The 128,627-nt window shown below is 40.2% G+C and overlaps 2 protein-coding genes across 2 annotated transcripts; one reads left to right on the top strand and one right to left on the bottom strand.

Annotated features, from left to right (window-relative positions):
• The first annotated feature begins 11,516 nt into the window (after positions 1–11,516).
• Positions 11,517–73,563, top strand: dync2h1 (dynein cytoplasmic 2 heavy chain 1). The gene is given in 97 exon segments (XM_049725615.2): positions 11,517–13,620; positions 13,622–13,630; positions 13,829–14,014; positions 15,062–15,377; positions 15,483–15,601; positions 15,825–15,969; positions 16,128–16,273; positions 16,390–16,476; positions 16,715–16,849; positions 16,935–17,048; positions 17,122–17,233; positions 17,360–17,484; positions 18,020–18,195; positions 19,153–19,348; positions 19,447–19,542; positions 19,848–20,009; positions 20,084–20,182; positions 20,279–20,418; positions 20,501–20,729; positions 20,845–20,972; positions 21,513–21,628; positions 21,787–21,914; positions 23,031–23,180; positions 23,356–23,561; positions 23,649–23,804; positions 23,895–24,009; positions 24,120–24,290; positions 25,094–25,252; positions 26,879–26,947; positions 27,060–27,214; positions 27,620–27,752; positions 27,835–27,952; positions 28,055–28,167; positions 28,282–28,395; positions 28,516–28,666; positions 29,529–29,734; positions 30,934–31,116; positions 31,371–31,553; positions 31,777–32,000; positions 32,148–32,263; positions 33,238–33,437; positions 33,550–33,681; positions 33,797–33,929; positions 34,008–34,215; positions 34,298–34,427; positions 35,206–35,361; positions 35,548–35,807; positions 35,905–36,151; positions 36,598–36,749; positions 36,885–37,029; positions 37,624–37,726; positions 37,863–38,027; positions 38,254–38,378; positions 38,654–38,902; positions 39,006–39,114; positions 39,188–39,301; positions 39,754–39,896; positions 40,020–40,092; positions 40,634–40,794; positions 40,930–41,067; positions 41,781–41,894; positions 41,983–42,143; positions 45,701–45,824; positions 45,910–46,031; positions 46,466–46,552; positions 47,458–47,584; positions 48,229–48,370; positions 48,900–49,009; positions 49,286–49,306; positions 49,613–49,711; positions 50,078–50,201; positions 50,513–50,676; positions 50,771–50,890; positions 51,399–51,533; positions 52,379–52,522; positions 52,945–53,034; positions 53,894–53,959; positions 54,091–54,141; positions 54,236–54,289; positions 54,529–54,660; positions 54,869–54,941; positions 57,627–57,787; positions 58,180–58,305; positions 61,561–61,671; positions 62,612–62,681; positions 62,790–62,875; positions 63,651–63,726; positions 63,878–64,098; positions 66,808–66,912; positions 68,558–68,674; positions 69,591–69,698; positions 69,802–69,903; positions 70,613–70,702; positions 71,380–71,489; positions 71,554–71,635; positions 72,754–72,870; positions 73,313–73,563. Coding segments are annotated over 97 exon segments (13,011 nt in total). The 5' UTR covers positions 11,517–13,542; the 3' UTR covers positions 73,475–73,563.
• Positions 73,564–85,422: 11,859 nt separating this feature from the next.
• On the bottom strand, positions 85,423–114,057 carry pdgfd (platelet derived growth factor d). Its single transcript, XM_049725901.2, has 7 exons — positions 113,507–114,057; positions 97,815–98,004; positions 96,935–97,112; positions 93,948–94,001; positions 92,806–93,016; positions 90,395–90,612; positions 85,423–87,620 (listed from the first exon to the last, which is right to left on the bottom strand). Exons 1-7 carry the CDS (start codon positions 113,625–113,627, stop codon positions 87,486–87,488), a joined length of 1,107 nt encoding a protein of 368 aa, XP_049581858.1. The 5' UTR covers positions 113,628–114,057; the 3' UTR covers positions 85,423–87,485.
• Positions 114,058–128,627: the final 14,570 nt, after the last annotated feature.

The following is a 128,627-nucleotide window of genomic DNA, read 5'->3' as shown; positions in this document are numbered from 1 at the left end:
GGACATAACATGTTTTGTGTCAACAGGGAAACACGTTTTTACTGGGCTTGGTCCTTAATACATACAGTAGTTTCTTTGTTGGGTGATATATTTGTCCGAAACACGGGGGCGTGACCAAACTTTTTTATGGGGTGGCCAAGGTGACTCCACTGCATAAAAAGAATCAAGCACAGTGTTCATTGCAAACTGTATGTGTGCTAGCAGTACTGATACAAGGTCATGTACAGGGTCCGGCAAAATGATCATTTGTAGGTTTAATAAAATGCAAATAAATTAAAGAATTTTAGAACAGTACATATTATGCCATTTTGTTTTGTTTTGTTTCGTTTCGTTTCGTTTCGTTTCGTTTGCTTGATTAATCAATTTATGCTCTCTGTTAATGACGTTTACGGTAAATATCACTTATCTAACAATCTGACTACTGGAACTCTGACTGAAAAAAACAACAACAACAACAACAACAACAACAACAACATATCACAACATGTAAAGTCAGCAGCTGTAATTCAAGAGTTCTAATGACGCTTGAAAAGTTGGCAATATTTGAGCTTGTTGCCAAGGGAGACAAGTGACTTCAATAGCATGTTAGGTTGCACATGCAATCAATGAGGCTTGGTTACTGTTGGTGCTGTAGATGTTATCACTGAAGAGTGAGGGCTGGGCTGCACTTTGGTGTGTATCAGTTTGGCTGCAGTGTGGTTTAAGGGGTTCTACATTTTGGTATAAGTAGGGGCTCCTTGCTGGGGGTTGACTGGAGACATTCTAAACCTTAGTTCCTCTCTTTCTTTAGGCCTGCTCAGGTTTCCCAAATGCTGCCAGCTACAAAGCGATATCCAGCCAAAAAAGTGATGGGAGCACAAGTACAAGGGTGGGGGTGGGTGTTTAGTGAGGTGGGAGGCTGGGGGAGATGTGAAAAAAAGGGAGTCCAGGGGGAGAGCATGGGGTGAAGGAAAATAAAGGTATCGAGTATAAGAAAAGGGTGATTAATTTATATATAGAAGATAGAAGAGAAAATATGAAATGCAGAAGTAAATAGGTGTAAATAAAATATAGCGAAGGGTATTGCAGGTTTGAGACTAGGAAAAGAAGTATAATAATAAATTGGGCAAATTTTAAAAAGAGGCGTAGCCCGAAAGTCAAAGTACCCCCCGTCTTTCTGCCTCTTTCACTCTTTCTTTCAGTGGGAGCCGTCAAAATAATGGATTGTCACGCTAAACGGCCGGATACAAGAGGGCAAAGAAGTTGCCCGGGCAGGGGAGTCGGGAAAGGAGGGGGTAATTGTAGGAGGCCGGGGGGGAGGCCACTTTGGACAGACGGGGGTGAACACACTAAGGGGTCTGCTATGCTTCCAAGGCAATTTATTCCCTATTACCCAATGGCGACCAAACATTGTGAAAGACCAATTGTTATTCCAATGCTTAGATCACACTATTAACTATTTTTGCATTTTAACTTTATTTCCCCCAGAGATATAAACATAGTTATTTGTAACTAAAACTGTCCTAGACTTGGAAGGGTCTGCACTGTATTCAGAGACACTATAATTTGGACATTTATTCACCACCCGGGTAAAACAGCCACTTACGACATCTAATGAAATCAAATCCAAGAGCTGCATAAACATTTTCTTTAAAAGATAACATTGATTGATTGATGCTGTCAGTGGTTTTAAATTTAAAACTGTTTTTTTTTTTTTTTTTTTTTTGTCTGTGTAATTGGTGGTATACAACACTTGTCTTCTTTTTTCTTTAGAGCTCAAGTAGAAATGGCAAGATCTTGTAGAAATACAAAACTTAGCTCACTGGATACAGAAACAGCCTAAAGTTGAAGACATTGCTGAGACATCGGAGTTATGAAAGCCACCCAGTCCAGAAAAATTAGGAGAAAATACCACATTCCGGACTCCAAGAAATGGAAAAAGGAACAGTGGAAGACTCATTGGAGCGACTACTTGGATCATTTGAACAAGTACTGGAAAAAAGGAGCCAGGCTAGACGATGATAGCTGAGGAAGGCTAATGTCCAACTATGTACATAAAGAGGTGTTCCTAATTTTGAGCTAAACGAGGTGATCAAAACAGTAGAAAAGGGTTCAACATGTTCGGCGCAATTCTGCACTGCCGTAGAGTCAAGAGGCGGTCTGTCTCGCAAAAGGAACAAACGAAGGAAGGTTTGGGTTTCTTGCAGAATTTTGCTTAGCCACTTTAGCCTTATGAATATTCTTTGGCAACCCTTGTAATATCTTTGAACAAGTTACAATATATCTTGGCTCGCTGACTATTTTGAGCAGCTTTTTCCTGGCCCACTTGTGAGCTGGTCATTTGTGGCTTTGCAATGCTTCTGGCTGCTTGGAGTGTGAAGTTCACTTGAGCCACACAACTCATCATTGCTCATCAGGAGGAAATGAAAATCTGTGGCTAAATATGTCTTTTGTGGTTCAACTCTGATGTGTTTTTAAGAATCATTGTGTGGTAGTCAAATTGGTCCAGATTGTAACTAATGTGTGATGCTTCTCCACTGCAACAACATTTCCTTAGAATATCGGTTCATTGATCTTTGAATGGAGTTTCAATGCAGTAAAATATGAGCCACAGCTGCTTTCCTAGAGGCTGTTTCTTGGTCTTTATTCACAGAAGGATTGCCTGTTTCCCCCTCTTTTGCCCCTCCTCCCCAGCCAGTCTTGGTACTAGTGTGTTTGATGTATATTTGATGGATTCCAACAGCCCTGTATCTTTGTCTATTTGCTGACAACAGAGGATCAATATTTTGTGTGTGTGTGTGTGTGTGTGTGTGTGTGTGTGTGTGTGTGTGTGTGTGTGTGTGTGTGTGTGTGTGTGTGTGTGTGTGTGTGTGTGTGTGTGTGTGTGTTTGCGTGCATCTGTGCGTGTGTGCGTGTGTGTGTATTTCAGAGAAGAACAAAGATGAGATACTAGTAGCTGGAAGCGTTGTGTAATGAGCATATGTCATAGTCTTCACTTTCTTGCCATTAATAACAGTCATGCTGAAAGACAGAGAAGATGCCCCATATGAGACCGTCCAATCCTATGGAGAGTTGAGACTCATAATCTTGCAACATTCGATTTAGTGGAAAGGTATGTGGATCATATTTTAATTTCCCCAGCCATACTTCAACCATGAAAAGAATGAAAACAAAGGAAAACATTTGGGAATGGGGTAACGGGAATCTGATCGATGGAAGTGAAGACAAAAATAACATAAATATAGGAAGTGTCTGTGACTATAGACAAAGGAGAAATAGTCAAGAAGTCCGGAAATGACAGATGTTCTGCTGATTTGCAGACCTTAAATGGACAAAAGCTTATTGTGAAGTAAAGCATTTTTGGGGCGATCCATTCCTTATATCCTCCTCAAGGCTTGTGAGTCCCCTTGGATAGTTTGCTCGCAAGATGATTTTGATCTATACCCAGTCTCTAGAATAAACATGCATGAATGCTTATTTCCAGCCTGCACACTTTAAGGCGTCTTTCTGCACTATTTTGTCTAATACTTCAACAATGTTTCTTCTGCTTCCAGTAAAACCTCTGGGACATCCAAGCAAGCATGCGTTGCATCCTTCCCCCACTGGCCAATGCTCCTCTCTGAGAAAGGCGGGATGCTGCAATACCTTCATAATGAAGTGATGGTGCCTTTGGACCTCCAAGCCATTTGAAAAGCAACCAAACAAGGTCTCTGAGGCAAGCTTTGAAACAAAAGCGCTCCTTTTTTCCAGGCATTAATTCAAGTAAGCATCTTTTTTTTTCCATGTGAAATCGCTCCAGCAGGACCCATCAAATAAAGTTTAAAACAGACAAAGAGTATGTTCAGTTCAAACCCCTGAGCGAGATAACTCACGGTGTACATGTACTTATCGTATAAAACAGTGTGTTACATGTATAGCAGCAGCTGCAAACTCATAACAATCTTTATTTCTAATTCACAGGGTTTTTTGCTGGATTATTTACAGAAATCCATTAAGAAAAATCTTGCATGTACGGCTGCAAACACATGGTTGTTCACTACAAACAAGTGTGGATTCCCTGTCAGCTTGATGGGACCCCCCCCCCCCCCACACACACACACACACGCACGCACACGCCTTAGACAACGGGGGAGAGTGCCAGTGCTGTTCCCCAGATCTATTTTCGAGGTGACGGGAAAATGATCAAAGCTTTGTGAGCTGTCTACTGGAATGACCATTTTAACCATCTCTAAGGTGTCTCAGCAACCACTCACATATAGAGTACATATTTACACTTCATCGATATTTACAAACTTGGATAGCAGTTTTGATAACTAAATGTGGAAAAACATGCACAGACTATCAGCTGCAAGGAAATAAGCGGTCTAGTAGCGTGGAGTATCCCCAGCTTGTCAAGCATGTCAGCCATTCTTCCTGACTTCGTTTCTCAGTTTCAGTAGCTAATTGCGTCCCCTTAGAGCTTGTGGGTGCAGGCGCAGATGGAATCGGACGTACTGTACAATTGCTTCTCTCCCTCCCAAATCTGTCTTTATGGAACAATGGAAATTTCCGGTACATAGTGAAACAGACATGATCATTGCTTGAGATGAGAAATTAGCTGCAATGTGCTGTTAGCACTATTTAAAGGTTTTCTAATTTTCTCCCTGCACCATAACGGATATGAGCTGTAATTTTGATTATTTAAAATTAAAAACTACTCCCCCACTTTCATCTCTCCCTAGAGGGTAAAAAACAATGTGACTGACCAAAGATAAAAAGCATCCCAATCAACATCACAAGTTTAAAAAATATTCATTATCAGTTAATACAAAACTCTGGAGGACAGGCAATTAGTGTGTATCTTCAAAGTCACATGGGCAACTTTCAGCCTGGCAAGAACAATAAAATACAGCATTTTAGGTCGATTCTTTAGGTCCATGTGAACAGGGTTTGCTTGACAATATTTTTATCTTGCTTACATGAACCTTTTTTCCCAACTAGGTCATTGTTCAAACATAGATAAGGCCACTGCACAGGGGAACAGTATTGTAGAGCTAACACAGGCTACAGTCATTTGCTCCCACGACATACATTTCAAATTGAGATGGCCTTTGATGTCGATCCTCTGCAGAAACACGAAGCTGCCAACAAACTGCAGCCAAGTGGACTTCTCGTTGCACCTTCCCCTCTTAGTGTTTCCTCCCATGGGCTTCCCTCACACAGTCCTCGCAAAAAACAATCTGTTTCTGTCTCATCACATGCTTTAATGTTACTGGTGATGACCCGATGAACGGATGAATGGATCCATGCATGTACAAATGTGAGAGTTTTTTTGGTTTGTGGGGAAGTAAAGGTCACATCTTCAGCAGTTCTATATATATTGGCAAGGTCTGCTCAAATTTCGCTCACTCATACACTTAAGAGACTGGGTCCCAGCCTAGTTAAAAATGCCTTAGCCAAAAACTCATTTGGTGTATCACCATTACATTATGGTGTGAATAACTCCACTGGGCATCATGCCAAAATACTTGTCTGTGCCTCTCTATTCATTTAAAATGTTGCTGATGACATTGTGCTACCATACACGAGCAATTCTTAGAAAAATATTTCAGGCAATTATCTGTACTGCTTGTCCCCACGGGGGTGCTGGAGCCTATCCCAGCAGTCATCGGACAGTAGGCGGGGGACACCCTGAACTGGTTGCCATCCAATCGCAGGGCATACAGAGACAGACAACCAATCGCACTTGCAATTAGGGGCAATTTGGAGTGCTCAATCGGCCTACCAAGCATGCTTTTGGGATGTGGGAGGAAACCGGAGTGCCCGAAGAAAATCCACGCGGGCCCGGGTAGAACATGCAAACTCCACACAGGGAGGGCCGGAGGTGGAATCGAACTTGCACCCTCCTAACTGTGAGACGGTCATGCTAACCAGTGCACCACCTAGCCGCCCTTATACAGTCTAAAGTACTGATGTTTTATGTATATATATATATATATATATATATATATATAAACTACTCCTCAACCCCCGTGGGTGGTCTCTTTTTCCCTTCAAGCTCGGGTCCTCTACCGGAGGCCTGGGAGCTTGAGGGTTCTACGCAGTATCTTTGCTGTTCCTAGTACTGCACTTTTCTGGACTGAGATGTCAGATGTTTTTCCTGGGATCTGTTTCAGCCACTCCTCCAGTTTGGGGGTTACTGCCCCTAGTGCTCCAATGACCACAGATACCACTGAAGTCTTCACTCTCCAGGCCTTCTCCAGCTCTTCTCTGAGCCCTTGATATTTCTCAAGTTTCTCATGTTCCTTTTTCCTAATGTTACCATCGTTTGGGATGGCTATGTCAACCACAACGGCTTTCCTCTGCTCTTTGTCCACCACCACAATGTCCGGTTGGTTCACCATTACCATTCTGTCTGTCTGGATCTGGAAGTCCCAGAGGATCTTGGCTTGGTCATTCTCTACCATTTAAGACACATTTAAAGACACATTTCTATGAGATGGCCTTTAACTAACTTGTGATGGCCGATTTGGCCGGAGTCTGTTCTGTTCTCTCTGCCCACCTCCTCCCCGGCTGGGGAGGGGGTTAGGTGGCTCAAAAGCTGATAGCGGCTGGCTGGATTCTCGGGGACCAGTTCGGGATGGGGGAGCTGCGGCTCGGCCCCCTTGAGGACACTGCCAGGACAATCGAGGGCACCTCCGACATCCATTTTTTTCATTGATTTTCATATTATGTATTACTTGTGCACTCTCTGCATCCATTACAACCTGGTGATCCTGAAAGGGGGATCCTTCCATCTGTGGTCCCTTCTCAAGGTTTCTCATTTTCCCCTGGCAGGGTTTTTTTTTAGTTTTTCCTTGCCCTTTTGGGAGCTTATGATCAGGGGATGCTTTGAGAATAATTGTCAATTTTGGCTATGTGAAGCCCTTTGAGACTGTTTGTGATTTAGGGCTATACAAATAAACTTGACTTGACTTGACTTACCACCTTTGGAGGTGTTTCCCACTTGGATCTTGGGACTTCCAGTCCATACTCTGCACAAATGTTCCTGTACACTATTCCAGCTACTTGGTTATGGCGCTCCATGTATGCTTTACCTGCCAGCATCTTACACCCTGCAGTTATGTGCTGGATTGTCTCAGGACCTTCTTTGCACAATCTGCACCTGGGGTCTTGTCTGGTGTGGTAGATTTGGGCCCCTATTGCTCTGGTGCTCAAGGCCTGTTCTTGTGCAGCCAGGATCAGTGCCTCTGTGCTGTCCTTCAGACCAGCTCTTTCTAGCCATTGGTAGGATTTCTGGAAGGGAAAAAGAGGCCACCCACGGCGGGTGAGGAAAATATATATATATATCTATATCTATATCTATATATCTATATATATATATATATATATATATATATATATATATATATATATATATATATATATATATATATATATATATATATATATACACACAGTGGAGCCTCTGGAGCCAGGGCTCAAAGGCGAGCATCTTGTGGCCGGGCCTTCGCCCATTGCACAGCCCGAAAAGGAAACGTGGGTCCCCCTTCCCAGGGGCTCACCACCTGTGGGAGGGGCCAAAAGGGTCGGGTGCAGTGTAAGCTGGGCGGCGGCCAATGGCAGGGACCTTGGCGGTCTGATCCCTGGCTGCAGAAGCTGGCTCTTGGGACATGGAATGCCACCTCTCTGGCTGGAAAGGAGCCCGAGCTGGTGTGCGAGGCAGAAAAGTTCCGACTAGACATAGTCGGACTTGCCTCCATGTACAGTTTGGGTTCCGGTACAAGCTCTCTCGAGAGGGGCTGGACTCTCTTCCACTCTGAAGTTGCCCACGGTGAGAGGCGTCGAGCAGGTGTGGGTATAATTATTGCCCCTGGCTGAGCGCCTGCACATTGGGGTTCACCCCGGTGAACGAGAGGGTAGCCTCCCTCCACCTTCGGGTGGGGGGACGGGTCCTGACTGTTTTTTGTGTCTATGCACCAAACGGCAGCTCAGAGTATCCACCCTTCGTGGAGTCCCTGGAGGAAGTGCTGGAGAGCACTCCTCCTGGGGACTCCATCGTTCTACTGGGTGACTTCAATGCTCACGTGGGCAATGACAGTGAGACCTGGAAGGGCGTGTTGGGAGGAACGCCCCCCTCCCCCCCCCCGATCTGAACCCGAGCGGTGTTCTATTATTGGACTTCTGTGCTCGACACGGATTTTCTATAATGAACACCATGTTCAAACATAAGGGTGTCCATGTGTGCACTTGGCACCGGGACACCCTAGGCCGCAGTTCGATGATCGATTTTGTAGTCGTGTCATTGGAATTTTGGCCGCATGTTTTGGACACTCGGGCGAAGAGAGGGGCGGAGCTGTCAACTGATTACCACCTGGTGGTGGGTTGGCTCCGATGGTGGGGGAAGATGCCGATCCGACCTGGCAGACCCAAACGCTCTGTGAGGGTCTGCTGGGAACGTCTGGCAGAATCTCCTGTCAGGAAGAGCTTCAACTCCCATCTCCGGCAGAGCTTTTCCTACGTCCCGGGGCAGGCGGGGGACATTGAGTCTGAGTGGACCATGTTCCGCGCCTCCATTGTTGAGGCGGCTGACCGGAGCTGTGGTCGTAAGGTCGTTGGTGCCTGTCGTGGCGGCAATCCCCGAACCCGCTGGTGGACACCGGTGCTAAGTGATGCCGTCAAGCTGAAGGAGTCCTATCGGGCCGTTTTGGCCTGCGGTACTCCGGAGGCAGCTGACAGGTACCGGATGGCCAAGCGGAACGCGGCTTCGGCGGTTGCTGAGGCAAAAACCCGGGCGTGGGAGGAGTTTGGCGAGGCCATGGAGAATGACTTCCGGACGGCTTCGAGGAAATTCTGGTCCACCATCCGGCGTCTCAGGAGTGGGAAGCCGTGCAACGTCAACACTGTTTGCAGTGGTGATGGCGTGCTGCTGACCTTGACTCGGGACGTCGCGAGTCGGTGGGGAGAATACTTCGTAGACCTCCTCAATTCCACCTACATGCCTTCCATCGTGGAAGCAGGGCCTGGGGACTCTGAGGCGGACTCTCCAATCTCTGGGGTCGAAGTCACTGAGGTAGTTAAAAAACTCCTCGGTGGCAAGGCCCCGGGGGTGGATGAGATCCGCCCGGAGTTCTTAAGGGTTCTGGATGTTGTGGGGCTGTCATGGCTGACACGCCTCTACAACATTGTGTGGACATCGGGGATAGTGCCTCTGGACTGGCAAACTGGGGTGGTGGTTCCCCTCTTTAAGAAGGGGGACCGGAGGGTGTGTTCCAATTACAGGGGAATCACACTCCTCAGCCTCCCTTGTAAGGTCTATTCAGGGGTGCTGGAGAGGAGGGTACGTCGGGAGGTCAAACCTCGGATTCAGGAGGAGCAGTGTGGCTTTCGTCCTGGCCGTAGAACAGTGGACCAGCTCTACACCCTCAGCAGGATCCTCGAGGGTGCATGGGAGTTCGCCCAACCAGTCTACATGTGTTTTGTGGACTTGGAGAAGGCGTTCGACCGTGTCCCTCGGGAGGTTCTGTGGAGGGTGCTTTGGGAGTACGGGAGTTGCGCCGTGCCAACTGATGAGGGCGGTTCGGTCCCTGTATCACCGATGCCAGAGTTTGGTCCGCATTTCCGGCAGTAAGTCGGATTCGTTCCCAGTGAGGGTTGGACTCTGCCAAGGCTACCCTTTGTCACCGATTCTGTTCATAATTTTTATGGACAGAATTTCTAGGCGCAGCCGAGGCGTTGAGGGGGTCCGGTTTGGGGACCTCAGTATCGCGTCTCTGCTTTTTGCAGACGACGTGGTGCTGTTGTCTTCTTCAGGCCGTGATCTCCAGCTCTCACTGGAGCGGTTCGCAGCCGAGTGTGAAGCGGTCGGGATGACGGTCAGCACCTCCAAATCCGAGTCCATGGTCCTCGATCGGAAAAGGGTGGAATGCCCCAAGTGGAGGAGTTCAAGTATCTTGGAGTCTTGTTCACGAGTGAGGGGAGGATGGAGCGCGAGATCGACAGGCGGATCGGTGCAGCGTCGGCAGTAATGTGGACTCTGTACCGGTCCGTCGTGGTAAAGAGAGAGCTGAGCCAAAAGGCAAAACTCTCAATTTGCCGGTCGATTTACGTTCCTACCCTCACCTATGGTCACGAGCTATGGGTACGAGATCCCGGATACAAGCGGCCGAAATGAGTTTTCTCCACAGGATGTCCGGGCTCTCCCTTAGAGATAGTGTGAGAAGCTCAGTTATCCGGGAGAGACTCGGAGTAGAGTCGCTACTCCTCCACGTTGAGCGGACCCAGATGAGGTGGCTCGGGCATCTCATCAGGATGCCTCCTGGACGCCTCCCTGGGGAGGTGTTCCGGGCATGTCCCACCGGTAGGATACCCCGGGGACGACCCAGGACGCGCTGGAGAGACTATGTCTCTCAGCTGGCCTGGGGACGCCTTGGGATCCCCCGGGATGAGCTGGATGAAGTGGCTGGGGAGAGGGAAGTCTGGGAGTCCCTCCTGAAGCTGCTGCCGCCGCGACCCGACCCTGGATAAGCGGAAGAAGATGGATCGATGGATGAATACCGATTTGTTCGAGAACCGGGACGTTCGAAAACCGAGGCTCCACTGTATATATATTTAACCAGTGCGCCATCGAGCCGCTCCTATACAGTATAAAGTACTGATGTATATAAATAAAACTCTCCTAATTAAGTTCGAGTCTTCCATCTAGCAAACCTTGTTTGTTTATAGATAACTGATGCTGCTTATCATCACAGAAAAGGTGACTTGGAGCCGCGAGGTGCAACAGCCGTGTAACATTCCTGACCTAAAACGGCTGTTCAGGAGACGCCAGAGAATTAATGTTACTTGTGTGTACACAGCCCACTCTGAATTCCAGCAGCCTCTTAAAGCCTCTTTCTTCATAAATCTATCAAATCTCGCTCCAAAAGTGTTCAACCCCCTCATGAGCAATCAAACAAAGGCTATTTTAGTCAGGAAAACTCATCAAAAGAAAAGTTCAAAAGTCCCCGCTGCACTTCCATGCTTATATGCAACTTACATGTACTGTATAACATGTTGGAAGTGTAGAATCACAACAATTTAGAGAGGAAGTGGCAAGAATAGTCATCCTCAACAGGCATCATGAATGACATAAGACAATGGAATGCATAGTTCTCTACTGGTATTCTGCTGAACCAATTAAATGCAATGAATGCAATTTTTGTGCTTTTCATTTGAGCTGATTTGTTATTCCTGAACTATGCTACGATTAATTCAGCAGATTATAATAAAGCACATTTTAGTGGTAGAGTGGTAATCTCCCATTCCAGAGTTTGGGGGCAAGGGGGAGGGGGGGGGGCAATCCATTGTGACCATGTTCAAGTGTTCTTGAGTAAAATACTGAACCCCCACTTGCGCCTGATGCTGCGTCACCAGAAAGCAAATGAGATAACAGTGCCGTTTTGAGTACCAAATGTAGAAAAGTGCTATAACAACTGTTAGTGCGCTTTTTTCTAAATTTCCAAATAAAAGCTACAAATTAAGATTATTAAAAAAAAAAAAAAATCTGATTTCCACATTTCCGGCCGCGATAATGTTTTTTCATAGTGACTAGAACAACATTATAGGAAGATAAAATTTCTCTTTATTTTACATTGCACTCAATATATCCACTCTCACTCTGCAGCCATGCAGTACTCTAATCACAACTGTAATATCCTGTCGTTTCAGATTATTTTCAGAACACCAACAACCTAATCCTCTTCATGGTGACCAACTCCAATTTAATTGCTTTAAATCAATGCATTGTGCACAGGTTCCCCGCACAAAAAATATAATCTGTTTATAAATCCTGTGGTATGGACCCCATCAGAATAGTGTGGCAGAGGTCACACACATCTTGCTGAGAAATGCCTCAAAAGATTAAGTACACAGGCTGTTGTGTCATTGGAAAACAGACACCTGCTTATTATATTTCTCAGAATTACTAAGAGGCTTAAAGAAAATACTGTCCTTTTGAACTAATTATTCAAGAAGAAAACTGAGTTGACTTTTTGTAATTCAGTGTCTGAAATTCACTGGTTGTTAGATTTATTCCTTGAGGTCAAGCAAGTTTGTCTTGTGAAGTTATTCAGGCCTTTTTGCGCAGTGAGTAGTGCATTTAAATGTTCCGGTGTCCAAATAGTAGCTCTATTTCATGTTGAGGCTAAACACCTCATATCCTCTTCAACAGACTGATGTTTATATTTCAACCCAGCCTGACATGCTGTGTGTTTCTCTTACAGCCACCGCAGAGGAAAGTCCAACTGGTTTGTTTGGGTTAGACAACAGAGGAATGAAGGGAGGAAGACAGAGAAATTTCAGGGGGTGTGGAAGTGGGGGGTTGATGGCAGAGAAGAGGGGTGCACAATGTTGAATTAGAGAAGGGAGCCCTCAAGGGTGAGAGACTAGCGGAGAAGAGAAAGATTTTTGTGATGTCATTTGGTGTGTGTGACGTGATGGGCCAGAGGACCAGATTATTAGAGGGAGGGGAGAGGAGGGCACCAAAAGTGATGTAGACGTACAAAGATAAGTAGTGGTGAGGAGAGAAGGAAAATTAGTCCATGTCAGGGGGAAGAGATGGAAGGGGAGAACAGATGTGGAGAGAAACGAAAAGTTGGGTGGGTTGGGACCTCAGGGTTACATTCCTGAAGTGCAACCAACCTGGTGCTGCTCCTCTCCCCAATGTAAACACAGAATGGAGAGGAGGACTGACAGTCTGTCACAGAATTAGAAAACGATACATTTGTCAGGGTGGGATGCAATAAAAAAATATAATTATGCAAGTGTTTTACAGTTGACATTATCAGACATTATGGCAGTATAGCTTATGAATTAAATGTTGACTATCCAATCATTACATTCTAGTGTCACCCCATTCAATTATTCTTTTCTGTCGAAGAGGCCATCATGCCTCATCCTGACAGCTACTTTAAATTGATACTTAAATATACCCGGCTCGTTGCTTTGCACAAAAACTTTTGTTTTTGCCTGGTTGCGCATGTTAACTTTGCTTCGCATGTGCTGTCGTCATGTCAACACAACGTTTGTTTGATTAATTATTTTTGCTTTTGCGACATCTAGTGGCCTAAATGATGATATGATTTTTAAATGACTTGTAATACAAAAGCTACACGCCAAAGAAAAAGCTCCAAATGTAACACAGTAATTAGAATTTGATATTATTTCAACAAATGTTTATTAATGTAGTTGTAATTTGCAGTGGAGTAGAACTTCACTGCATCATCAGAGATGTGTCTAAATTTTTGATTTCCCTACTTAAGTCAAAAGAAAAATATAATTCTGTACAATGTACATGAACGTGCCAAAACTATATTGATATTATTTGAACGTAATTGTTCCGTCGTAACCAAGAAACATCTGCAAAGAGGAGTTTCCATCAAGTTGCGTAGTTTCACGCAAAATGCGTAGGATTCTGGGACAGTCTCGTCACGTGACTGCGGGTTTTGGTGTTGTAACGCAGCAACCACGCAAGCGTATTCGAGGAGGAGCAAGGGAGCGATCTGCAACAGTTTGCTATGCTTCACTCCACGGATCAAGACTTTATTTATGAGGAAGAGGTTCAGTATGTGGCTGAGCACTAGTAAAGTGTTGTTTTTCTCCAAGAAACAACGCTGTCAACATCTGATCTACTGACGTGAGTAGCATCCTTTTACCGAGGCAGCGTGCTAACCACAGCTAGCTTCTTAAGTCGCTGCAAGGCTGCGCTGAAACACTGCTAACATTCTGGTTTATATATCTAATGGTTGGTGTAAGAAAACGATCGATACTTGCATGTGCATGTTAAACGCAGTAAATACTGCTTCTTGTATTTCTGTCCATGTGTTTCATATAGGAGATGGCCCAGGAACCAATCGATGCTCGCAAGAAGTTTATTCTTACCACTACGGGAAACTTCTATGAGCTAAAGACACCATCCCTTCTCAATGACAGCCCAGAGCTCAACAACTTCTTGGATGATGGAAACCAATTTGTCTTGTCCATCAGCAGACATGAAAGTAATCTTCGCCTGTCAAATAAGGTAGCGGAAACTGCAAATATCACTTGGATTTGTTGTTTTAGTATGCATATAAACAGCTTTTCCTCAACATTCATTTGACAAATTTAATAATAATTTAGTCCCCAGATGTTTTTATAACATGTCTGTGGTGTGCTGTTGTCAAAATGACCCAAGGATCAAGAATTACACTACATATTACACACTCTATTCTAATTCCTGCTGAAATCAGCCTGTTTTAGAAGCTTTTGTGTGTGCTGCACCCTTACTCTTGTGTGCCTCCTTGAGATGTGACCTTATTATGACATTAGCTTATTTTTTTTCCTGCCCCACATTCATAAAGAAAAACACTGAAATGATCTTTCTCCATAGAAATGAATGAACATGCTGCTATTCCGTTCTAGCCACTAAAAAACAACCGGAACAATTTTAAAGAAGTGAATATTTTATGTTAGTATCAAAAGTGATGTAATTAGATTTTTGTTACACTTTCCCCTAAAATACACATCAATCCATCCATTATCTATACCGCTTATCCCTACGGAGCTCGCGGGCGTGCTGGAGCCTATCCCAGCTGTCATTGGGTAGTAGGTGGGGGACACTCTGAACTGGTTGCCAGCCAATCGCAGGGCACACAGAGACGAACAACCATCTGCACTCGCATGTATTGGTAAATTGGATTGCTCAATCGGCCTAACAAGCGTGTTTTTGGGATGTGGGAGGAAACCGCAACATGCAAACTCCACACGGGGAGGGCCGGAGGTGGAATCGAACTCGCACCCTCTGAACTGTGAGGTGGACGCGCTAACCAGTGCACCATCATACACATTGTGCATCTTATTTTGTTGTGTACACCTTGGCCACCTGGGGGCAATCCGAGATACATACCAGTATACAGTCTGTCTTCGCAATAGGCTCACTCACAGCCACGTTTTTATAAAACAGCAAAATGATTCATTTTACACTGTATGTGTGGGCAAGCACTCTCAAAACAGAGCTATTTGCCTCTAAGCAGTTAAAAAATAAATTTTCCTTATTTCCCCTTCAAATTAATTCCTCTTCCTTCATCAGATTGATGCATTGGAAGCTGGCCGAGAGAAAGTGTTGGTTTTCTTCAAGCTCTACCCCACAGTGATCACAGAGGAGAACCTTCACCAGAGCATCCTTGTGTCATCCATGTTGGAGTCTCCTATCAACACTCTATACCAGGCTGTGAGACAGGTCTTTGCACCAGTGCTGCTCAAAGATGAACGCTGGCGTTCGGCGTTTGATCCAAAGCTTGCGAGTTTGCTCAGTGAGTTAGAGCTGGGTTTGGGGTCAGTGGTCCGCCAGGCTGGAGCACAACCTTCTGAATTGAAGAGAGGGCACTCGGAAGAAGATGTTTTGGGTATGTCCACACAGACCAATAGGTTATGCATGGGTCATTGAGTTGCAGGTCATTGTCTGTATCCAACAATTCATACAATGTTGTGTATGCGTCTAACCTACTCAGGTATTCTGACGCCCAATGATGAGTTTTTATACTGGGCGGATGTATCTGAGTCTGCAAAGAAGACAAATGTGAAAGAAAGAGCTGCATACTTCACAGAACAATTTAATCTTGTTGAGAAGGTATGCATATAAAACAGTAAATGTAAACCTACTTAAAGTTAAGTTTATCACCAATTGCTGTGCAAAATGTTTTTTTTTTCAAACAAAGTAACAATGATACTGTTATCAATTTACTTTGATTTGACATAAAAATGAACAATGAAGATATTTTCTTGTAAATGTGATGTTTTTATTCAAAGTGATGCAAAATCATACTAATTCCACTTGTATCCGTTTCCAACAGGAGTATTGTGGTCTTGATGGCCTGTCTTTGTCCGATGTTCTGGATCTTGTGGATCAAAGCAGAGACGCACTCGATGGTGTTTGGCGACAGCTTGATTATGAACCTTACCCAGAAATACGAATGGTCCGATTGATGGACGTTATTGGTGAGAATAACTGACAAAAATATTTTTTTTCTGCTTCTGATGCGAACACGTACCTTATTGTGAAAATGTACATTTTAACAAATCATTTCTACTCAACATTTCTTTCAAGGAAATTATGATTTTTTTTTTTTTTTTTTTTTTTTTTTTTTATCTTCAAGGTGGAGCCCTTGGACGATATGTCCAGAAGAAGCTCAGTGATCTCAAAATTTTTGAACAGCCATTTGTGTCTGTGAGGGAGAGCTGGAAAACTGGGATAGCCATCTGTGAGCATTGGGTTGCAGCTTGTGAGCATTTGACTGGACAGGTGGGAGAGACTACTAATAAATAATAACAAATCTCTGGAATGACTGAGAAATATTGTCAAAAGAAGTGACTGTCCTCAACATATCTTTTTTAATCCTTTCTAAATTACATCGCCAGGTCTGGAAGAGACATGCTCCTCAACCCTGGAAGGGAAACAAACATTGCCCGCAATCCCTACATTGCCTTGGCAAACGATTGGATGAGGTATGCTATGTCAACCCAGTTCATTTATTCCATTAATCTATTTACAGTATTTACATTCCTATTTATGTACTTTACCTGCCTTCATTCCTAATTAATGTCCATTTGTGTTGTCGCTTCATCGACATTTTATAGACATTCATAATGGAGTTCAAAGTTTGAATGTTTCTCGCATTGTTTTATGCATTATTTTGACCCCCTCTCAATGAGTTGTGTGAAATGCACTATCTCTGTCTATCAGGTGGTGTCTCTGCGGGTTTTCCATGAGAAGCTGCTAAGTTTGTTACCAGGAGGAAAGCAGCAGACTCTGACCTCAGATTGTGTTTTTGAACCTTTCTCTGGCCTTAACCCTCTCCAGTACAACCCCTACACTGAGGTTAGTTGAGTGGACTGCATGTGCGACTTGAAAGATGAACCTTTTCTTCCTCCTTGATTCAAATCTTTGTTGTATGCCTTTGTAGCCCCTTTGGAGGGCAGCAGTGGCTCAGTTTGAGCGCATCATGGCTCCGTCAGAGCGCGAGGTGGCTGGCAGACTTAAGAGCTACATTGCTGATGTACAAGACAACCCACAGCAGGTTGTGTAACAGCGCTGATTGAAATGTACGGCCTTGAATGTCTGCTCACCTCGAATACATGCATTTTATATAGCTGTTGCAGGTGTTCCAAAAGCACAAGGAGTTAATCAGGCGGCCTACCATCAGAAAAGAACTGCAGTCTGAGAGAGACACTCTAATGGCCAGACTGCTTGACTACAACAAGGGTGAGCTTGATCGTCTCATATATCTCATCATTTTGAACCACTCTTTTTTTTTTATTTTATGGTAGACTTTTTTTTTTTAAATAACAGACATTAAATGTGCTATTTGTATGTTAACCCCTTTTATAGGTTTGAAGACAGACTTTGAGAGTCGCTGCCATGGAAATCCAGGAGAGAAGGCCGGCCCACTCATCGGGAGAAATCTCTCTGGTGTGGTCAATAAAATTATCTGGGTTCAGCACATCATACATAAGGTAGCCTTTTGAAGAAATACACATTGCAAGCATTTTAGGGACTATTAGATTTGCTGGTTTAGCAATGCTATCATAAATAACATCACAATCAAGGGCAAAACTAAAGTTGAGAAAATACATGTTAAAAAAAAAATGTAAAGCTTTAAACAGATTCTTTTGTTCAGACAATAAAAATTTTAGATGTTACCTGCTGACAGTTTCGACTGCTACTCCAGTCTTCTTCAGAGCCGTCTGAAGAAGACTAGAGTAGCAGTCGAAACTGTCAGCAGGTAACACCTAAAATTTTCATTGTCTGAACAAAATAATCTGTTTATAGTATTACGAAGACATGATGAATCTCATTGAAATAATACAATGTAAAGCTGCACGGCTCTCCAAGCTAAAGTCATTGTTAGATGTCTTTTAAGGTATGTTGACATGCGGCTGTGGAAAAACATAATTGAAACAAGAGCGCTAGTGATGGACTCTCGCATTGTGGTAAATATGTTAAAAGTTGTTTGTTTTTTATTTTCTTGTGCTTTCATCCCTGCATTAGGTGGAGGACTGTGTCCGCATCAGTGAAGCTCTGCTGTCAGATCTATCAGGGTTCAAAGGGTTTGTGCATTTCTGTGATGACTTTCTGGAGATTTTACGGGCTTATGAACAGGAGCAGTTTGAGGAATGGTCCAGAGATTTATTGTCTGGTTTGGCCGATCCCAAGTCAGGACTCAGGTAAGACGCAGTCCACTTTTTATGAAATAATTTATAAACGCTGTATTCACTGTATTACTGCTTAATACTTGAAGACACTAATGTTTTCAATTCACATTTTATTGTCACCGCACAATCCCTAAATATGAATTATGCAAGTAAAATATTAAAAATGTAAAGTAAAGTACCGTAATTTCCGGACTATAAGCCGCGACTTTTTTCCAAAATTTTGAACCCTGCGGCTTATAGTCAGGTGCGGCTCACATAAGATTGTTTTCGTGATTTTTGTGATGACTTGATCACTTTTATACACTCGTAAAAAGGCTGTGGACCACTGTTGTGTGGTATCTTGAAGAAAAAAACAACAACAAAAATACTATTTTGAAACACTACTATGGCTGCTGCTTATTCTGGCTGTGTTGCTTGTGACTATTATGAGCTTTAGTAGGAATGCACGCTAGGTGACCTGCGTCAAAGGGCTCTAAACCCTTTCTCTTACTCTGCCATGTGACTCAGAGTTTACACAAAGCAGTGGCGCTGTTTGGACCATCTGCATTGTATTAAAACCCAATCAATCAGCATTTAAATTCAATTCTTCTGACATTTTGCTCACCAAAAACAAATTGTAATGAATGTGAACTTTTAATGCTATTTATTCAGAAGGTTACTTTGAACCCGGAGGCTTAAATGGCGACGCGGCGTATTTTCTTTGTAAAAAACACATGTGCACGTGCGGCTTATAGTCCGGTGCGGCTTATGTAAGAAAAAAACTAAAATATCCCTGAATTTTGGCTGGTGCGGCTTATAGTCCGGTGCGGCTTATAGTCCGGAAATTACGGTAAGTCATTTGAAGATGCATTGACTCCATTGTTTTTCCATTCTGTGGTCCTATTGTAAAAATATTTTCATCTGAATTGAGCCTTGTACTTGCACTTGTACTGTACTCCAATGTAATGCACATAATCCTTGTCGCTTTAGTCTCCAGGCGAGTGATCGAGTGATGGAACTGGATCATGCAGATGGCAGGTTGAAGATCCATTACTCTGACAGATTGGTCAGTCTGCTCAGGGAGGTCAGGCAGCTCTCTGCTCTGGGCTTTGCTATTCCTGCAAAGATCCAACTGGCTGCTAATACTGCAGACAAGTTCCATAGGCAAGCCATTGTCCTCAAACAGGTGACCCTTTCTCGGTTTCCTTTCATCGTCTTATTTTCTCTTCTTGTTTTTGTTTGGTTTGTGCTTGCATTTTAACAAAGCTTTGTTACGTTTTATAGGTGGCAAATTTTTACAACACAATTGACCAGCAAATGATCCCATCTCAGAGACCAATGATGCTCACGCTTGCTTTGGCTTTTGAGCAAGTCATCAAGGTATTCCAAAAACAATAGAGCAAAGGCAACTGTTTTGCGCTTGACAAGGAGCGAAATGTTAAACCATTTATTGACTAAAAGTAGGTATAGACTATATTATTGTTTATTTGTGGATAGCTGGAATTGAATAAAACATGTAGTGTCTGTTTTGGGCTACCATTAAAAAAAGGGTTGTTGTGGTCCTTATTAGAAGCCAATTAATTATTTTGAAGTCAAATCACTGCATAATTGTTTTTTAATGGCGTCTAGGTTATGATGATTATTATGTGATAATGTCTTATAATAACATCTCGTCTCTTGGACAGAATCCTCGTTCTCATTCAAAGGAATCAGGCAGTAAACTGCACATCACTTGGAACAATCCAAAAGAGCTGGAAGTTTACATCTCCAAACTGCAGTATGCCACTGAGAAACTCTCCACCGAGAACAGGAAGCTACGGAAATGGCACACGGATTTCACAGACAAGGTTGGAGCTCAGCCTTAAGCTTTTACCAATTCCTGTTGAATTTGGCTTCATGTTCATCTTTGTGTGTTCTCAAGGTGGTGACTTTGATGAATGTCGACTTGCTGAGACATCAACAACGATGGAAAGAAGGCCTCCAGGAGCTCCGCACTGGCTTTGCCACTCTGGAGGCTCAGGTAATGATCGTTTGTGCACATGTGCCTGTGTTACCATGAAATCTCTGTGCTTGATTGAAGCTCAAGGATTTAGGATTTTTCTATCTTGAAATTCAGGGCTTTAGGTCTGATGACATGCAGGCATGGCGGCAGCACTGGAATCATCAGCTATACAAGGCCCTTGAACACCAGTATCAGACCGGATTGGAAGCTCTCAACAAGAACCTACCTGAAATCCACATTGACCTTACGTTCAAGTAAATGCAACTTCTTTGTCGTTATCCACAATTCCTCGGTTGAGTTCCCAAAATGCATTCTCTTTGTCCTTTCTCTGAACAGACAGGGCCGGTTGCAGTTCCAACCGCCATTTGAGGAGGTACGGGCACGCTATTACAGGGAGATGAAGAGGTTCATTGCAATCCCGAACCAGTTCAAAGGTGTCAGCGCACCGGGCGATCCGGTTATCTTTGGGGCTATGATTGACAGGAATGCGTTTGGGTTCCTCACCGTCTTCAACAAGGCAGAGGACCTCTTTAGCCGCTTGCAGGCTATTCAACACAAGTACAAGGTGCCAGAATAACATTACATTGATGATGATGGTGACAGTGAGTAACATTCTGAACTCAACTTTATTTTGTGTGTGTGTTTGTTTCTTTTTTTTTTTTTTTTTTTTTTTTTCTTAGGAGTGGGTGGTACTGGGCCAGGTAGATTTGGAGAAGTTAGTGGAGAAGCATCTAACCTCTGTGCAGGATTGGGAGAGGAATTTCAAGGCCCTGAAAGCCAGAGGAAAAGAATCAGAACGTCTGCCTAGGTACATATTAATGAAAACAACAAGTATGGCCTTAAAACACTTTGGATACTTAATCAACTGCTAAATTATTCAAATCTTATTATATATATCTGCAACCCTCGTGAGGAAAAATGGATGTATGGATGGATATATTTATAAAAAAAATATTCGCACACACATTCACACCTATGGACAATTAGAATCTTCAGTTAACGTAACATTCTGATGAACAAGGATTAGATCGAAAACCATAGTTTCTGGGAAAAAAAAGCTCACACAAGCACGAGCAGAACATGAACTCGACACAAGGAAGGCTTGAACCAAGATACACGGTGCCTCTTGACCGAGTCAAATGACCTAACTAACTCCCCAGTGCTATTTGCAACTTAGCAAAGAAAATATGGTAAAAACGGAGTTTGGGTCATTAAACATTTAAGCAATGGATATAGATAGGCAGAATGCACAAGGGCCCTATCAATCAACAATGGAAAACTATTTCATTTTCAGAACTATTGAAACCAACGTCTTTTCTTAACGCATGTCACGTCCTTTATTTTTCAGCCAGGAGAAGGTTGACTGTGTCACAGTCAACTGTGAGCCGCTTAAAACTGCCATTGATGGGCTGATCCAGAAGCTCTTTGACCTGCTGCTGATGTCTCTTCGGAAGTCCATACAAGGTGAAGTGCACAGTAAATATACTGTTTATTTCTTTACAAACAAGACAATAAGTGTTTCTCTTTAGTCTTTTTGTCTGTTATTTTCTGATAATTTTATGCCTGATTCTTTGTTGTTTGATTGCACCCATTTTGCTCACCTTGTAATGGCTCAATTTCAGGTCACACACAAGCCATAGACAGTTTTGTGTCAGAGTCTATGGAGACCTTGTCCACACGACCAGAAAATATTGAAGCCATTAGTACTGCCAGTGGAAAATATACCAAGATTGTGGCCCACAAACCTGAGGTAAGAAACAAATATCCCATACTCTAGAATTTAAAACATATTGTGTAATTTTTTTTTTGCATTTTACAATATTCAAATCACTGAATCTAAAAGGTTTAACAGATTCCTCTATAGCACAGGTGTCAAACTCAAGGCCCGGGGGCCACATCATTTTATGTGGACCGCAAAGACAAATTGTGGTTCAAATTTGTATGTCATTACTAGAATTTCAAATTGTGTTCACTTTTAATCATATTTGTTTTTTTAAATATTTGACCAGTTTTTACTCGTCTGGTTTGAAAATGAGTTATTTGTTTTGTAGCTTTTACTGTATATAATATGAGGTGCTCATACATTTATTTGGGTTGACAGTCATAATGGCCCTCCGAAAGAAGCTATGACTACAATGTGGCCCGTGAAAAAATTTAATTTGACACCCCTGCTTTGTAGAATGATTTTTGTCTCTGCATTTTAAATTGTCATTTAATTGTAAAAGGAAATGAACTGCTTTACAATAAAAGTTAAAAACAATGTACCTAATTAACTCAGCTCATTAACGCTTAAGACGCGTAGCGGATGCAGACTCGTGACATGGTGATGAACCTGCAGAGGGTAATAATACTGCGTGTGCCTCAGCGGTGAGACTGCTCAGTTTGCAATTTAAATTCTGCTTCCTTTATTGATGATGTGGACTTATTGTTGATCTAGGTAAAATGTACTGAGCAGTTTGGAGTATGGTTATAATCACAGTTTTTTTGTTTAGCATTTCTGATACGCCTCTGCAGTTGCATCACAAAAAAATGATGAAAAGAAGAAAAACACTTATGACACAGTTGAAGGCACTTGTGCATTTCTCCCAAAAATTCTATGGCCACTACCTACCTTTAGAGGGACTCTTTTCTGGCACAGAAAATGACTATCATTTTATCATCATCAGAAGCTGCATCTGTATAGATTGTTTAATGTAGTTTTGATGAAGTTACGTTGTATTACTTTAAATATAAAATATTTGAAAATAGATCCAAAATTAGAAAAATATGTTCATGTTTGTAGCATAAAAAACATTCCTTGTATTTGAGGTCTTCATGGAGTGGTGTAGGTCATGCATCTAAAGGTTAACTGTTTGGGTTCGAATAGATCCTGCCTCAGTTCAAGTCAGCAGAGGAGAAGAATCGTTTGCTGCGAACGGTATCTGGGGCGGGGCTGGACTCCCTCTCCTCCCTGAGGGCCAAATGGGACAAACTGGAGCTTGTCATGGAGAGCCACCAGCTCATGATAAAAGATCAGGTATATCAATAGAGTATCATGTTTGGAGTTCTTGATGGGACACATTTTCTGTAACAGCATTTACTTGCTTGTAGTACTGATTTCTTCCTTTATCTCGCAAGCACCATACCTCCTTCACTGTATTTCCCGGTGTCTGACTTTTTTCAATATCGCTCATGCTCTTCTCCTTTTGTAGGTGGAGGTGATGCGAAGTCACACCACAGATCGTATCAATGCCTATAGGGCAGATCTGGAGAGGTTCAAGGCCCGCTGGGACCAGCTAAAGCCCAAAGAGGAGATGTTTGAGTCTGGTGATCATAAAACCCTACTAGCCAGTCTTCAAATAATCAGAGATAAGCAGCAAGAGTTCCAGGAGTTAGAATTAGTGCGCAGTAAACTAATGTAAATACTTTACTATATATTTTATATCAAGCATATCAAAATTCCACTTCTGGTGCTGCTGCTTCACCGTACTTCTCCTCTCTCGAGTGAGGACTGTGTCTACTTTGACCTGGAGGTTTCAACTTTCCCTCTGGCTGAAGAGACAAAACAAGACATGGAGGTGTATAGCCAGATGTGGGGTCTGTATGAGGAGTGGCACCAAGGCTTTACAGAAAAGGCTCAGGAGGACTGGATCTCATTCAGGTAAAGTTACAAATAGAGCCAAAACAAATCCTGGATGCTATTATTGTTGTTTCTTAAAATAGTTTTCTTTGCTTGAACATTTTTTTACAGGAGTAAGACCTACCTGTTTGAGGAATTTCTATTTACATGGCAGGATAAACTCAGGAAGCTGGAACAACCTACTGCCATTTCTGTTAAACTGCAAGAAGAAGTGGATAAATATAAGGTACACACTACAGTTAAATAATTTTTTTGCTTTCCTTATCAGTTGACCTCTTATGTGTGTAATGAGTTTGTATTTTGTCTAATGAATTACCTTTCCATCTGTGTGTTCAGAGCATTGTTCCAGTGCTGAAGTATGTGCGTGGGGAACACCTTTCTCAAGACCACTGGTTGGACATGTTCCGCTTACTCGGTCTTCCAAGGGGGATGACTTTAGAAAGACTCACCTTTAATGACCTTCTTGGAGTGGCAGATAACATTATTGCAAAGGCCATGGAGCTTAAGGTACACTGGATATAAAAAAGCCTACACAATACAGTTCAAATGCCAGTTATTTGTGACATGGAAAAATGAGACAAAGATAAATCATTTCACAACTTTTCGACCATTAGTGTGACCTATAATGTCCATAACTCAGTTGAAAAAAAGGAATCTTTTCAGGAGGGAAAGTAGAGATGAACTGAGATAGAGTGGCTGTGCACCTTTTTATAAGTGGGAATGTCTTTGTTCAAAATTACCCAATTAGGTTCAAACTTAAGCTCAATGGGGGCCAGCACACACATGGCACTATTTAACCCCCAAATAAATTTGAGCTATTCTAGTATTCTGCTATGCTTTTTCCAACATTTGTTGCTTTCTGGTGGACGTTTTGTACAATAATTGCTATGTGAAACTGTTCATCATTCCCTCCACCTTGACTAAGGTCAAATTAATGGCAGCAATGCTTTGAATGATTTATGTAGGTCACATTTTTTTAATATCACAAAACCTTCATTTGAACAGGGTGTATAAACCACTGTAAGACATGCACACACACAACTGCACTCTAACACAGTGAGGCAGTTATCCGTCCATTTGCCTACCTAAGTAATATCCTTTTATTACCCTCCTTAATGCAGTAAGTGATGAGAAACTGGAGAGCGTAATGCAGGAAAATTAAACATATTTGATTCAGCACATTTTCACTTTATAAATTCATAACCACTTAAGTTTGTTGGAGCACAGGTCAGTTTTGATTGAGATTTCCAGAAATATTTTTTCTCATTGTAACACTACAGTTCACTCTGTCTTGTTTCATGTGTTTGTAGGACCTGAACAGTCGTGCCCAGGCAGAGGTGACAATCAGAGAAGCACTGAGAGAGTTGGATTTGTGGGGAGCAGCAGCTACCTTTAACCTCACAGAGTACACTGGCAGCAGCGGGCATACTTTAAACATCATCAAAGACTGGAAGGATATAGTCAGCCAGGTAGAAGCATACACACACTGAACCAAATGTGCTCTCACATAGAGTCCTGAGTACAGTATTGAGCCTGGTGAGGGGTACACATATGAATTTATATTGTGGCCTCCTCCAGCATGGCACAATTAGAACTGAGGAAAATGCAACTTCTATGAGACCATAAATATAAATCGACCAAACGAAAGAGAAAGTGCGGCAGTTAAATAAGCATACGATCCTAAACCACTGTGCCAACTAGCTCGCCGTTCTTAAGCCATAATGGGTCTATGACCAACGTTATGTTCCAGACAAATCAGTTGAGCATCATTGCCCTACAACTGTGCATTGCAAATTGCCAGACTGAAAAAGTCTGTGCCTTCAGCTGTGTGACTTGAGTGCAATGCATTGTAAAATACTATTTATTCAGAATATTGAGCAGGCATCATGTTGAAGCACCATTGAATTTATTTCAGACAAGAGACAAAATTATTCAGGCCATTTTAGCAATAATCATTTTAAGTTACACTATATGATTGGATAACTTTTTTAATATCCCATGAGATAAGCTGTATTGTTCTACTTCATTTTAAATTTGTTGTTACCCCTATTTGAGGAATCCGTTTGTGAGACTACAGTTATTGAGATTCATCCCACGTTTCCAGATATCATTTACAGGCCAATACATTTTGGAGTCTTAAATGTATCGAGTAGTGACTAACTGCCAGAAAGCAGACACATAAATCCTCAGTTTCACTTTTGTTTAAACTGGCAAACTTTTTTACCTCATGATTTACACTTCATACACACCTTCTGTCCCTGAACAAAGCATGATCAATTCCATCTTGTCATCTGCTCTGCACGTTATGAGTCAGATACACTCAACCTTTGCTTCTGCAAAAATGGATTTTACTCACATAAACTAATGTAGAATCTGATAAACTCACCGTACGCACTGAGTCTGCCAAACACACAGATCATTTTCTCCTGGGAGGAGTATTTACAAACCTCAGACCATTGATTTAGTGTATTTGAAATTTTGTCTTAAATGCATCTGCAAACAGCACAGCTGTGCATAACCATGATGCAGACGTGCAGTCAAATTGTTTTAAACACAGTAAAATAAAAAAAATATTTGCATTTCTTCTGTAGTAGTTCTACCAGCTCATTTACATATGTGTCATTTCGTCCAGATGAATTTGCATTAATCCTAAAATCAGTCCAGCAGACACTAAGAGATGAAATCTTCGCAGTTGAGTCAATGTTGGCTTTCTGCCACTTTGTGTCCATCTATGCAACATTACATTATTGTGCGATAACATCCTGCTCTCCACACCTTTTTTGTCTACACTGTTTGTACTGTGTCCTCGCTGCATCCATTGCAGCCTGGTCATCCTAGAAGAGGGACCCTCCCATCTGTGGTCTCTTCTCAAGGTTTCTCATTTCCCCTAGCTGGAGTTTTGAGTTTTTCCTTGCCCTTTTGGGAGTTTAAGATCAGGGGATGTTTGAGAATATCTTCCATTTTTCACATGTCCTTAGTGTTGTTGTTAGTCACCTAAATGTTGAACAGAGGCTGTGATTTACCGAAGTCAAATTCCTTGTTTGGCACGCTCAAACATGGCGAATAAAAAACTCTTGAATCTCTCTTGAATCTAGGTAGGAGATAACCGCTGTTTGCTGCAGTCTCTGAAAGACTCTCCCTACTACCGCAACTTCCAGGACAAGGTCAGATGAAAGTGTGGATTGAGCTCCTTTGAATAAACAGTAACAATTAAGACCAAAAAATTAAAAAAAAGAGTAAAATAACTATGTGATGTTTATTCCGATGTATTTTCAGGTCAGCTTGTGGGAGGTACGTCTATCAGACTTGGACGAATACCTTCTTAGTCTCAATGCCATCCAGAGAAGATGGGTATATCTGGAGCCTATCTTTGGACGGGGAGCATTACCCCGAGAGGAGGCCCGCTTCAAAAGAGTTGATGAGGACTTCAGGTAACTGGAATGTAAATCTGACTTTTGTGACAAGATGGTGGACTGTTTTATCCTTAGTCCTCCTGAATCTGAATACTTCATGTAATTCAGGGTAGTTTACAGGGTTTGAGTTGAGTCAGACTCAACTTACACTAGCAACGGGAATAAAAAAATATGCACAGTCAGCATAGAAGTTCCATAAAGATACACTTGGATGGCCTTGGAGTTGAAGAAATTGACAAAGATCCCTGACCTCAACCGCATCAAACACATTCGGGATGTGCACTTGTATATTTTCTTTCATTTTCACGTTCTGTACGTGGGATAGCCAGATCTCTCAATATTTGCGTCCCTACTTTGTCAGGATATGCAATTATTATTAGTAAACATGAACTAACAGAAATCTGCCACCCATGTACCACTCAGGGCAATCATGTCAGATATCCAGAGGGACAACAGAGTCATTTCTTTGAGCTCAAGGGCTGGCATCAGAAACTCCCTGGTGACCATCATGGACCAGCTGCAGCGCTGCCAAAAATCACTCAATGAGTTTCTGGAGGTACATGCACACCAAAAGCACCACCACAAGACGTCAATCCCTTCATGTACAGCTTCAAAAAATCTGTGTGTGTCTGTTTTAGGAAAAGCGCTCAGCCTTCCCAAGGTTTTATTTTATAGGAGATGATGATCTTTTAGAGATTCTTGGTCAGGCTACCAACCCAACGGTTATCCAGTCACACCTCAAGAAACTCTTTGCAGGTCACAAGCCTTTATTCTATACACATTTAGTGGACACACTCCGTTAAAACGTGAAACTTTGTGGCTTGAATAGGGAACCTAATTAATGTACTTCCTGAACAGGTATCCATAGTGTTGTGTTTGATGAGCAGTGCCAGCACATTGTGGCCATGTGTTCCTTGGACGGCGAGATGGTGCCTCTCAAAAATACTGTTCAAATCTCCAACCTTGTAGAGGTAAATAACACGGGAAGTGTGACATATAGACTATAGAAAAAAAATAGTTTGGTATATTTAATTTCAATACAGACATGGTCTGTTACCCATTGTTTCGAAATCTGTGTTTTATAGGTGTGGTTAAATGAACTTTCGAAAGAAATGAAGGGGACTTTGAGGGAAATGCTGTATGAATGCGTCACTGCAGCGAAAAAGGGGGATGTCGACCCCTCACGTTATCCGTCTCAAGTACGTATACGTACATCATTTTTCATACGGTTTATGACTTAAGACTGCTTCTCTTTTAATCTTTGTGTTCATCTTTCCACAAAAAGCCTGTAAAGTCAACAATGTAATTTTTGGGTATAGATTTTGTGTCTTGCAGAGCAAATTCAGTTTACTGACGATGTCGAGCGAGCACTCAAGGAACATAGTCTCCAACAGCTAGAGTTGGAGCTCAGTGCCAAGCTGGAACACTACACCACAGTTGACACCAGCTCTGATGACCAGACAGATACAGGTTTGCCTACTGGAGTTATTGAGTCTTTTTATTTTTTATTTTTTAATAGAGCACTCTATAAACAAATACTACAGCTTTTTCTACTCATGTCACAACACAGAAATGTCTCTTTTCTACTTGTACAGATTTGAATCATTTTCTAGACATTGCTTGGTAGGTTGGTAGCTACGATCCTTAATTTATCCTGTGTTTCTGTTGATCATACAATCTTAATTACAACATTGCAACCATATTACAGCAAGCCAATAAGCAGCAGGCAAATCATTATTATTTCAGGGCAGCAGCAATAGTTGAAAAGCGTATAACTGGCAATAATAATTATTAAAAAAACAAAAACAAGCAAGGGAAATTGAAATGGTAATTGTAAAGCATAAATCATTTATTGTAATGTGAATTCTCTGCAAGTTATTGTGATGGAACACTGTTAACAGAGTATAAAGCAGCAGTTTGTATTCCAAAACACTTGCTCTAGCCACTACGTTTTTTTTTTTTGTACAGTTCATTTCTATTTCCTACAAACACACAACTTAACCACTTGCATTTAATAATATGGTTTACGTACAGTGGGAGCTAATCGTTTATGTAAGGAGCAAATTCATGTATTGAACAGCTGTAAAATTAGCACCAACTTTCAGTCCAAACAACATTGTAAACAAATGCAATATATTCTATTTGCGTCAGCCTTAAAAAGACTGAACTAATTTAATTGCTCAGTTTATTAACAGTATTTTGTTGGATTGTAAATGAGAAGGTGGCAAGTAGGTATGAAGATTGTTTACTTTGCATACGTATATTACTTTACATTTCATGTAATATCACATTTCACCCATGCATTGGTCCATATAATAATGTCCCTGCACAGACACTGGCATTCTGCAGTTGAAGTTGAAGGCCTTGATTCTGGACATAATCCACAACATCAGTGTGGTGAAGCATCTGAAGCAAGCTGGAGTCAGCGACCTTGAGGCCTGGGCCTGGCAGAAGCAACTTCGTTTCTACATGGGAGCTGATAAATGCTGTTACATTAATATGGTGGATGCACAGTTCAGCTACACCTATGAGTACCAGGTGGGTACTGCAACTCCTATTTTTTTGGTCTTTTGCAACAATCCACCTCCAGCACAGATTCAAGGAAAGGCTTCGCTTTGAGCATGACCTTCCTTGTGATAATTATTGAGGAGGACATCTGCAAGGAACCTTTCCATAACGTTGGCACACACTTAAGTCCAATAACGTGTGTCACCAATAATTAGTCTGAAAAATATGAAAATTGGAAAAACTGGACAGGATCTTAATGGGAAGATGAAGCTGGTGCTGGACATTTAATTCACAAATGCCTGTGTGTGAGAACATTGACTCAGGTTGAAGTCATTTGTCAGACATCAAATTTGTGGGTATAGAATATTCTAGCCAGCTAAATGCCTCATCTCATGCCATTCAATAAACTCATAGTCCTCTACTAACCCTGCCCTCATTTGATTCAAGATCAAAATGTAAACCTGACTCCACATTTTATATATGCCTGACTTACAAGATTCTCAGATGTTAATTAAAAATAAAAACTGTTTTGGAGCCAAAAGTAATCTGTGCTTTCACATTTCTAGGTCTCACCACTAAATTTTATTGAAATAAAAAATTCTATAGGAAACAATAAAGATGAAAACATTATATAATATATTAAAATTTAAAATAAACTAATGTAAACTGTCACTCAAAGGATTGCATAATGGAGCAAAATGATCCCTTATCATGCACTTTTTGTATCTGGCACTCTTGACTTCTGTTCAATGAAAAGTGTATAACATCAAGTTTATTGTTTGGTCTTGTTTAAAAAAATATATACATTTGAAAATATATGTTTTAATTGGACAGTGATGTCCCTACCTGTATTCATCCATACACATCATCTCAGTTTACAGCATCTATAGTAAGGTGTCTTTGTTATTTTGCAAAATGAAATAAGGCACAATTTGGGGAGCTTTTGAGATGCATATTTCATAATGTGCAAGGAATATACTACCATTTGGGGGAGCTATTTATTTAACAATGGGTGAAGGTAAAAGCACATTGTGTTCAGACATGAAAAGACATTAAAAGCATCTGTCATTTTGTTTTGCTGGTCAGTCAGTTCTTTTGAGACAGCGTGTCTCTTCATCACCCACCTTCGTTTTCTCTGTTCACATCGTATCATTCTACTGTCATCTTCATGAGCTTTTTTTCTCTCAATTCCCTCTCCATTTCCCCCCTCTCTCTTTGTTGCGTTGCAGGGAAATGCGGCAAAGCTGGTTCACACTCCACTGACTGATAAATGCTACTTGACTCTGACTCAGGCCATGAAGATGGGGCTCGGGGGGAATCCCTACGGGCCAGCTGGAACAGGCAAGACCGAGTCAGTCAAAGCCCTGGGTGGGTTGTTTGGGCGCCAGGTTTTGGTGTTCAATTGTGATGAGGTAAAAATTTGGTCCATATATTATTATATACGAGAAAAATATGATTGTTTTGTGATAGATGTCTGTTATTCACCAAGGTAAACATCATTGGATAACTTCAAGGATATCTTCAAGGATTGATGTATTGTCTGTAGATGAATAGACTATGTTTGTCTTTAATCTTTGTCATATCACAATATCAATTTTTATAAATATGTGACTTCAAAAGGAAGAGCAAATGAAAGTCTCATTTCCGGTGTTGTCTTTTTACCCAGGGTATTGATGTGAAATCAATGGGGCGCATTTTTGTGGGCTTGGTGAAGTGTGGCGCATGGGGCTGCTTTGACGAGTTCAATCGTTTGGAGGAGGCAGTGCTATCTGCAGTTTCTATGCAGATTCAAGCCATTCAAGACTCCCTGAAACATCACAAGCGCATATGCGAACTGATGGGGAGGGAGGTCAGTGAATAAGAACTGATGCAATAAAATTTAGTACAGATGCCAAGTTTTTGTCTCAATGTTCTTCGATGATTCTATCCTACATTTCAGTGGCTATTTATACATGTACTGTACCTATCAACTACAGCATTTATTAATCTACAAAATAAATTAGACAATCAAGGAATGTATATGTATGTATGTACCGTACATTATATAGTATGTATTTTATTTTTTATCTAAGGTTGAATTGGATCCAAACTCTGCAGTGTTCATCACGCTGAATCCAGCAGGAAAAGGTTATGGAGGCAGACAGAAACTCCCAGACAACCTTAAGCAGCTATTCAGGCCTGTGGCCATGAGCCGGCCTGACAATGAACTTATTGCTGAAGTCATTTTGTACTCTGAGGGCTTCAAAAACGGAGAAATACTGGGGCGCAAACTGGTTGCCATCTTTAACCTGGCCAGGTAAGTTGTGTTTTAAAAAGCCTTGGAACGTCAATGACTTCCATTGCAGTGTATTGATTATGTGGAAAAGTTATCTTCACACTTGGACCACCAGCCCTGCAGTCAATTGAGAACGGTTAGGCAAGCTTCTTTTCTTTTTGTGTCTAGGGAGCTTTTGACCCCGCAGCAGCACTACGATTGGGGTTTGCGTGCTTTGAAGACAGTGCTGAAGGCCTGTGGTAGTTTGCTGCAGCAACAGAGGAAGAGTCATGACAAGGACAAAAGTGAGACCCTCTATGAATACTTTTCATATTTTTAGCATTGCAAAACATCTGTACTAAAACTAGCAGGGCCACCTATCTGGTGACCTCGAGCCATAATTATTGCAACAAAAGCATCAATATCAAGCAGCTAAAACCATTCGGGCTCGACCGGTATGGATATTTTATGCTGCTGCCAGTTCCGATTAGTCAATTAAAAAAATAGAATGAACCAAACTACAGGCAGAACTTTAAATCATTATTACTTTGTCCAAAAATACCTTTCTCAAATTATCAAAATGTCAATTAATTATTTGTTAATTAATGGGTGCTTGCACAACACAGAGGAGCCAAATTTACTTCTTTGAAAAGCAATACATTACTTTAATGAACCACATTTGGGGCTGTGCAACTATTTTATAACCTTAGGCTGTAATTTGTCTTTGCTACTGTGTACTGTTTCTAACTTTTGTTTGTGCCACTTTCATCCTCTCTCTTTCTCTGTCTTCTTCCTCTCACTCCACTGTCTCGCTCCCTCTTAAGTCTCAATTCCATGTGGTCTACCACCCACCCTTTATCTGCTCTACACACTCATCTTCACATGTGCCCGCGTGCGCGCACACACACGCACGCACGCACGCACGCACGCACGCACACACACACACACACACACACACACACACAAATGGGCAATGGGTCCCAAGGTTATTTGGTGTTTGGCTCAATGTGTAGTCCAGTCAAGTACTATTTTCTACTGTGCTCTGAATAAAACACGCTTGGGTAGGAAATGTTTGCAACTTGCATTGAGTTAATGCAATCTCTGAAAACATGCCACTCTCTTGAACAACAAGAACAGCAAGTTGCATTTTTAAATGGCATGGTGAATTGTTTTTTGTACTTTTCTTATTTTTAATGCTCGCCCCAGAAATTTATTCATTTTACAGTTTAATTCAAATGATTGTGTTTTTATTTGTTTCTCTTCTATTGTATGTATGCAGTTCAAGAGATCAATCTGGTGGTCCAGGCATTGCGACTTAACACCTTGTCCAAGTTGACATTTGCTGATGGCTCACGATTTGATGCCTTGCTCAGAGACGTCTTCTCTAGGGTCAGTTTCACTGATGTTGAGGACCTGATCCTTACTGAGGCCCTGGAACAGGTCTACAAAGAAAATCGATTAGAGCCCATACCTGCACAGGTGTGTGTGTGTCCTTCCGTGCAAACACTCTTCCTCATACCCTTTTGAAAATTCCTGCAAACTATCACGTTGGTGACCAGATAATGATTTTCGTGTGTGTTTGTGTGCATAGCTCAAAAAGGTATTGGAGCTGAATGAGCAGCTGAGACAACGCATGGGTGTCGTGATCGTAGGGCCAAGTGGAGCGGGCAAGTCTACTCTGTGGAGGATGCTTCGGGCTGCTCTTAATAAGACAGGCAGAGTGGTGAGTGATGAATACTCTTCTTTCTAACTTTTGAACCCACCAGTTCCATCCCTTTATTGACTTACCTTGTTCTGGATAGAAAATGGACACATTTGTGTATTTTGTTATGTTGTAGGTAAAGCTGTACACAATGAACCCTAAGGCAATGCCCAAACAGCAGCTTCTGGGACATATTGACATGGACACCAGAGAGTGGGCTGATGGCGTTCTGACGCATAGTGCGAGAAATGTGGTTAAAGAATCGCAGGGTGAGAAATGTGGTTGGTTGTGCACTACATTTGTTTTTATTTTATGTTTATTCACATTTAATTTCAATTTCCTCCCAGATGTAAGCTCCTGGATTGTGTGTGATGGTGACATTGATCCAGAATGGATTGAGAGTTTGAACTCTGTGCTCGATGATAATCGGCTTTTAACAATGCCAAGTGGAGAACGTATCCAGTTCGGACCAAATGTCAATTTCTTGTTTGAGACTCACGACCTCAGCTGTGCCTCCCCAGCCACAATATCTCGCATGGGCATGATCTTTCTAAGGTTAGCATTGTTGAATAATGTGTGTTTATTTGCAATTTATTCCATTATTTCCCTTGTTCTAACATCCCCTTTCATTTTTAAGTGATGAGGACATCGATGTGGGCGCCTTGCTGAAATCGTGGTTGTGGAATCAGCCCGAGCAGTGTCGCTCTAATTTAGAAAACTGGCTAGGAGATTACTTCCAAAGAGGTCTCGACTGGGTCCTCAAACAGGTAACTTTTGCCCTCCTTCTGCAGTCACTATTCACTTGACGTATCATTGGGGACACCTCCACAATCAAATGAGTTCGAGGCCCTTGTGAATGTAAGCACCTCTCAATTTTTTGGATTACGGTTCCATGCCATTATAAACTACAACCGCAATAATGAGCATATTGCGACATTCACCTCTCAGGTCAAACGGTATCAACGGTACCTAATGAGTGTCAGTCCAGATCTTGATGTTAATGCAAATTTAATAATTGAATGTCAATTTGCTTTTGATGCCTAATGGTGTAATCAGGTGACCATCAATAGTTTAAAATTGCACTGTGTGGAATTTAATTTTTGGTGAGAGTTTTAAACCAATTACACAAATTATCAGTCTCCATTTTAATTGAGTTCCAATTATATTCAAATGTGTGGATTGTGCCTGTAAAAAAATAATATGTATAATAAATCAGAACAACAAGTGAACTGACGCAACAATTTACTTGATGGATGAGAGACTAAAATAAAATGCATGAACAAACCTGTTTATATTACCTTTCAAAAATTAATTTCTTATAGAAATGATTGCTCAATTATTATGTTTTAATTATGTGATAATGTAAATAGTTATTTGAGTGTGTAGCTATTTATAGTTCCTTGTATGAATCTTTTAGCATGCTATTAGCTGTAAAATGCTAAATACATTCAGGAAATTATATTGAAAGCACTTTAATTTCATCAGGGAAAAAAATTTGCACACTACTGGGGTAAACTGTTCTTTTTCTTTTTTCCCCTCCCTGAGAATGACTTTGTGGTGGAGACCAGTTTCGTGGGCACTGTACTCAACGGTCTGTCACACCTTAGTGCTGTGACAATGCGTGGTCAGTTCATCATTGGTCTTCTCAGAGGCTTGGGAGGAAACCTCAACCTCAAAACAAGACAAGAGTTTGCCAAAGAGGTGAGCACTTATAAGTTTTGCAGATTCTGAGTAATTTATACAATTACACTGGCAATGGTATTTAGATATGGTGCTTGCAATAAGTAATGTCATTGTACATATTTGTTGTCGCCTGTGAGCATAAAATTGAGGATGCATAAACATGTCTGCCCACATATTTGTCTTTTTTTTTTTTTTTTTTTTTAGTTGCTGAGCTGGGCCAATGAAACCCCACCAAACGTCAGAAAGCCACTTGATACCTACTATGACCCGGACAGCGGCCATCTTGCAGTTTATACATTGCAGCGGCCTGACAATCTCAGGCTGGAGCAGCTCTCTCATTCAAATTCACTGCCTGTTATTGAGACTCCAGACATACAGAGGGCACTTCACTGCTTCTCCCCCTGGCTCACTGCTCAACACAGACAACCCTTCATGGTGGTGGGACCAGAGGGCTGTGCAAAGGGGTAAACTACACACGGACGTGGAAAATTCATCGACTGAACAAAGTCAGATTTTCAAATACTAAATAAACAAGTCTTAATTTTTTTTCTTAACATCTAGAATGCTCCTGCGCTTTGCCTTCTCTCGGCTACGTTCCACCCAAGTGGCGGTGGTCCACTGCAGTGCCCAGACTTCATCTCGCCACGTCCTTCAAAAGCTCAGTCAGACCTGCTTGTTGCTCAGCTCCAACACCGGTCGAGTCTTCAGACCCAAGGACTGTGAGAACTTGATTCTCTACCTAAAAGACATCAATTTACCCAAACCCGACAAGTGGGGAACAAGCAACCTCACAGCTTTCCTGCAACAGGTAGAACATTTGCATAAAGAATAAGTTCAACTAAATATCAAAAATGAACAAACTATTTGAAATCTACTCACTTTAATTCAGTAATATGTATGTAATACCCTTGAAACTGTGAACTATCGAAGCAATACGTGACATTTATTTAAATGAAATGGTTAAAGGGGTGGTAAATTATTTAGAAGGCAAATATTTTTATCACACATCAGCAGTTGGACTGCTGAAGGCAATAACAGTAATTCGCTGTGATTGAAGTTAGCAAAAAATCCCCAAGAAACAAAAAGTTTTTTTTTAACAAGTTATTGAATGACAAACAAACAACATCTTTAATGTATGCATACATTCATATGAACTTTGCAATAATTGGTTTGCTCTTTAAAATGTCATTAATCATTAATGACAATTTCGAGTAAATGAGTGTCCTAACTGTTTTATTCCACATCCCTCTGCAGGTCTTGACATATAAAGGGTTCTATGATGAAAATCTGGAATGGGTCAGCCTGGAGAACATTCAGGTAGTGGCCTCAATGTCAACAAGTGGTGCTGTTGGGAGCCATTTGCTAACATCTCGCTTTTCATCGATAGTTCGCATCTGCACCATAGAGTAAGTGCAGCGGTGATTGCACCTTCTTTATTATTATTTTCCCACCATCAACCTCCTCACTATAAACTGTGCTATTCCTGTTTACCACTCTCCATTCCTGTCTACTCTCTGTCTCCATCTGCTTTGGTGCCTCAGCTATCCAGACCGGGAGCAGCTGCAGACTATCTACTCAGCGTACCTGCAGCCAATTCTCCAACACAGCTTGGGTAGCCAAGCATCCTGGGCCAGCACAGGCAAAACACACCAGCTGGCTGGTTCGCTGGTGCAACTCTATGAACAGGTACTGAATTGGATTGGACATTCATGTCAGCATCTATATTTGTGGCCACACTATTTCTGCAATTACTGAAAGCATGATCTCTAATGAGTACAAACTGAATTATAGGTTTACATAATTTAAAATAGGGAAAGAAAGACAATGAATAATTGCACTTAAACATCATTTGCTGATGATCTATAGCAGGAAAATAATTGTGGGTTCCTTTATATAACTACTTCCCTTACCTCCCTCTTGTGTTATGTAATCATAAAGGTTAGGGTGTGCATATCTCCTCAAAAGACTATTCGATATGATTTCCGATACATGGGGTACGATATGATTCTAGGTTGTAACAAGTACAAATGTAACAATTTAATTTGGTTGGACTTAGTGGGATTACGATTCGATATCGTATGGGGACACAAGGTTGTATCTTTTGTCGTGTTTATTAATATGCAACAATATGTAAAAGTGCTTCACAGACCAAACTATCAAATGTCATTAAATTCAAAGAGACATCAAATTATTAGCAGCATCAAATCGATGTAGATCAGGTTTCCGTCCTACTGCACGATGTTGATATCCGAAATTGCAACTGTGTTTGATTCCTAACAGGTGAAAGCCAAGTTTACAGTGGATGACCATAGTCACTACCTTTTTACCCCGTGTGTCCTGACAGAATGGGTTCTCAGTTTATTACGATATGACCTCACTGCAGGTAACCTAATCCATTCTCATTTTGTAATAGAGCTATTGTAGCTTTGTGAAATAAAGTGAAATATATTTATTTTTATTATACTATATATTAATTATTATTATTATTATTATTATTATTGTTATTTTTGTTTTCCAAGCTCAATCAGATGTGACCGACAGTGTGCTGGTGGTGGTAGCACACGAGGCAAGAAGGCTTTTCAGAGACCGGCTTGTTTCTTCGAGAGATCTCAATACCTTTGATAACATACTCTCCTCCATCATCCGGGGAGACTGGAGCTCTGATGCTCTTGAAAACATGACTGGTAAGGAATCTCTTTCTGTCGTTCTTGTTCCTCATTTTTTACTTAAAACACACAATTTTATGCTCAGACGGGAAAGTTCCCTCTAAAAAAAGGGACTCTTGAGGACTAAAAATAAAAATGTATCCCTTCTGACACTTGTATGCTTCTACATATACATTCATTATTTTTTATTAATTATTCACCCTTTATAGTTGTCTACTGACGAGTTGTTTTTCCCTATGCGCAGATGGTTTTTATGTAACATGGGGGGTCTCTGAGGGGGTTTTAATGACTCCAGGCCAGTCTCTGCCTCCTCATGGTAAACAACTGGGACGTCTGCATTCTTCTGACCTCAAGCAAGTCATTCAGAAGGTATACAACAATATGTTGGATTCTTTGCTTTGATTTCAAAGTAAACCTTTACAGCAGCTTTCTGTTGTGTGCGATTTGAACTCACTTGTAAAATCATCCCCTCACATTTTTTCAATTTAATTTCAAAACATTTTACTTCCTGTTGAACATGTAATATTTTGAGAGTGATTGATTGTCATTTTACTGAGTATTGTTGTTTTATTGTGTCCGTCAGTGTATGTGTTGGAAAATGATAGTGTCTGTGCACCTTTTCCCCGTGTTTGTTTTCTCTTTAGGGTCTAGTGCTGTACAGTCGTGATAACAGAGAGCTGGACCTCCTCCTTTTCTGGGAAGTGTGTGATTTTGTGTCCAGGCTCGATCGCGTGCTGAGCCGGCCAGGTGGCTCTCTGCTCCTGGCTGGTCGGAGTGGCGTCGGGCGGCACACAGCCACATTCCTGGTGTCGCACATGCATGGGTACTCTCTGTTTACGCCAAAGATCTCTCGTGGTTATTCTCTGAAGCATTTTAAGAATGATCTCAAGACGGTAAGTGGTGTTTACATTTGAGATTTTGTCATTCTAGTTACTGTGTCATGTACTGCAAAATTTGTGGCCACTCTTTGAGCTTCACACATTAATATGTGTTCAGGTGATGCAGTTGGCTGGACTAGATGGGCAGCAGGTTGTCTTCCTGTTGGAGGACTATCAGTTTGTCAATTCTGCCTTCCTAGAGATGGTCAACAGCCTGCTCTCTTCTGGTATGTCATTTCATAATAAATGACCCAACGTGGACAAGTTTTCAAAATTTTGAATTTCAATTTCAATTTTAAGGTGAAGTTCCTGGATTATACACCCCAGAAGAACTGGAGCCTCTTCTCTCTTCCCTCAAAGATTCGGCTTCCCAGGATGGATTTACTGGACCTCTCTACAACTACTTCTCCTTCAGTTAGTATGCTGCATTTTTCTGTCATTATTTTGGACTCCCTGTGTGGTAAATGTAATCATCTTTTCTCTCTACTGTGCATATATAGTATATCCCTCTTGTTCAGACTATCCGGCAGTTTTTTCTGTCGTTGTTCGTTATCTATCTCCAGCACTCGTTTTCCCTTATAGAGCAATGTACGTACGTACTATTGAAATGCTGCAGGGTCACTAAGGTTGAATCAGTAGCCAGATAATTTATTCCATAGCTTAATGTTAAAGTCAAACCACTAAAAAGCCTCCTGACAGCTCATTATTCAGGTCTGCCAGATAATTATATTTATAAGGACAATATTATGAGCATCAAGAAACAAATACCCTACATATTGTCACTTGTGATCTCAATTTTGTGAGGAAATGCTTTTATGGTAATATTATATTCTTCTGCTCATCTTTCTGTGTCACATCTCCTTCAGGAATTCAGCAGAATCTTCACATTGTGCTAATCATGGACTGTTCAAACCCCAACTTCACCATCAGCTGTGAGAGTAATCCAGCTTTTTACCGCAAGTGTTCTGTTCAGTGGATGGAAGGATGGTCTGAAAGTAGTATGAAGAAGGTCAGAAGCTTTTGGGTGTTTTTTAAGAACATTTCTAAATATGTTGAATACATATTATTTATTCATAAGCAATTAGTATTATGCATTGAGTGCATGGGTTTGCATAAAATTGTGTTTTGTCAGATTCCGGAGCTGTTACTTGCAAAGGCAAACAGTGAGTATGAGAACAATGAAGGTGACAAGAAATCAAGGAAAGGTAGGAATATCTTTTAATTTTTCCTTTTGGTTCCATTTTACATACAGCAACAAATCTTGAAACATTGGAGGAATCACTGACTCCAATGAAGAAGAAAAAAAAATAGGGCTGTTTGTTGATCTTCAGAAAGCTTTGGATACCATCAGTCCTTATTTATTGATCAGCAAATTACAACACTATTGGATTTAGGGATTTAACATTTAATGGGCGCAGTGGTTACATAAAGAAAAGACAGCAGTTTATATAGATGAGTTAGTTCAACTTCAGTTGCTTGCAAATTGTGGGGTGCGTGCCCAAGGGGCCAGTAATGAGACCAAACTTGTTCATCCTGTATACAATTTTGCTAATACATTAACATACCCAAGAGCTAGCCGTAGAGAATATGTAGTGGTGAATGCTTTGTGCTCATACACAAATAGATAGATATAGATATATAGATATAGATATATATTTAATTTTTTTACTATTCCATCAGTGCATGAATCAGAATGTTGTCAGTTTGTTCTTTCCTCTATTGTTACATTATGATGTGTTATAACAGAATCTGGACAGGAAGATGTGAGCCGTTTGTTCCTGATGGTCCATGAGTCATGTCGAGAACATGGTGCTACACCCAGCCAGTATATGGCCTTTCTACACCTTTACAATGCAATTTATAGCAGAAAGCAGATGCAGCTCACAACGAGACAACAGCATCTGCAGGTAATGAATGCGATGTAGCTATAAACTTGTTTAGCTTTACAGTCACAAGAAAAGTGTTACTTGTTTTCTCTTGCTACTATTTACGCGAGACGAGTTAATATCATAAGCAGAAATGACCTTGACTTTTGTTTGCAGGCTGGTGTGTCTAAACTTAATGAAGCCAAGGCACTGGTTGATGAGTTGAAAAGGCGGGCTGCAGAGCAGAGTGTGCTGCTGAAGACTAAACAGCAGGAGGCCGATTCTGCCCTGCAGGAAATCACCACATCCATGCAGGTAAATGATTTGATTGGATTGGTATTGTCATTTGAAAATTGTACGCTGACTGTCAGGCAGGATGGGTGTCTTGGGGGAACATGTCTTTCATGGTCATTTATGAGTTGTAACGCATCTTCTCCTTTGCATATTTCTTGCATTTCCCAGCGGTGTTACTTATTCCCAGCTGTGAAGAACATGGTCACTGAGCTAAAATGCACTTCTATTTGTTTCATTCCATCTGTTATACTCTCTCTGTATATATCCAGAATTCTGAATAGGGTTATTTTTTTCGACTAATGACGATTAAGGAAGACTGAATGAGCAACCGTCAGTAGTTTGATCCCGGTTGGCTGATAGCAGATCACAATAGTTGGTGAAAGGGATAAATTACTAGAACCATTTTTAAGGCCAATGATTATTTTCTTTTTATAAAGTTTTAACCAAGATTGAAACATGAATTAAGCATGGCCTTGTGCAAGGATTTTATTTGGGTTGAGAACAGAAAAGGAGGCTTTCAAATCAGCTGGGTAGGAAGACAGTGTAATCATTGAAAAGGTTAGCCTGGACAAGGGTGCCTTCCCGCTTCCGACAGTTTCCATGTCATTTTCCTTTGTCCGACATTTAAAAATTAAAAGTTTGTTATATAGAAATAATTTAAATTTCAGTGTGTGGACAGCCTGTTACAACAAAATGCCTTCTTAATCTACCAAAAATAATTGTTGGCCCTCCAGAATGCAAGTGACCAGAAGGCAGAGATGGAAAAGCTTCAAGCAAGGATGGCTCAAGAAGTGTCCAAGATAGAAGAGCGGAAAGGCAACATTGAAGATGAGCTGAAGGAAGTAAAGGTAGGCTGTCTGGTTGATTTGTCAAGAGCTGACCTCCACAATAGCTTGGGCACATTCACATACATTAATTTTATTTCTTTCCTTTAAGCCTTTGGTAGATGAGGCGAAGCAAGCAGTGGGAAACATCAAGCCTGAAGCTCTGTCTGAGATCCGCTCTCTCCGCATGCCACCTGATGTCATCAGGGACATCCTGGAGGGGGTCCTGAGACTGATGGGTACCTTCGACACCTCCTGGGTCAGCATGAAGAGGTGAGCTAAGGTAGCAAAAGCAAAAGCTTTAAGGATGCACACAGAGGTGACGCTAGAAATAAAATGACAGATTCAACTTTTGGGACTAATTAAACTAATGACGATGGTAATTTTCTTGAAAAATAAAACAGCTGCCTCAGGCTCCAGGGGTGAACATGGTCTGCAACTGTCATAAAACATAATAATAATAATGATAATATTAAAAAAAAAAAATCAATTAAAAAAATGCAGAAGTCAGAGTCAAAGATGTATTAGCAAACCACCTCTTACCATTGTACCGTATTTTCCAGACTATGTCGCTCCGGAGTATAAGTCGCACCAGCCATAAAATGCATAATAAAGAAGAAAAATATATGAATAAGTCGCACTGGAGTATAAGTCGCATTTTTGGGGTGAATATATTTGATAAAATCCAACACCAAGAACAGACATGTCATCTTGAAAGGCAATTTAAAATAAAAATAGAATAGGCAACAACAGGCTGAAGGTACAGTATGCTAACGTTACGTAAACACATAAAAAAGGAACTGAGAACGTGCCTGATGTAACATATTAAGATTTATTCAAATAACTATAGCATAAATAACATGCTAACAAGTTTGTCCAACCATCCGCGTCACTCCAAATCATTAAATCTAATGAAATCTTTTCACTTCACTGGTTTCTTTTATATCAAACAAATTGTTTTAGGTTATTCACCTGACATGTTTCGGCGGTTTCTTCCGCCTTCATCAGAGACTCTGATGAAGGCGGAAGAAACCACCGAAACATGTCAGGTGAATAACCTAGGCGGAAGAAACCGCCGAAACATGTCAGGTGAATAACCTAAAACAATTTGTTTGATATAAAAGAAACCAGTGAAGTGATTAAATAAGGAAAAACAAAATGAACTTAGTACAATTACTAATGAAATCTTCATCGTCTGTGTCACTTTTAAACAACTCCGCTAATTCTGGAAGTAGAAGATGCAGCGCTTCCTCTTCTGCGTGGCTTACGCCAGACTCATCGTTAGTTGCAGTTCCAATTGTTCCACAGGCCTAGAGTGTCCTTTTGCGGTTTCGTGTGAAATGATATAATGTGTTATTAATTTCACACATAAGTCGCTCCTGAGTATAAGTCGCACCTGCCACCGGCCAAACTATGAAAAAACTATGACTTATAGTCCGGAAAATACGGTAACTGCAAGTGATATTCTTCATATAAGCCAGCCATATTTGCCAGCCATATATTTGCCAGCTCTTATCCTCTGCCCTTCCCTCTGACCCCACTTCTTCCTCCCCTGATGACCTCGCCACCATGCTCAACAACATCCTTTCTGACTCCCTTGATTCCCTAGCCCCCTGGAAAACTTCCTCTGTTAGATTCACTAACTCTGCCCCTTGGTACACCCCGGAACTCCGCTCCATGAAACAAACTGGCCGTCAACTCGAACGCCTCCACAAAAAAACCCGCCTCACTGTCCATGCTGAAACCTTCAAACAACACATCTCCTCCTATCGTGATGCTCTTCTTGCTGCCAAATCTGCTTCTCATCTCTCATTAATAACGCCAACCGGAACCCCCGCATACTGTTCTCCACCGTCAACAAATTGCTCCAGCCACCGGCCACCAAGCCACCCTCTTCACCCGCCCTCTGTAACTCCTTCCTTGTTAACTTTAACAACAAAATCGCCCAAATCAACAGTTCTCTGATCATCAATAACTCCTCCTCCCCCACCTCCCCTGCTCTCCTGCCCCCCCCCCCCCTTCCTGACCTCCCGCCCTTTCCCTCTCTCACTGCCTTCTCCCTTGTCGACTCCTCCACCATCCTAGACATCATCACAGCATCCAAGACAACCACCTGCTCTCTCGACCCCCTTCCAACGACCTTAACTAAGGCCTGCCTCCCTGTCCTCCTCCCTCACCTCACCACCCTTTTTAAACAGTCTCTATCCCTTGGCCACTTTCCCACTGTCTATAAGCTTGCAGCCATCACCCCCGTCCTCAAAAAGCACACCTTGGACCCAGTCAACCTCTCCAACTACCGTCCCATCTCCAACCTTTCATTCCTTTTCAAAACCCTTGAACGCATTGTCTCCGCCCAACTCCACACCCATCTCCAGTCCAACAACCTCTATGAACCCTTCCAGTCCGGATTCCGCCCACTTCACAGCACCGAAACAGCTCTTGTTAAAGTCACCAACGATCTCCTCATTTCTGCAGACTCTGGTGCCCTCAACATCCTACTACTACTCAACCTTAGCGCAGCCTTTGACACTGTGAACCATTCCATCCTCCTTCTAAGGCTGCGCCAACTAGGTGTTGAGGGCACTGCACTCGACTGGCTCACCTCCTATCTCGTCAACAGAAACCAGTTCATCTCTCTCTCCGGCCACACATCCATCCTCTCCCCAGTTACACAGAGGGTCCCCCAAGGCTCAGTTCTTGGCCCCCTCCTGTTCATCTGTTACCTCTTTCCTCTTGGTAATGTCATCCGCAAACTCAATCTGAACTTCCACTGCTACGCTGATGACACCCAGATCTATTTACGCACCAAAACCCTCCCCTCACCCACTTTGAAACCTTCATCTCTACAATAAAAACATGGCTGACCCACAACTTTCTCAAACTCAACAGTGACAAAACAGAGCTCCTCCTCATAGGCACTAAATCATCCCTTAATAAAACTGGATCCATCACACTCACCATTGACTCCTCAAGCGTCACTCCCTCCCCTCGGGCACGCAACCTTGGCGTTATTTTCGACCCTACACTGTCCTTCCACCCTCATGTTAGCTCAGTTGTTAAGACCTCCTACTTCCACCTCCAACGCATCGCCAAAATCCGGCACTGCCTCTCTCTCTCCCTGCCGCTGAATCCCTCATCCACGCCTTCATCTCATCCCGACTTGACTACTGCAACTCCCTTCTCACTGGAATCACTGCTCACTCACTCCATATACTTCAACTAGTCCAAAACTCTGCTGCCTGCCCCCTTACCCACACCCGGTCCCGTGAACACATCACTCCTGTTCTCCACTCTCTTCACTGGCTCCCCATTAAGGAGCGCATCATCTTCAAGATACTCCTCCTCACCTTCAAAGCCCTCCACCACCTGGCTCCCACTTACCTGTCCGACCTCCTTGTCCACTACTGCCCCAACCGTCCCCTCCGATCCTCCAATACTTCACGTCTGACAGTCCCAAAATCTAAACTCAAATCCTTCGGCAACAGAGCCTTTTCCTGCACATCACCCTGACTCTGGAACTCTCTCCCTCAGTCTGTCTGTGACTCACCCACACTCCCATATTTAAGTCCCGTCTAAAAACGTACCTCTTCTCTCAAGCCTATGACCTCCCATACCCATAACTGGTTTCCTTTTCTTAATTTTACCCCATTGTCTCTTCCCCATCCCCCTCCCCTCCTGTATGTCTTTGCCTTGTTCCCTGTAAGCGTCTTTGGGTTTTTGAAAAAGCGCTATACAAATTTAATGAATTATTATTATTATTATTATTATTATTATAAGGTTCTTGCAACCATCTGTTTTTTTTCCATATCCCCCCCCATCCTAATCTTTAGCTTCCTAGCTAAGCGCGGTGTCAGGGAGGACATAGTTACATTCGAGGCCAGGAACATCACCCCAGAGATTCGCCAGAGTGTGGAAGAACTACTTCACAGGAATAAAGCTTCCTTCGACCCCAGGGTCAGTTTGCCCCCATATACCACAAATACTACAAATACCACTATGTGTGATTAACAGATAAATGTTCTTCTGTTGTCATGGGCAGAATGCAAAACGTGCGAGTGCAGCAGCAGCGCCTTTGGCTGCCTGGGTCAAAGCCAATGTTCAGTACTCACATGTCCTACAGAGGATAGAGCCTCTTGAGCGAGAGCAAGCTGGATTAATGGAGTGAGCGCACACACGCACACACACGCACACACACACACACACACGCACACACACACACACACACACACACAATCATATACAAACATACATCCATATAATATTACCAACAATAAAATACGTTGAGCAGCTATTTTCATCTGAAGTAACCAGTAAGCACACTAGAGCCTGATTTACTTCATCTGTGCATGCGATGAACGATGAATGTGATTAATCAAAGTTGAGATAAACTGTGATGGCTTTAAATAGTGTGTAAAGCTCAGCACAGCACACTAGCATTGTTTTATCATTAGTTTATTCTGTCAAATGACTATAATTAAAAAGAAGAAAATTTTCTGCATACTGAGTTTTAAATAACCCCGAGACACATTCTTTCATTTTTTTTTGCCAGTCAGTTTTGCTTAATGTTGATAACATTATTTATTGTGCTTGTCCAGCAATCTGAGGAAAACAGAAAGTCGAAGGAATAAGCTTGAAAGCCTGCTCAACTCTGTTGGAGACAAGGTTAATGAACTCAAAGAGAAGTATGCACCTCCTTTAATATTTGCTATATATTTGATTTTTTTTTTTTTTTTTTTTTGCAACATGGCCAAAGGTTTATTCAGTTATTTATATTCAGTTATTTTTATTATCATTCTGTTTTATTCATTTATTCTGATTGTGTGTGTCTGTCCCTGTGTCTGGGCGTTTAGGTGTCAGGGTTAGCCTTAGGCTTCTATCAAGTAACTTTGTGGGAACCATTTTAGGAAGACAATTTTCTGTTTCAGTATAAATTTCACGTGGTTTGAACATGGCGTGGAGGAACTCGTAATTTTTTACCTCAACCTCATTGAACCCAAGGAAGGACCTCGAAATGAGATTCTATAAGAAAAAAATACAATGTAATACAATGTGGATTGTTGCAACCTCAAATGTTAAAGCTCTCCCACAAGGACTCACTCATACTTGCCAAGTGCCAAGTGATAAAATTTGATTTGATAATTTAAAATCAGCCTACTTTAAAAATGTCAGCGCATTGCAAGTGAGGTGCAGGAGGTAACCAAACTACCACGGTTACTGTAATATGCCACATAATCTCTTACACTCTCACCTTTGAGAAATTGACTTTGACGACATCAGGAGCAACTGACTGTTTAGCATGTTCCTCAAGGTTCCAGTCATCACATTGCAATTCTACAACTCCACCTGCCATCCTTGAACAAATGTTTTCTTACTGTCTGTTTACTGCCTCTGCTTATTATTGTCATCAAGGATATAAACAATCACGGTTGCCTGAAGGGCAGATCTATTCCCCCTCTCTTAAAATGTACTGGACCATGATGATTGCAATCAGGTTAAAGGTCAATAACATGCTGCTTGTATCAATGTGACTTTATTTTTCTATATCCTGTATTTTGCTTTACAAACCTCTTGTCGTTCTTTCTGGCAGGTTTCAGTGTCACACTGCAGAGGCAGCTAAGCTGGAAGCTGAGGTGACAAAAGCTCAGGACACAATCAATGCTGCCCAGCAACTGATTTCCCAACTGGACGGAGAACACAAGCGATGGAATACGCAGGTTGTGTGAAGTATTGATACTGCCTTTGCTAATATGGCCATTTTATTGTCAAATTGAAGCACATAAGGCTTTGGGGTTGACAAAGGGCTCGAGCTCTGATGTCTCAGGTCACTTATTTGGCTGTTTAACTTCTTTCGACAGCATCTGTCTGGGTGTTAATTAAAACACTCAATCTCCTTCTGACACACAAACACATTCATTCTCTCACACGCACACGCTCAACATTCCTCAACATTTGCTCCATAGTAACACTTGATAGTCTTCAGAATTTACAGTACAGTATATTTCAACAATAATTACATACCATCAAGTTCACAGTCACTTCAAACTCTTGGCTGTTTTAAATACTATATGACAGAGTTGGTAAACTTCATAATGTTTTAATTACCTTGGCGTGCTTCAGTGGCATCAGCAAGTATGTAAATTGTTTTCAAATTTTTAAAAAGTTACATTATGAGAACTTGGTATTTTTGTCTATATACGGCATTAGTAATCAACCTTGAGGTGACAACCTTTAGCCACGGTATTGCAGTGCCATGAGAAATTAAATTAGTATCATAATAAAGTGCTGAAAAGACCGATTATATCTTAAACCTTATCTTGACTTGAGTTCTCGCATATTTTTTTCTCTTTCTCACCATCAGATGTTGGAGATAAAGAACGAGTTAGATACACTCCCTGTGAGGGCGATGCTTGCTGCAGCCTTCATCACATATTTGTCTGCAGCTCCTGAAGATCGTCGTAGACATTGTCTAGAAACCTGGATGGCTCAGTCAGGACTACAAAGTAAGTGTGATTTTGACAAGTGAAATTTAATTGACAAATTTGTCTTATGGACAAAACTCAGTTGGACAGCTGAACATTATAGATAAAGGACCTGAAAACAAAACTAATCGTGACCAGTTTTAAAGGCTTTCATTCTTTTGGAAGAGGTTTCTTTGTGTTCTGAGGCAAGTCATGTTGGAACAGAAAAGAACTGAAGATTGATTCAAAGGGTTTGAGGGCAACTAACTGACTGATTATATGTATTGAAATAATGATGTATTCTCTCCAAATACTCACAAATTTACTTACTCATTGGGAAAATTCGGCCTGTTTACGTACTTGAATACCAAACTGAGATAGTAGCAAGATTTAAAGATCTTTAATATTTTTTGGACCAGTAGCAAATGGCACACCTGATAATCTTCCATGGCACATTAGTCATTCGGAATAATTTCTGTATAGTATGTAGACTGTATTATTTATGTTATACATGATAGAATAGAGAACACTGGTGGCCCAAAACACATTACATGCCTTTTTGTTTATATAGAGTTTGACTTCAGGACATTCCTGTCCCTGGAGAGTGAACAGTTGATCTGGAAGAGCCAAGGGCTGCCATCTGATGACCTCTCAATGGAGAACGCCATTGTCATACTACAGGTTGGGAATCAATTGCTATTCTTGTCTTACCTTATAATCTCATTTGTATTATTGAGCTCTGTTCTCAAAATTCATACTATAAATATAAAAATGCAGTCTATTATATTGTCTTGTCATCCTGTCTTTATTTGATCACCCATTTTCACCCCTTTTTTTTTTCCATACCGTTTTTGAATCATCATATAAAGTATCAAGTAATTGCATTGAGCATGTTGCCATTCATATAAACATATTACATCTGTCTTTGTGTTTTGTTTCTCCATTTCTGATTTATAGATCAATGAGCTTAAATTACGGGTAAGGCTTTGTTCCACCATACAGCCAGTGTGTTTGTGTTGTTTGTGCTTATGCCATACATCTGAAATCACACATTATAAATACCTATTGACTTCATTTGTTTACTTTTGGAATATCTGCAGCCAACAGCACTTGAAGTACGTATTAATAGATATAGCAAAACAACAGAAGTAAGCAGAAATGGTACTTCTGTTCCTGGATTTATTCTGTGCATAATCAATATGATCATGTACCTTCAGCACATTTCCTAGTGATCCAGGCCCTAGACATCTTAAAATGACAGCAATTGTGTTTTTTTTCTCTCAGAGTGTCGCATGTCCTTTCCTCATTGACCCTTCCTCCCGAGCCACAGAGTGGCTCCGCACACATCTCATACAAAACCGACTTGAGGTTATCAACCAACAGGTAAAAATGACTTGAAATTCAGCGGATGTCATTGGCTATCAAGGATACATAGCCACGGAATTTTAAGTGATCTACAGAATATAGATTCTAATTTTTGTTTTGAACCACATTATCAAAGACGTACTGTATTACATTTACATATGTATTATTTTATCTGTCAACTGCTGTGGCATCTCAGTGCACAGTGAACCAGCAGATCAGCGAATGACTAATGTATGGTGGTAGGCCACCACTTTGTGAACCACATTAATTTCGCCTACATGACTGAAAAATTCCAATATTACCTGCTGTGTCATTATTTTAAAACAAATTTGATATAGCTCACTCTCTGATCCTAACAGTCACAATTTTGTATGTCTATAAAAGGACAGTAATTTCATGACAGCCTTGGAGCTGGCAGTCAGATTTGGAAAAACTCTCATCATTCAAGAAATGGATGGAGTGGAACCTGTTCTCTACCCACTGCTGAGAAGAGACCTCATTGCGCAAGGTATACTTGCACAATGCACAAAACCATATCTGATTATTGTTTTAGTGTTGTGATGTAACATGATTGTAACTTTTCATTATTTCTCTCAATTATCCTTAAAATAATTCACATCATATCAATGAAAAACTCATTTTTGAAGATGGGTAGATAAGGAGGTTGTTGAGTATAGGAAAAAAAAGTGGAAAGACAAAGACCATGCTGCGTTAGGAAGTCACAGTCGTTACTTTTAAGACCATCTAATTGAAAAACTGAATTCATTGTTTTTTCTTTCCTTTCTGGCAAAAAAAAATAAATAATGCACATGTGTGCAGGCCCAAGATATGTTGTACAGATCGGAGAGAAGGTTATTGATTACAATGAAGACTTCCGACTCTTCCTGGCGACACGTAATCCTGCTCCCTTCATCCCCCCTGATGCCGTTTCTGTGGTTACGGAAGTCAACTTTACCACCACAAGGGCAGGTCTGCAAGGACAGGTGATTTTTTTTTTTCTGTCGACCTAAGCACTTTTTGAAGCAGAACAATGTTATATGATACAAATGCTGTAAGTCTTTGTTTGTTTATGAATAGCTTCTGGCCTTGACCATACAACACGAGAAACCAGAATTAGAGACGGAGAAAACAAGACTGCTTCAACAAGAGGAAGACAAGAAGATACAGCTTGCACTATTAGAAGAGTCACTGTTGGAGGTACACCATTAACAGAGAACCAGTCGTAAAAGTATAAATAATTGCAACCTCAATGCTCAACTAGTTTAAATATTGTAATGACATGTTTAATACAACAATCAATCAATGTTATGGGGTGTATAACAATGCTATGACAATCAGTGCTTGTCAAAATTAGGCTTACATCAAGACTTTCTCAGTCAAAATTATTTGCATACAAAATTGCTAGGTTTTGTGTCAAGGCCACATTTTGTGTAAGAGAAAAACACACACAGGCCATCAGTGATACAAGAAAACAGTTTAGAGATTTATTATGGTCAGCTTCACATTTCCATGCTTCACTGCTTTCCCATTTGTTTTATCTGAATGTTTTGGTGAATACATTTTATTTTCAGTCATTTTTAGAAAATATGTTTTGCAGTTGGTTTTGATAAATCTGTTAATGTCCCACATGAGACATGTTACAAGACGGCAGCAATTGCTATAAGAGATCTTGTCTCTCTGCCCTCCCACCACCCCGCCGTGTCAGACTCTGGCTACATCGCAGGGGAATATTTTGGAGAACCGGGAGCTGATAGACAGTCTGAACCAAGCCAAAGCAAGCAGTGCTCTCATACAGGAGTCACTACTGGAATCGCACCGTTTGCAAGCATCTCTGGACCAGGTATTTACACGCATTAAATAATTATTCTCATGAGCATCATAACATTCTTATTAGCCCACCATCAAGGCCAGGCAGCTTAATCTGACATATCTTCTCCGTGTCTCAGTGCTTACCTCGAATCTTGCTCAAAAGTAGACCTTGAAGATTTTCAGCCACCCTCAGGCAGCTACGTATGCTGAACATTGGTAGTTGCAATCGTGGCTCTAAAATATCTCTGAGAAATGGGGCCAAATATTTGCTCCCCGGACTCCTTTTCATGCCTGCAATTTCTCTCTGATTATTAAATACTATTCATCTTTCCTCATTATGTCTGGCCTTTGGGCTACTGTGGGAATAGAGAAGCAATCTTTTGCTGTTCTTGGGCACCATCTTTATTCTACATTCACCTGCACATTTTCTCAAGTTAGATGTCTCTAGGGCTTCTGCTGTTGTTCTGCTGCACTATGGGCGTGTGATGGGTCGATATTGGAATTTCTGTCTCCTATAGTGGTGCATTTGAACACAAAAAAAAAAACATCAAATACATGTATAAGATTTAGTAAGTAACACAATTGGTCATGTACATTATATATTGGTGTTTTTATTCACTGAGCGAAATGGGCTCAGCAGTGTTTTTAGTGAATATACACACAACTGTTTTACTTTTTAAACTTCTCCAGCAAAATGTATTTCATCTAAGAAGCAGTGTTCTACCAACACTATTAATCTATTGAACCCCAATTTTTTGTATTCCTGTTCTTTTCTTTTTTTTCTCTTCTCACACTTTGTCTCTTGCTGTCTATCCCAATTCCTTTCACCCCACTCCCACATGATCATAAGTCATCATTAATTTGTTTGGATTTCAGGAACGGGATGCCTATTTGCCTCTTGCAGAGAGTGCAAGCAAGATGTATTTTGTTATCACAGACCTGTCAAAGATCGACAACATGTACCGCTTCAGCCTTGCTTCATTTCTGCACCTCTTCAAAAGGGCTCTTCAGGCCAAGAAGGTGACTCTGTCCTTCACATCACTTACCTACAAAATAACATTTTAGTATGGGCACTTCTATAGTTATTCAAAGAAACACGCACAAACAAAACAATATTGAATTTTATTTAAATGTCTATATTGAATTCCCTGCAAATAAATGTTCTAAATGCTACATGACATTTGGGCGTTACATAACAAACAAAACAAAAATGTTCTGGAATGGAATATTTTGCTAGTGATATTATTTTATTATTTCCAGAGTTTTATGTATTGTCTACTACTACTACATCGCAATAAATTCGATTGATGGTTTGGTTCATACTTGTACTATCTGAATTATATGGACTGCAATAGTGCATTTTCACACCTCTGGTACTGAAAATAGCAAAGAAAGCTGCAATTGATGCGCACAATCTTTGACATTCACATTGTACGCTGTAGGAAGCGGTGCAAACGGAAGCAAGGATCACTACATTGGAAGCAAGCTTGAAGAACATGGTGTATGAATATGTTTGTCGTTCACTTTTTAAGGTAATATACACACAAACACTGAATATTGTGTCATTTTAATGTGTAAAATTATTAAGGATCCGACTAATACAATTATACAATTACCTTCACAGAAATCTGAGAAAGCTTCATGTTGTTAGGTTGAAATTCAGCTTATTTGGACTATTTTATATTAAAATAGAATTGCAACATGATCAACAAATTAGCAAAATAATTATCAGCTAATTTCAGAATAAATTAGTTATTGCGTATTCGATGCACAATTTAATTAATTCCAAATGTTTGCACCAAAATGATGCATTAGTGAACACTGTATTGGGGAAAGGAATAATGTAGTATGTCCATGAGATGTTGAAGAAATCCAACAATCCAATTGCATGCATGCTATTTCATTAAGCTTTTCCAATTAACAGTAATCAAGTGTCCAGTATTGACTAGGGCTGTTTACATTCTAAAGGTCACATAATGAACATTCAATGTAATTTCTATTTGAGAAACATGTTTTTGTGCCTTTAATGGAATGTCAGAAAGAGTCAGGAAGTTACTTAATGAACATGTCACACTTCTCCAAACACACATGTGAGACTGAAACAAAGGTGGTAGAGTGGCAGTCTTGCATTTGGAAGATGGCAGGTTTGACCGGCGGCTTTTCCCAAAACACTTTGATAGTACACTCGAACATTATTGGACAAATGTGGGCGTTTTTACTGTAATGCCTAAGGCACTGTTTTCTTTATTCTGTGCTGTGTCATGAGTTGATTCAGAGTGTGAGTCTTCCGCCACCATTCAAAATAATTTGTTCACAAGCAACTCTGTTTGTATCCAGTGTAACATACAATATCCTCTTCATATTTGTGTACTTTGCTCTTATATCTTTCAGGCTGACCAGTTAATGTTTGCTCTTCACTTCACCAAGGGCATATACCCTGAATTCTTCCAGAAAAATGTGAGTATGCGTATCACTGTATTTTGTAAAGCATGTATTTACAGTAACTCACAGTTTACGCAATATTCTAGCCTATTTTAATACAATTTATTCACCAAATGTCAGCCATAATAATAATAATTTTGCTTTAGGAATGGGAGGTCTTCATTGGCTCCATTGTCGGGGAAATGTTCAAACAAGAGGTAAGATTATTTTCCTTTACAAGTAGAACACACTGTGGCCTTTTTATTTAGAATCACCTATCCCTTCATCCCCCTTCCTTCTTCCTCATGTCAGGAGCTCCCATCTTGGATCGATCAGGAGAGGCACAAATCAGTAGCAGTTTACAAGGTAAACACTGAAACATAGTATTTACTGGACAAAATGGAGACAACATGATCTTTCATACTGATTATGTAGCTGACATATCGCAAATCAATAATACAGTATGGACCTGTAAATGAGAGATTGAGTTGATAATGTGATTTCAAATTTTCATGTTCTCTTCCAAGTACTGTAGAATAGAAGTAATTCTCAGTCTCACATTCCAACTTTGCCTTCGTTAACATCTTTCATTCCTTCTCTCTCAGGCTACATTCACAGACCTTTATCAGTCCTTGTGTTTGAATGACTCAGACCTTTGGCTGTCCTTCGCACGGAGCTCACACTGCGAACAAGAAATTCCATCCTCAATTGCCAAGAAAATTACTCCCTTCCAGCAGGTCAGATTTCACTCGGACAAAATGTATTCAATTTATTAAAAAAAAAATAATAATAAAGATTTTGTACGCACGGTAAAGCAAACAACAGAAATCACATTCTGGTGCATTACTGATACATCGGGATTTTTTTTTTTAATTTTCAACAGTCTGACAACCAAACAGTTTTGTATCTTCTCATCAATGCACCCTTCTCTTTTCTTCCCTCCAGCTGTTATTGGTTCAGGCAGTCAGACCAGATCGACTGCAGAGTGCCATGACAGCGTTTGCCTCACAGGCATTGGGTAAGTGTTTTAATTTCAAACTATTTCATTGGTCCTTTAGTTTGGCTTTGTCGTATTAGGGTCAGAATCATCACAAATCTAGCAAAGACACAAGAACAGATTTCATCCAGGAAAATAGGTTGAGAAGACATAAAAAAAAAAAAAAAAACTATGAGGATTGGTCCCACAGCTATAGTGATAATGAAAGGGTGGGGATGGGCAACATCAACAAGAAGTTTGTCAGTCAACTCTGCAACTGTAATGAAGTCAAGAAGTTCATTATTAATATCAATATCCCCACAGTGATAATGCACATAGTTCATGTTTTGCTATTAATAAAATAAGCCCTTGCCGCGGGAGAAAGGTGGATTGAAGAGAGATGACAAAGCCAGACAGAATCAGGCTAAAGTAGAGTATTAGGATGACGTTGCTTCCAATAGACATGTGGAAGTGCTTCAAATGTGGTGCTACATTTGTAAAAACATATCCAGACAAAATGGAGATGATTCCAATGTCTGTTTGTCAAATTTTTGTTCTTCCATTCATCAATATTACTATCTGTCTTTTAGATGGTCATTTATGTGTATTATTTGGATTCTTCCTTACTTCTCTTTGACAACCAATAGTCCATTTTGCTGACAATAAATTCTCACGTAGTAAATTTGCCTTGTCATTTGTGAACTTGGATTATTTTTTAAAGAGTGTGATGAAGTCTTTGAAGTCTCTTGTTCTTATTCGAAGTTGTATTTTGATGTACTGTCAGACCTGATAACGAAACACATTTGTTATTGTGGGTGTAGAAAAAAAAATCCTTGCACAAGAGGGGCAAACTCTTAGCACTATTGATGACCACAAAAAAAACATCAATACCTCTTTGACTGTGTCAGTCAAAATTGATCATTATCTATGGGAGGCAGAATATATAATACAGCTCTAGCATTAGAGTTTATTAAGTACACAATTGGACAAAATATTGTGGCTTGTGTCAGCAGGGTTTCCTAACTTGTTGAACAGCAAATGAGTATACCATTGAAGTTGTAGTCAGTATTTGCAGAGTATTAGTCTTTATCCATGGAGGGCGGCAGATATACTCATAACAAAGCAGGAGCGGAGTAGAGAGACAGTGTGCGTATTTGTGTCTTTGGCAGTAAATCTGTATGCTAATGAGGCATGGTCTGTAATCCTTTTACAACTAATCTCACCCAATCCTTTCAGTCTGGCCACTGCTCGCACGCACACAGTCATGCCTCGCTAAACTTAAACTCAAATAATTTTTAAAATGTCTCTGAGTCATCCTATTTCTGAGCCGGACTATTCATTTGACTTGGCAGCTGTCATATACAGAACAACTCTATTTTATTAGTTATTTTTAATTGTACTATTTGTCAACATGTGGTGGCATGTTGGTTCTTCACTTTCGATATTCCAAAAACAAGAACATTAGGTTAGTTGGACACGCGAAATCGTTATGAATTGTTTTCGTCCATTTTTGTCCATTGTGATTGGCTGGCTACAGTCAAAGGTGCATCTGCCCTCTTGCCCGAAGTCAGGTGGGATAGGCTCCAGCACACCCGTGACCCTAATGAGAATAGGCAAGATAGAAAATGGGTGGATGGATATCAAGATGATAGCAAAGCAACTCTTACGCTTCAATTGTCAGGCTGATACGTGAGCATATACTACATATGACATACACTTTTTCAAGTTGTATTTGAAACATGTGTTTGTTTTCTAGGTTCCTCTTTGCCCTAACTGCATGTTCCAAAAATCAAGGTGAATGTTGTAATTCACTGCCTGGATGCTTGTTTGCAGTCCGAATACTGATTACCTGCCGGTAACATAGGCGGCAAATGCGAGTTTGTGCACACGAACAAATGCCCCTACACCACAAGCCATGTGGTCAGATGACGTTTTTCTTTATGTTGCTATGGTGAATCAGCTAAAGGCTGTTCTAAGATGTTTTCTACCATCTACTATCTGCTTTCAGTGTCTGTGTTTGGAAGGGTGGAGCAGATTGCATTTGGCAGCGGCCACCAAAGTCTGGCTAAGTCTGTTTGATTGTGTGCGTGTGTGCATGATTATTAGAGTATTAGACTGAGATTTTGAAAATGTTGCCTCTATTAGCTAATATCTGATGTTTCATTCAATTACAGCTGGATTACAGCCACATGTGCATTGTCAAACAGCAGCACCCCCCCCCCCCCACACACACACACACACACATACGTATGCACTGCATGAAGACACGTTGGCGAAGGGCTACAACAGGGAGCTGACAGTGTGAACACATTTTGCTTCTCTACGTACTGTATTGCTCTTAGTATGTATAGTGAATCAGCTTCCTTATCTTCCTCATCAGCCAATTTTCTTTTGCCTTTCCATCTATTCTCCATCGATGCCCTTCTTCATTTTATTTCAATGTGGATCACCTTCCCTTCCCTTTCCGTTGATGACCCATCTCCACCTTTGTGCTGCATTGTGGAAATTTAATTACTGCCGAATCAGCAGCTCACATTCTTCTGCCACTGCTCTGTATTTACATTTGTATCAGCAGTTGCTTCAACTTGTTCTGCTTTTTTGACAGGCTTTTATTCCCTCTCTATGGAACCGACATCTCAAAACAGTTCACTTGTAGTATCTCTAAAAAAAAAAAAAATCCACACAAACCACACTCATCTTTTTTGCCTTTTCTTGTTGTTTCTCCAGGTATGAAGGAGCTCTCCCCTCCTCCTCTGAACCTGCGGCGTCTTTATGCTGAGACACTGGAATGGGAGCCAGTGCTCATCATCACTTCACCCGGGGCCGACCCCTCCCAAGAGCTTGTAGAACTTGCCACAGACATTGTGGGTCGGGACCACTATCATGAGGTACACAACAGATATGAAATTTCGGATATTGTGAATGCAAACAAACTAATTTCCTGTTTAAGTTCAAATTGACTTTTGGTGGTAACTAGCCGGGGTTCCAAAATTGGCTGTTATTTTTTTTTGGGCAAAGCTGTAATTGCAAGGAACTTAAATGCAAATGAGTTCATTTGTAAGACCTCAACTAAAGTCAGCTATCTACATATTTGATTGGATTGGAATTTGCAAAGTAATCGAGTTTTTCAATTGCATGCTTTTCACCCATTGAAGGGAAAATTTCAATGGTGCAATCACATTATATACCCACTAAACTCAAATGCCAAGACAGAATTGGATTTTCCATCCCATTTCCTATGTTTGGTGCCCTGCCTGAGTGTGGGTCTCTGTCTGTCCAGATCTCGTTGGGTCAGGGACAAGCTGATGTGGCCCTGGCCACACTCAGAGAATGTTCCCGAAACGGAGAGTGGCTTTGCTTGAAAAACCTTCATCTTGTCACAGCATGGTTACCTCTCCTCGAAAAAGTAAGCACTCTCTCTGCTGTGTGATATGTTTTTATTTTTATATTCACTTCTTGTTGTTATGTAGGCATTTGTGTTCCACATGGTAAGGCTCTGCTATTTTTTAAATATCTACTCTTCTGAACAAATCATTTTAATACTAAAATAAAGCTTTCTTACCCAGAAACAATTGTGCAGTTTGGTTATAATGAATACTTGATACTATTTCTGATAGTCTGTGTTAGATGTAAATTTGGTGCAAACTGACTTTTTTGGTCTTTGGATCTATTCAGTGGAATTGTGCAACTTATGCCTGTTATGCTGCATTTGAATGATAAGCAAAATATACATTGATAAACACAACATACAGTACCATGCTGGAAACAGATTGTTATATTTGTGGCATATTTTAAATTTAATTTATTCGCTTAAACATGCCAACGCTTGAATGACATCAAAAGCCACACTTAAAACTTTCCGTCTTTTTTATTCTTCCTTATAGAATGATTTCTCACTGTACTGTTTGTATTTTTTTATGTGTTCCAAGCATGCTGTGTCAACCTCTGTCTCACCTGTTGTTACACCTCACTGTTTACATATTCGTTTTTTTCTATGCAGGTTTTTCTTTTGTTTTATTTATGTCATTGTACCTTTCCTTGGGTTATGTTTGGTAATGTGTGTGGCAGGTCAACACTCACTCGAAGGCATAGTTGTTGGGGCAGAAACGTGTGTGTGTCTGCGTGTGTGTGTGTGGGTGTCCTTTAGTCCAGCGGCGTTGCTCACAGTACGGAATAAAGCTTCTTCTTGTATTTCCCTCACCTGTGTTTTACATTTCGGATATCATCTGAAGCAGCAACGCATAGCCTGTGAACCTTAAACCCTCCCTCTGTTCCTCTTCATCACCTTTTTTCTTTGTTTCGCTCTTAACCATCAACTGATGAGGTCTCGGCAGTCAAGCTTGAAATGAGAAACTGCCGTGACGAGGGAATGACGGGGGCAGTGTGAGAAAGGAAGTTAAGATGAGAGTATGATGAATGAACAAAATGGTGGTTGTGAAAGGAGGAAAATGGACAAAGATGACCAGAGCCTCTCTAAACCCGGCGTAGACAAAAAAGTCTATCTTGTCACTTTACTTTAGTTATTAATCCATGTAGGTGTCTCTCACAAAATAGACACTTTTTTTCTGAAAGGGATGTCAATTCCTGTGTTTGCTTGTCTCTGACCATGTGCATTAATAGCAAAATGGGGCCATAGGGGACAACGCAAGAAGAGAGAATGCAATAGAGGGGAGAAAGTCATTGGATGAGAAATGGTGAAAACATGTCAAATATTGTTGTTTTAATTACTGTGTATTATTAACTGAGTGTACATTATACACACATATATCTTCCTTGTTGTAAATTCAATTGTTATTACAGAAGCATACTAAAAATGGTTGACTCAAAGTCAAGCTACTCCCTTAACCCAATTGAAAACTTGCAGAGTGCGCCATAGAGGAGAATGCAGAAGAGAGGCACCATTTCGGATGATTTAGACAGAATTTATCTTTCTGTCTTGTGAAATTATAGGTGAATTATAGGAAATTCTGTGTTGTTTTGTTTATTATGTGCTAAAGAACACAACTAACCGGGGGGTATAAATATGGTGGTGGGCACTGTATGTGTCATAGAAGCGATGACCCTGCCTCTCGCCATAAATCAAATAGAATATGTTTCAGCTTATCTCTGGCCTTAATGCGGAATACTGTTTTTGAAAATGTGGATGGACGGCCAATATTTGTTGTCTACCTGTGAGGCTGATGGGCATGTGATGTACAAGTTTAAAATGGAAACAAAGCAGAGCTTACCATATTAGTGGCTAGGGCAGGGGTGGGCAAACATTTTGACTTGCGGGCTGAATGGGGTTCTAAATTTTGACCGGGGGGCCGAACCAGGAGCAGATGGATGTAGTGTTTGTGTGAAGTAATATAAACGACCTGTAAAGGTCATTGCATAAAAGGTTTTGGCCTTTAGTAGGTAGTAAAGCATGGATATTCAAAAAAAGTTTTGGGAAAACAAATGCATTTATTAACAGCATTAAAAAAAAAAAAAAACATCCCTAAAAAACTGCTAGCAGTGATTCTCATAAAATACGACACTGTTATTATGAATAACAGTCTCCATCACTTCAGTGCCTGCAGGTCAGATTAATGAAAGATGTATGTTTATCTTATGAGATCACATCAAACGGCAAACATTCTGATCAAATATATCATCTTAAAGAATCGGTGAAAGCATACATCCAGATAAAGTAATCAAAACGGCAACACGGTGAGGGGTATCTGAAAATCAGAGCAGAGTTTTAACTCACAAACACCTGGTAACAGAGGTGAGGAAACGGGAAACACTTCCTTAAAGTAAGCCTTAAGAACTTTACAGGTTAAGATTAGTCACAAACAGGTGGTGCATCAATGTCCTTGAGCATCCTGCATTGTTTGAAAATGAGAATGGTCGCTATTTCAATCCCTGCTATTTGTACAGATCATATTCAAAATGCATTTTTTTACAACAAACTTGAAAGCTTCCCCTTCATTTTCAGTGGGAGAACAGTTTTGTTGGTCTCCCTTTTTTTGCTAGTGTGTCATAGTCTGGAGTAAAATTTGTTGTGGCAATTCTTAGGAGAGATCCGAGGTGTTGGTCCGTTTACCTAGATCTGTGACGGGTTGATGTTGATGTTCATGTGGTTGAACGTCATGTCGCGTACGTCGAGCCAAATTGGCCACTCTTTTTAAACACTCGGCACTGTGTCCACCTTGCTTTTCCTTGGGCGACTCATTTTAATGGAAGGATTCCAGGGGAAGGTTTGTGGGTGGCTTTAGCGTAAAACTGTATCCGAAAGCTCGGCGCGCAAATTACAAGAATGCTGTCGTCACAGCCCACACTCTAAATTCGGCACTGATACAAATAGAGCGCGAGTGCGCCATTTTCGTACTACTGAGTACGTACACGCACTTGTGAGTGTGCGCCGAGCTTTCTGACACGGCTTCCGGTAGTAAATGCGCAGGCGGGTGGTTCCCCATCTACTGGGGAAACGCAGTCATTGCAGGCAAAATGACCGAAAAAAAAAAAAAAAGTTTAATAATACAATTTATTTAGGGTTGGCGGGCCGGATTAAACGGTCCCGTGGGCCGGATGTGGCCCGCGGGCCGTAGTTTGCTCATACCTGGGCTAGGGGATGCCTAGTCAAGGAAAACAAGCATACCCACAATGTTTCTAAATGTGTACCATCTTCATTTCATAGGAGCTAAATGTGCTTCGACCCAAAGAAGGCTTCCGTCTCTGGTTGACATCAGAGGTTCATCCCAGATTTCCTCCCATACTGCTGCAATCCAGCCTCAAGATCACATATGAGGTACACATAACACATAATGTTTAACACTATTTGTATTATTTTGAGATTTCATTAGCTTTTGAATATGGCTGTCTTTGTGGCTAGTTGATTCCTGGTGTAAATGAGAACAAACTTTTTTCAAAGGCCGCTGATGCCGTACATACGGTGCACTTTATATAGCTGCAGATTTTTTGCCCAGAGATGCAGAGGTATGCAGAGTGTGTGTTAGTCAAGCATAATTCATTGCATGGTGTTTTTCTGATGAGAGTACTGCTCAAGGGGAAACCTGCTTTAGCAACCACGCAGGCAGCATAACCTGCTCCTCTGTTGTTGTCTCTCCATCTTTCTCTCTTAGCTGACAGACTCACATGAGGAAACACATTTTAAATACCTCATCAACTCAAAAATGCAAGTGTGTTTTATGCGAATGGATTGTTTTGGTGCTTCGGCAAGACACGGCAAGAGTAGTTTATAATGAGCTTTAAGTTTATCAGCTGAATGGGTGCTCTGCTGGGGCTTGTCTTTTATTTATTTATTTTTCACACGTTGCTGTTCTATTTAGAGCTCGTTAACGTTGTCTTTAAAGTCTCACCACACAACACAAGTTACCTGTCACGGTCACTTTTGCTGTCTAATTGCAATCAAATCTTTTTTGTATCGAGCATTTGTAAATGGAGATAATGTGATACATTGTTGTCATCTACTACCATGTATTTATTTTTATTCCTCGTTCTATTAATCGCATTGAACATCTGACCACAACCTGCCTGTTTGTTGTTAATTATTTCACAAATGATATACCAAATAATGTGACAGAATGAAAAACAAACATGAATTGTTCTCATGTTGGCATAGATGCACATAGGTATTAAGCGAGTGTAATTTTGTTTGAATCTCAGTAAACTTCACAATCTCATCTTTTGATCTGCATTACTTACCTATATCTGTATTGTGTATCAAGGATCCTCCTGGGTTGAAGAGGAACTTGTTGAGGACTTATGAATCCTGGACACCTGAACAGATTAGTAAAGGTCTCATCTCTTCTCATGACATTTTATTGTTAACATCTGCTTTGCTATTTTTCTTGTTACATTGAACTCAATAGATTATTCAAGATGATGTTAAGTGGTTTTGTTTAGGTGGGATACTAGCCCGGGCCCAGTCTCTCTTCTGTCTAGCCTGGTTCCATGCTGTCTGCCAAGAGAGACGTAACTACATACCTCAGGTAGCACACACAGACACACAATGTAAAACCACAGTTGTAAAAATACTACAACAATTACATGATTACAACCTATAACATACCATCTCATGTGGGAGGCAACATACAGAGAGGAATTACCAAACATACATGCACAGCCCCCTGCAACATCAATAGGAAGACCACCAAAAATGCATCCAGATATATTTAAAGTAAACACTACTGTAATTTATTGGACTAGGTCGGTCAATACTGTAGACAGTGTGCATGTGTGTGTACGTGTGTTCTGTCTGCAAAACTATTTTCCCTTGCTGATTATTCAGGGTTATTACCTTGACATTCTATGAGCTGAGTCACTGTTAAGAATGTGTGGAAAAAAACTGGCGACTAACTGCTGAGGTTAAGTGAAGTTTGTTTTCAAGGTAATTCAATAAAACACCATCCATCAATCTGTTTTCTACCACCCATCCAGTTTGGGTTCATGGGTGTGAGGATACAAAATGATATAAAAACCTGAAATAAATTAATGAAAGAAAGAAAGAAAGAAAGAAAGAAAGGAAGAAAGAAAGAAAGAAAGAAAGAAAGAAAGAAAGAAAGAAAGAAAGAAAGAAAGAAAGAAAGAAAGAAAGAAAATGAAACTATTACAGATGAACAGATCACTTGAAACAATATGTAATATTTAACTTATTAAATTAATTAAATAAATAAATAAATAAATAAATAAATAAATAAAACAAAACTATTACAAATGAACAGATCACTTGAAACAATATGTGATATTTAACTTCTTATTTTTTAGGGATGGACTAAGTTCTATGAATTTTCCTTATCAGACCTGCGCGCTGGTTTTGAAATCATCGATAGGCTTTTTGAAGGTAGGGGACTGACTCTCTTAAACCTCTGCTCTCCGATCAAACCATTTCTATCACCTTGGATCCTGTTTAGCTGGAGTGTGTTGGTAAATTCTCTTATTCTTACATTCTGTCTGTACTTCAGGGGCTTTGAGTGTGTTCTGATCCCTTTCAGGAGGGAAACCTTTTCAGTGGGAGTTTGTCCATGGCCTGTTGGAGAGTGCCATCTATGGCGGACGCATTGACAACCCATCTGACCTCCGCATCTTGCGCTCTTACCTGGAGCAGTTTTTCTCTGCACGACTCTTCTCCTCCATCTCAGCCGGACAGGGAAAGAGCAAAGGAGCACGTTTTCTCCCTTCTCAGATTAGCCTTCCAAATTCTTGCTCCATCTTGGTAGGTTCAGGGGATTACACAACAAATATTTTGCAAGCAAACATTTTAATTTACGGTTGCTAAGATGGCGGTCCGCTTATGTAACATCCCCTTTAAGCCATCCAAAATTAAATCTTGTTAAAAAGAAATATTAAATGGAGCAATTCCATCTTTGCCTCTTGAAGCAAATGCTAGTCAGACTGTATCCTAAATGAAATCTGCTGCATTGGCTAAGTAAAAAGTATCTGTAGGAGAAAAAAAAAAAAACTACAGACTTCTGCTAGAGGCCACCCAAGCTTATCACTGACTCACACTTCTTGGAGTCTTTGAAACCGCATTTTTCTATAGCCACTTCAAAGTTGGGTAGACCTATGGTAGGAAAAGAAAGTCAATATGGAAATCTGTGTTGTGAATTGACAATTTGCAAAGAAAGTAACAACTATTTAAGTGAGAGCTTAGTACCGTAATTTCCGGACTATAAGTCGCGGTTTTTTTCATAGTTTGGGTGGGGGGGCGACTTATACTCAGGAGCGACTTATATATGTTTTTTTTTCACAAATTTTTACTTGATCATTAAGACATCACTTACAAGTATAGTTGACCACTTCCCATGTTATTTTTAGTATAGTTGATCACTTCACATGCTTTTATTTCTTTATCTTGAACATATTCAAAACATAAAAAATAGAGAAAACATCAAATAAAGCAATTAACACTTTAAAGCACCATATCCAAGTCCACTGTCTGCTGTATGTACACTTGCTCCATTTTTGCTCCTCTTATATTTATTATTATTATTTATTATTATTTGTTTATTTATCATTATTCAATACTCTTATTTATTCATTGTTAGTGCCTTCTTGGGTTTTTTTGTGTTGCTTGTATGCATATGTGTACTATCTCACCGAGGGATAGTGGAAATGTAATTTCAATCTCTTTGTGTGTCTTAGTATATAAAAAAATATATCGACGATAAAGCAGACTTTGACTTTGATAAAACAACCAAAAAAAATTATATTTTCAGACGAAACTGGATGAGGGCGCTCTAAATTTTACCGTTGGCCGTGACTCATCAACTGGGTGGGCTTAAGAAAAATGGCACCAAAAAGAAACTCATATTTTGCAGGTTACAAACTTCAAGTTGTAAAATATGCAGCTGAAAACAGTAATCGAGCAGCAGAAAGAAAGTTTGGAGAACCATGATGTACCAATGGATTACTATTTCAAGTGACGTCAGTAGCGCGGCGCGCCGGTTGTTTACATACAAACGTGCCCACACAAGGACTACCATCATTAGCGGTGATCATTTCTAAGTGACACGGAGGACAAAGAGTTTGAAGGAATTAAGGATTTGGAGTGACATAGAAGGTTTGAAAAACTATTATGGCTTTTACGCACGCCCGGTCTCTACTGAGTCGGGGGCCGACGCTCGGCCGAGTGGCTGTCCGCTGAACGGTGCGCGGGGCTCGGACATGGCCATTACGCACGCCCGGTCCTATGCCATGGAGCTCTCGTGTCTGGAAGTCCACGCCGCCACACGCTTGGAAGTTTGTTTTGTTTAATAAAGAGCCGTATACCAAACCCACGTCTATCCTTGTACTTTGTTAACGCTACAATATAGTTATATACTAGATCTGTGGAATAAAGACGAGGCTGACGTCAGGGCGCACGCGCGGCGATGTTGACAAAGGACGAGGAATTTGACCGATGGATTTAATGGATTTAAAGTGCACGGATGGTTTGATAATATTATTGGCTTATATTATAGTTATTTGAAATATAGTTTATCTATCGTTATATGAGCCTGTGGAATATTTTGAAGTGCAAGCGCCCTCAGTCGCGCGCACCCATTGTTGACAAAGAACGATCGATGGATTTAATGAATTGGAGTGACACCGATGGTTTTATAAACATGTTATTCATGTAATAGTTGTCCTTAATCACTCTATATGTTACGTCAGGCCCGTTCTCAGCTCTTTGTTTGAGTTTGTCACGTTGGCATACCTATCGTTTAGCCTGTTGTTGCTATTTAATGAATTGGAGTGACACTGATGGTTTTATAAACATGTTATTCATGTAATAGTTGTCCTTAATCACTCTATATGTTACGTCAGGCCCGTTCTCAGCTCTTTGTTTGTGTTTGTCACGTTAGCATACCTATCGTTTAGCCTGTTGTTGCTATCGTTTAGCCTGTTGTTGCTCGTTCATGACTGTTTTTGGTGTGGGATTTTGTCGAATAAATTGCCCCCAAAATGCGACTTATACTCCGGAGCGACTTATATATGTTTTTTTTCACTTTTTGGGGCATTTTATGGCTGGTGCGACTTATACTCCGGAGCGACTTATAGTCCGGAAAATACGGTATGTGCTATGTATGTTTTTTCACATTGTTCGCGGACCTTTTGTCACGTTAGGTCAACAACACAAGCACACACACAATCAAGCATACGAACACTTAAGCTATCTGCTGTAGCACATAAAACATTTATCACATCTTGCTTAAAAATGTGAAACCCTCGCATTACGTGACCTTAGCAACTTGTACATTCTGAGTTGATAAGAAGCTATAAAACCAATACTTGTAATCAAGAATAATTTTAAGTTGTAGATTCTCTCACATACTGTTCTTGCTTCATGTATTGTTCTAAAAATGTGAAAATGTTCTTTTATTGTGTTTACATGTGCTATGTTGTACATCTTGTAAACACAAGTGTGTTTGTGTGCTCTCAGGACTACCGTGGCATCGTGGAGAATCTCCCAGAGGATGACAAGCCTGCATTCTTTGGTCTTCCCGCTAACATAGAAAGAACCTCCCAGAGAATTATCAGCTCCCAGGTGCATAACAAAAACCCACACATTCTTACCTGGTTGCTAAATCAACCACACATGTAAGCAATACATAAGTGTCTGTCGACAAATGTTGAGGACATAATACTGTATTGGTTGATAGACACTCAGCTGCTTAGCTGGGCAGCTACTTTGGGTACAAGGTACACTTGCACAATCGGATATTAGGGTTCCAAGACACAAGCTTTAGCCACAATAACATCAGAGGCCCCTCTTGGAATGATGCAGTGCAGTAATGCAGCAAAACAACAACAAAGCATTCAGCAGTCTCCAAACAATCCTATCAAGCAGCCATCTGCTGCATTTATCATAGTGTGAGATGAAAGCCCCTTTGCACAGGCACACAACTTTTACGGGAGTAATTCAATCATTCATAATGTGTGTTTTGTCCGCATCAATCTCAGGTTGTCACTGTGTTGTTTTATATCTGTAACCATGATTGATAGTAAAAACTCTCTGCAGTTACTATAATGCTACTGCGACAAATAGAATGTTCACCAGTGATGTGGATCAAATTCCTAGAGCTTGAAAAAGCACTGTGCCTATCTTTGCTCTTCGAAAAATATCACAGAAACAAAACATCCTCGATGTTTGCATTATGCGGCCAGCCCTGTTTTTAACACAGGATGGTTGTGAGACAACGCGGGAAGGCGGCATGGGCAAACATGACAGTCCAGGCAAAAAAAAAAAAAAAATTGGTACGGCAGTCACGGTGCAAAATGAGAAACCTAGTGGGCCGTAGTGAGACGCGGTGAACATAACAAAATCTAGCAGCGCATCATACCACAACTTTGAGGCAGTCTGCAGCATAACTGTTTACTTATAAAGCAGGTGAGTGAGTGAGTGAGTGAGCGAGCGAGCGAGCGAGCGAGCGAGCGACCGACCGACCGACCGAGCGAGCGAGCGAGCGAGTGAGTGAGTCATGGATAGTTTGCCAATAACGGAACTAATCTTTTGAAAGTAATTTCAGTGATTGGGTTATTATGTGAGGTGCATTTACTCTTCATGGCAGAAAGGAGGTTCAACAATTTGGGGACAAATGAAGGATGCGGTGCAAATCTGTATGCGTGCATACACATTCAGTATGAAACACAGACACACATTTAATCACCCAAGCAAAGAAGATAAAGCAGGTGGTTTAAAGAGTTTGCCTGGACCTAATGGAAGCCATTCATCACCAACACTTGTCTTCCTCACATACACATTTGCATTAACGCACATCTTGATTCTATGTGAAAGCACAATACTGTCCTTTAGGCCTAAAGCTAAGCGTGTTTGATGGGCTGTGGAAGGATCTCTTATGAGTTACACTTGGAGTTCAGACTTGTTTTTTTTTTTTTTCTCTAAACCCGAACCCGTGCTCCATGTCTTCGTCTTCCCCAGTAATTTGTTTTCACAAAACCACCGGATGAAACATTTTCACTGCTGGCATTTTCTTGATCCCAAAAACAAAACAAAGGAAATTATGTAGTTTGGGCATTGTAGTTTGTTATATTTTTATGGTTTAATTATTAATATAGGTGAGGATATGCCACTTAACACACACTAAACTCTCCTTGTATGAGGAACTTTGCAAACAACAGCTAATATGTATGTAACAACCTTTACCATATTGTTTATCATTTTTTCACAGGTGATTTCCCAACTTCGTGTCATAAGCCGCTCAGTAGCAACTGGGTCAAAGTTTGACAGAGAGCTCTGGTCTAATGGACTTTCACCTATCCTCAACTTGTGGAAGAAACTCAACAAGGTACTTTTCAGTATTTGCTCTTTTTTTGTGATAAGTGTACAGTGCTGTAGAATATAATCAGTCTTGGATATCCTTCACTGGTAAAAAGATGGTTGTGGGTTTGAGTCTCAGCCCGGTCCTCTTTTGAATGTTCTCTCTATATTTGTATGGGCTTTCCTCTGAGCCAGACTCTAAAAACATGCGCGTAAGGATTGTAAAATTCTACATTTTATTTTGACCGTACCGTATTTTCCACACTATAAGGCGCACCTAAAGACCTCCAATTTTCTCAAAAGCCGACAGCACGCCTTATATATGGACCAATATTGAGCCACTACAGGAGGTGTGTCCAAATATATGGATTTATATATGGACAAAGTTTTAAAATGGGCCCTTCATTGAAGGTGCGCCTTATAATCCGGTGCACCTTATATATGGACACATTTTTAAAATGGGCCATTCATTGAAGGTGCGCCTTATAATCCAGTGCGCCTTATCGTGCGGAAAATGCGGTATTTGGTGTGGGAAAAAGGCTGTCTTGAATTAACATTGGTGTGCGTCAATTCTCCTGTCTCTCAAATTTATGAACATTATGCAGCAGAACATAACAATAGCTGACCTTCAATGCAAATGAAACAGGATCAATTCCCACTCAATGCTCCATTCACAATTGTCCTTTGATTGACAGGTGATTAGTACAAGGTCTGACCCGCCTTTAACCTTAAATCTGCTGGGACGGGCTCCAGCTTCTCTGTGTCATGAAGCAATATGGATAATGAGTGTTTGAGGCAAGTCCTCAAGTTTCTGTTGAATTCTTCCCAGGCTTTGCATATTTTCTTGATGGCAAATCTTGTTTTAAACAAATAACAAATAATCTTACTTCCCTATTGTATTTGAAAGCAAACATATTTCTGTCTGGCCCCCATCTACATTCCAGGGTTCTGCACTGATCCAGCAAAAGGTCACACCACCCACAGATCAACATGGTTCCCCAGTTCTGTCATTCATTGTTCTGGAGCAGTTTAATGCCATCCGCTTGGTTCAGGTGTGTAAGGCAACCACCATTAAGAGAGATAGAATGTCTTGAAATTCATTTATAAGACTAGCACTTGCGTGATACGTGTCCTAATTTCTAATTGCTATCGCAGAGCATCCACCAATCACTCGCTGCCTTAAGCAAGGTGATTAGAGGGACTGAGCTTCTAACTCCTAAGGTGCAAAAACTGGCAACTGCTTTGCTCAATCAAGAGGTAAGTGGAAACCATTTATGGATGAAGTCACAATTACCAAAAGCAGTTGGCTGTACGGATGTTTAAAATCACAGCCAAAATCCCATTATTTATTACTCGTGTTTGGTTATTTAGTATGTGAGTATATTTGCAGGGAAACAAACTTAATATTGCTTACCATGTCACTTCACATCACTTAAATTAATTTTTGTTTAGTCCGAATGAGGGAAAACATAAAGGAGGACAACTCTGCCTGAGATAAAATGCAAACAGCTTTTCTAAAGCCCAGTAAAGGTCAGCTTCTTTGTTCGTACTTTTGAATGCATAGCCACCCCTTCAACCCTCCATTATCCATTTTGCTTCTCTTCCCTTCACACGATACATGCTGAAAAATGCACACACCGCATTGTAATGACTTTTTAAAACTCTTTTTATGTAAAACACAGCCAGCCAAGGGACTAATCCTAGCAACTTTTTAGGCAGGCATGGGCTGCTTTCCCCCAGGGGCTGACTTTAATGCAGCTCGATAAATTTGATTTCATACTCCGCCATGTAGTTTTCTGCATTGACAGCAAAAGTGGGGGAAAGATGTGCGTTCATTTGACCACGCATCAGCTGCAGCATGTACAGTACCTTTCTGACTGACTCATATTTGAGAAGGTCATCTTAATGCCAAGACTGTTGAAAAAGATTTCTAATAAATTGCTTGATTATTTTTGCTCTTTCTTAGTGTCCTTTGGCATGGCAAAATATGTGGGAGGGACCTGAAGAGCCAATGCAGTACCTGGGTGCTATCATAATGCGTGCACTTGCCTTACAGGTAATATTCCTCATCAGCATAGTTGATCGTTATGTGCCAGCATAAAGGCCTTTGATAAAGTGATAGGAAATTGTTGTTAATGGTTGATGGAAATCATTTTTTGACAAACATAAATAGTGTTCTCATATACATTTAAATTGCTTGAAATTCACCAAAGCACTATGTTGGTGCCAGGAAGTAAAGGCTTTGGCTCTGTCTACTTTAGACTGTGTCAGGATCCACGCCTACCTCAATATGTTCTGGCAGCCGAGAGACACACTCGCACACCCTTGCGTGTGTGTTCAGAAATACTTATGTCCATGAGAATCCGACTCATTTCATTATCTGTGTGAGGCAGAACCGTCTGTCGGTCTGCTATTACGTCTGCCTGCACGCCCAATTGTTTGCATGCGTGTATGGCATCACTGTTTCTTTGCATCTACTGACCTCCTTGCACTCCATTTTCCTTTGTGTCCCTTTCTTGAGGTAACTCTCTCTAAATATCTCTTTGTGCCCCTCGTAATGGTAGCCAGCTCAACTAATATAATAAAAGCTAGCCGTAGCTTGAATGGCACAGACTGGCTCGCTGTGTATTTGTCAGAATGCATACATCTGCATCTGCATACATCTGCTCATCTCCATTCATCTTTAAGGCTAGTCCTTCCCTGCTTATTTGCGTTTTTGTTCCATTTTTACAGGATTGGGTGGAACATGCTAGCAAACAAACTCTTCTGTCGGACATCTTGGATCTGTCCGAGCTCTTCCACCCTGATACCTTTCTCAATGCTCTGAGGCAGGAGACTGCCAGGTAGGATTTGTTTGACCTTGTTCTACAATGAGACTGATAAATAACCTCTTTTTGTGGCTTTTAGATCTTTAGGTTGTTCAATGGATAGTTTGGTGTTTGCATCGTCATGGAGGGATCCCATTGTTGGAGCCAAACTTCAAGTTAAGGTAGAATGGCGCACGCACGCACGCACGTACGCACGCACACACACACACACGCACACAATATACAGTTGCAGTGTGCCATTAATGGCCATCAGATACCCCACTATTGAAGCGACTAATCTAGATGGATTCAAATATGCATTAGGTCAATGCTGTTAACTGACATCAATCATTTGCTCCCGCCTGTAGTCTGATGTGAGTCACTTTAGTGATCTGGATTCCTGTCAGTTGACAAGTTAATAAGTTGTTCCGATAATGCAGCCATGGTGACTCAATGCAATGTAACTCCATTTTCAAGTGACCAAATGGCACTCTGTTACCTCAAATAACATTCAACATTCGTTTGGGTTTGAAAACGTGTATTATCGAGGCGCTTTTGGCATCTTGTATGACTTGACTAGTTTTGAGTGTATAACAAGAGATGGGTGGAATGTGGGCTCCTAACAAGAAGCTGCGGCTCCATGCAGGGAAGAAAAACACTCCAAAATCTGATAGCTGAAGATAGTGACTGAATAATTATTGTGAAGCAAAGTGCTCTTTTACTGACACACACACACACACATAATGTAGCTTTGTGTGGATATTTCTCTCCTTGCCCTTTTTTCTCTTGCCCAGATTATGGTGATTTAGTAGTTGTCTTTGTATGTCTGGCTTGCCGCCAGAGTTCCTTTTATTGTCTGAGCTGCAGTGGAAAATCTCTTGAGTCACTGGAGTGAATGCATTCGCTAACATGAACTTCGAGTTCACGTGTTTGTGTCTTTGAATTTTCTCTCTAAATTGGGGCTCAGATCGGCTTGTCTCTGCATCTTCTTCGCATCTCTCTTCAGGGACTGTCTGTCCTTGTTATCATTCTATATGGCATTGATATGCGTTTTAAAACGCCTGTTTGTAATTATCACCTTCCTTCTCCTTTCTTTGTCTTCTTCTACACCCTTTGTTGTGAGGGAGAAATTGTGGTGAGAGGTGTTATTCTGATTTTGTTTGCAGCATTACAAAACATGAAACATTATACAAGGTTTCCATGGTTCCTTAAAAGTCATTGATTCTGTAAATCTAAAAACCTTGTTTGGCATTAAAAATGTCTTGAATGATCAATGATCTATTTTTTTTATTTTTTTTAGGTGGGCGGTCTCCAGCTGGAGGGTTGTAGTTTTGATGGTGTCCATCTCTGTGAAAACCAACATGACTCTCCCAGTGTGTCAGCTGTGCCGCTCTGCTACATGGCCTGGGTTTCTCAGGTATGGGTTCCAAAATACTTTACAAGAGAGGGGCCATATTGAGTAGAGTAGAGTCGAATGTGGAGTTGAACCATCATTAACTTATATTTGTATGTGTTTGGCTGACAAAATACAATTTTGTGGCGAAGGAAGACATCTCGTCATTGTTCTATTCAAACTTGCAACTAAAATTCAACGCACATTGACGTAATATCTCTGAAATATGAGCAAAACAGCTAATAAAATGCAGTGCTTTAGTCGTGTCCTATAATATTACCACTTGGATCTTAAAAATGTTGGATTGGGATAGAGTTTTACCTCAATTTTGCTACATTTTTCAGGAGTGTAACTATTTACTCATTGATTCGGCAAGTGACAAATACTTGTTTACACCTCGGAGGAGGCCTGTGCTATATCTGTCATTTTGGTTCAGTTGTCATCTGTGTTTTGTGCTCACTCGTAGAATTCTACTGCTGACCACGCTGCTTCTGAGGAGAGCATCTGGCTGCCTTTGTATAGCAGCTCTGAAAGGGTGAAAGTGGTCACGCACATCAGTGTGCCCTGCAGAAGCAACCCCAGCCAGTGGATACAGACTGGCGCTGCCCTCTTCCTTAAGCAACAATGACAGGACCCCTTGAACTGTTCAACAGATGTACTGTGCATTTTATACTTGTATTTATTTTAGTAAAAATAAATAAATCTGTCTTAATTGTATATTTCTCCAGAAATCGTCTGCTTTACTGTGTTGATATATAAGTGAAAATGTTAGTGACAGTGTGTATATGTACTTGTGTCTGCATGCTTGTGCTATGAGCAAGAAGTGAAGTGGGTAAAATGGCAGTGGTGTGGAACGGCAGGTTAGAAAAAGGGAGAGAATTGGATTTTGGCCCAAAACTGGTTGGGTCACCGACCAAGTGGGAAAGAGGCAGTGAGACAGTGGACGGTGCTGCTCGGAGTGGGGAGACAGAAAGTATGGGGAAAATCACAGAGATGTTGTCTAATAGGAATGAAAAAGATTACTTAAAATTGGAGGAGAGCCAATCTATGAAAGGACAGTAGCGAAGGTCAGAGTGAGAAATAAACAACGGAGGACTTGAGTTTGACACGTGGGATCTAGAGTGAATGATTTGTGTGACAGAAACATTTCTTGTCAACATTGTTATGTATGACTTCTTTTTGTATGCATTTTGGAGTTCCACAAGGTTCCGAACTGATTGGCCAAATCCTGTGGTGATATTCGTGGCCTCTTTCGCTGCTGATGTGTCGTTCTCCCAATTACCGCTCTGGCTTACACAAGAGGTCATTTCGGGGAAAGCTGGTGAAAGGATAAATTTCGACTGTGCGGCATAAAACACAACAGAACATAATGGGCTTCACCAGAGGCAGCAGGCCAAACTGTTAAAACAGAACTTTCCATCGACCTGCTGCCCTGCAGGTTTAATTGAGGAGCAGCGTCACCAACCTCTGTTGGCCCTGTAAATCTCGGTGAGTAAATGCACGCAATACAATGTGTTCACCTATAATACGGTCGATTATTCTTCTAGTCCTGGTTTGTTGGTAAATTTGCATGATACTCTACAAATTTATAATCAACTAAGCACCTGTGGCAAAACATTCTTTTAAAAGATATAATGAAACCACACATAATCAGATCATCTTCATCATGGTTCCACAAATGTACTTTTTTAACAAACACATTTATGTTTGCTTGTCTTGTGTTTTTCGAGAACACCAAATCAAAACACTCTATTTTCCTGCACCATATGGAAATATTAATGCACAATAAACTGTGTCTTCAAACAAAGTTGGGCAAAAATTAACTCGACAAGATATTTTATATAATATACTCTTTCTATTTCAATTGAATGTAGAGTGATTTTAACCTTTTTTACTTTGCGTAGTGCCAAAAAATTAACTATGTCTTTTTCAAATTTTGTTATTGTTATTTAGTTATTGACATCAAACCAGTTTCTTAACACTATTCAGAACCTATTAACCCTGCTGCTTAACTTTTATATTATTCATGCCCTGTTCTTCTCACTCCCCTCTGGTAAAAGGTACCGCTTCTTAAAATCGAGAACTTCAAGATTGAGCAACAGTTTTTCTCATCAGGCTGTTAAAACCATCACCCCACCCCTGCTCATCCGATGCATATATATGTATATATAAATATGTATATATATGTATATATACAAGGTGGCTCGGTGGCGCAACGGGTAGCACGTCCGCCTCACAGTTAGGAGGGTGCGGGTTCGATTCCACCTCCGGCCCTCCCTGTACGGAGTTTGCACGTTCTCCCCGAGCCCGCGTGGGTTTTCTCCGGGCACTCCGGTTTCCTCCCACATCCCAAAAACATGCTTGGTAGGCCGATTGATCACTCCAAATTGTCCCTAGGTGTGAGTGCGTGTGTGAATGGTTGTTTGTCTCTGTATGCCCTGCGATTGGCTGGCAACCGGTTCAGGGTGTCCCCCGCCTGCTGCCCGATGACGGCTGGGATAGGCTCCAGCACCCCCGTGGGGACTAAGCGGTTCAGAAAATGTATGTATGTATATATATATATATATATATATATATATATATATATATATATATATATATATATATATATATATATATATATATATATATATATATGTATATTTCACGTGTGCACTTTTATACCAATTGTGTGTGTGGTTCTAGAGCACATATGTCAGAGTTACGGCCCGCGGGCCAAATCCGGCCCGCGAATTGATTATCTATGGCCCCCTGGATGATATTGAATTACTATTAGAACCGGCCCGCAGGCCACAGCCGCCCGCTGGTGTTTTGCACGCACCAACACTACATTTCCCACAATGCAACGGTAGCCCGCGATGTCCCTGCAGCTCGCACAAGCGGCTTCATTATTCATCAGTAGTCAGAGCAGAGTTCAACTTTCTGATACCCTCCTCCTCAAAAATGGCTAAACGTAAGGTGGACGCTAAGAACAGGGGTTTCCAGGCCAGGTGGGAGGCAGAGTACATGTTTACGGAGGTAAGAGGCAAGCCTGTGTCTCTTCTGTGTGGAGAAAATGTGGCTGTAATGAAAGAATTTAATTTAAGAAGGCACTATCAAACGTCTAAGAAACACACAGACAAAGACAAGAAAATGGAATATGAACAAAAGCTACAGAAGGTGGAAGAATTAAAACGAGGCCTTAAGTCCAGACAGGCTATGTTCACGTATGCTAAATCGCAAAGCGACGCTGCTGCCAAGGCTAGCTTTATTGTGGCAAAAGAGATCGCAAAATCAGCCCGGCCCTTTGCAGAAGGAGAGTTGATCAAAAACGGGTTTTGAGCCTCAGAGCCTAACCCCGAACATTGATGAACTTGTACAAAAGATAAGACACTTCTAAGTATCAGGCTCAGCCTCAGACAAGTGAGCATCACAGAACAGTAATGTATTTTCCGTTTTTTAATTCGGTTACATTTTTACATTTGTTTCTACAAGATGTGGTTTTTCTTTGAAGAAAGTATTGTTTTGTCTGTGTGCCGTAAATTTTTGAATTTTATTTATTTATATTTATTTTTCAGTTGAATGGACCAAGGGAAAATTGCAGATAAGAGCCATGAGAAAGAATACAACTGATTTGATTAATTTTTTATTTTACGATTTGAAAGCAATGATCGGTAGATCATAGAGCAGCACAATAATAAACTTTCAGTTTATAATGCATGCACTTTTATTTATGCATTTATCTTGATATTAAGAAACACATTTTGTTTTTAAAACAATTTAATTTTTTGCTGTTTGGCTGTTGAAAATATTTTCCCTTGAAGTTACTGACAGAGCCATAACAAAATATTGCCATATTCATTTAATCATTAAATAATGTACACTGTGTTAGGTCTTAGTTCAATAGGCTAACAATCATTCCGATATATTTTAATAAACATTGAACCAGTCCGGCCCTCGGCTTGTAGCAAATTTGTTTTTTTGGCCCTCGGTGTGTTTGACTTTGACATCCCTGTTCTAGAGTGATTCTCAAGAGGGGTCGACAGAGGAAGAACACAAGGTCACTCATCTTTCAGTATTGAGCTCCCCTCTTGAGAATCACAATACTTGAGGGGCCTTTTACGAGCTCTTGTGGATCTGTCTCACTTCTGCTTCCTGAGAGCCGGTCTACTCAACTCTCATCTGCACCTTTAGCCTCCCATGATCTCACTTTCATACCTCGCTGTGTCTCAATTTTACAATCACCCCTTTGTGTAGTCTTTATCTCCTTCGCTTCATTGTCTGAGGCCCCAGCAGACCGAAATATCATTCTTAGATCTTAAATGGATTTCTTCAGGAACAGTAGAGGAGAGTTTTGTCTGATTGAAAAATTCTGACAGTAAAAGACAGTCCTCTCTTAATTGTTTAGATTTTTAGATCACTATCTTTGCATGTCAGCGTAAAATATTTGATGGGATATTCCACAGTTGGATGACTTAGACTTGCCAGAATCACAGACTTGTGTCACATGACTTCACATGACAGGAAGTCAGACTCCCAAATAGCATTCAGAGCATATCAGTTGCTCCCCCTTGGGAATAAAAACATTGTCACTGCCTTATGCAGCAGCTTGAAATCATTTGGTTTACGGTTCCCACACTTTGCTCAGCATCCTTCTGAAAGTCAGCATTAGCATTTTTTTTTTTTTTTTTTTTTGGCGACACAACTGCTGGTTTTGCTCTCTTTGCAAAAGTATTTCCACAAACAATCCAGATGCTCAACAGATGGGCTGGAACACTATGAGGATCGCTCAGCATTAAAGTAGCACACTTGTTTAAAGAGAGCAAACACAGAAGGATGTCAAAAATAAATCTTGCTTTATTTAATGTCTGCTTACTCCTGAATTTTTTTTCCATTTGAGAAAAAAAAGATGAACGTAGATCGGTTTTATACTTTTTGTTGGCGTGTTTACTAGGCACATTGTTGTGTGAGCCAATTTGAGAAACTACATATCTGTGGTGCATGAATTTGCAACAACATCCTGTCTTCAGATGCCCATGATGGAAAGCGACAAGAGGAATATTGTAACAGATTCTGGCACTACCTTACAATTGTATGCTCCTCAGAATTCCATCTATATTCTATTTGATGTACTTTTCTCGTGTTGGATCAATGTCAGATCACTGGCCACACGCGCCATCTGACAATCGCTTTTTAGATTGATTTTACATGAGGTCAGCATCTATCACACTGGAAAATGTCCTCAAGTGATATCTTGCACTGAAATACAATATTTTGCTCATGACCAGAAAAGCTGATCATGGGTTCCCATTGCAAATAATACAACCTTACATTTTGTATCAATCTGAAAAGAAAAACGTGCTGCTTCAGGTCTAAAATGAGTCAAGTAAAGACAGTCATAACAAGGTTAAAGTAATTACCTAACCCTTCTCAATCTAACCTTGATACTTGCTGTAAAATATAATTTGGACAAGGAAATGACTGTCCAGCACAAGAGACCAGTCTTCCAATGATGTATTAGTGAATTCTCTTTGACCACTGTAACTTTTGGTCCGCTCCATCTAATGTTGAAGAATGTTGCAGATTAAAAAGGTGACAGCAGCTAACTGAGCAGCTACACTAGAACCCTTCTGCTGTCACGGTCAATGGAGCAGCGTCGATGAATTTCCCTCACACCTTGAGCCGATCGCCAAACTTGGCTTTCAGCCCAAGCAAGATGTGTCCTTGAGCATACGCGCGCACATTGTACAACGTACGACTCCACGCACTCACCGCTCAATTCAGGCTCCTGTGAGGGCAGCAGCCCGCGCAGTGCCCATGTTTATGGCTCTTCCGAAGCTGCAAATCACTGCGGTTATGGCTGGCCGGATTTATGAGAGCGGCCCCATCCAGCAGCCCTTGGAAAAACTGTGGTTCACCGTCTCACTGGCACACACATGCAATATGCACCGTGTACGGCGGATGATGCACATGCTCACGCAGCATAAAGCTTTTTTGTTAGCCTTTGTCGATCACGGTGGAATGAATAGTCATCCACTGGGTCAGGTTCAACCGTTTTAGTATCACTTCCAATCCCAACATCCAAGATGAATCATGTATGATCAGCTTTTCAAATAGGTGGATAAACTGTTGGGCCAAAGGACAACACATAATGCATTTTAATCTTTTATGCTCCCACCCCAGGAAATAGAAATTGATGGCTATCTTTTTCTTGACCTGTCTTATTGTATATTTGTTATCCTGTTATGTTGTCACAGCAAGGCCAAAATCAAAAGAAGAAAATGCTTTAAACCTGCTACTTGTCCACTAAGTTTGATAATAATGACATAAAAAATGTCCCAAAAAATTGTCACTGCACAATATTATGGCTTCAAGACTGTGAGTAATTATGTTTTTATTTGTGACATTCATTGGTGCTTTCACGAGTTTATTTCAAGTGTGAGTACGCTGTACCTCCCACACAACAGACATTTTCATCAGTTTCAAAGAAAGAGGACAGTCTCAAGATTAACTCGGATAACTTTGATTTTGGAAGGAGAAGAGAACTGACTGATGAGAATTGATTGACAAGGCTTCCACACCTACTTGACAGATAGGTCTTTTAACCCTACGGCAATTCCACCCACGCCTCATCTCGCACATAGACGGCTCTCACCATTCCAAAGATGCATTGCATTGGTTGGTGCAAAAATGTGCTTTCTTCACACCTGTACTATGTAGTGTTGTTATTTATGACTCACCAATGTGTGTGTGTGTGTGTTGTGTGTGTGTATGTGCGTGTGTGTGTGTTCTCAGGATGAGATGAACAGTCTTTGCTGTCATTTCAATTCCTGTAAAAAAAGCCACATACACGCTATTTTTTTTCCATTATACTCATTAGTAAACATATAATCCACTTGTGCGTGTGCATGCTCAAATTTGTGTGTGCGTCCGGGTGTAATAACTACTATCTTTGACTTGCGGCTGTATTGTCAGCGTTGCATCACCAATGCAGTAGAGTGACGCAACATCTCATTCTTGGGTAAAAAAAAAGTACAATTTCCATGTGCCTTGAAAAATTTCAAATGCAAAATCAATCAAAATAATTTCAAAAGACACTCTAGATCAGGGGTCACCAACACGGTGCCCGCGGGCACCAGGTCGCCCGTGATGACCGCATGAGTCGCCCGCAGGACTGTTCCAAAATTAGCTAAAATAGCAGCACTTGTCAGTGAGCTGCATCTATTTATTTTACAGTCAAACCACGGTTTTCGAACGTCCTGGTTCATGAACAAATCGGAATTCGACCAAAAAAGTTGAGATTTTTTTGCTTCGGTTGTCCAACAGAATTCGGAGGTCGAACCTCGCGAGATGAGCCGGGAGGAACCGAGAAAACCCGACCGCGTGGCCCGGATGCCGACTGACTCCGTTGTTATTGTATTTTAATTACTTTGAGGATTGTATTAACACCTAATCATGCCTCCAAAGAAAGCAAGTGGGAGCAGTAAAGCCATCCTAAAACACAAAGACGCTCATAAAGCAATGCAACAGTGAGCGCCCGGCGCGCTACGGTTGCGCGATCGGACCAAATTAAGCTCCCTGCGCACTGAGGTCCACTTAAATTTTGGAAAGTACATCAGGACTTTAAAAATATTTTCTAAATTCTAGCGGCGGCTCTGTCACAATAATGCGACCAGCGCGGTGCAGTTGTGCGGTCGGCGACGCGCTACTGTTGGGCGTTCGGCGGTGCGCTGCAGTTGCGCGATCGGACAAATATGCGCAAATGAAGTCAAGTCAAGTCAAGTTTATTTGTATATCCCTAAATCACAAACAGTCTCAAAGGGCTTCACATAGCCAAAATTGACAATTATTCTCAAAGCATCCCCTGATCATAAGCTCCCAATAAAATGAAAAAATGCTTAAAAAAGGCGGGGGTTTTTTTTGTCTTGAAATGGATTTAAAAAAATTCTATTATTTGTAATGGGAACAATAGATTCGGAATTCGACCGATTCGCTTCTCGAACCGCCTTCTGAAACGGATTGTGGTCAAAAACCAAGGTTTGACTGTATTTTTGCTATTCTTGTTAAAATCACACTGCAAATTCTGTTATTTCAGAAGTGTATGTCAAACTGGTAGCCCTTTGCCTTCATCAGTACCCAGGAAGTAGCTCTCAGTTTCCGAAAGGTTGGTGACCCCTGCTCTAGATGAAGGCCTGTAACCTTAAGGAAACTTTCCACTGTCCTTTAGTTTAGAAGACATCATCATGAAAAGTCTATGTTATCCATGCATATATACTTCTTGTTAAAGTTGCCGGTGAGTTCGAGCCTACCCCAGCTCACTTTCAGGGAAGAGCCAATTGTAATACATGTATACAGTATAAAAAAATGGCGACTCTCTTTAAAAAATAAAAACAAAAAACACTGGATTGCCATCACAGTACAGCAATTTGCTAGTTTTTTTTATTTATTTTTGTAACTTTTGTGCGGATATGATTTTGTAAATTTTGTTGTAAGGAAAGTAATTTATGTGTCCATGGTCTATTACATTGTCTAAATCATGGCAAATGTTTTCAATGCCTGCAGGAATATGTCAAAAATTCTTGCCAGGTTGTAGAGGGTCTGAGAATGCGATCTTAGCCAAATAGTAGCAGCAATGCCAAAATTTCAATGAAGCAGATGTTTCATAGTGAAAACATGTTGATTTGAATCCAGCAAAAGAAAAAAACACCAGTGATATAGTTTTGAAAGTTTGGCTAAAGTTTGGAAAACGTAACTTCCTCCATGGAAGGTGTGAGCAGAATTGAGAAATAAACACAGAAAGTGAGACAGTCACTGGCACACTTCCCCCTCCAAAGGGACATGAGAGACAAGCAGGATGTCCATGTGTGCTTTTGGCGAAGGAAGATGAGAAGTGGGAGGTGGGGAGCGGGAAAGGGCGACAACAGACCCACCAAGAACAGTGACAACTTCACCGGAGGGAAACACAAGGTTGATTCATCTGCATCCAACATGGTTTTACGCTTTCTTTCCGGAGACTGCCAGTCAAAGCAGCCTGTCTTGAAACAGACATAGTGTCACACTACATTGGTTTTAAAAGGCTGTGAAGAGAGAGAAAATGTTTTTACCACTCTGCTTTCACAAACCACACTATACATAGTCAAAGACCACTGTACGTGGTCTTTTTTTTTTTTTTTTTTTTTTTTACTAAAAAGCATGGTCATTTTTTTACTAAAAAAGCCTTGCTATATATGATCATTTTCTTTACTAAAAAAGCCTTATATACTACATGGTCATTGTTTTTTTGTTTTTTGTTTTTTTACTAAAAAAGCCTTTCTGTATACATCAGGGGTGTCAAACTCATTTTTTTCACGGGCCGCATTGTAGTCATCGCTTCTTTCGGAGGGCCATTATAACTAAAATAAATGTATGAGCCCCTCATTTATATACAGTAAAAGCTACAAAACAAAATGACAAATAACTCGTTTTCAAATCAGATGAGTAAAAACTGGTCAAATATTTAAAAAAAAGATATTAAAAGTGAAGACAATTTGCAATTCTAGTAATGGCACACGAATTTGGTGCACAATTTGTCTTCGCGGGCCACATAAAATGATGTGGTGGGCCATATCTGGCCCCCGGGCCTTGAATTTGACACTAGTGCTATATGGATAGTATACATGTATACATGGTCATTTAAAAAAAAAAAAAAAAAAAAAGAAGCCTTACTATACATGGTCATTTTTAAAGAACACTATTTATATGGTCATTTTTTTTACTAAATAAACACTATACAATGTTTGTTTTTTTGTTTTTTTGTTTTTTACAAAAAACTCACTTTACATAGCCATTTCTTTAAATGAAGAAAACATTTTTTTTTCACTTCACCCTGTGCTGAATGCTCCAATTTGGAGTCATCTTTGAAAGTTTGTCATGATGCGAAAACAAAATCATTAACCATAATCAAACTCATGATTGTCTCTACCCAGCCTAACCATCTTAACACTCGGATTCCTACAGCATTGAAGCTTTTGTTGTTGTTTTTTGCAGCTTTGATTGGTTTGCTCTGGGGGAAAACCATTACAACAGTTTAAAAATCACTTTGAAGTGTAGTGTGTCAGCTTGCAGAAGAACAGTTGAATAAGTTAAATGAAATGATAAATGTTCATTGAACTATGCAATAAGAGAGAGAGAAAACTGAGTAGTCAGAGAATAAAATAGAACTCCGCCACAAAAACAGGAGTGAAACCCTCGTCAGGTATGCATCCCCTCAATGACTGATGGTCGTCTGACTCAAGAGTCAGGGAGCAGATTTCCTTTCATATTACCCTGCCCCACACACACACACACACACACACACACACACACACACACACACACACACACACACACACACACACACACACACACACACACACACACACACACATAAACACAGTCTTACGCGCATATTAATGACAAAAAAGACACACCCTGGGGGCAGAGTTTCCTGTAAGTCATAATTACAAACATGTTTTTCAGACAACTCTGGAAAGTGTCTGCCAGTCAAGATTACTTAGGTTATCTCTTTTTTCCAACATTCTTTGATAGCTCACACACAGACTTATTTCCAGTACAGGAGTCAAACTTTTTTTTTGCGGGCCGCATTGTAGTCATAGTTTCTTTCGGAGAGCCATTATGACTGTCAACTCAAATAAATGTATGAGCACCTCATATTATCTACAGTATAAGCTACAAAACAAACTGACAAATAACTTGTTTTCAAATCAGACTAGTAAAAACTGGTCAAATATTTAAAAAAAAGATATTTTTAAAAGTGAAAACAATTTGCAATTCTAGTAATGACACATGAATTTGATGCACAATTTGTCTTCGCGGGCCACGTAAAATGATGTGGCGGGCCGTAGCTGGCCCCCGGGCCTTGAGTTTGACACCTGTGCAGTATAGGTTTTTCCAAGTATATTATATATTTTATCATAAAATCATGACTCATCAGACCATGTTCTCCACTCTACTGAATTCATTGAGACCGTGACCATCTCACCTCTGAGCTGTATATCATCAGTTTGACGTGAAGCCTCTGGTGACTGGAATGGTCCTCGCTGGGCTTTCCACACAAGAGGTGCTAGCCACCAGGTAGCTTGAGAGCTAAAAGGCTCCCGGAGGATCATCGGAGGTGATGTAGCAGAAGGGCCTTGGCATTGGTTGCTGCAACACCTCCTCGTGTGGTCTTGTATTGGTGTGTAGGTCCACGCAAAAAGACACTAAAGCAAAAATCAAGAATGTACTTAATGTAGTTAATGATACCTATTGTTTACTACATGTATAGTGTCGAAAAAATTCTGATGTCTATTGTCTGTTCACTCAGATTACTTTGCCCTGTCGACGGTTCACTTTTGATTTGACGCAACTCAATTGTATTTTTGCAAACGTTACTTTTGAACTTGGAAGGAAATATCCTGCTTCATATTTGCCTTTTAGAAGTCTTGTGTTAAGCTTTCATCAACGCCTCTGAGTGTTTCATACACTTGCAGCATATCTTCAGTTCATTGCATTCGGCTCACATTCACCAGTTTTCTTTTTTTTTTTTATTTTGCTCAAAGTAGCATAATGTGGATAAAATTAGTCCTTCTAACCGTTGAGAGAGGTACAAGTGCCTCCACTACACTTGAAGTATAATCATTTATTTAATAGAAGAGTTTGAATCGAAGAAGTCAATTTTATTTGATTCTTTTAAATGTGGGAACCCACAATTGTCCTTTCCCGATGTCTGCAGATTTCTCACATATGGTCTTTTTACATAATTCAGAAGAAATATCTAATATTCATACCTAAATGAAAGCTATTCTATAATGCAGTGTGAAAGAGGAGGTGGGTGGAAGTGCTTGTGGACGTGGCAAGGATGGGCCTGAAGATCAGCAGGGACGGAAAGGATGCAGTGTGTGTACGTGTGTGTGCGTGTCTGCTAGTGGGAATACAAACTTTTCAGCTTTTCATATATATTTAAAGGAAATGGACATTGCAAGACAAAATCTACCTTCACACATCATCAAGTTGCTAGTGTGCTAGATTTTTCTTTGACAACAGGCGGTTTATGATGGTTCATTCTTTCTTCATTATTTCCCATAGGAAAAACGTTTCTTGCTCCCCATGGCAGATTATGAGTGACGTCAGAAACTCCACGGTAAACACAATGAATATACACATCTGAGTGCATGTCACTTTGAATAGTAGCTCATACCAAAGCGGCAGGCCCCTACACAGGAAGCAAATGGTTAACCACAGCCTACTGTCACAATCACTGAATACAAAATCAACAATTAAATCATCCCTTCAGGCCACAGCATCCATTAATTTTCATCTGACTTCTGTGGTGCTGACTCTGCTGACCTTAACTGCGGATACAATGGCCTGAAAAGCACATATGTGGTTTCCATGGCGACTCACGCACAAGGATGTACAAGATAACGTCATCGAGCCCTTCTCCCTGCGCTTTCTTGTTCTTCTGCTCTCTTACCGTTCCTTCATCATCTTTTTATTCCAAAGATCCCTCCATCAGCCACAAATTCATTAAACTCTACACATCATCAAACACACGAGAAAGATTACAAGACTCACTGATGCGGCAAATATTTTATTTATTAAAACCATCCAGCTGATTTCCCCCCAAACAAAACAACTGAGTAAGACACAATAAATTAAAGCCTACAATTTTGTCATGAATATTCCAAAGACAGCAAAAGCAGCACTTTTACCTTGCTCTAACATTCACTGGATTAACCGAGCTGATCATGTTTGATGTGTGAGTCACCAATGGGGAGGAGAAATAAAAAAAAGAAAAGAAAGGGTTAGAAAGTTTTGTAAAATGTTGCACAAGTAGCTGTAAATGGCATTTTGGATTCTGTTTTTTCCTGAAAGCCATTTTGGTGAGCACAACACTGTCACACTGAAAGACGCAGCACACACAAACACAAATATTGGAACTCAACATTTAGCAAAAGTTGCTGACTAATTTGAACATCCAGCGTTCAAGCTACAAGAGCATTTCCTTGTCAGCTTGGCGTGCAAATGAAAGAAATGGCCACAACATACAGAGATATGGAAGCGGCCGAGCATTCATATGTGCTACGGTTAGTAGCGTAAAAACATTATCTGTGTCAATTCATTTGTTAGTGATGATGTGTGCGGCCAAATCAGGGCAATGGTACACCAGATCCAGCAGATTTCACTGTGCTAGAAAAAAAGGAACCATTGAACAGCACAATATCATTTGGGATTTTTTTTTCTCCTGATTTCTTCAGTGTTCCTGCTGGCATTTCTTGCAGCCTCCGTTTGGAACCTTCTTCAGCCCTTCGACGAAAACACTGCACAAAGTCACACACACACTCGCTCACAAAAATAGCATCATTGTAACTGGCATAAAAGTGTGCTTTAAAGTGCTGATTACAAGGCTGCGTGTGTAAGAAACTGATTCTCGGCAAATAAAAATGCAAACATGAGCAGGTTAAGTGAAGGTGAAAATGATAGAAAATTAGAAGTGGCTCACAGCTTAATAATCTTCAACTTTTGAGTGAGGACTTTCTAAGATGTTTAAGTGTGCCTGTTGGAATTTTGGCACAATTATGTATAAGAATATTTGTGAGGTCACTGAAAGGTCCTGCAATTGCAAGCTAAATTGTAGTTCATCCCAAAGGAGCGTGATGAAATTGAAGTCAAGGCTCTCAAGTGGTTCATCCAAATAAAATCCATTTATCCCTGCCTTTATTTATTTTTTTGTGCACTGAGACATAGTTATGGTGTAAACATTTTTTTCAAAAAAGTCTTTATAGGATTATCAATTACGATTCAGGATGGATGCAAATCCTCATTTATTAATGACTGTTGCCCATACGGTGCACTCCTGTATGTATAGTAAATGTTATGAAGAATTATTCGGTCGCATTTACCAGGTGTCTGTCTCCCTGACTTGTTTCCTTTCTTCTGGGATGTTTTTCAGGTCTGAGGGTGTATGGTGTTAGCAGAATTACCAGTTAGCGACTGGAATTCCCGGAACGCTCAGAAAACTGGGCAGAGTGCAATAGCCTGTGCTGACATCTCTGATGTGTTTGGTACTGAGCAATAGGAGAGAATGTGTGTGTGTGTGTGTGTGTGTGTGTGTGTGTGTGCGTGTGCGTGTGCGTGTGCGTGTGTGTGTGTGTGTGTGTTAAAAGAGACATTGGGGAAGAAACAAAAGGGAGGGAACACAGTACAGACAGTGAAGGACAAAGGGATGCTGGAATTCTTGTAGACAGGAATGTGCACAAAACAAAGACGGGCTATGTGGAAAATCAGAAGGGTGGGGAATTCTGTATTATAAATAACTGCTTTTTTAGCCTTCAGTTTAGAATGACCATCAGCTTGGATTCACATACCCCCGTCCACCCCCCCTCATACCTTCTTTGCCAGCGGCAGAAAAGACATCTGAAAATTCGCTTAACTCATGCAATCAAATGTATTTGCATTACTGTTTGTCTTCAAGTTGAGTTTCACGATGATTCCTCTGGCGTACTTACTGTTACATAAAGTGTGCATCATCTGTCAAATAATTTCTCCTCTGCATTTACTGCATAGCTGGTTGCATAAAAAAAGTTCAAGGCAAAATGGCAGAAGGTGTCCAACAATTCAAGATAGTTTGTGTCAATATCTCAGCGAGGAGGCTGCGAGGGACAGGCACATTCACACTTGTCATGATGTGTGAGGAATATCTCATCGATGACCCAGCGCACCCTTGTCCTGCGATGGCGCTGGTACAGAGTGGTCTCCGGGGCGTACTTGAGCACCTGGAAGAGACAGGGAGAATAGGTTGAGACAGCCAGGACTTTAAACTATTTCCTGCCTGGCCATAAGCTTTGTGGTCCCTGAAGTCTGAAGCTCTGTACTTTTTTTTCATTCCTCACATATGTTTGCATCATGTCTGTATGTTTTGTGCATTGGCATATTGTTACTGTCCTTGTCAGTTTTAAATTAATGGCGTTTCCAGGCTTCTTTTCTTTATATTTGCTACAGGTAGTGATAGAAAAATAAAGCTTCAAATTTGTAAACCCACAAAAGGAAAAGAAGTGGAAATATAAAAAGATGGAAAAAGTGTCTCACTAATTAACTGTTGATTTGGGACCTGTTGAGTACAACCAGTCTGACTCGCTTCAGATGTCTTCACTCTTTTTGAGCTAATTGCCCAAACCTTCTTTTTCTGTCATTTTTTTTAGGGTTGGGAATGTCTCTATGGTAAGCTATTTGATAATTTAAACTTGAGTTGACATGGAACTAAATGAGTCTTTGTTGACTTATCATGGATGCGCTTGGAATCTAAGTAGCAGATGTACCGTAATTTCCGGACTATAAGTCGCGTTTTTTTTCATAGTTTGGGTGGAGGGGGCGACTTATACTCAGGAGCGACTTATATATGTTTTTTTTTCACAAATTTTTACTTGATCATTAAGACATCACTTACAAGTATAGTTGACCACTTCCCATGTTATTTTTAGTATAGTTGATCACTTCACATGCTTTTATTTCTTTATCTTGAACATATTCAAAACATAAAAAATAGAGAAAACATCAAATAAAGCAATTAACACTTTAAAGCACCATATCCAAGTCCACTGTCTGCTGTATGTACACTTGCTCCATTTTTGCTCCTCTTATATTTATTATTATTATTTATTATTATTTGTTTATTTATCATTTATTCAATACTCTTATTTATTCATTGTTAGTGCCTTCTTGGTTTTTTTTGTGTTGCTTATATGCATATGTGTACTATCTCACCGAGGGATAGTGGAAATGTAATTTCAATCTCTTTGTGTGTCTTAGTATATTAAAAAATATATCGACGATAAAGCAGACTTTGACTTTGATAAAACAACCAAAAAAAATTATATTTTCAGACGAAACTGGATGAGGGCGCTCTAAATTTTACCGTTGGCCGTGACTCATCAACTGGGTGGGCTTAAGAAAAATGGCACCAAAAAGAAACTCATATTTTGCAGGTTACAAACTTCAAGTTGTAAAATATGCAGCTGAAAACAGTAATCGAGCAGCAGAAAGAAAGTTTGGAGAACCGTGATGTACCAATGGATTACTATTTCAAGTGACGTCAGTAGCGCGGCGCGCCGGTTGTTTACATACAAACGTGCCCACACAAGGACTACCATCATTAGCGGTGATCATTTCTAAGTGACACGGAGGACAAAGAGTTTGAAGGAATTAAGGATTTGGAGTGACATAGAAGGTTTGAAAAACTATTATGGCTTTTACGCACGCCCGGTCTCTACTGAGTCGGGGGCCGACGCTCGGCCGAGTGGCTGTCCGCGAACGGTGCGCGGGGCTCGGACATGGCCATTACGCACGCCCGGTCTGTCTGGAAGTCCACGCCGCCACACGCTTGGAAGTTTGTTTTGTTTAATAAAGAGCCGTTTACCAAACCTACGTCTATCCTTGTACTTTGTTAACGCTACAATATAGTTATATAGTAGATCTGTGGAATAAAGACGAGGCTGACGTCAGGGCGCACGCGCGGCGATGTTGACAAAGGACGAGGAATTTGATCGATGGATTTAATGGAATTAAAGTGCACGGATGGTTTGATAATATTATTGGCTTGTATTATAGTTATTTAAAATATAGTTTATCTATCGTTATATGAGCCTGTGGAATATTTTGAAGCGCAAGCGCCCTCAGCCGTGCACACCCATTGTTGACAAAGAACGATCGATGGATTTAATGAATTGGAGTGACACCGATGGTTTTATAAACATGTTATTCATGTAATAGTTGTCCTTAATCACTCTATATGTTACGTCAGGCCCGTTCTCAGCTCTTTGTTTGTGTTTGTCACGTTAGCATACCTATCGTTTAGCCTGTTGTTGCTATTTAATGAATTGGAGTGACACCGATGGTTTTATAAACATGTTATTCATGTAATAGTTGTCCTTAATCACTCTATATGTTACGTCAGGCCCGTTCTCAGCTCTTTGTTTGAGTTTGTCACGTTAGCATACCTATCGTTCAGCCTGTTGTTGCTATTTAATGAATTGGAGTGACACTGATGGTTTTATAAACATGTTATTCATGTAATAGTTGTCCTTAATCACTCTATATGTTACGTCAGGCCCGTTCTCAGCTCTTTGTTTGTGTTTGTCACGTTAGCATACCTATCGTTTAGCCTGTTGTTGCTATCGTTTAGCCTGTTGTTGCTCGTTCATGACTGTTTTTAGTGTGGGATTTTGTCGAATAAATTGCCCCCAAAATGCGACTTATACTCCGGAGCGACTTATATATGTTTTTTTTCACTTTTTGGGGCATTTTATGGCTGGTGCGACTTATACTCCGGAGCGACTTATAGTCCGGAAAATACGGTAACCACTTTTCTGCAGTGCTGCCTTTATATGTTGTCGTTAGTCTAATAATGAACACATAAGGACCCTTAAATACAAAATGTCTCAACAATGTCCTTGAAATGTATTTACTTGTATTATTATAAAAATAATTACACCAAAATGAATACGTACATATTGTGAATTATAGCAGTGAGCCTTCATTATTTGTGACCCACCTCATGTAGTTTGAGCGTTGTCTTCGAGGCCTGACAGGTGCAGCCGGTATTCCAGTTATTTGTGCCGCATCCACAGTTGCCACCACAGCGCTTGACCAGCATGCACCGGGGGAAGAAGACGGCGTTGGTAACCCTAAGCTCCTCACGCAGGTTGACAGAGTAGTTGCGAGGGGTGCAGCTGTACCGCTTTACGTCATCGTAGAGGCGATCCAGGTCAACTAGACAGTGACAGAGAACATTGTCATGAAATCTGCCGGTCTGTAATCTTTCCATGGTCTTTGGGAATTCATTTTACCATGCATACACTAATGAACGGTTGATTGTCAGCCATGTTTCAGAGAAGAGCATTTTTCGCAGCATTATCAGGAGTAATGGAGTAACATCAGGAGTTATACAGAGGAACCTTGCTTCATATATTTAATTTGTTCCAACTGAGGTAATGTTTCCCAGTGAAATGACGGAAAAACCAGAAAGCATAGCAAGACAGTATCTTCTCTGAAATAAGGCGGCTCGAGAAATACGCGAAATGTAAAAGATGGGGACGAAGAACAGCAATCATGGCTAGATTGTCTTCTTAACAAGGGTCAAAGTAAGCTGGGTAATCATCACCCCACTGTCACCCGTAAGCGGGGTGATTGCACATATGGACTATTTATAGGTTGGCTGATTTAACCGATTGTTGTGCATATCTGTTGGTTGCAGAAGAACCGAAATTGTAGAAAATTGCATCTTCGGCAAAGAAACAACAAAAAAAACATCAGCCCACAATTGTTGTTGTTGGACTGAGTACTGAACATTTAACATTCATGCTATTGATGAAATATTTGCATTTTGTCTGAAACTTTTTTCAATTCTATGCAGCCTTGCATTTACAGCCCTAAATACTTGACTCTGCATGCCTTAGCTGTAGTCCTATTCAGGGTACAGGCTAAAGAACACTTGAATCAAGGTTTCTTTTAACGAGGCTGATATAACTGGAATCACAATCTTGGCAGGATGTAAGTGCCCAATTGAAATGATGAAGAAAGAAAGCATTTAGTGGATTGAGCAGAGCTTCTGGACTGAATCTCAAACAGATATCTAGCATCCTTGCAGAAGCTATTTGTTTAGAATGCATCCTCATTACACCAAACAAGTGAAATGATCATGGTACATGGTTAATTCAAGCTACTAAAAAACAAAGAGCACAATAAGTTTTGTGCTCATGCGCGCTGTCACTAATAGGTTTATCAATCAACAAAAAAAAACAAAATACAGACACAAGCTTTTTCATTCATACTGATAGACTGGACCTGAAAGCAAATTCTTGGCAATGCAATTCTAAATTAGGAGCATATGTAAAAGCAATTCATATAACCTTGCTATTTGTATCCTTAATCCCAAAGGTGTCAGAAAGTGGATGATTTAATCGGGGAAATTAGCCACCGGTGGCTTTCCACAAATCATTTGCCGTCTGGACACTGAATGGTGAATATCTCCTCCACTGGAAAGTCTCTGAGTCGACAAAATGTCACTGGCGTTAATTGACTGTCATTTTTATTTTTTTTTATGTTTTAAACAGGTTGTAAAAGTAACTAAATATATAGTCACCAAAGCTGTACTCACCATTTCAGAGATTGTTACAAGAATGTGACAGGTGGAAGTTGAGAGTGTAAACCACTCTGCCCCTGCACAGTACACTGAATCAGTGGACCAATGACTACTGTGAATATTTACTCGCATGAAGTACTAGTCAATAAGGTTATTTAGGAGTTTGATAACTGGGGTAATTTATTTTATTGGTGCTTACATCGTTTAAGCTATATTCAGATAAAAAAGAACCACCAATAAAACCAACAATATATTTTTGGTTTACCTAGTTTAGCTTCTGATCTGTCAGTTAACAAACATATGCCTAAACCTGTTGACTTGTATTTTTTGGAGTGCCAGAGAAAGATTAGAAAGCGTGAGAATAGTTAGCAATTACTTTATATATTATTTTGCTTGTATGTGGCCTAAATTCCAATTGGAATTAAAACTCATTCAATTGTAATTATGATCTGTCTTCGTGTCTTCAAGGGAACAAAGGAGAATTGAAAACTAATCCATTATTGCTGGCCAAGTGAGGATGTGTGTGACTTAATGAAAACAAAGCTAAGCTGCTGACTCGAGTACATTTCTGCTTCAGTGCACAAGCTGAATTTCCAATTAGAGTGAGGTGCTATGTCGTATCAACGACCTGCGGCGACTACACCTCTGAGGGGCTGCAATATGTGTTCCCTACCGTATGGGACAATCATCAGTTAACAGGACACACTGTACAAACGCATTGGTAAAAATTGATTTGTTGTCTCGCTCAAGCATTTACCGATGTTTATTTGTGATTTGATTTTAAATAAACAGCACATATGTGTATAAAAAAACATACGTACCTTTGTTGTGCCTGCTTGCCAGATGATAAGCCCTGGATCTATAATGAATATGCGTTTGTGTGTAAATGCTGTCCAGGTCCTGTTTCCAAGTGTCCGGGTTCAGCGATCTCAGAAGCTGTTCCACTGTGTCAAAGGCAGCGATGGTTCGGTCCAGGTCATCTAATGAGAGCGATACTTCAGTGACTGCTGCCGGCCCCACAGGACTGCGATCCTACGAATCAAATTCAAAATAACGAAATTATTCCATTCTAGTTATACGCTCGGTCAATGATTGACATTGGGTTAGATGTTTAATGCAACACAAATGACCATGAGAACCTTAACCTTACACGACAAAAGCAGATAATGCAAGACATTTGTATTCTACTGTCTTTTCATCCATGTGTATGTCAAGAAATATTTATTTGTCTAGTTAACTCAAATACTTCTCACTAAGTGTGCACACAGTGTCTATAGAAAACATGTTGAATACTAAAACTGGGGCAACCCGTGCACATGCACATTCTATGTAGGAGTGATAACATACTAAACATAACACGCTGATTTGTGTCTACGCCCCCACATGGGCGGTTCATGCAGAAAAAGTGCCATCCGCAACAATGCACACTAATTATTATGATTTCATACATTGCTGACCACAGATCGCTTACGCAGAGACGTACACAAATTACAGGGATTGAATGTACTTACAAATACATTAGTCTAAGAAAGCATGACATTTTACATCTCAAGTCTCATGTAAAATGCATGCAGTATGGTGTATATGCATGATCGAATATGTGCATGTAACATGTGGCTGGGCCTTGGTCCATGCAAATGGGCACTATGTAATAACTATTGTTAATGTGTCCATTAATTATTTCTTTCTGCTTGTAAAAAGTACAATGTGCTAGGGGTGAATGGGTGACAAACTGTATGTTTTGGGAAGTGTGGTTTAAACTAACACAGATTAGATGATAAAGTATTATTTATTTATAAATTATAATATCGGCATTAAAATGAAGGCAGTGAGCCTTTTCAAAGCTACGGAATTAAATTGATGTGTTGCTAACCAGTCCTTTCACTTTATAACAGTTAGAATTGCTTTCCAATGCAAACTTCTATTCACTTTTCTAGTCTGGATTTTCTCATGTAGGACTCACCGACGTGGTGACAACCTCCCAGTTGGTTTGGGATGCAGGCAGAGGGGTGTCAGGCTAGAGGAAAGAAATGCAGCAATAAGGGATTAGTTTGTAATTGATTCTCCAAAGTTTCTATTACTAGTACATTTTAATGAGATTTTCTTTGCGTTCTATTGCAGGGGCACTCAAACTGAAATCTTAAATGGCTGAAAATCATTCAATGAGTCAAAGATTCATTAATCAGACAGACCTCATGCGATAATACTGTAATCAAAATATAATGTCCTTTTCATTCATTACCACAACGAGAATATGAGCCAAAACATGTATTTTTATTTTGATGAGAACAACTGAAATACATTACTGTATTTACTAAGTACTTTATTTAAAAAATGGCTGCAGTGCTAGTCTTGTGAGATTTTTTTATTTTTTTAATTCCTGTGATTGCAGACGACGAGTACCGATCAGCTAACACGTACTATAGTTGACTTACAGCAAGTGTAAAATGACACATGTCAGGCAACAACCAATTCAATCACTTTGAGTCCCTGACACATTAATTCACATTTTCTATGACCTCCATTTCTTGAAGTCTTTAATGACATCTCCGGTGCAGATGGGAAAGTTCCTATTTGACACACCAAAGTCATATTGTGATTGTTTACATCTGCAAAAAACTCTAGCATATGGCATTTTTATGATCCGTACATGCTTCTCGACCAGCTGTGTAAATGACGTCTGAGGCGTTCTTGTAAGAGTGCGTGCAAGCGAGTTTACAAAACCTGGATCTCATCTCCTTTTAAGGTGAAATGTATCATGTCATTCACATCTGGGCCACTTTGATCTTTCAAAAAAGTTGGAAATAGGGATCAAACACAACACTTATTTTCATCTGAAGTCAAGAAATATCACCTGACTCTTAAATAAACAAGTCTTTTTTTTTCAATGTAGCTTGATTGTATAATGTATGAAACAATATTGGCTACAGAAAAATACAGCAATATTATAAGTGGCAATAGGGCACTTCCTTATTTACAGAAGCACTCGGGGTAGTGGGGACACCAGGGAGCTGCCCTTTTCAACCTCCATTTGGAACAATCGGACAGTGAGACAGTTGAGGATTAAGTGCATCCTAGATGGCCACGAAGGCCCCGAGATTTCACTGTCGACATTTAGCCCACATAACCGGTTATCTAGAGGACACTGACAATAGAAAAACACAACACTTAAATGTCTTTCAGCGACTCATTGCCATCTTGTTTTCAATTTAATTGCAAACACAATCTTCAGTGGGTTTGTTTCTACTCCTGCAAAGTCAACCGCACGCCTCATGTGCACTGAATTTAAAGATAATGAGAGCAGTCGCTAAATTTAGCTAGGAATCAAATTGGCTGTGTTCACTCCCTCAACGACGCAAACAGTCTGCACGTTGCACTAGACCTAAGTGATTTCTGTGTTGTTCCCTGATACAGCTTATTGTGCGTCTTGACTTAGTCCATGCTCTATTCTGTATTCTATTCTGTCTCCTTCTATCCTCCTCTTTGAGTGCAGGCATTTAAGTCATTAGCTAACTTGCCGATACCATCTCAGACACCTGTTCTCTCTTTCCAAAGATGCGTCCTCTCTCCTCCTCCTTCCCACTGACTGCCTTGCTATCTCCTCCCTTTATCAGTTTGACAGCTCTGAAGAGAACAAATTAGAGCTGCTAGCCACATAACTTCAGTCCAGCTCAAGAGAACTTCTGTGCGCTATTAGTCAAACACAAAGGAGGAATAGCACAAATGGGTGCATTTCATCAAGATTTGATGAGCATTTGACAAGGAGTGTGAGAGAGAAAAGGGAAAGAGGGGAAAAAGAAGAGAAACATGTGCACCTATACTGCTTTGCATGTTGGCATCATGAAAGCCATGCTACCTATATATCCTGTACAATGTTCCATAGATAGCCAAACCTTTTAGCACAAATGGGAGCCGGCTATTGTCACGGCAGCTTTTACATCAAAATGAAAGAAGAATGAAAGCAAAAAAAAGCTCTACAAATGCACTATTTCTCTCTGCAACTTGCATCGTAGCATCCTTTTTCTTTTTTTGTAGATAAAAAGCAGTGTTCAGCCCCATCTGTGACATGAAAGGAAGCCATGCATCACGTAACTTAAAAAGACTTTCTGTGTCTCGACTGCAATTTCTCTTTCCCCTTTCACTGCGATTACAGGCTGAGGAACATCAGAAGTCCTTTCTTTCTTCTTAACTCTTCCCAACAAAATGACTCAGATGATTTCCTTATTTGCTCATTTGACAAAGAGAAAATGTTCCTTTAGTTACATCTACAGCAACTTATCTCCATCAAACTTATCAAACTGTCCACCCATCCCTCTTTTTTCCCCTGTTTTTTCTTTTGTTGGACACCGACACACGAGCCCAATTGTGCGGTATACAGTACAAATACCTAGACTTGCTCTCCTGTTATTCACTGGCCACAGACAGCAAATAACGAGTGTCCAAACCAGAACATGCAAACATCACCCATGCAGAGATTCCAACACAGAAACTCTTGCCACTACTTTCAAAGTGCTGTATGTAAAATCAGAAAATGTAGTTTCTGCAATTATTTATTAGAAACACAGTGAACATGGAGTGGAATGTAAATATGGTTCCTTTGCATGCAATTTACTGTGTGCACCCTTCAACTTTCTTCCAGCGCAAACTCTAGGAAGGCTGGTTTGTTTGCAGCCCCCCTCAAGCTGACATTTCCCCATTCATGCGTATCAATATTTTGTGTATGGAGCAAAAACACAGAAAGAACATTTCATTTATCCTCAGGGGGCCCTACTGGAGGGTTGTATCACATACAGTGTGAATGTTTTTTCCCTAATTACCCATGACAACAATGTCTATATCTCCGCAATAGAAAATTGAAGGAAATAGTATGAAAGACAAAGATCAAGCGAGATGTGACATACTATAAAAGTAACTCAGGACTTATATGTCAACTGCATGTGCGTATCTCACCAGAAATGAATAGTAGACTTTGAATCCCGGCTTTGCGACAAAATAATTGTCAGATTTGAAGGTTATTTTGAGGATGTTAGATTTGGAGTTGAGACTCGGCGGTGCCTTCTGTCCACACCAGCGACCCCAAATAATAGTGCTGGTCTCTGATTGGTCCTCCACTTCAACAAAGTCATATCTGCAGTGAATAATAAAGAGGAAGAGGACAACAAAACAAGTTGATGATGATGAAAACATTTAAGACTCTTGGCTGACACGTTGATTTGTGTGTCTTTGGCATGTGGAGATATTGACAATAAAGCTGACTTTGACTTTTTTGACTTTGATTTCAGTGATACAGTTGGGTGCTTTGCTTTTTGTATAACACTAATAAATATCACCAAGTTAAAGAAAATATTTAATTAGAGCCAAGCAATATAAACAAAATGTGTGGATTTTGTGGGGTTCAGGAGCTTGTACTAAAACGTTACTGCGCTTATTAGACTGGTTCCTTATGCACATTTTTAAGTAGAAGAATGACTATTGATTCTGCCCAGTTCTTTTGTCATTCATCGATTTTTTTTGGGGTGGAGATGCCCATTTTCTTTATAAGATCAATTATAACCTTTCCTCCATGTTGTGGAGGACATTTGCTGCATTCCACCGTTTAATTCCATCCAAATAATTGGTGGATTCCCTTCTTCATCATCAATCATTGTGTCTGGTTCTGTCTTACTGATATAATAGCCATCGTTTTGACACATCTGCTTTTAGCTTCAATTTTGTCCTTTGTTTTACAATTTCTGAAGATTCATTCAAAAGGGGGTTTTGAAGGAATACGCCGCAATATTCCAACCACTCGGCCCTTATCCATCTCCTATAAATGTTGCACTTGTGTTACCTGCACACGTTGTTCTCGGCCTCCTCCAAGCCAAAATGATTGTCAAACTCCAGGTGTATCCGGCTTCCCGCTGGTGACACCAAAGTCCATGACAAAAGCAGATTGCGGGGATACGAGTTGGGGAAGCGTGGGCTATTGATGACTCCACCTGGCGGTGTAACGGTGATATTGTCCTCTTTTCGGTATACATCTGTGATGAGACATTTGTTGTCTGTTAGCTCATATAAACAAATGAGTGAGTTCTTTTTGTTCAAAAATTATATTGTAATATAAACAAGTATGGCAATGGCCTTGATTATGATAGTGAAATGAATCCTGCTGTTTTGCCCATGATGTGTTGATTAAAACAAGGTTGTCAGCCTTCGGCTCTCAAATTGATGATATCAAAACAATATTGTTCACCACTGCTATTTTCTACTGATATATTTATGGTAAGTTTATTGCTCTTGGTGCAGAAAGCACTTTACTTTTTGTTCCCAAACGAGGGGTGAATCTATTTATTATGGCTGTGTAGGCAGATTAATATCCTTAATAAATGAGGAATACCTGGTGAACACACAAACACACGCAGTCTGAAGGTCAAGCAGCATGCTGAGGTTGGCTGACAGGGCTGTTTTTTTCTGACTTGTGTGGATTTTGTGAAGAGGAAGATGAATGTATAATCAAGGCTGTACAGTTTGCACCCCAGAATGATGATGATGATGAAGATCTGGCCTTCACTTCTACGCCCTTCTCATTCAGCTCCTGCTTAAGAGTTTTATTTTCTACACTGTGTTATTTTATTGATCAATTTATTAAGGAGGTCACCACCACAATCTGTTTGTATCATTAAAGCTTAAATATGTAGATGCTCTTGCTTTTTACGCGATGGCAAAAGTCTGACTCTGTAGTTCTATTTGCTCATAAAAATGCTTAGTTGTCAGGATCATTTCCCCTCTACGGTTAGTGAGGGACACATCCGTGAGCGTGTGCATGTTTGTAAGGTTGTCGGTTAATGTGGTGTCAGGGCACTTTCAATTTCACTCTTGTCTGCTGCACTGCAGGTTACAGTAAACTAGTGGCAGGTTGAAGTAGACATAAATACAGCAGTGAAAACTAAAATCGTTGTCTGTTTGACATGTTCCATGTTTTTCCTTTAATTTTTGTGTGGGTAAGAAGGCAAACCCAGATTTTTTGTAAAAAAAAAAAATAAATTAAAAAAAAAAAGGATATCCACAGTTTTGTAGAACATTTTGGACTTGCAAAATAAGAGATGTTTTTATTTAATACACTGATTTTGAGTATTCATAAGCCCTCACAAATAGCTGGCTTCCATTGTATAGTTTGAGTTGTTTTGGGTTGTAATATCAACATTCATCACTAGATGTCAGACATATGTTCTATACTACAAAGTAATATTAATGTAATAATAAATATATTAAGAGCATTTATGTTGGCCATATCTCATTTTTTGTAAGATATCTGGTTAGGAAGTGTGTGGTCCTTTGTGTTGCCCCAAAAGCAAAGATGAAAAATTGTAGCTCCTTCCATCATTAGGTTGCCCATCCCTGGTCTATTTTGATTTCAAAACTTGCGTTTTGTATATTTATTTGTACATACTGTTTCCCAAAATGTTTTATTTTCATGTGTGGCAGGATGGAGGTGGGTAGTTTCGCACGAATGAAACTTGTCTCTCCCACCTTCATTGCTGGGGTGTGATGTTCTTCATACTGTAGCACTGAGGTCTATTTCTGATCCAAGTGCCAATCACACTCTTACAACAGCTCTGTCGAAAATGCACTAAAAAGAAGAGTGGTAACATTTATGTGAGCGTGTGTGGAAGTTCAACTTGTGTTAAACCTTTAAGATGTTTTTTAGCATAGAAGTGTGGGTAGGTAGATGGTTTTAAATTATTGGGATTGATTTGAATTGAAATTTTCTCAGCAAGTCAGTGGATGACTGTTTGCCTTTTAGCATTATATGCATCATAGATTGTTTTCCTTGCTGTGCTCATGCATGTCTTGAATGTTTATTCATCTGTATTTTGTTGTGTTATGTAAAACATGTCCAATTAGCAGCATAGGTGATGCCATCCGCTGCGTGGTAGGATAGGAGGTTGTGTATAGCGTACATCTGTTCACTGCTCTGCAGTACATACTGTTTGCATGACATTGTGTTTTCTTGCAGAGTCTGGTTGCTGATGCGCAATACTGTGCTTGCACAGACAATTTCCACCCAGAGAGAAATGAATGTCCAAACCCTTTTTCCGTCTGGCTAAATGATAGCTCAAGGCCTGTGTGTATGCATTGATTATCAAGGCCTATGCTGGCTCTAGTTTTGCCACTCACTCATGAAAAATCATATTTAAATATTCTCTCTTGCTTTTCAGTCACGCTTTCGAAAGCACAGAGGCATGAAAGAGAAACACACACATGGGTCCCTGGGGTGGACACTGCATGCCATAAGTGTCATCTTTGGTCACCATTGGCCTCCCACCCAAAATCTCGCCTTCTGAGATGTTGGGTTCTGTCTTGTTTATTCTACCAAAATGATTTTTTTTTTTTTTTAACTGGGATTCTGGAAAAAACACAGTGCAAAGGACTAGAACAAATTAATGATTACATCTGAATACACCATAATATCAATGTCTTACTTCTCTGATCAGTTGTTCTGTTTAATTTCTACAGGGCTTAAACAGTTAACAATTACCAAAACATATTAGGAGAACAGACTGCAAATGTTGGAATAGAACACATCTTGAGGAACATAGGTGAAAGATTTTTTTTTTTAAAGTAACACAATTATTCCAGAAGGGAAGTGCATGTTGGAAGAAAGCCAAAGTGGGCGCAACCAGTGCATTAGACGTGAGAAGAAACTATTCAACTGTGAATCACTTGTGTCAGGGCATATGGGGTGTGGAGATGTATGATTCATAGCAATGCCAGGACTATATACAGTTCACATGATTATAGAAAAGTGCATATGCATAATGGTCCTTCAGAAGGACACTGCATGGCTCCCATGTTTGCTTTGTGTTTGACTGAATTATTGCAGAGTGAATTCAAGGTGTTAAGATGATTGTTACAAGTTGATGGATTTCAAGTGATAGTTTCTATGTATCAGATTAAGACAAATGAGCAATGTAACCAGCACTGACATTCTGGCTATACCAAATGTTGGTGAGTAATTCTTTCATCATTTTCATTCATTCTTTCAAAAATTTCATCAGCAACAATTAAATGTACATTAAATGTTTGTGATGTGCACACATGCATATCACATGATTACATTTTTTGCTATTTTCAAATACCACCAAAACAATCATTCTCATCAATCTTTTTGACATACTAAAACAACAAATATCAAGACTCTTAGCGCCTGATTCACTAAGATCCCAAATTGTGCTCATTTGTGTGTATATTCACTGTAACATTACACCGCCTCAACCTTTAGCTATGGGAGGGGCATTGTTTTGAAACCAACATTGTTATATGATTCAGCTTCCCTTTGTTACATTACATGTTTGTTTGAAATTGAAACTTCAATTATCTACTTTTTTGTTTATTTGTTTTGTTAATCGTTGTTGTGCTTGATTTATTTTGCCACTGCATTTTAAATATGATATGCAACAATTACAAATTCTGCACAAAGGTTACATTCATGTTTTGTACATGCAAGGGATTAAAAAAAGATAAAAGTTTAGATATGCATATGTTTTCACAGTTTGAGTCAATATGTCTTATGAAGCATCCAACCCCCAAAATCATGATAATACCACTTATCCATTAATCAGGACGTAGCATAACAATTGAAAATTTGTTTTCATAACTTTGTAATTGACCATGTGAAGGTTTACCCTTTACTGAGTGACAAATACGTTATATACATCATAGATTTTCTAGCATAGCAGAAACATCAAATATTTGTTTGAACGTGTGTGTGTGTGAGCGTGTGTATCAACGTGTGCGTGTGCGCGTGCGCGTGTCTGTTCCCCTGGAGGCAGACAAAGGGATGTCCTGTGACACAGACAGAATAGGTTAGATAAACAGCAGCGGATCAAAACACTGTTGACTCAGGACACTCGCAGACAGATTTACTGAAGGCCTTTCCTTTTTTTTTGCTGGGGCAGATGAGGCAATGAGGCCTCAGCAAAAAGGGGAGAAGACTTCAAGGGTATTTTTGTCAAATACAAATAGCTAAAATAAGAATTTGTGGTCACACGGCACAAGAAGGCAAATTTATTCAGTGCCATACTTGTTTTCATGTGATTGTTTTATATTTGTGGTTACTGGTAACGTAAAGCTATAGTATGCTGCTGTGTGTGCAGATGGCACAGATTTGATTTCCAATAAGCACCACATTCGTCTACCCGGCAACTGCCAAATCTTTTTCTTTTTTAATTTTGTATCCTCGGCTTTTTGATATGTGTGACAGTGCCCCAGCTAATACTTGCCATAAATTGTCAAGTACAGTTTAATAGAGACTTGGTCGATATAGTTCTCACAGATCAAATATAAGTCAAAGGTTTGGGAAAAATTAGGAAGATTACAAATGTCAAAGACTCTACCATTTCCCATGTATATGCTGGCTAGTCAATATTTTAAGTAATAGCCCGAGAGGTTATTTGTGGTAAACTTGAACTGCAGCCAAAGGACATATTTTGCAAGCAAGATCAATACAATCTCATAAACTGGTGAACTATGCCTTGCTAACTGGCCGACTGCCTCCGAAAGCTTCCCCTGGCACAGTCCAGGAGCAGCATGACAAATGATATGCCGTCTTTTCACATCAGATGATGATAAACAAACAAACTGCAGCCTCACGCTGACAGATGGGAACAAAACAGAATGAACACTACAAGCTACAAAAACTGAGAAAATCTGACCTGCCTGGGGTGAAGGACAATCTGAAATAGGGAGAGTGATTGAGTGATATTAGTCAGGATGGAGGTGTGAAAAGGAAAGAAGAAGTGCTAAGGGTAAGGGAAAGTTTAAAAACTCATGAGCATGAGAAACGTGTAAATTGCTGAGTAACAAAATCCACAAACACTCACAAGCTCTCAAACTATTAGATAGGTCACACCAAAGAACATGTCTAAGACTCATGAATAAGCAATGGTACAATCTGCTTTGTTAGCGCATGTGTATGTGTCTGTGAAGCTGTGTCACTTCTTGTCGGTTGTTTTTGTTCACTTCAATGTCAAAAGGGAGAGGAGAGATGTTGCTGAAAAATGACTCTCAATGCATTTAAATGATTCAGAAGCATTTTATCTGGTCCTCATATCTTCACAAGTGAGTCTCAGTGGTCCCTTGAATAGCATTAGCATCCACTTTGCAGCCTCTTTGGCAACTGTGACCCCCAAAATTGTCGTTGGGTTAATTCTCATTGCATCAATTATCTGTGTTAAGGATGCAACGTCAATTTGATTGAATAATGGATATAATTTATTTAAGGTAATTAACAAGCTGAGTAGTATAATCTTGACAGGTTGTGTTTTTTGCTTTTTTTTTCAAACTGTACGGCTGCTATAACTACTATCGAAATAACGTCATAATGTAAATCAAATTCCATCTAAAAAAACGATCAATACTATTTTAAACACAACAAAATATTAACCATTTAGGTCTGAGCATTGTTATATTTGTCATAGCAAACAAGTTTGTACTGTGCATTTCCCCGTACCTACTGTGCTTTGACATATTCCTATTTAACACCTTGGCTAAGCTAAGTGAATAATGCAAAGGACTAACACTTGCAGAGTCAGCACTGTGGATAGGTCTTTAGAGACACTGTGGCAGAACGATGCGAGCAACCAAATTTCAAACACACATCCGTACTTTGAACATCGCTGATATAAAAAAGTAGTGATGATTTTTCATTTTGTTTAGGGTTTACGATTTATTTAGTATGCTGTGTTTTTATTATGTATTGTGAGAGAGATTTTGTTTCCATTGTTGTATTGCAATCACAATGAAGACATTCAAAATAAAAAAATAAAAATGAATAAGCCTGCGCATATATAATATTGAAACTACAGACCCGAATGCAGTAAAGTAGTTAAAGTAGCTTGTACACGATGTACATGATCAATGAGTGTATACATGGCATTGTGTGTTATTCAGTACATTCTTGTCAATGTGTATTGATGGGACAGGACAGGATGGGAGAAACTCAGCCACGTCCAAGATGATTTGCGTGGTCTAGTGCGAGTATGCTGCAACACTTGATATACTAGTATTTTGCTCTTGCTGAGAGTTACTGCAGTTTAAACTGCAACATTAAGGCGGACAGTCAATAATTCCCACAGTGCACAACACACACAAGCACACTCATGCACTACGCACACAAGCATACATGTGCACAGTGTAAAACAGTTCCTTTAAGTCTTGAATTGTTTCTGCTGTTAATATTTTCATTCATTTTCTATAGTGCTTATCTACACGAAGGGTTGCTCTCTCTCACTCTCTCTCTCTTGCCACCTGACTGTGTGTGTGTATGTGGGTGCGTGTGTGCGTGTGTGCGTGTGTGTGTGTGAGGTACATCTGGGTTAACACACGTTTTTGCAAGCCCATTCTCTCTAAGGGCAAGTTGAAAGATGTTTGCAAGATGCACGTTTGCTCCGTTAGAGAGCAGATGCTTATGTTTTGACAGAAGTCCCGCTCTCTGACTCCCATCAGATGTGTGTACGTGCGTGTCAGTCCTCTGACTACCAGCCGGTATCTGACCTATCCACCACTGGGGTCGCTTATCTCGCTGAAGGCTCAACATCAACATCCACCTGCTCCTCCTCATCTTCAATTCTACTTCTGTCTGTTAACTAGTCTGTCATCATTTTTCACCCTTTCCCCCTCGACATCTCACAAGCAGACTTTTACTGTCCTCCCCACCTCCCACTCCCTCCAGCAGCCTTCATACTGTATGTATCCTCTTCTTGTGCCGGCACTTGCAATGCACCCATTCTCCCTGCGCTGCTCACCAACCTCTGAGAGAGTTAACGATGAGCTGAAACCAAGAAAAAGGAGGCTAATGAAGACCAGAGGAGGAAGAGATAGAGTGGAGGAGACAGATGGAGAAATGCTTGGATACACAAATGGCGAATGTGGGAAAATTGTGGAGAAGCGCTGACATTCAGAGAGAGGAAGATAAAAAGCATTTGACAGAGGGAAAGAATCTCTTTCATTTGTGTCACTGTCAGAGCACCATTGTCAAAATAACAAAGACATAGCACTCACTAAGTATTGGAGGATTTGTCAAAGTCCCCGTCTTGCAAGCTCAATACACGCATAAAACACACAGCATAAATACACAAAGTGTTTATCTCTTTCCTTCAGCAGGGGCCAATCTCCTGGGGTGCGAGTGGCTTCTGCTCTCATTTTTCTGCAGTGTCACTTCTGCCACGTGTCTCACCCTCGCTTAGCCCAGCTAGCAGAAACATGAGGGTCCTATTCATTTATTTCTGCTTTGTTTTTAGCAGCCAAAGAAACCGTTCGGCTCTATTGTGTTTTTTGAGAAACCTTTTCACCTGCACAAATGAATGTAAAAATATTTGCCACTTGGTTGTATATACCTCAGGTCACCATATCTTTGACAATGCTCAGCGTAATTGTGTTCCATCTTGCATTTTATACAGAACCATCCACTGATCCGGGGTTGGGTTGTGGGGCCAGCAGCTGTTGCAAGGGAGCCCAAACTTCCATTTCCCAAGCCATTGTCCAGCTATTCCGGGAGGATCCTGAAACATTCCCAGGCTAAATGGGAGAAATATCTCCAGCTTGTCCAGAGTTATTCCGCAGCCTCCTCCTGGTGGGACATGACCAGAACACCTCACTAGGGAGGTCAAGTCAAGTCAATCACTTCAACTGCCTGGTGGAGGGTCAGCAACTCTGCTTTGAGCCTCTCTCACCCTAAAGAGAGATCCTGCGGACACCCTGGCAAGGAAACCTTTACCTCACACGAGTTTCTGTTTCTCTTTGTTAATTCAAACAGACAGCTGAGATTGTTTGCAACTGTCAAAATCAAGTTAATACACAAAAATCATGTCTACAGTTTAATAGTAACAGCATGGCTTTCTGCTCAGCCTAAATAGCATCTGAACGGCTTCACCGGAGATCCTTTTAATTTCCCCCTGCATTCCCTTCAGAGAACCTGTTCCACCTTGCCAGAGGGCTATCAGTGTAATTAACACACCAGCTGCAACTACAGTGGCATTGTAATGAACCCGTTAGTTTTATGAAGCAAAGCCATTTAAAATGGTTCTGCCAGCACCCTGTCGCTGGACGGATTACGGAAAAACATCATGCTTATACTTTTCATGTAGTCTGTGGTTATTTGACCCTGAAAGTATTTTGGAATCATATTGATCATTCAACGGATTATTATTATGATTATTTTATCAAGGAGGATATGGTCAATGGTAGTGCAGTGGCTCGCAAGGCTGACTTTCATGCAGGCAGCGTGGGATTAATTGGCTGATGGTGCGGTTGTGCGTCTGACCGATTGGCAAACCCATGACCTTGAACAGGATAGTTTTATGTTCTATAGTCACTGGTTGGTTCCTGTTTGTAGCATTTTGATGAACTGTCCCTCATTTCAAACTCAGGACACATTTCCTCAGGTCATCAAATCACAAATGAATTTCCTTTGCCATCTAGCCGTCCCTCTGCTGTACAATACCTTCTCCTGTTTCCAGCTTGTCTTTCATAAGCTGGTTTTATGACCTCCTTGGCTTTCCAACTTTCCCATTCTGCAGCTCTTTCCTTATGGCCTTAATCCTCGATTTCCACATCCAATTTAGCTGCTCCACTCTGTTTTCTACATCAGTCAGGCATTTCAGCCAAGACTCTACTCTCCTCCTGAATTAATAAATGTCCCTTACTGCTTCACCTTTTCCCCTTATACGCAGCATCGGCAAGAATATGAATACGGGTGTCATGGCTAATGAATGCAATTAGGGATGCGCCAATACCACATTTTTGTATTGTGTTTTGTATTTTCATTTGATTATTTGCCAATATTGAAAAACCATTACAATGCCTTTATGTCTTGTAATTGGAGTTATCATTTGTCAACTGTGGGTCACTGAAGACCCTTGAGACTGAAGTAGCGTTTTATCACACTGTCTTACTTCTCTGACATGCCGCACGGCTGCGGCTTTGTGATGGAAGTGGTTGGCTTGGCCAGATCTCAGCAGCATGCAGCCGAGCACCAAGCAGACTATGACTTGCAGACAGCTAAAAGTGATGACATCTATATTTATTTAAGTACCATATCTCCACACGGCTGACATGGCTTATTTCTCAGGTGGATAAAGTGGTATTGGTATTGGTCGAATACTTATAGCGAAGAGGAAAGTGATAGATAATACGTAAGATACATATGTAAATGTAACGAAATATAGTAATGGTAATAATGAAGCAAGATTGTAGGAAACAATCAAACGGGGAGAAAAGAGGCAGCCAGTGTCAGGACTGGATGGAAATGGAGCAGGACGACCAAGTGCAGCTTGGACCAGGGTTTATTGAAGAACGCAAACTAACACTCGGCAACTGACAATGACTTAACAAAACCTAACAACATGACTGACCAAAAAGACGTGAAACAAAAAGACAGGGTGACATTACCAATGACAGGAACAGGAACCAAAAAGACATCATGACATGAACACACAACAATGATCCGACGGGGAGTGAGGGGCAGACAGGACTTATATACACGACAGGTAACAAGAGGCAGGTGGGAATAATCAAACTAATCATGGGCACACAGGAGGGGAGGGGCGAGCACACAGACAGAAACCAAGACAACCGACACTTAGTGGAACAGCTGGGGCAAAGGCGTGACAGCCAGTTTATCTATCTTATCAGTTTATGGAATGAACACTCAATAATAGTCGCAGACTGGTTATGATGAAGAGAGTGAAATTGACATAAAATGTTGTTTTGATATGTTTTGAAATCCAAATCCAAGAAAGCACATCTTTCAACAAGGTCTAAAGAATTTCATCTTTCAGAATATCATTTGGGTTATTCACTGCTACTTAAGATAAATTTGAGTCAGGCGATGAGGGAGTCACTTTTGGGGCAGATGACTGTAGACTTTTAATCTGTGTTTTTTCTGCTATGACTCATCATCCCTTTTCATCATATCCTCCGATCAGAAGCCGGTGGGTGAGCAAGGGAGAGGTACCTCACCTTTTATATTGGGTCCATTTGGCTTCCTCTGAGTTCCCTTTTTTTAATGCTGACAGGATAGAAAAGTGAGGGGACAACTCCTCTGGCTCTTTTAACTTGGCATATCTCTTCTTAAACACCTTCCCTCTCCAACCTCTGCAATCCCTCTCTACACTATCACTGCTCTCCTTCCACCCACTACCTCCACCTGACAGCAGCAGGAGTATCAAGCACCACCTTCCTCTGTTGCCCTTTCAAGACCTCATCACACGCTTGCCTCTGTCAGTTGCTGCACAGAACCATGCACACACCCTCCCATCAGACCGTTCAGAAGGTTACCACCCTATTTTCTTTTTGCAGGCGAGGAAGAATAAAATATTTTTGGTGGGGCTGCTTTGGCTTGTGTTATGTGTATGGCAAGTGTTTATTAGGGGATTCCTTAGAAGGGAGATCCTGCAATTGTGTTTGCTTATGAGTGTGTCCACTTGGGAGGATGTGAAGTAGTTCAATGTCCGGTGTCTAGTGACTCACCAATTCCAATAACCTCAATGACACTCCTCCCCGCTCCCACCCTTTAGTTTCACATTGTGACATGTGGAAATGCTTTGCGGCTGCTTTTGAAACAGTGATGAATTTGACGCAAACACGTCATGGCTGTGTGATGATGCCAATCGAAAACATCCCTCAAAGCTTTCAGACATTACGCAATGGACAATTCATCACTTTATTCAATTGTAATGAGACCAAAAAATTAGAAGTCTTGATAGCATATGTCATGGACCTTGAGGTGAGATCATGACATTCGTTTAAAGGTCAAGAACTCATGTTTAAATTGACATTATCTTACTCTAAGCCCTTGTAAAGCATGGCCTGCAATTCTGTTAGTGACACTGAAAATGAAAAGATTTGCCAAGCAAAGGAAAATGCCAAAATCATAGCAGAGTTACAAAAGAGATCCTCAAGATTGTTTTGTCAAATGCAAATATATTTCTATTAGGCATTATGTTTGGATACCCTTGCTCAAACATATTTTGACACTTGACACTTAGAAATGTGAGTGGTGTGTGTGCGTGTGTGTGTGTGTGTGTGTGTGTGTGTGTGTGTGTGTGTGTGTGTGTGTGTGTGTGTGTGTGTGTGTGTGTGTGTGTGTGTGTGTGTGTGTGTGTGTGTGTGTGTGTGTGTGTGCGTGCGTGTGTGTGTGTGTGTGTGTATGCACATTATTCAAGTTCTTTGAAGTAGTCAAGGACTATGACAGCACATTCTCTGATATCACGCCAAGACAGTACGACAGGGCACATGCTAAAGCTGCATGTTTTCACATGTGGATGTAACATACTCATGTCTATGTACTGTTGAGCAATGTAAGTACATGAGAGTCAAACTATAAGAAACAACTCTTAGTACTGTGATGATCCAGTGTTGCTGTACACCACTGAAATCTACAACAGTGATAACTTGAATTGGTTCTAATTCACCTGTGCAAGTGTCCAATTGGTGCATCATGACTAATTTTGGCCTCCTTCAGTGTAAGTCTAATGACTGGGGGCCAATGGAAATGGATGTTAAAATGATGTCTCTCCAGACTTGTTTTTCCAACAGCCAAATAATGTCGTAATTCATTCCATTAAAATGTTAGCTGTTCCTGGTCATAACCATCGGGGAAATGATTGGGCACAGACTGTCATTGTCAAACTTTCTTTGTAGCCAGCTTCATTTCTTTTACACCAGTGCTAACCCTATTTCCTTCTCCCCACGTGGCCCTTAAAAAAAGCCACACATGCACACTACACAATGGAGTCTAACTGGTAGAACAACGCTCAAACATAACTGGTTCATTCATTACCTAAGTCCCAGAAATGTATTGTTGCAAGTGAAAACGTATCCCTCGGTTTAGATTCAAGGTCAATTTACATCGACCTGACTTTTACACTTATGTGTCCTCCCCCCAGACACAATGTTAATTGATGACATAACTTTAGACCAGGCTTGTGTCTGTGTGTTCACTTCTTATACTAAGTTTCTTTATCTTTTTATGACCATGAGCCTGCAGTCTCATGTCCTTATATGGGCATGGTGTTAGTCATTAGGGTCAGCTTCGCTGGCACATACTTGAAGTTTACAAGGAAATTAAAAGGCCTGTAGTCAACCAAAAAGAATCTTGGTCAACTTTTAGTCGTCCGAATTTTCGACCATCTGATCGGAATAAATAAATCGCCATTATCTCTAGATTAATTATATCAGTTACAGTGCACCGTGTGCTCTCTACCAACACCCTCCACAATGTTGACGGGCCACAAACCCGACAATTGCATCCGTGATGTTATGTTTCCATTTTTGTGTGATAGGAGACAGCTCTGAGCGAAACTGCCGCTGGAGTACCCTGTAGTCGTTTCAAAGGTGGCACTGGGATGCGCCTAAAATTAAAAACAACAATAATATCGTCACCGGCCTCTTTACTAACTAAAAATGGATAAAGCACCACTCAGTATTCTTTTTTCAAAAAGGAAACTTGAGGTAATTCTGCGAGAACAGAATTCATTGCAGCGTCCATGCATTCGTACATCAGTGTCGCCATATTCATTCTCCCCGGCCTTCTTGTTTTGGTCAAAACCGAACATGACACAAATCCAGATGTTTTTTTTAAGTATGCATTTAAGAATAAGAGAGGTTTATTTCCTTTGTGCAGATTATTTGGTTTGTCCACGAGTCTTGTGCATGCCTTTCTGTGACATTGTTTGGCACCTTATAAGAGCTCAGAGAGATGACAGGGTAAAAGCTGAAACAGATGGAAGAAGATGGGAGGATAAAGAAAGAAATGAGAACAGGGAAGATTGAAGGAAGAGGATCTGGGAAGATGGAATGATATGCAGTCAAGCGTATACTGATAAGACAGCGCTGAGAGAGGAAAGCTACTGATAAGAAAGATGGCAGAATAGCAGAAATCAGAAAACTATAACTGGACTTTATGAAAGACAATAATGGAAAAGAAGTTGCGTTTGGTACGGCAGTCAAGTCTGACATGACACTTCATTAGTAGAAGCTAATTTATCACCACCTTAAGCATCAATTACAAAGTCTAGGCCTCAATTTTGTATCGTATTATATGCAACTTGAATCAATTATTCAAAATTTTCTTCATAAAATATTGTTCTTATTTATGGAGTTCACTTCATTTTCCGAAGGCCACCACACCCCTGACTATTATTTTGGGTTAAAGAAAATGACAAAAACAATAAAAAAAATAAATCCATCCATCCATCCATTTTCTGAACCGCTTAGTCCCCACGGGGGTCGCGGGCGTGCTGGAGCCTATCCCAGCCGTCATCGGGCAGTAGGCGGGGGACACCCTGAACCGGTTGCCAGCCAATCGCAGGGCATACAGAGACAAACAACCATTCGCACTCGCACTCACACCTAGGGACAATTTGGAGTGATCAATCGGCCTACCAAGCATGTTTTTGGGATGTGGGAGGAAACCGGAGTGCCCGGAGAAAACCCACGCGGGCTCGGGGAGAACATGCAAACTCCGCACAGGGAGGGCCGGAGGTGGAATCGAACCCGCACCCTCCTAACTGTGAGGCGGACGTGCTACCCAGTGCTCCACCGAGCCGCCTAAATATGGCTTACGGCCATACTACCCTGAGAGCGCCCGATCTCGTTCGATCTCGGAGGCTAAGCAGGGTCGGGCCTGGTTAGTAAAAAAAATAAATAATAAATAAATAACTGTCACTGTTTAAATTGAAAATATATTTTAAAATTTTACTTGCTTATTAACTTATTTATTTGAAAGTAACTGAACACTTAAAACCACACCTCTGAGAAAAATTCTCGACAGGCGTCCACTGGGACTTGTATGATGTTGGCGGTGTCTCAGGAAAAAAACAAATGTCTCTAACAACATCATCACTGGGACTTTCCAATTCGTAGAGGAGTCAGCATAGTATCAAATACAAGCAGCATGACTTTTTGTTCTTCTTTTATTCAACTACTATTTAATATAATGCAAAATTTAATAGGACTATAGGCAAAACAAGGAATGAAAGAACATTGCTCCATAAAAGTGAAGCTCTGCCTAACACAGCAGTGCATTATAACCTATGTGGACCCTTTTGATATCAGATTAAAGCAAAACTGTATATATATTATTCCCACAATTTCACTTCCATAACAATCTAACCTAGAGGGGGAAGAGAAGATGTGGTTGAAAGCTGATATTAACATATTTCAGCCACAGTACTTGAAGGTGGTGAAGTAGAGGGCACAACGCTGTCTTCACATTGTTTACATTTTTAGAGCGCATTAGTCTTTCTGCTGTTGCTTGCCCTCACACTTGTGAAATGCCTTTATTCACAAAAGTAAATTAGAAAATGTGAAAATCCATAACTCTAGGGCTTTTCCTAATGCAGGACTAAGTGGAGAGCACCGAGTGCAGAAGCCATGCAAATGGTTCCATGTTTCTTCATAAACACACCGGCGAAGGAGGTGGAACAGGCCTCGGGGATCTTGTTCAGGTTTGAATCTAAAACAGGTATTTTCATGTATCCCTGCCAAAAGCAACCCTGCAGCTGTCTGTGTGCCTCCGTGTCTTTAATAAAATGGACCATACACTAACTGTAGACAGGGATGACATAAAAAAACAAGCATGTGCACCTGCAGGAAGTAAGAATCAGGGAGGCAAGACTCATGAGACAGTGACAGTGTTTGTTTGAGGTGACAAATAAGCACTTGACCGAATGTTCACGTCTTTCTGTTTCTGTTGATCACTAATCCTCAGTCACAACATCAGCCATTCAATCAAAGAGCCAGAGACATAGATGGATTTATTGTGTTTTGTGGGCATTTGACAGAATTTCCTACATGGGGAGAATGAATGATCAAATATCTCATTGTAAATATTTTGAAATGAATGGTAAGATATATCCCTAGATGTTTTGAACCCGTATTTTGTCAGCGTACTAGTGAGCAGAATAATGGTGCCTGAAAGACAGCAGATGTCTCCATGGATGTATAGCTCAAATGCAGCCACAGAGTGAGGACCTTTTTTGTTCTGTTAGGTCAAACAATCTGTCGGAAATGCCAATCATCAATTACTATTTTCCGATCAAAAGATGGATACAAATGTATGCCATACTTTCAAACTAATTGTCATTCGTAATACCACCAGCTACAGGAAATCATAAATACTTCATCAAAGATATACATAAGGCCACGTAAAGGGAAGGCTGCCTGGCCACTTCGGGAAACAGAGAGGTAGGCAGGGAAAGTCATTTGAGCATTTTAATTTCTTTTTAATCTAAAAAAAAAAGTACTAGTATGCTCTTTGTTGTCACTGGTAAAAAAAATAAAAAAATTAAAAATCAGTGTGCAAGTAGGACAATAAAGGTTCAGTAGTGAAGCAATTGTGTCTCCAATTGCGGTGCCACTTTTGGCCTAGCATACCAAGGATTTCAAATTCACTTCTGATTTTCTATAAGTCAATAACATGTTTTGCGTGATAAGCCACAGAAATAATAAGCAGAACAAAGAATAAAAAAGTGATCTTACCGTCTCTCCTGAAGTTGCCCCGTATGACTTTGACCATGGAAACCTGAGCTCTCGCAACTGCTCCTGCGCCCAGCAGTAATAAAAGCGCCACGCACATGTGGAAAACTACCGCTCCACTCATGCCGACAATAAACTCGGGGGGGGAAAAAAAACAATTACTTGCCCAAATCTCCACACTGAACAGTTACCTAGACTTACAGTACTCGCTCCAAGCATCTAAAGTGAAAGTTTCCATCCACTTGTTGACGCGTGGCACGCGCACAAAAAACGCACAGAGACTCTTGTCCTGGTCCAAAAAGTATTCACCTCCTCGGATGATGAAACACACAAGTCACTTGGACTAAGTGCAGGTGGAGTGTAATATAGTTCCCGTCATGGTCACACAAATGAGCTTAGGCGCCCGACGTCTTATCACGCCTAAAGCAGTGAATTCAGTCCAGTATCGGAGAAATATCCTGCATAGTTTACAGCGCCTTTGGAGCTTCTGTCTGTCTGCACGCAACCGGCGCGTCAAACTTCAGCCAACTCAGTCGGGGCGCGCGCACAACTACACTGTTTGCGTGTCATTGTGTTGTTGGGAGTCTGCACGGGATGTGCTGCGAGATCGGGAAGTCTTTGACACTGATGAATGACACAATTGCGTTCTATGCTGTCTATACATCTGAACCGTGATTTAATCAGGAATAAAAATAAAAACGTTTTTTTAAAATATCTATCTATCTATCTATCTATCTATCTATCTATCTATCTATCTATCTATCTATCTATCTATCTATCTATCTATCTATCTATCTATCTATCTATCTATTCGTCTGTCCGTCTGTCTGTCTAATCAACGGGTTGCAAAATCAGCACTGTATATCAGGTGAACTGTCTCGCACTTTTGTTAAAGACCTTCCAGGACTGTGTACACAATTTCCTCACGTTGCACTTTTAAGAGTTGTTTTGACTTCTGGAATGAACTTGCCAACTTGAGGGTTCAGCTGACAAAGCAAAATGCTCTTCCTATTACACAGCAAATTGGCTAATGAATCATGCAGCACCTTTAAGAAATTAGAACCATTTAGGGGATTAGTATATCATTTATTAATAGAGAGGGAATTAATTAAAAGGTAAACTGACATTTGACAAAGACACGTGGAAGAGTAACTCAAATGTGTGATTGTGGATAAGGGCCCAAGTCGGCTTGCCTTTCAGCAGTTATGTCAACCACAAAATTAAAACATAGAGGTTTAATGGCTATCATTGTGAAACCTGTTGTTATAAATAACAAGCATTGGAAAGTGAAACACCTCCGAACATTTAGGATTAAGGATTTCTAATTATCATCATCATCGTAAATAATCAAAAGCAATTATAATGTGTCAAGACTTTGAAGATGGAAGCCTCATTGGTAGGAAGTACTAAAATATTGGTGACACTTAGCAATTAAATTTAAACTTAATTCTTCGCAGTAGCTGCGATGAATTGGTTAGTGACTGAATTCCTACCTACTTATACTACCTGTTTGTACTGAGAGGTGTTTCTAAAATTTTTAGCTTCAAATACTTTAAACCAGGGAGGGTAACTTTAAATCATATAATTTTGCATATGATTTTTGTTTTATTTACATTTATTTATTTATTTATTTGTTATTTATTCATTTTAAATATAGAGGCAAGGTATGCTGTATATATATCTCCTTTGAAAAATAGCATGCATGCAAACAGAAATGGATTAGGTTGCACAAATGTTTGGGGGATGTGGCTTGGGCTTGTTTTGATATTTATATTCAGGAGTGAATGCTTGAGGTTTATAAGTGACCCAAATTCCATCAAGCTACAGAAGTATTCTATTTGAAGGAAAGAACAGCAATGGGTTGTATAATTATTTCATACACTCACTGGACATATTTGCAAAATCCAATGAGATACAATAACTTCACATCAAAAATCTAGTATGGCTACAAAATAATTACCGTAATTTACGGACTATAAGACGCACTGGACTATAAGCCGCACCAGCTAAAATTCAGGGATATTTTAGTTTTTATTCTTACATAAACCGCACCGGACTATAAGCCGCACGTGCACATGAGTTTTTTACAAAGAAAGACATTACACAGAAAGCCGTAAAATCCATAAATACGCCGCGCCGCCATTTAAGCCTCAGGGTTCAAAGTAACCTTCTGAATAAAATGCATTAAAAATTCACATTCATTACAACTTGTTTTTGGTGAGCAAAATGTCAGAAGAATTGAATTTAAATGCTGATTGATTGGGTTTTAATACAATGCAGATGGTCCAAACAGCGCCACTGCTTTGTGTAATCTCTGAGTCACATGGCAGAGTAAGAGAAAGGGTTTAGAGCCCTTTGACGCAGGTCACCTAGCGTGCATTCCTACTAAAGCTCATAATAGTAGTGTTTCAAAATAGTATTTTTGTTGTTGTTTTTTTCTTCAAGATACCGCACAGCAGTGGTCCACAGCCTTTTTACGAGTGTATAAAAGTGATCAAGTCATCACAAAAATCACGAAAAAAATCTTATATAAGCCACACCTGACTATAAGCCGCAGGGTTCATAATTTTGGAAAAAAAGTCGTGGCTTATAGTCCGGAAATTACGGCAGTTGTTTTACTTACCTACATGAGCAAGTAAAACCCTGCGCTTCTCTCAAAAATTTTACCCTCCTGCAAACATATTGTTGAATCAATACCTCCACACACTTGCAACGTTGATCTGCACAAGTGACACAATGATGAGAAGATTGAACTACTTTTGACAATTTCAATTCTGAACTGAGAAATGACTGCAGGTAGGGGGGAAATACAATAGCTTCAATAATAAAAAAAATCTTTATAACATTAATGATGTGCTACATACAGTAGGTGAAACAGCAAAAGCTGCAAGATTTATATGGAACCTGATAAAAGGCTTTCATGTAGAATGAAACTTTTCTCTTCCAGAACACTCTACACCTCTTGAGATACATTTAATGTGTTAAAAAGATACTCCAGTGTGCTAAGGGGGAACAATTTTGAGGCGCTGGTGAGCTGAATAAGAGATGACATACGAGTACTGTGATAAGAGGAGAAGTGGCTTTGAAGGTCAAACGCATTCATAAGATATTGGTAACATGCAGGTATTGGGTGACTACAACTGATAAAGTCATTCAAATGTGGGGATGTTTTTCAGGCATTGTCATAAAACTCCTGCTGGTATTTTACTAAAAAGCTTAAATCTCAAATTCCTGTGGAGAAACAAACCAACATGAGGTGCAAGAATTCATTTTGTGCCTTTTCGGCACAAAAAACAACAACAACTCACTCAAAATTCTAATATTATTGAGGTATATTATATATGTTTGCTCTGCATATCATTTAGAATCTGCCAAAACTGATTAGGCCTACTCATGTTGTAGTGTAGATAATAATAAGACCGGCTATAGTAAGAGCAACTAAGCCATGTCTGCCCTCTAGTGGTGAATAGTGATATTACAACTTAAAACTATAGTTTATGCATAGTTGCATTTCACAGATTTTTTTTTCTTTTTTTTTTTTTATCTTTTTCAATGTTTTGGGGTTTTCTGTTTTATCATTTCTTTTAAACATTTACATGGATCCCCCATTTTTTGTGGAAATTGTATAACGCCAGTTGTCTTGCCTATGCCTGATACCATACCACAATTATTTTAGGTGTTGTTTTGTCATCAAATTCTGGGTAAGATTTTGCCAGATGTCATTGATTTTTGTGTGTCCTTACAGTTGGTCAAAGTTGGTGTGTATGGCTGTGATTCCTGTTTGCGAGTTGCGCTGATAAATTGCGTTATTCTCAGTGGTCCATATCTGTGCTTGGTGTTGGTATGTAAATACTTAACAGGGAGGATGCTCAAGGTGCTGTTTGAGCGGCCACGTGCAGCAAGAAGATGATGATCTCCTATTCTTGTGCCTGGGTGGGATGCTTGAGGGCTTGTTCCATCTGTGCTTTAACATGATGGGACTTTCCCCTGTAGGACACATGTATCTGTGTCTCACAATGCAAGTAATGATGCTTGAAATTCTTCCAAGGCTGGCTTCATGCACTGCGCTTGTATGAAATTGTAAAGGAGATTGTGCAGGTATGTGTTTGTGTCCTGGCATATTTAGCATGAATTAAATGAATCAGTTAAATAAGAAATTACACACACTGATCAGAAGGATGAAAGATGCATATGCCACATATGTGACAATATCACATGACATGTGGAACACTATTCTCACAAGACAACGTTCATACAGTATATTTCACTCTTTGCAGATAATTATTGCATGCATTAGCTACCCTCAGTGTTTAACAGACATCCATAATGAATATCAGTAGTACACAAACACCTAAACATGAGCACATCCAGAAATCACATGAACTGCACATAATACAAACACACAAGCATGTACGATACACGTGAACAAACTAATCGGTACTTGTAAGACGAACTCTCTGGCAGAGCTGATGAGAATTAACTGCATTAGCTCCTTATTATCGAGCATAGAGTAGTTACACAATGTGAAGTAAAAGCCTTTGTGCCCACAAGAACATTAAAGCAGTCTATTTAATGACCTTTTTAATATAATCTTCAAACTGGCACATTTGCATGTGAGAATGAAATAATTTAGTAACTGCAAATTAATATAATTCTCTTGTATTAGTGTTTGTGACTTGATGTCTCGTGCTTGATTTTAGTGCGTTTAGTTTGACGGGTGATAACAAGGGGAGAACATGCAAACTCCACACAAGAAGGCTATAGCTGAACTTCGAAGCCCTGTGAAGCAGACATGCTAACCACTATCGCGCCGTACCGTTATTAGAAATAGAATTTTAAATTCCATTTTAAACAACAATTAGTTCCGACCAAGCAATTTGATTGGCCATGAACAGTCAGGCAGACGTGCTAACCATGACTGCGCTATGCTGCTATGGCCAATACAATTTGAACATTCATTTTATACAACAATTAGTTCCAATCAAGCAATTTCATTGGACAAGCGTCGTTCTGAGTGTTACAGTACAAAGATAGGTTAACATAGTATCTCTCTCTGCGTTACAGGTGTTTTAAACTTTTAATTTGGCCTAAATCAACTGTCAATGGTCTGAGTTATGCATGGGTTACGCCAAACAATTTTACAATTTTGAATTCTTGGTTCAAGATGGCAGCTACATGTGTACGTCCACCAGCCAAGACTTACTCTAGTGCTTATGTATTTCTAGGAAAAGAGCACAGGACAATTCTGGCCAGTGTGGCCAAGCTAATGATTTTCATCCCTTCATTTGACTATAGGTTTTAAAAATAGTGATGAATCTAGCAACTAGCCTAGCCTTCTGATGTGGACCTCCAACGTGGGGCTTATCGATCATCCCGCTTCCCCGCAACCAGATGACAAGTAATACTAAAATCCATAAATTTACATGGTCCATTTTCGTAAATTTACAACATAGTCTTTTTCAGCTTTATTGTGTGAATTAAATTGCTGTCGTAAAACGTGGAAAGCAATTGTCGAAGATAGAGCAGTGCTGAAATGGGCCTTTAACCACCGCGGGACATATCCTTTAAATTCTAATGTCAGCCATTTTGCACTAAAGACAAGATGACTGAACAATGTGTGAATTTTTAAGTTGTTTTTCATCACTGATTTAACTCCATTCGAGTATTTATGTTCTGGGGTGTTAGGGAAAATGATTATTTTCTGACTGATTATAATTTTAATCACATACTTTTGGAATATTGAAAATTGAGAGGACAGATGAAACTCTAAAACTTTTTCCCCAATTAAAATATTCAGAGGCAAAATCTGAATATTCAAATTTTACAGCTTTCATGTGAAAACAGGTCACTGATGCAACTTTTATTTACTTAAACAAAATCCAAACGAAATTCAGCCTGCTTGCCTTATTCTGTATTCATGAAGTTGAATTTTTGTATATTAGCAAGTGGGCCTCACTCAGCGGCTCTTTTGAATTATTGCCTTTAGTGCCTTGTTTTGTCTTAGCTGCCTTTGCCAATTTAAGGGATCAAACTGGTGAGCCGCTTTCCAAAAGCTTTCTTTTCTCACAACTGGGTCACTGCTACCCGAACTGATAAGGAACTTCAAGCGCTACCATACTGAAAAAAGGACAATCCCATGCTCTCGTGTCTTGTTTAAACACGATGGCGAGTGAGGACTCCACAGTGATACCCAAAAGCAACCGTGACTCATATGGCCAATTTTGGCTGAATCAGCAGAGAACCTGAGGAGGGAGATCTGTGATAACCTAAAAGTCCCTTCTAGTCCAGTCCCTGAATGATTAGTTTAATCAACTGACCTGTTGGGCAGATTCACAGTCAACGCAGCAAGACTAAGTGCAAGACTGTTGCCAGCACAATTAAATGAAGATTTTATGCTTGCTACTTTTAACCTTGAATAAATGAAGAACATGATGATGTGCGAAAATGTACAGTCAAACAAATGGTAAGTCAAGCAGTATCTTGAACCTTTATCACTCCTATTATAATTGGATACAAATATTTTAAATTCAATAGCATCGCTGTAAATACATTAACCGATTACATTTAACATGCCCCCACAGTTTGGACTGACACAACAATAACTGCCGGCGTCCTAACTTAGTTTAAACATCCTCACATTAATATGTACGCTAATTGGTACTTTCAGTCAAAATGTAGCCATACTATGTTTATTTATCACTTACTTCAGTACAGTCTTTGATTTGGATTTCATTCGAAGAAGTTAATTGTCAGGGTCCTTTCGACTCCTATCACTGTAGTGATCTTTGCGACTGCTGTAAAACACTGACCAGTGTCGATCCATCTGAGCACACCCGGATGATTGAAATAATTAAATGATGATGACTAAATGGCTACAATTAAGAAATGGGTGCATGGTCCGATGATGGCACTGTTTGCTTGCTAATTATATCGGCAATGACACCGACAATGACAATTTGTGTCTTTTTGCCTCAGTGGATTTGAAATTAAACTGATGGTGTTTTTGAAAGCCATTATTCAAAGGTTTTTTCATTGTAGAGCAGCTGCGATAACTTTAGAGTTAGACTGCATGGGGGGAAGTTGTCTCTCCTGTCAAATTTGATAACCAACCCCCTGGGGCATAAGTGCAAATACCTAAAAGTCCTGCGGAACTCAATGTGCAATATGTCAAGTCTGCTTTGTTGAAATTTTTATTTTCTCATATAATCAATTCTTTTGGCCAATGACAGCGCCCCACAGTGTTTTTGTCTTTTAAATACAGATGTTATTTTGAATATCCATGTTCTCCACAATCTAGACTCATGTGGCTCACACTCCACATTTGAATGTAGACGTTATGTAGCTTGTCAGAGGTCCTTGTCCTCCCACATAGACGTTTCACATCACATTCTATGAGTCATTATTCTTCCCGCAAAGGCCTTTTACCTGATTAATAAGGATTTTTCTTGAACAAGACATTGTAACGGGAATAGGTGATACATTTTTGTGCTTGTCAGCGATCTATTGATGGCTATTAATTTTTCATGGTGATTATTTAAACTTGTCATAAATCAAAGTGCCAGAATGACTCAGTGGTTTGCTTAAGAGAGCTCATATGCATGCAAACTGCATAAGATGTAAGGAATAAATGAAAGTTCAAGATGACATAATATCACCGAAACCTTTGATACATGTAAACCAGGGGTCTCACAGTCCAGTCCTCGGGGGCCGCATTCCTACATGTTTTAAAGTCCCAAAGTCCCAATGATCATCGTCACACACACATCTGGGTGTGGTGAAATGTGTCCTCTGCATTTAACCCATCCCCATGTGTTTTCCAAGTTTCCCTCGTTAAACACACCTGATTCAATTATCAGGCTGCTGCAGAACGTGAGGATGAACTGATCATTTGAATCAGGTGTGTTTAACAAGGTAAACTTGGAAAACATGTAGAAATGCGGCCCCCGGGGACTGGACTTTGAGACCCCTGATGTAAACAGTAAAGGGTATTGACATCAGCGTACACATAAAAGGAAAAAACTATTTCAATACACAATTCCAATGGGTTTGTTTTTTTTTTTTTTACAAAGTGCGTTTGGTGTCTCATGGGACAAATGTGAAACTACGAAATGCCATTTGCAATTACAACTTTGTGTAATTATAAATGACTGATGATTCATGTATTGAAGTGGTTTGTTTAAAAAATAAAATCAAAGTGTCACGTCTCGTCCCCAGCCGTGTTACTATTTGCCTCTGTTGTCATGGTTTCTGTCTGTGTGCTCGCCCCTCCCCTCCTGTGTGCCCATGATTAGTGTGATCGTTCTCACCTGCCTCTTGTTACCTGTCGTGTATTTAAGTCCTGTCTGCCCCTCACTCCCCGTCGGATCATTAATGTCTTCATGTCTTTTTGTTTCACGACTTTGTCGGTCAGTGCTGTTGTTGGTTTTGTTAGTAAGTTATGTCAGTCTGCTGAGTCTGTTAGTTGTTCCCTTCAATAAACCCTGGTCCAAGTTGCACTTGGTCGCCCTGCTCCATTCCGATCCATGACACAAAGGAAATCAAAGATTTATGATGATTAATTTTGGTCGCCAAATGCTCAATGATCCACATCATTAATTAATTCACTGTTACAGTTCTCAAGAGGTTTGGATAGACATTCAAAATATTGGACTGAATATTTATATAAATTACATAACTGTTCTGTGTAGCTTCTTAGACTTCCACAAATGTCATCCAAATAAAAGGAAGTTCCTGGTTCAGTTGTTTGTACGAAAGTGTGGGAGTCCAGATGTGTATCCCTCAGACAATTATTGACATTAAAATGCAGATTCTCTGAGGACTATACGGACAGCAATGTTGCTCTCCCTTGGCACTTTCTAGAGATTTTGGTCTTTCTTCTGCGGTACTCTTTTGTCTCCATTTGGTTTCCCTGATTTCGTTTTGTTAACACTTGCGTTTTTTTATTTTTTTATTTTGTATTGATATTTTTAATTTTAATAAAGCTATTGAAAAAGCAACAGGTCACCAGAAAGTGAAATGTGACTAAATGGGCCAACCATCCAAAAAAGATTAGAGAGCGAAATAGAGGGAGGTGGCACAGGAAGCAGAGGCATGGAATTTTGTTAGACACTAAGAATGAAATGTAACAATGGTGAAGGAAGAAGAAGTCAAGGATGATGACCTGTGGAAGCTAAGAAAGACAGAGTGGAATAATACACGGGGATTTGGTATCAAATAGACGGGGAAACTAAAGCCTAAACAGTAAGCGGGTGAACATTCACTGCAAAGACAAACGTATTAGCTACAGCTCTCAATCAATTAACTAATCACTGAGGGTTTGATTAGTTCCCATTAGCTATCAGTTCTTCGGTTTTATGAAGTAATGACTTTGGTGCAAGCAGGGTGGGTCTAGTTCCCACTCAGTGATGGTGTGAATGAGCATGTGAAAGGTTCTCCATCTTCTTGTGTGTGTATATATATATATATATATATATATATATATATATATATATATATATATATATATATATATATATATATATATATATGATTGAATGGTGACCAGTGGTGTCATCTACCTTTTGATTGATGTATACAGCTGTGTCTTGTTTTGTTTGTCCTGGCACATGGAAAAAACAAATAATACCAGGCATTAAGGAAATGTTGAGCATGAGTTTGTGTAATGAGCCACACTTAATGATTATTACATTGTGAGGCAGGGGCCTGAGCTACAGCAAGAAAAAGTATGAATAGAGGGAAAATGAATGGCTTTTTACAATTCTATGTGGGCTCTCATGAAGTAATTTTTTTTTATATTAGTTTTCATTGGACCGTTGGTTTTTGGGTGGTAATTGTGTTTAAAGTTGTTTATGGTATTGTTTATGGTGGCACAATGAAAATATAAATAAGCGCACCCGTACATTGTTGTTCTTAAAGCATTTTTATTTTTTTTACTCGACAGGACTTTATATTGTAGAAAATGTTATCTTATGCCCCACTAAGACTCAATGCTTGAAAAGAATAGAGTTCATAGAGAGGAGTTGAACAAGAAAAGTGGTTTTGGATCAAGCTTGAGGAAACGTCAGAAGAGGAGCAGATAAAGACAAAGAGAATATGTGCAAATTGATGTTTGATCACCCCCACTGTCAGCAGTGTCCTTTGTTGAATGTAGGCAGGCTTACATATGTTTGACGAGCATACAGGGAGTTTGCAATTCATTTGAATGCATTACATCTTCATTCGTACTCAGTCACGTCTGTGTGTTTTCCCCAGAACAGACACACATGGGGGCCCTCTCTCTTGTAAGAAAATATAAAATACATAGAATTCATTGCAGATATAACTCATGACTCAGTGGATTATGGGCCTGAAATTCTATACCTTCAGGCCTTGTGTGTCAAGAGGCATCACTGGAAAAGTTTGGACTCTAGAGCAGACTCAACAAAAATAGAACAATCAAACACATTTTATTGAACCAAGCGAGCACAATAAACGTGAGAATCAAAACAAATGGAAAATGATGGCAAAAGACTGGTAGAACACAAAACTAAACTCAAAGAGGGGAAAAGAAACAGAGACTCCATTGAAAGCTACTTCCAAACTAAATCTATTCTACAAAAGAAAAGAACAGAACCAACACAAGTACCTGATGAACAAACAGTAAGCAAAGCCAACTATGAATCTTGAGAGTAAAAACAGTACACAAAACAGGCAATGATTGGAAAACTAATCATTTAATAATCCGCCGCCTTCCTTCCGCTTCTGCTGCACCAAAATACCCAACTGATTGTCATGGACAGCAGGCTGTTCCGCCCACAACAATCACCAAGGAAACTGGTAGCACAAACAAAATGACAGAACAGGCAGTCAGACAAGCAGAATATGACAACAAGGGCCTTACTTTCGTGTCCAGCCAAAGCTCAGGCCAACTATGGTCAATTTGTAGAGTTTTCTTTGTTTTGGTATTTTCCTAGCCAACTCTTAATCCACGACAGTCAGGGAGATTGAAGTGCACCCCTGCTTGACAAGTGACATGCAAAGTACGTTTATACAGCTGAACTGAAACGTCCCCCTTTGCGAATGATGCAATCATTATTTTGTTTTAGCATGACTATGATGTCGTGTCGAGCATGCTCAGCTTTCATCACAATTGCGTCCACTACAAAAACGTTTTACCTGTAAACGTTCAACCCCGATTCCAAAGTAATAATTTTATATTTTCTTTGGTAACATTCCAAGTAACAAAAATATATGTATTTGTTAAAAATACACATTGGGGCTGGTTTAATTATTAGCCGACTTTTCTGCACATTTGTTGTAAACTTTCCATTGTTGTGAAGTCGGCTTCACTGGCCGATGTCCTTAAATCTTTGTCCTTGCATGTTTTTTTTCTCACGTTTGTTCTTTTCTCCTTTTTTCTTTCACTCAGTCTGTCTGAGACTTGATCAAATGTGTGGTGCATAAATGTATTGGGAGGGAATTGTCCTTCTGACCTCTGTTGGAGATTTGTGAGAAAGTCTGTGTATATTTGTGTAGCTGATCCACTTGGGTGTGAAGATGAAGTTTGTTTACGTCCATGCTGCTGTGCCTGCTTGCTGATATGCCCCGTGAAGCCAATAAAAGAACAGCTATTAGCAGGAGTGGATAAGCCTTCTTTACACCAGTTTGCAAACACACACACACAATTTAAGTACAATCCAAATTTAAAATTCCTCACCCTCAGGGCTGTTTTTCCCTAGCATTCATCTTTCAGCCTTGACATAGCGTATCATTAAGAAACAGACTGTGTCTATCAGTGAGTCTGTCTCAATGTCCCCTAAACGAGCACTCTTTAAATAAAATAACCCCCCCCCCCCCAACGAGTGGCAAAGTAATTAATCTTTGCAAAAGTCATGAAAGTTCTCCAAGTCAAGGCATCCCATATTAAGTTCACTCTCTTCCACTTCAGTCAGAACCTGACAGGCCTGTCTGGCAATCCTGACTCAAACTCCAAGGACAGTGTTAACCTCTTGTCTCTCTAGTGCCATTTCAGAATCTACTCAGATGCTGCTGTTATAAAGAAGAGGGGGACTAAGACTGCCCTATTTTCATTCCTGCAACTCCAACAGTCAGATTTGTGAGACATATTTCAAAATAATGAACTACTATACTCACAGAATTACAAATTCTAAATTATAATGATCAGCAATTATAATACCAACAAGTCAAGTCAAGTTTATTTGTATAGCCCCAAATCACAAACAGTCTCAAAGGGCTTCACATAGACAAAAATTGACAATTATTCTCAAAGCATCCCCTGATCTTAAGCTCCCAAAAGGGCAAGGAAAAACTAAAAAAAAAACCTACCAGGGGAAAATGAGAAACCTTGAGAAGGGACCACAGATGGAAGGATCCCCCTTTTAGGATCACCAGGTTAAACAACTGAAACATATATTTTGAGCTTTACAAGTGTTAAGTATGTAAGAGATGATCTCTGCAGTGAGTGAAACAGGGACCAAAGATTAAGAGAAATCAAGTTGGTTGATCATCAGAGCTCACACTGAGTGTTGTTTGGTGAAATGGAATAAAAAGACAATGTGATAAAATGAAGGTGGCAAGAAACAAAGTTGGTTCAGAAATCATATTGTCTTGGTGGGATCAAATCTAATCAGTAATGCTGTGAGCAACCTCATACGCAAATGGAGTGAACTCAACGGTATCTTTATATCAAATGCAGTGTGGGCTCTGCTTCTGACTCATTCAGCTGAATATTCAAATAGTGTTAAGATCTACACGAGAGAGAGAAATTATTCAGCAGCTATGATCCAGGTGGTCGATGGGGGTGGTATGACCACAGTCTGTCAGTCTTGACAAAGCTTTAAGACACAATTTAATTGAGATGGTCTGGAATAAGGATGAAATTAATTTGAATTCAATGAGAGGTTTGGCCAACAATGTTTGATTGTTACAATGTTAGAAAAAAAGAGAGATCAGCATTGATCCATGTGGTTACTGCACCTGCATTAGAGCCAAAACGATCCACAAGGGTTTCCTCTCACATTCCTCCCACATTCTGTTTTGTTAGGGTTCTCAATCATTTAGAGTTTGAATGTGTTCATTGTAGCGAGCCTGTATACCTTTGGTAGAATGAACATGAATCAGATAGACTGAATAATAGCTGTGTATCTGTACTTGTGGGCTCTAATTGGTGTTATATAGAGGTACCTAGCAGCTTGTAAAATACTGTAAGAGCAGCAGTAAAGCAGCCTAATTGCCCTTCTTGCTGGACAGAAGGCGAGAATGCTTAAGTTAAAAAAAAAAAAAAAAAGGGAAGTTAGGACAGAAATGTATGGATCTACTACATTTTCGATTGTAGTCTCCACTGGGGTTGGGGGAGGGGGCTCATCCACTAAAATAATTGGCAGGCTTGGATAAACCTCATATAGTTCCAATGTACTGTGCATATCAATGAACTATAAGGAACACTCACGCTTGCCATTCTTGCAACAAATGTGGATAAAAAGGTATTTGTCAAGAAAATGTGTGCAGCTTGGCCATCAGTAAAATAGCTTCCAGCATTTATAAAAAAATAAAAAATATAAAAAGCCCAATAGACACCTATGGTGGACACACTTTGACTCCTGAAGTTTTGGAAATGATGAGCTGAATTAGAAAACAGAAAAAATATCAGAAACACAGAAACACAACATTTCTGTTTTCTTTCTTTCTGCATTGATAGTTTTGACATTTGTTTGGTCATTTGTCTATGCATGTGCACATTGGTAGAATTGTTTGTATATTGTATCTTGAATTCCTCAGAAGTTGCCTCTGGCCGTCATTTCCGAGACTCTTTTTTTCACAGCAGCTGCTCTGCCCTCTGAGGCTCTACCTCATCCCATTACTCACTAAACCAGTCTGTCTCACATAGCTCATCTGGTGTCATTCAATGAGTCAAGCTCGTGTGCTTGGGCTCTAATCTACAAAGGAATCTACATGCACTTGCAAACGACCACCTCCAAGACATTATTACGCCACATAAGCCTGCATGACCTCGACATTCTCTACATTATAATCTCATTCCTCATAAATTCCAGCCAAAGGGACATTTTTCTTTCATGACCCCTTTTCACATTTGTTGCAATAGACATGTCGGTTGAAGCAATATCTCATTTGCCTCTTGACCTGATTTAAAAATTACAAGACTTATATATCAATGTGTGTGACTTGAGTCATTTCTCATTCATAGCCAACATGTAAATTAATTTGATTGAGAGCTGGACTCCAACAGTTTAGCGTTAGTAATACATTTTACATTTACCACTTAGCAATAAAGACGAATGTATGACTCATAACTGAGAGAATTATGCTTCGGTTTCCTACGTCAATAGATTTAGCAATAAAATGTTGCTCTCGTCTAGGTGAAAATGCACTGTGCATGCAATGATTGTCATGTACTGTAGACTAAACCTGGTTTCATCCTCGCCAGCCGGCCAGTAAAACAGTTTCAAGGGTCCATGTTGATTCATGACAATCTCCATCTTTTCCTGAAATGACCTCAAAAAGCCAAATACACGCTTCCTAGTCATGTAGGCAACAAACATAGCTCTTATTTTTAACATATTTCCAAGGCAAAAAAGTCCCTACCGCTCACTCTCAGGTCCCTTTGATTTTAATCATATAGAATACAACTTCCTGCAACTTGCTATTACGAGCCACTTCTAAACATGCATTTCTTGTCCAGTGCCTCTAATCTCACTGTTTCTTGGAAAAACTCATTTCTCTCATCTAAACTCTTAACCTCTTCCTCTTCCTCTTTAGAATTTTAATGGGTCTATATTTAGCTGGATAGAAGGAATGTTTTTTTTTTTCGAAAGCATTTTACCTTGAGCTGCATTCACCTGTCACCGAGGACATTTCCCCCATCTGTGCTGTGCAAGTGTTTGATGCATTAGTAAAAGTAAAATGAGTCAGATTTGCTGATGTTCAAATGATAACACAGTTATGCCATTAGGCACATCCGCATTTAGCAAGTGTGAAGGATTTTTTATTTTTTATCGCCTGCATTGAGCAGCACCTAAAGGAAGTGTGGACATTGTGATATTTAGACAATCCATTAATTACTTCATTTTCTAGCGCTTATTGTGTTAAAAATAATACAAGGTAATAT

Source organism: Syngnathus scovelli, chromosome 7, assembly GCF_024217435.2.
Source record: "Syngnathus scovelli strain Florida chromosome 7, RoL_Ssco_1.2, whole genome shotgun sequence".
Classification (NCBI taxonomy): domain Eukaryota; kingdom Metazoa; phylum Chordata; class Actinopteri; order Syngnathiformes; family Syngnathidae; genus Syngnathus; species Syngnathus scovelli.
This window is presented reverse-complemented; position numbering and strand designations above follow the sequence as displayed.

Bases quoted from the DNA above. Each gene is read 5' to 3' on its own strand.
- pdgfd (XM_049725901.2), bottom strand. From the start codon at position 113,627: ATGAGTGGAGCGGTAGTTTTCCACATGTGCGTGGCGCTTTTATTACTG. The intron at 98,005-113,506 runs GTAAGATCACTT...GTCTCATCACAG, and splicing joins GGGCAACTTCAGGAGAGACG to ATGTATACCGAAAAGAGGAC. The intron at 94,002-96,934 runs GTGAGATACGCA...TCTTTCCTCTAG, and splicing joins AAGTCTACTATTCATTTCTG to CCTGACACCCCTCTGCCTGC.